At 46.3% G+C, this 114,301-nt stretch overlaps 4 protein-coding genes across 10 annotated transcripts; 3 read left to right on the plus strand and 1 right to left on the minus strand.

The window, feature by feature from the left end:
• Positions 1-4,406: 4,406 nt before the first annotated feature.
• Positions 4,407-9,653, minus strand: RETREG2 (reticulophagy regulator family member 2). Its single transcript, XM_030843600.3, has 9 exons — positions 9,270-9,653; positions 8,879-8,985; positions 8,127-8,157; positions 7,631-7,766; positions 7,140-7,224; positions 6,693-6,836; positions 6,438-6,532; positions 6,148-6,283; positions 4,407-5,895 (listed from the first exon to the last, which is right to left on the minus strand). Exons 1-9 carry the CDS (start codon positions 9,548-9,550, stop codon positions 5,282-5,284), a joined length of 1,629 nt encoding a protein of 542 aa, XP_030699460.1. The 5' UTR covers positions 9,551-9,653; the 3' UTR covers positions 4,407-5,281.
• Positions 9,654-9,796: 143 nt separating this feature from the next.
• Positions 9,797-16,038, plus strand: CNPPD1 (cyclin Pas1/PHO80 domain containing 1). 3 transcript variants are annotated; one of them, XM_060301825.2, is made up of 9 exons: positions 9,797-10,224; positions 11,342-11,429; positions 11,882-11,990; positions 12,546-12,627; positions 12,792-12,912; positions 12,998-13,126; positions 14,052-14,113; positions 14,481-14,598; positions 14,833-16,038. In XM_060301825.2, exons 2-9 carry the CDS (start codon positions 11,361-11,363, stop codon positions 15,376-15,378), a joined length of 1,236 nt encoding a protein of 411 aa, XP_060157808.1. In that variant the 5' UTR covers positions 9,797-10,224; positions 11,342-11,360; the 3' UTR covers positions 15,379-16,038. The 3 variants fall into 3 exon arrangements, with proteins under 3 accessions (XP_060157808.1, XP_030699742.1, XP_060157809.1); XM_030843882.3 differs by lacking the exon at positions 9,797-10,224 and adding an exon at positions 10,950-11,073; XM_060301826.1 differs by lacking the exon at positions 9,797-10,224 and adding an exon at positions 11,084-11,215.
• A 1,727-nt stretch (positions 16,039-17,765) lies between these two features.
• Positions 17,766-24,231, plus strand: SLC23A3 (solute carrier family 23 member 3). Of its 3 annotated transcripts, none has more exons than XM_060301448.1 (12): positions 17,766-17,930; positions 18,058-18,215; positions 18,329-18,450; positions 18,639-18,712; positions 19,041-19,222; positions 19,546-19,669; positions 19,824-19,932; positions 21,079-21,332; positions 21,828-21,933; positions 22,216-22,383; positions 23,400-23,495; positions 23,939-24,231. In XM_060301448.1, the coding sequence occupies exons 1-12, from the start codon at positions 17,766-17,768 to the stop codon at positions 24,229-24,231; spliced, it is 1,851 nt and encodes a 616-aa protein (XP_060157431.1). The 3 variants fall into 3 exon arrangements, with proteins under 3 accessions (XP_060157431.1, XP_030700662.1, XP_060157432.1); XM_030844802.2 differs by having other exon boundaries at positions 18,329-18,426; XM_060301449.1 differs by lacking the exon at positions 21,079-21,332 and having other exon boundaries at positions 18,329-18,426; positions 19,577-19,669; positions 19,893-19,932.
• A 1,116-nt stretch (positions 24,232-25,347) lies between these two features.
• Positions 25,348-103,710, plus strand: NHEJ1 (non-homologous end joining factor 1). Of its 3 annotated transcripts, none has more exons than XM_060301450.2 (8): positions 25,348-25,452; positions 28,627-28,803; positions 29,261-29,473; positions 36,566-36,704; positions 37,277-37,335; positions 100,255-100,372; positions 100,940-101,055; positions 101,525-103,710. In XM_060301450.2, exons 2-8 carry the CDS (start codon positions 28,627-28,629, stop codon positions 101,597-101,599), a joined length of 897 nt encoding a protein of 298 aa, XP_060157433.1. In that variant the 5' UTR covers positions 25,348-25,452; the 3' UTR covers positions 101,600-103,710. The 3 variants fall into 3 exon arrangements, with proteins under 3 accessions (XP_060157433.1, XP_030700031.1, XP_030700110.1); XM_030844171.3 differs by having other exon boundaries at positions 100,937-101,055; positions 101,525-103,708; XM_030844250.3 differs by having other exon boundaries at positions 25,365-25,452; positions 28,523-28,803; positions 100,937-101,055; positions 101,525-103,709.
• The last annotated feature ends 10,591 nt before the right edge of the window (positions 103,711-114,301 follow it).

Raw genomic sequence — 114,301 nt, forward strand, 5'->3', positions numbered from 1 at the left:
AGCCCATGTGCCACAACTATTGAAGCCTGCACACCTAGAGCCCGTGCTCCTCAACAAGAGAAGCCATTGCAATGAGAAGCCCTCACACTTTGGGCAAGCCATTTTACCTCACTAAGCCTCAGTTTCCTCATCTGTAAAATGGGGAAGGGGTCCTACATCCAAGCATGATGGTGAAGATTACAAAACTGATACATGTAAAGCACTCAGATCTACGACTAACATATACTAAATTATCTAACATATGTGTATTGTTAGTTGTTTAACTGTGTATATTATTCATTATTACTAAATTTGTTCATTTTCCATGTGTTGATACATTGTCTTTATTTTTTATAATGGGTAGATTGCCAGTCCAAATTCTTGAATATAATTTCCAGATAAGCTTGGTGTCGTGGTTTTAAAATATGTCCATAAGAGAACTCCCTGGTGGTCTAGTGGTTAGAACTAGTGGTTTCACTGCCATGACCCGGGTTCAATTCCTGGTCAGGGAAGTAAGATCCACAAGCAGTGCAGCCAAAAAAAAAGTCCACAAATTTTTTTCTACTTTTCCCTTAAAGAGCTTGGGCTGGACTCAGTGACTTGCTTCTAATGTATAGAATACAGTGGAAGTGATGGAGTGTGACTTTTGACACTAGGTCATAAAAAGCACTGTGGCTTTCTTCTTGCTCTCTTGGACCACTTGCTCTAGGGAAGGAAGCTGTCATGTCGTGATGACACTCAAGCAGCCATAGGAAGAGGTCAGTGTGATGAGGAACTGAGGCCTCTTGTCAACAGCTATCTATCCATAAACACATACGCCTCTGTACTCCATACACCGTACTCATATGAAGATTCTACGTGATATGTGGAAAAACAGCAGTATACTGAGGGAGAACTAGGAGAGCAGGTCTGCTATGGGGGGCGGGGTGGGTGATGTGGAACATCAGGGAAGGCTTCGAAAATGGAACGTGGTCTGAAGTACATCTTAAAAGACAAGTGAAATGTTTAGCAGCTGGAGGGATGAGGGGTGTGGGTGTAGAGCAGGGGTGGAGGAGGGCAGTGCAGCTGAGCCAAGGAAAGAATCTGTCTGGGGTTGATGCTGTAGTGTAAAGAGCAAGCCAGGGCAAGGGCAGATCTCAGAAGACTTCTTTTTTTTTTTCATAAATTAATTGAAATTATTTTTTAAAATATTTATTTGGTTGCGTCGGGTATTCGTCGTGGCATGCGAACTCGTAGTTGAGGCATGCACGTGGGATCTAGTTCCCAGACCAGGGATCAAGACTGGGCCCCCTGGGCTTCCCTGGTGGCGCAGTGGTTGAGAGTCCGCCTGCCGATGCAGGGGACACGGGGTCGTGACCCGGTCCGGGAGGATCCCACATGCCGCGGAGCGGCTGGGCCCGTGAGCCATGGCCGCTGAGCCTGCGCGTCCGGAGCCTGTGGTCCGCAGCGGGAGGGGCCACAGCAGTGAGAGGCCCGCGTACCGCAAAAAAAAAAAAAACAAAAGAACTGGGCCCCCTGCATTGGGAGCGCAGAGTCTTACCCACTGAGCCACCAGGGAAGTCCCTTAGAAGGCTTGTTAACCATATCAGGGAGCTTGAATGATACCTTGTAGGAGGAGAGCCTTGATTACTATTAGATAGCAGAAAGCTCACCCAATTTGTATTTTTAACTTATTTAGCTCCTTTTTTGGGCATAAATTTCGGCGGGGGTCAAGAGTGTGGGCAGGGAAACTCCTGCATTGGGCCAAGTGAGAGATGAGGAGGTTGTGAATCAGGGCTGTGAGAGGGCTGAATCAAGAAATAATTAGGACACCCAATTAGCAGCAACTCCACACCCAACTCTGGGTGTGGGATGAGAGAAAAGCAGACCTTCCGAGCTGGTGGTGACGACAAGCATGATAGTAAATACAGAAAAAGCCTATCTGTGTAGGGGAGTAGTGGGGTGGAATGCAGAGTGGAAAGAGCATGGGTTCAGTTTTTGTTATGTTGAGCAGAAGGTGCTCGTGGGACATTCAAGTGGAGATGCTTAGTCGGAAGTTCTGGGAAAGGAGCTAAGATTTAGAAGTCATCAGCATGAGTGGAAACTGAATGGGTGAACAAGTGAAATTGCCCAGGCAGACTGCAAGGAAAAAGTGAGCCAGTGATAGACGCAGTGAAAAACCAACATTTAAGGGAGCAGGAGGAGGAAGTCCAAGAGACTTTAGTTGGACACGAAAAGCAAAACAACATGGTGATATACTGGCCTTGCATGATGGAAAATTCTTATACTCTGTCCTTGCTCTTTGTACTTTTTTTTTTTTTTTTTTTTTTGCGGTACGCAGGCCTCTCACTGTTGTGGTCTCTCCCATTGCGGACCACAGGCTCCGGAAGCGCAGGCTCCGCGGCCATGGCCCACGGGCCCAGCCGCTCCGCGGCATGTGGGATCTTCCCAGACCGGGGCACGAACCCGTGTCCCCTGCATCGGCAGGCGGACTCTCAACCACTGCGCCACCAGGGAAGCCCGATCTTTGTACTTTTAAAGATCATTTAAATCTGTTTTGCAAAATCTCTGACCAGAAAAACAAATTCTGCCTACACTATTATTAATCAAACTCTTCTCAAAGATTTAATTTCTGCCCTCTGCAGTACTACAGATAACCCTGCAAAGTTTGACGGCAGCTAACGTGACTTACTTCAGCATTCCCTTCTTGGCTTGAACGTTGTTACTTCACAGTTCCCCATACGCTCCACGTGATGACATTTTCAGCCTTCATCTCTGGTGATCCTCTTCTGGCACTCTGCTATTTGCCAACTTGTCCACAAGCATAGCAAGCCATCCTCTGGAAGTAGTCTAACTTGTGCACAGTACACTCTAGGTATTATATTCTTTCCAGTAATGCAGCCTAAAATTAAGTTTAGGAGCAGCAACATTACACTATTAGCTGTTTGAATGTGTAGTTAACTAAAGTGCACTGCCCTCCCCCTGCAAACATAAACATGTAACCAACCCTTTTTCCCCCAGCCTGTACTTCATTTTTTTCTTTAGCCTAACTGTAGCTTTCACATTTCTGCTCATTTTTCTTTCACTCATATGAAAAGCTTTCTTCTTGTCTCTTTCATCATGGGGCAGGAAATGGCCAGGACGCCTGATAATAAAAAGTTGTAGACAAACATATAGCAACCATCAGACCAAGGCAAGTGTCAAGAATGGACTCTCATGCAACTCCAAACATATGGTTAATGTTTTGACCCAACTACAGGCTTCTGGCTCTATCTTCAAGCTGCAAGTTTAACAAGGAAATAGTTTATGGGTGGGGCAGACGGCAGCCATTGTTTTTCTGATTAATTCTACTTTTCCTGAATTGCCTGTTTGATGATTATAACTGTTTTCTCATTCTCTTCAGAAGTTTCTCGATGATTACAAGTTCTTATGCCTTCAGTGACAAAAGACAGGGAGGGCCGTTGAAACCCTGAGTCTTTCAGGCAAATGTAAAACAAATGGAAAAGAAAAATTTCTCACACGCTTAAGAGAGATGCAGCACAGAAGTCAACCTCAAAAAGCCAGGTAGCATTGCCATATGGTGTCTCCAGCTGAAGGCCGAGCATGTGAACCCATAAAAAAGGCCATCTGCCCAGTTCTGGGCTTTCCTTTAACGTTGTTCTCCCCCAAAGAGCAAGGATTGTTAAGAGACCACTCTTTGTGAAGCTGAGATAGTATGCAGATTGGTGCTCTATCATTCCCACGCCCTGAGCATCTTCCCATTTGCGCCCTACTAATGGACAGGGGCTTCCTGTTCCAGGGTGATTGCTGGAGCCAGACTGCTTGGGTTTGGATTCTGGCTCCACCACGTACTAAGGCCGTGGCCTTGTGAAAGTCAACATCTGTAAAATGAAATAACAGTATCTATTATCTCAGGGTCATGAGGGAAAAACGAGTTAATATAAATCACCTAGAGGAGTGCCAAGCACATATCTTGCGTTCAATTAGCACTAGACACCATTTCTTTAATGTTCCTGGGCCTGGAATCACTTTTAATACAGGTATAGGTCCCGCTTGTTTGGTTCTCCCAGGATAGATAAATGAGGACCGAAGGAGTTAATTGTCAGCACGTAGACGAGTAAGGACTTCTTGACAGTGTTAAGGTTGTGGGCAAAACTGTAGAAAACAACTGTTATGGTCCCAAATTTCTACTGACTGGGAAGCCAAAGCAATTTCCTCCTGCATACAATTTATTTGGACGTGCTCAATCTCACCAAGTATATCACAGCATCAGAGAACACGGCTAAGGGCAGGTTACTTACGTCTGTCAGGGTAAATCCTTGCTTCTTGCCTTGTTTTGCACGAAGGTAAATAAACAGCCAGGAGCGAGGTGGGGGACAATGAAATAAGGGCAGAGCACAGAGTGAGGGCGATAGCTCACAGTGAGGCAGGCAGGCAGGCAGCAGCAGTTCTAGCCATCAATACTTTATTGTTCCAGTCAACACCTGCACAGATGTTACTGTCCAATTCCTGACCCTAGTAGGGGGTCCCACCACACTTGGACCATGGCCCAGAGAAGCAGGTCTCCTTATTCCTCCCTAAGATAGTAAGAAAGCCCCTCGCCCCACAAGACAGAGCTCCTGCTCACTAACGTAGTGCTGGCGCATGTGCTGTGGGATCCCTGCTCCCATCCTGCATTGGGAAAGGCTGGGATGAACAAGGGCAAGGGTGCAGTGGAGGATACACGGGCTACAGCGACTAAGTGCATAACTACTGACCTGACCCACCACCCCGGGCTTCGTCTGCACCTCCCAGACAGGAGCCTCCCTAAAGCTTTGCCGGGGCCTGCTGGGAAGGAGGAGCTGGCAAAGAGTGGGGATTGAGCTGCTAAGGACAGGACACAGCAGGGAAATAAAGCAGAGAGGAGCGTGGCACAGGAGAGAAAAATGATAAAGTGCCTGAACTAAACAACCAAGTGGGACACGAGGACAGAGCAGCACAGGTCCCTGAGGATAGGAGGAAAAAGAAAGGGACAGACCACCAGGGCTTGGGGCATCGTGGAATGAGACTAGAGTTGAGGCAGGGAAGCAAGTGGGAAGGACTCTTCTAGCCCTGTTCACATCCACTAACCCAAATGTAAAATTATTTACAAGCTTAAAACCAATCCCAGGTACTGTACCAGGCCCAGGACAGCAGGCAGGCAGGCAGGCAGAGGGCGGACTGGCTCCATCTGATAGCCAGCTTCCCCACATATTGCTCCTCCCCAGGGCAGTAGGGAAAGGAGGAAACAGTGACATCCCTAGCCAAGAAGCCCTACTGTGCCTGCAACTCCTTCCCCTGGGGTTCATGGCTCTGCCATGGCCTGAGCCTCTTGGGCTGACTGTACCAGAGACGGGGTATTGGGCCCTAGCGGGGGAGCATCAGCAGGCTCTGGGAATGTCTCTGGCCCCAACCCCAGCTCTGCATTCAGCTGCTCCAGCTCCCCCTGATCCAGCAATTCGAAGTCCTCAGTGGTGAGTGCCTCTTCTTCCTCGGGGGCAGGCAGGGGCTGGGGTGAGTCCTGGGGAAGAGGCGGGAGTACTGAGGGGGTAGGGGCCGGGTCATTTTCAGCAAGGCAAAGTAGGGGTGACAGGGCGCTAGGTGGAGTGATGAGATCACCACTCACTGCCTCTGGGCTCGGTGTCTCCACTGGTCCTCCAGGGGAGAGCATCACTCCATCTGTGGGAGACCCCGCCCCATTGAAGTGCGTGTTCACAAAGTGAAGGGGGGATGAGAGCCGAAGCAAGGTTTCCTTGGATGCCACATCTTCTTCCTCCTCCAAGTCCAAGTCTTGCCTTGAGAGGGCCTGAGGGGAGCCCAGCAGGTCTTCGGGAGGGGCCAGGTCTGTCTCCTCTCCTTCCCCCAGCTCCCGACTCAGGGCCTCCTCTGGCTCACTTGGCAGGCTCTGCTGGTCCAAATCTGGGCAGAAAACAAAGGGCCAGGAATGGGCCTGCTGTGCTGAGCAGCTGCAACAGGCCAATCGGCTCGAGGTTGAGAACTCAAGACATGGAAGGCTGGGCCAGGCCTTAGGCATTAAGGTCTTTCAGGAGTTTGGAGTAGAACTAGAGGATCAGCTCCCCACAGAAAACACTTATGGGGGCAACTGCCAGAGAGCACAGCCAGCATCCCACGACAGGGAACAGGAAGCTTGGAGGGGACAAAGGACCATACCCTCCGACACGTCAGTTAGTTGTGGAGTCGTCGCCCGGGATACGGAGAAGCCACCACTTTCCAAAATAGAAGCCTCCTCATCTGACAGCTCTGAGTCTGTAATGGCCAAAGCCAGGGCTGTTTTCTTCACATCCACCTGCAGGAGAACCAGGATGAATGTCACAGGCAAGGGGCTAAGAGAGCCCACTTTCCAGGAGCATCCCTGCCCCACCACCAACCCCCACCCCGTGGAGAGGTGGCTGCTCTAAAGCAGAGCAATTCTCCCCCAGCCCACCTCCCTTGGACCTCACCACTGGGGAGAAGCCAGCCAGTTCTGCCTCGCTCTCACTCTCTGTCTCCGCCAGTGGCTCATCACCTCCGGGGGGTGCATTCTTCCCCTGCCGCTCTAGAGAACCAAGAACAGCTGGGCAGTGACCAAGCAGCAACAGTGGTGGGGGACAAACACTGCCAAAGGTATGTAAAGTATCTAAATCCCAGGGCATTTCACAAGCTACAAGCCAAGGTCCTCCCCCATTCCCCCCTTCTGGGGCATGGGATCCCCTTACTCCTCTTGTCGTGTTTGTGATGCAGGGCATCAGCTTCCGCCTTCATGCTGTAGTCCAGCTGCATGAGCAGGGGCTCCAGACGAGTGTACATCCTCTGGATCAGCTCATGATAAACCACCAGGGGCCACAGCAGGATGCTCAGCACTGGGGGTTAGAGTGTCCACTCAGAGATCCCTAAGCCTATTTCCCAAGGGCCCTCATTCAACTGATGCTTAAACAGAAAAGGCTGAAGAAAGACAAAGTCCCTTCCTGAGGCTGTTCCAACTTCTTCCCACATCCACTGCCCTCCCCAGATGACTATTCCACTGTTACTAATACTACAGCATCCCCTGGAGGTCTCTGTAAATGGGTAACTGGGCAGACAGTGTACCACCCACCCCTGGGTCAGTCCATGGAAAGAAAACAAAGACAGGGCTTTAGAAAGGGGAAAGGTCAGACCCTACTCACAGACAATGTAGGAAATCATAATCCCCGGAACATAGTGTCCCAGCACAGCCAGCACAGCACAGCCAGAGCAGACGCGAGCACAGAACTGCAGAGGAGAGCACAGGATCTAAGAACTGTAGGCTGAGGTATGCGCTCCACTTATCTGGGTAAGAAATATTACTGCTCAGCTGGTGGAAGGAAGCGTATGCCCTCTAGGAATGCGGTGATCCAGTTTAGTCAAGTGGATGCCCAGGACCACCAACTAGGAAGTTTGCAACAAACATTACCAAACACCTATAATTCAAACTGGTCTCTCTCGGCAAGAAACCGTGTCAGAACGGCAGAAGCTTATTCTGCCTCCTGTACCAGACTACTAGCTGTAAATCTTGCCTCAAGAAGGCACCAGGCCTTATCCTTCAGTCTCCAGCTGGGGAGTTCGAGTCACTCCTCCCCACCCCCGCCTCTATTTCTCCACAGCGTAGAGAACTGTTGTGTGATGTGGGGGAGGTTACCTGAGCTGGATTCTGCCTCTTGTACTGCAGCAGCTCCTGCAGGTGAATCTGGAAGGTGAGCCAGCTCTCAGCCAGGTATCTGCACAACTCGGGCACACTCAGCAGGTGCGGCCGGGCGCCTGACCCCGCACCCTCACTGGGGAGACATGACACGACCCCTGGAGGCCTCAGACACCAGCTTCCTAGGCACTCAAATCCCTCTGAGAATGTCAATGAGCTCTTTAGTCTAAGGAAGTGGACAACCCCACCTCCCAGAGGGAGGCCGTCTGGGTCCTGGGGAACAAAGCCCAGAGCTCCCAACCCTTTGCCCTGAAAGGAGCAGGCACACGAACACCGGCGCAAGAACCTGGGACCAAGCTTGTTACCAGTGCATTCACTATGCTGGGGCCTGTGCCTGCAGAAGCTGCAGTACTGCTATGCACTGTGGCGGTGAGACACTGGCACCAAAGCAAGACAGGGATTGGGCATTTGTCTTCAAGGGGTGGCCTGCACTCACCTGTCAGAGTGTGGCTCCTCTGGGGATGATGCTTTAGAGAGAGGAGGAAAACAAGTTATTGAGGTGTAGAGCTCTGGGAAACACTCCCTAAGCCAGAAACAGCTGCCCTTCCTCTGCAGTCCCAGAGTGCTTTTTTGAAATGCCATTTGCAGGCAGTATTACATTGTTGTCATTTGTATGTCTGTCTCCTTCTTTAGACTTTACCTTTTTCCACAATGGGAACGACATCTTATTCACGTTTACACCCCAAACAACTCACACACAGTCTGGCACCTAGTTACTCCAACATGTCAATTAAGTGAGTATGTAGACAACAAAAAACACAGGAAGAGCTAACGCTCCTATAGTTCCTATCATATATGAAGCCCTACCACAGGCACATAAAGTGAGTTCACTTCTTTATTCTCCACCTCCTTACGAAACAAGTTTTACAGTCCCTGTTTTATAGTTGAGGAAACAGGCAAACGCAAATGGGAGATCAAGTGACTCTTCCAAGGTCACATACAAGGTAAATGGGAGAGCAGGCAATGGAACCCAGGCCATCTGGCTGCAGAGTCCGCAGTCTTAACTACTACACACAATAACATTAATTTTGAGAAAGGGGAAATTATATTTCCCATCTGGGGAAGCAGTTGTGCTCTGGGAGGCAGGTGGCCTGCTGTACGCTCTCCTCACCATTCAACCCAGCCAGGTGAGTCAGGCACAAAGCAAGTGCTCAACGGGGCTTGCTGAATGAATGAAGTAGCACTCACCTGAGATGTCAGGGAGGAAGCGAGGCTGCCAGAGATCCAACAGAAAATAGGCCAAAAGTGAGATGCTGAGTAGGAAGAAGGGCCGTAGGGAGGAAGAAGACAGCAACCTTAGGGAGAGACAGGCAGCTCAGCGGTGAGTGGGTGAGAGAGGCTCCCACATCCATCGCAAAGGCGGAAAAGCGCCCACTGATGGGGGAATGGGAACCTCCAGGCCTAACTCGACACCCGAAGACAGAGAAATGGGGCAACCCAGGCGGACGACGACCTTTAAAAAACAGCTGATGGGTCAGTCCCCCAGGACAAGCATCTTCCCCAGAAAGAGGAATCCGGGCTCTCCCGCCCCCGCTCCACCGCGCAGCCCGGCCCCGCCCCCCTCCTCCGCGGCCCTTACCAGAAGAGGCCGTTGAGCGCGGCCGCCGTGACCAGGCTGTGCAGCGGCTTCTCCCACACCAGCAGCCGCTGCGCTGCCGCCAGCACCGCCTCCCAGCCGCGGAGCCGCAGCCACAGAGCCGTGGCCAGGCGTCCCACCGCCTCGGCCGTGGCAGCCTCCTCCTCCGCCTCGCCGGTGGCCTCACCCATGCCTAGGCTCAGGCCCAGGCCGAGGCTCAGGCCCAGCCCCGAGCCCCCACCTGCGCCGGTGTTACCAGCGCCACCGCCACCGCCACTCGCCATGGCCCCGCCGCAGCCGCCGCCCAAGCCCGCGAGGAGCCAGGGCTGCGCGGCCGCCGCCGGGGGCGCGTCAGGCGGAAGGGGGCGCACGCAGCGGAGAAGGCCGCTGAGGCCGCGGACGGGCGTCACGTGACGGCGGAGCGACGACTCCGTCACGTGACATGCCCTAACCGCCGAGCTAGGGCGGCTGGAGCCTGCGCGCAGGAGGTTGCCGGTGACCCTGCTCCTACGCAGGTTCGTGTTTTGGCTGCGCCGAGCGGTGTCTGCCTCTTTCGGACGGAAGGACGGAAATCTCCGCCTTTACCCACCCCAGCCAATTTTCTTCTCCCTGTGTAGTCAGGGCGGCTAGGAAGGCTGGTCTTGGCCCGGTATTTCTGGCGTGATGCGGCCGACAGGGTCAGGGAGTGGGCTTCAGATGCCCAGTATACCCCGAGAGACCTGCTTCTGCTCTGGTAGGGCGGCGACCGTTCCTTTACGCAACACTCGACGGTACTAGTCCTCCCAGTTCCCTCTCCTCAGCGAATAAACAAACAGCAGCGCCTGACTCGACAGACTCAAAAACAGCTCCAGCTATTAAGAGAAGTAGTTACCTTCCCATCTTTCTGTAAACTCTCCCGCCTTTACGCATGGAAAACTCCTTCCAGTCCCTTGCTTAAGCAAGAGATTGGGGTCTGGGGGTGAGTTTAAAAATAAAACCCTGTTTAGGTGCTGTTTACTCTTTGGGGGGCATGTTAACACCATTTGTTTTTGTTTTTTGCGGTACGCGGGCCTTTCACTGTTGTGGCCTCTCCCGTTGCGGAGCACAGGCTCCGGACGCGCAGGCTCAGCGGTCATGGCTCACGGGCCCAGCTGCTCCGCGGCACGTGGGATCTTCCCGGACCGGGGCACGAACCCGTGTCCCCTGCATCGGCAGGCGGACTCTCAACCACTCCCCCACCAGGGAAGCCAACACCATTTGTTGAGGCGTAAAATATAACAAGCGTTTTGTGTTTCCTTGAGATCACTTAATCTCTGCAATAATCCTACAGAATTCGTGTTTAATTAGGTCTAAAATTCCAAGCTGTACAAAAGGAAGATGTACAGCCAAAATTGCTCTTGCCTTTTGTACACAATTCACTACTGTTAAATTTTTGTGTACTCTTCCTGACGCTTTTTTATGTATATTATTCTGTGTGTGCGTATTATCTCCTCTTTAAAAAAACAACTGCTAGAAACTCCCCGTCCTGAGTCTTTGTTTTATTTACATCGGTATGAAAAGTTCAGCCGGGCTCGTTCATCCTCACTGCGCCATGGTCCCCTAAGAATTGTTCCGATTTCTCAGACGAGGGCACGCTGGGGCTCAGCGATACCAGGAATAATAGCCCGGCTCCTTCCCGGCGGTCGGGGCCGGCGGCTCGGGCCAGAGGGAGGCAGGAAGTCTCGGGCGCTGACTGGCCAGCGGCGCCCCCGCGGCCTCTAAACGCAGGGCAGACGCGCGGCGCGGCAAAGGCACAACACGCGCCTCGAAGCCGGGTCTTCTCTCCTGGGTGAGGTGGACGTCCTGGCCCTTGAGCTTCACTCCCCGAGTCCGGAGCCCAGATCCCGGGGCTGGGAGCCCGGAGCCCCGCCCGGAGCGGAACAGGAAGAGGCTCCCGCCTGCCCGGCCCCGCCTGTCGCCTCTGGCCAGTGGTGGGGGTTGCTCCACCGGCGAGGGTGGGGGCCAGCTTGAGGGAGGCCGGCGGGCAGGTGGACAGGCATTCAGGGGCGGTTCCGCGGCTCCCTTACAATTCGTTTCCTTTCCTTCCACCTTCGCAGGGCGGCGGCTGGCGGCGCGATGGACCTGGCCGGGCTCCTGCTGGACGAAGAAGGCACATTCTCCCTCACCGGCTTCCAGGACTTCACGGTGAGCGTGCGGCCCGCCCCCTCCCCTGCCTCCCCGCGCTTGGAGCCGGGACTCCGGGCGCTCCCGTCGGGGCCCGAGCGGGGCCGCGATCTCGCCTGATGGCTCTGCCGGGGAACCAGGCGGTAGTCGCTCTAACCGTGCCTACTCGAGGCCCTGGCTGCTTGGGCCCCGGGGGGTCAGCCGCGGGGTACAGGACTATGGAGTAGGAGGTGGCCAGCCGGGGCCTTTCTCAGAGAACTTCTCCTCCAGAGCCCTCAGCGAAGAGGATTCCACCCCCTGTGGACAGACTGCTATTGGCAAACAGTCCGGAGAATGCGGGGCTGGGTGGGGCATGGGCCGCGCTAGTGGTGAGGCAGGCCTCTCGTCCGGCACCCCCCTTCCAGCCGGGATCCACGATCTCCATCATATCCTTCCCTGCCCTTCGCTCTCCACCACCCTCCTGCCCTGTTCAGTTCCTCCCAGGACACCAGAAGCTGAGTGCTCGGATCCGAAGGAGACTCTACTATGGCTGGGACTGGGAAGCTGATTGTAGCTTGGAGGAGCTCTCCAGCCCTGTGGCAGGTTAGACAGTGTTGTGCGAATGGGCCAACGAGAAGCCTGAAAATGGGGTTGTCAGTGGTCACCAAAATGACTCTAGGTGTACCCTGGGAACTGCACTGTCTCTTCATAGCTGGTGCATTTGATTGGTGTAAGCACTAGGTTTGTGTTTCACTTTTTTTTAAAAGCCTAGATGAGGAGGAGACATGGCTATTTTACAAGTCTATATCATTCTTTTTTTTTTTTCTATATCATTCTTGATTTGTATACCAGAAACTTTAAATTTTCCGAGGATACATGTCATATATTTCCGAAACAACGCATGTGTACCTTTTCAAATGAATTAGAGTAAAGAACAAATCTAGATAATTTCAGGTGACAGGGAAGTAAGCCTTCCTCCTGGAAGGAGCTGAAATTCAAACCTGGAATGGGCTTTTCGTCTCAGTGTGGGAGAATTCGATGTCTATTTTTTATTATGGTTCTGCCCCCAAGGCCTCAGATAATACAGTTTTGGGTGATAACAGTGGGGACAACTTTGGAGGAGTTGTTTGCTCACTGTTTTCCTTCTGCCCCCTGCAGACATCGCTGTGGAACTGCTCCAGAAGGCAGCCCCCAGTCCTATTCGCAGGCTTCAGAAGAAATATGTAGCCCATGTGTCCCGGTGAGCCTGCAATTGAGAGAGATGGAGTGAGAGTGTTTCGGCCCTAGAGAGAGGGGAACGGTTATCTCTAAGGAGAAGTTGTAAAGATACAGGGATGAGCATCATAAGACTTACAAGAGCTGAAAGACCCTTGGGTTTAATTATTAATCCTTTTCGCCACCCAGGGAGGCATGCATTTCCCCGTGTGCTATGATGCTAGCTCTGGTGTACATTGAGCGGCTCCGGCATCGAAACCCAGACTACCTACAGCATGTGTCATCGTCTGACTTGTTCCTGATCTCCATGGTAAGATGCCCTCTTCCCTTCATCTCTCTGGTGAGCCGGGAGCCCGGTGTGAGCTCTACTGACACCACCTCTGGTTCCTCTGCAGATGGTGGCCAGTAAGTACCTCTATGATGAAGGGGAGGAGGAGGAAGTCTTCAGTGATGAATGGGGAGCTGCTGGGGGTGTGGCCGTGCCCACTCTCAATGCCCTGGAGAGGGGTTTCCTGAGTGCCATGGTGAGTAACTATTCTCTCTCGCTCTGTTTTCCTGGCCCATCTTTATATTCCTTTCATCCTTTGTCTTTTATCTCCCAGCTTTCTGCTGTCTCTTCATTTCTCTTTTTGCTTGTCCTCCCTGTGCCTTCCCTTGTTACTGTCTTCCCTTCTAGCTTTTCTGGAATAAGCACACCCTTTGGAGGTTCCTGGCATGGTGAAGCCAGAAATGGAGCATCCCTCATCACCAATCCTCCAGGCACCACAGGGGACACTCTGGGCCAGAGCTTATCTTACTGTGCTCTGATTATTTGCTCCCTATGAGTATGGACCATCCTCAAGAATACTTTTTCCCCTTGCTTTTAATGGAGGCTGCAATATGAAACCAGATATGTGGTGACTAAGTAAGTTAATACGTAAAAGCTTTTGGAACAGGACTTCTCTGGTGGTGCAGTGGTTAAGAATCCACCTGCCAGTGCAGGGGGCACGGGTTCGAGCCCTGGTCCAGGAAGATCCCACGTGCCACAGAGCAGCTAAGCCCGTGTGCCACACCTACTGAGCCTGCGCTCTAGAGCCCATGAACCACAACTACTGAGCCCGCGTGCCACAACTGCTGAAGCCCGCGTGCCCAGAGCCCGTGCTCCGCAACAGAGAAGCCACCGCAGTGAGAAGCCCACGCATTGCCACGAAGAGTAGCCCCTGCTCGCCACAACTAGAGAAAGCCCGTGCGCGGCAATGAAGACCTAATGCAGCCAAAAATAAATAAATAAATACATATTAAAAAAATAAAATAAAATAAAAACTTCTGGAACAGTATCTGGCACACAGTAAGAGCCAAGTGTTACCCGTAGCAGTGGTTGTACTTGCTCCTCTGGGTCTGGTTATTAATTGACTGTGACTGTGGCTCATATCCAAGCCTGGTTCGACGCTCTTCTCTTCCTACCCACAGGATTGGCGTCTCTACACTGACCCTCGGGAGATCTTTGAGGTGCTGAGCTGGCTGGAGAGCTGGTAGGTTCCAGGATTTAGGAAGAGGTCGAGGGATTTGGGGGGAGGCTTCAGCCATAGGAGCTAAACAGAGATGAGGGTGTGTGTAACTGGGGGAGAGAGAAGACGGGAAAAAGAATCGCCCAAGGTAGTGGTTCCCAAAGCTGTCTGCGGTCCTCTTTGTAATAACCTTTGGGAGGGTGGGAGAAGCTTATTTAAAATACAGATCTTTGTCTCATTCTCAGTTTCTGGATCAACGGGTAGTCTAGGAATCTGTACATTTAACAAGTTCCCTAGTGTTTTCTGGCGGGTCCCCAGGGGAAAGAGCGTGCCAGTGGGCCAGTTGCAGGAGGGTTGCAGACGCTCTCTGTCTTTTCTCCTCTTTGTGCAGCGTGGCTGAGCAGCAGGGCCGCCGGCGGGGCTGGTACACCTACACAGACCTGTGTGTGCTGCTGGAGCAGCCTGCCTGGCATCTGGCCCTGGGCTCCCTCTGCCAGTGGCTGGCAAAGGTGAGGAGGGGTCAGGAAGGATAGGGAGCTTGAGCCGGCTGCGGTGTAGGGTGGGATGATGGAAAGCAAATACGGAAAGGCTCAGGAGATGAGGTTTGGGAGTAGAAGGTGATAGAGAGCTCTCACTTGAGTCCAGGTGTCCAGAAATAAGGGGTGGGCGTGTTAAGGACAGTGAGAAGTGGGTTTGGGGGAAGGGGATCTGGGCACTGACCTTTCTTAATCCCTCTCCTGCAGGTGTCCTGCCTGTTAGCTATGGCATATGTGAGCAGTGTGGCCCTGGCTGTGGCATCGATGGCCGTAATACACCAGTCCTTGGGGCAGTCCTGTAGCCCCCCACCTGGCCCCCCAGACCTTGGACTGGCCTCCAGGTGCCTTTCGGAACCCTGCATACCTGCTTCGGTGCCACGGTGCCTGCCTTCTCCTGCTAACGTCTCCAGCTGCCTGGAGGTCGACGTAGGGCCGCGTCCACTCTGGGGCAGCCTTCTGGCCTCACGGGCACCGCCACCATTGCCTCCCCCGGCTGCTCCGGCTCCTCTCGCTCTTCTCCACAGCTGCCCCCTTTGCCAGAAGCTCCAGAAGGACTCCCCAGCCTGCCGTACCTGCCACCACCCCAACCATACCGTCCCCACTGGGCCCCCCAGCCCCCGGTACCACTCCCACGGCCTGGCTCCCCCCTGGCCTTGGAGCCCGACGCCCCCGCTGCTCCCACAGCCCCAGCAGTGTTCCCTCTTCGGCATCATGGAACTGGCCCGCCTTAAGTCTTTCATTTTTCCAGGCTAGGTAGGGTTCTGAGGAACGCATTAAGAGGATTTGGGAGTCCCTGAGAACCTGGAGGAGCAAAGCGTGATCTGGGTTCTTGGCTGGTCCCCTGTCCTCCTGAGTGATGGAGCTTAAGGGCGTTGTGGGGCAGAAGGACTGAAGGTCACTTGCTCTTCCGTCCCTCAGTGGCTGGCTGATTGGCCAGGGCAGTGGTGGTGCCAGGAGAAGCTTCAGCTCAGCGACCAGGGGCGTGTCACAGGTGGACAGGGGAGGAGCCCCTGTCCCTCCATTTCCCCTGGGCTCTTTTAGACTTTTAAGTTTCCTAGGATGGGGGGAGGGAGGGAGGAAACATTGGCCATGGTCTATGTGATGTCCCTGATGCAGGAGAGGCAGGGACTGACAGGGCCACCCACGGTGGGAGCTGCTGCTGGCAGGCGGGGTGAGGGGGGAAACCCTCTCCTCACCCGTCCCTGGGACTTAGTCTAGAAGAGCCAGGGACTGCTGGGACCTGCAACCTGGCCCTTTCGTCTTCCACCCTTCTCTTCTTAGTCTCCCGCTCCTGGGCTTCCTTCTCTTCTGGTTCCTCTCCCGGGTGTTCTCTTCACAGGCCTCTCTGGCCACTGCTTTGTATCTGGGTTTTTCACGCTTTTTGTAGAACCAAGATTTCAATAAACAATTTCAGTCGCGTGGCTTGGACTTTTCCTTCTGCAGCAGCCCTCGAAGAACTCTCCTCCCCATATCTACCTTCTCAGCCTCCCTACTCCCTGATGCTATCATCTTGCAACTCATTCTCTCAGCCCCATTCCAGAACTTCCCTGTTGTTTGATGGCCATACGCTCCCATATCAAGCTTCTCCCTCATCCCTGCTCCCGGCACCCTGGGGCCTCAAGCACTGCTCGACTTGGATGCAGTGGGGCCCAGAAGGTGACTGCCACGCCAGGGGGTCGTAGCCCTGTCTGTCACAAGTTCTGATTGAGCACCGTCTTTGTGGATCCCTAAGCACTTCTCGTGGAGAGAGGCCAAGCCAAGTATCCAGCGGAGCCCCGTGAGCTTGAGGGCAAGCCGAAGGGCACCTTATCTCTCCTGACATCCTTTCTGGTCTGACACGTGGTCGTCTTTCTGGTCTGACACGTTCGGTCGTCATTATTAAAGAGAAGACCAAGGCTGGGTTATCACTGGAAGAAGGAAAACCGAGCAGCCAGCTGGACTAAGGTTATCTGGGACCATGGAAGAAGATCCTCAGCAGGGGTGGTGCTGCTACCTAGGGTGCATCTTGGAAATTTATGGGGCTTTTTGTTTGTTTTTTGGCCGCACCGTGTGGCATGTGGGATCTCAGTTCCCCGACTAGGGATGGAGCCCATGCCCACTGCAGTAGAAGCATAGAGTCCTAACCATTGGACCACCGGGGAAGTCCCTATGGGACATTTTTTAATTGACAAAAATTTGAAGGGAAGGAACTCGCTGGCATGTAGTCGCCCTGTACAGGATGCTACACGTCCTGAAATGCTCAGGAACCCCACCTCTTATTATGAAGAATTCCTGAGACAATTTTTGAACCACCGGATGTACGTCACGTATATGAAAAGCCTGTTTGTCTGAGCCTAGAATTACGTGTTTTACATGTAAACACAGAATAGATTTTGCACATTTGGAAAAAGACTCAGTTTGCTAGGAATGCACCTCTGTGTAAATTAAAACTATGCTTTGTTCATCACTTTACCAAGAACTTGTTCACTATTTTGGAACATCAGGTCACTAATGGCAGCAGTGCCTGTGGTACATGTGTCATCAGGAAAGCACCGATATCAGTTGGCATTGCAGTTGTCACATCCACGTTGATTCCACATATGGGGGTGGGCACTGGACTACTTCATTGTCTTCTGGTTTAGTTGGGCCCAAGCTTTCACACACTGAAAGGATAAATTACTTGAATTTCTCCTTTATATTACAGTGAGGACATTATACGGAGTTGTCGTACGTGATGTAGGGATGTTTCCTTTTGAGGTAGTCCACGGGGCTGGATGCTAATAGGGTTGAGAACTGCAGTGTAATTGTGGTGGTTCCAAATGGCAGTGGTGAGGAGGGAATACAGTCTGTAAAATCTCCCCAGCCTATTTTAGAGGCTTCCTCCCCACCACTCCTATCCCGGGACAGGGGCTCTAGATGGAGATTCTTGGGGGGAGGGGTCCAGAACTTGGCTCCCCGGTTAATGGGTGACGGAATTTGTGCAAGAGCTGGGCAAAGGTGAAAGGGCCGTGTCCTGCCCCAAATCCCTCATCCCTTCGCTCTGCTTCATTGACACTCCCGCCCCCTGCCCGCTCCAGGCAGCTAACTTCACACAAACTCTGACCTCTTACTCTCCCTCCTTAACTCCAGGGCAGGCAAGACAAGACGAAACGCAGGGCAGCATGAGCCGATCACCCCCCAACGCCATACAACTCCGATCCGTGGGCTCCCAGGGTACCATGGCTTCCCTGCCGCAGCCGTCTGCTGTCCAAAATCCCTCCTCTCACTCTTGGGCCTCTGTGTGTGGGTCTCCTCCCTGGGGCCTCAGCTGTCTTCTGGCTCTGCAGGTAGGAGCAGAGGTGCAGGAACTGGTGCTGGCTGAAGGGGGTGTTTGGAGGGAGGAGGTGTGGCATGAGAAACCCTCTGGAAGTAGGTATTTCTGCCTATTTCTGAAGACTGTTCCTCTGCCTGCAGCACATCTTGGTCCTGGCTTCTCTGCTCTGTGCCTCCCACCTGCTCCTGCTTCAATGTCTCCCTGCAGGAGGACTCTCTTCCTCCCCTGCCCAGCTCCTGGCCTCCAGCCTCTTTTCATGTGGCGTGTCTACAGCCCTGCAAACTTGGATGGGCAGCAGGTGAGGGGAACTCCCTGGAGAGAAGGTAACAGGGTCCCAGCGCGTAGGAGAGGCTCGGGGAGGCTTTCAGCTGCCCCATGTTTCCAGACCTGCCTGGGCTGCTGTTCCTACAGGCTGCCTCTTATCCAGGCTCCATCCTTAGAGTTTCTTATCCCTGGTCTGGTGCTGACCAGTCAGAAGCTACCTCTGACCACCCGGACACCTGGAAACTGTGAGCACAGAGCAAGGGCACAGGGTGAGGGTGAGGTTGGGTGCTCACCTGAGCACACAGTTGTAAGTGGGTGCAGGATTGAGATGGGGCAATGATGGGAGGGTTAGGCACCATGGGGTGCTGGAGCTGTGTCAGGCACCAGCCAGAACTGTAGAGCAATGGGTCTCCAACCTGTTTATCTCTCTCCTCTCCACGTCCCCAACTTCTCCCAGCCTCCCTTGTGCTGCGCCTGTGTGGGGGACCTGGCTGCCACGGCCTGGAACTCTGGAACACTTCTCTCCGAGAAGTGAGTACGTGGGGATGCGGAGGAGGAAAGCTAAGAGTGGTGCCCAACTGGGGAGGCTCTTGTTTCCACTTTACAGGGACTGAGAGGCTCTAGGGCAAAGAGTTGGGTGGGGGGAACCTCTCCTGGAATTTTTTTTTTTTCCACACCACGTGGCTTGCGGGATCTCAGTTCCCCGACCAGGGATTGAACCCGGGCCACGGCAGTGAAAGCCCGGAATCCTAACCACTAGGCCACCAGAGAACTCCCTGGAATTAGTTAAGATGTCCAGGCTGAGGTCATCTCAATTGAGCAGAATGTTTTCTCTTTGTCCACTTCTCCACTCCACCAGGTGTCCGGGGCCGTGGTGGTCTCCGGGCTGCTGCAGGTCATGCTGGGGCTGTTCGGGGGTCCTGGCCACTTGTTCCCCCACTGTGGGCCCCTGGTGCTGGCCCCCAGCCTAGTTGTGGCAGGGCTCTCGGCCCACAGGGAGGTAGCCCTGTTCTGCTCTGCTCACTGGGGCCTGGCATCGCTGTACGTAAGTCCTGAGAGGCGTGGTGCCCGGTGGGGTGTGTGGGAGCGGGGGAGGGCAGAGGTGCTGGCTCCACCAGGTTTAGCTGCCATCTTGAAAGGGACAACACTTTGTGGATCTGGAATCCAGGACTTTTGCTGGATTCATTTGTTCACCCTGACTTTCACCTTGTCTCCCACTGACCCCCAAGGTGCCCTCCTTCCCCCTCCATGGGGGGCTTTCTTCTCCGGGACCCCCTTTTATGGTATTCTGCCACTCCCACCTCCACTGCCCCGCCTCCGGATGACTGCTTCCTCTTGCTCGTAAAGCTCCTTCCCTCTCCTAGGCTTATCCTGCTCATGGTGGTCTGTTCTCAGCACCTGGGCGCCCGCCTGTTCCCGCCTCACCCCTGGAGGCGAGCTTCAACCTCTTCAACCCACACTCACATCCCTGTCTTCAGGCTCCTCTCGGTATGTGGAGGTCTGGGCAGGGGCAGTTGAAGTTAGAAGGGCTGGCACGGAATGCTCGCTCGGCCCCCTACCTTTTGGTTTCTGTCTACCCCTCCAAGGCTAGCTTGAAAAGTTCTGGGGGAGGGGTTCTTTTCCTCTCAGTCTTGTCCCTCAGGTGCTGATCCCAGTAGCTTGTGTGTGGATCCTCTCTGCCCTTCTGGGTCTCAGCATCACCCCCTGGGAGCTGTCCACCGAGGCACCGTGGTTTTGGCTGCCTCACCCAGGTAGGTTTTCTCCTCCTCCATCTTCTTACTCAAATAAAGGTGTCTCTTTGTTTGGACTCTGAGTTAATGAAATTAGCTGTACGGATTCTCAAAACACACAAGGGAGAGAAATTGCCAGTCTGAGGGGCAATGCCAGCCGCTCACCACAGGTGTCTTTGTTACTGTTTAGAGACATCTGTAAGCCCCACCACTGCGTGTTGATACTCCTTAACCAATTTACACATTTACGTTACTTACTCCCACAGACATTTGAGTTGGTGACCTGTGCACAAAGATTGCTTTTGAGGAGGCATTGTATATGAAATTTGCTCTCTCATCAATTTAATAGTGGTCTGTTGAGTGCTTATTATGTGCTAGGCACGTGATAGGGGACATGGTGATAAACATGACAGACACGGTATCTGCACTCATGAAGCCTATAATCTGTTGGGGAATACAGATACTAATTAAATAGTCACCCAAGTAAATGTAAAATTGCACGCGGTAAATTAAAAAGGGCGGGTACCTTGTGTGATGAAAGGTCATAATGGGGAATCTGACTTTATTGGAGAGTTCAGGAAAGGCACTCTTTTTTTATGTTTTTATTTATTTAATTTTTAATTAAAAAATTTTTTGGCTGCACTGTGTGGCTTGTGGGATCTCAGTTCCCCGACCAGGGATTGAACGTGGGCCCTCGCAGTGAGAGCATGGAACCCTAACCACTGGACCGCCAGAGAATTCCCAGGAAAGGCATTCTTGAGGAAGTGATCACTGAGCTGAGATGTGAGAGATGAGTAGGAGTTTATTGGGTAAAGGCAAGAGTGAAGAGCATTCTAGGTGGAGAGAACAGCATATGCAAAGGCCCTCTAGTGGCCAGCAGCACAAGTACAAGGGCCTGAAACAAGGCCAGTGTATCTGGAGTGAAAGAAGTGAGGCAGAGTGTGGTGGGAGATGAGGCTAGAGAGATAGGTAAGGGTCAGACCAAAGAGGACCTTGTAGACCACAGTAAAGGGATGAGTCTTTACCCTGAGTTTGATGCTTTTGTCCCAAGACATTATCTTCAGAGATAATGGGGCCTTTAGGGTGCTTGTGTCATAGGCTGTCAGAGGCAGGGGGATGCTTCAGACGTAAGTCTGGCCCCAAAGAAGCTCTTTCTCCCCCCCCCAGCTGAGTGGGACTGGCCCTTGCTGACACCTAGGGCTCTGGCTGCAGGCATCTCTATGGCCTTGGCAGCTTCCACCAGCTCCCTGGGCTGCTACGCCCTGTGTGGCCAGCTGCTGCATCTGCCTTCTCCACCTCCGCATGCCTGTAGCCGAGGGCTGAGCCTGGAGGGTCTGGGCAGTGTGCTGGCCGGGCTGTTGGGGAGCCCCATGGGCACTGCATCCAGCTTCCCCAACGTGGGCACGGTGAGCCTTCTCCAGGTATGTGGACGGAGGTGGGGGGAGAGGAGCCGGAAGTGCAGGAGAGGGAAGGGGACTGATTGCCAGCTGTGCCCAGCCCTCTGCCAGGCACTTCACAGCAGTGATCTCATTTAGAGAGGTACCTAGAAGTGGTAAGGGCTAGGAGTGTGAGGAAGACACTAAATCACTACTGAACTCCTTCTGTGCCTCAGGCACTGTACCAGGGCTGAGGTTCTAGAGAGAAGCAAGTCAGATGAAGTCCCTGCTCTCTTGGGGACTTCGAGAGAGAGAGGTGGACAATTTAAGAAAAAAAAAAGAGATAATTTCCAAGAGTGATAAGTGCTATTTAGAAAACAAAGTGGGGGTGGGATAGTGGTTGAGTAAGGGAAGCCCCTTTAGGTAGAGGGTTGGGGGATGCTTCCTGGGAGAGTGACATTTGAGTTGGGATCCAAACGATGAGAAGGTGTCGGCCAGGTGAAAACCTTGAACGGTCGAGGAGGTGGCTGTGTTTTCTAGGCTGGATCTCGGCGAGTGGCCCACTTGGTGGGGCTGCTCTGCGTGGTGCTTGGGCTCTCCCCGAGGCTGGTCCAGCTCTTCACCACCATCCCACTGCCTGTGCTTGGTGAGTGGATGTATCAGCAGGACTGGTGTTGAACCAGTACCCCCCAGCAGGGCCCAACTGGCTGCTGGTGGTCAGCACCCTTTCTTTCTGAATAGCCTCCCTGATATATGGATGTACGTGTCAGCTGTCCTATTTTCTCAGCCATATCTTGGCCTCTTGACTGGCCTTCTCTGCTCCTGGGCCTCTTGGTGGTCTCTGCCCATTACAACCTGCCCTGGCCTGCAACACTCTCTGCTGTGCCAGCCCTCTCCCAACATCTTCAATTACTTCTGTATGAGACAGGTGGGGTGCTGGGGGTGACCCAGGCCGTGGTTCTGTCTACTGGATTCTCCAGCTTCCACTTGGCTGACATTGACTCTGGGCGGAATGTCTTCATTGTTGGCTTCTCCATCTTCATGGCCCTGTTGCTGCCAAGATGGTTTTGGGAAGCTCCAGTCCTACTGAGCACAGGTGGGAAGAGGGGGGATGGAAAGAGAAGTTGCTTTGCAGTGGGAAAGCAAGGGCTCAAGGCTTGAGTTTCTCTGGACTCCAGGCCCCCGCACCCAGAGAAGGACTTTGGTATAGTCCATCCACTTGTTTAGCAAATATTTATTGAATACTGTGCTAGCCCCTTGGGATACAAAGGTGACTGTAGATGTGACAGTCTAGAAAAAGAGATGAGATGTGTAGAAACATAACTAGAAAGGTTTAGATAAAGAGCTATGGTGCTCGGCGGTGAGAGAGATGGCTTCTGTTGGAGATGATCTGGGTAACTTTTATGGAGAAAGTAACATTGAGCTGGTCTTGAAGGACGGTAAGATTTAAAAACGTATTTGGTGAGAAGGTCATTCCTGGTGGAGGAACCACCATAAACAAAGACATAGAAGTAGGAAGTCATAGGGTATGTCCTGGGAGTGGCGAGTAACTTAGTTAGCTTAGCTTAGCAAATAGCAGTGGTTCTTAACTGAGGATGGTTTTGTCCCACAGAGAACATCTGGCAATGTCTGGAGACATTTTTGGTTGTTATAAGCAGGGGAGAGGTGATTGTTAGTGGCACTTAGTGGGTAGAAGGATGCTACTAAACATTCTGCAATGTACAGAACAGCCCCCTCAAACAGAAAAGTATCTAGTCCAAAATGTTAGTAGTACTGAGGTTGAGGAACCCAGGCTAGAGCACAGAAGGTAAGAAATGGGAAATAAGGTTGGGGCTTTTAATACCAAACTTTCAGGAGACAGGGAGCCTGGAACTATCGAAGCATATCTGGAGGGCATGTGTATGCTCAGAAGATAGGGTGTTGAGCAGGGACCCTGTGGGAAGGGCCTGGGTGTGGGAAATAGAGAGCACAGGGACAAAGGAGGGGGGGCATGGAACAGTTCAGAAAGATCTGTCCTTGGTCCAAGACTTAGGCTTAGGTTGGAAGTATTAGGCTCCTTGGCTTTGCATAGGATCAGAGTTTCCCCTCCTGCCTGGCCCCAACCCCCTGTAGGCTGGAGCCCCTTGGATGTGTTACTACGCTCACTGCTCACAGAGCCCATCTTCCTGGCGGGACTCTTGGGCTTCCTCCTAGAGAACACCATTCCTGGTAAGTTGAGGCCAGGCCCCAGCAGACTGGGGAATGGCCAGGAAGTCATCACTTCCTGGGTTGGGCAATGGCCTGAACACCCTCTCTCTCTCTCTCTCTCTCTTTTTGAATTAAAAAAATATATTTTTTAAAATTTATTTTATTTTTGGCTCTATTGGGTCTTCGTTGCTGTATGCAGGCTTTCTCTAGCTGCGGCGAGCGCGGGCTTCTTATTGTGGTGGCTTCTCTTGCTGTGGAGCACGGGCTCTAGGCGAGAGGGCTTCAGTAGTTGTGGCTCGTGGGCTCTAGAGCACAGGCTCAGTAGTTGCAGCACACAAGCTTAGTTGCTCCATGGTATGTGGGATCTTCCCGGACCAGAGCTTGAACCTGTTTCCCCTGCATTGGCAGGCGGATTCTTAACCACTGTGCCACCAGGGAAGCCCTGACCACCCTCTCTTTTGCAGGCACACAGCTTGAGCGAGGCCTAGGTCAAGGGCTGCCATCTTCTTTCACTGCCCAAGAGGTTCGGATGCCTCAGAAGTCCAGGGAGAAGCCTGCTCAAGAGTATGAGCTTCCTTTCTCCATCCAAAACCTGTGTCCCTGCATTCCCCATCCCCTCCGTTGCCTCTGCCCACTTCCCGAAGACTCTGGGAATGAAGAAGGAGTGCCCTCTGAGCCAGGAGAGACAGCCGACTTGCTGCCTGGCTTTGGGGAGCAGTGCCCTGGGTCTAGCAGAGAAGAACTTAGGTCCCAGTAATTACCAGGACTCCAGCTTCCACCTTGATTACTTTAGCCCTATCTCTCAGCTTGCTGGAGAGCCAGATCCCAGGCTCTACTTTCTCTCAGGGAGAGGATGTGTGTGTGTGTGTGTTTCACATGGGCCCACCTAAAGGTCTCATTTCCCAGCAGGTGTGTTTGCCTTTCCTTCTCTTAATTAGGCCCAACTGTTCCAGAGCAGGGCCATGGTTTATGGGCCATGATTGAATGATATTTTGCCTGTGAACTATCTATACTCGAACCCCAGCATTCACTAACTGATACTTATTATGCCTCCTATGTGCAAGGTCCTGGAAATACAGATATGGATAAGGCAGGGTCCCTGCCCTCTCAAACACTTATGGTTTAAAAAGACATGTAATTACCAACTAAAATCCAAAGCAGAAAGCAGTCTGCAATAAAGATCGAAACAATGCTATGGGAGCAAAGCGGAAGAAATAATGAGTTCTGATTGGGGATAGTGGGAAAAGCTTTACATAGAAGCAGCACTGAGGCTGGCCTTAACAAGAGGATTTTTCGTTGTGGAACAGGGATGGGGAGAATTTTTTAGGCTCAAGTATTCAGCTCGAGCAAAACAGTAAGTTGTACAAGGTGCAAGATGAGTTGAAGGATGTCAAGCTTCTCTGTGGTGATGGAGCATAAATTGGGGGTGCATGGAGGGAGAAATGAGACAGGAGAGGTAAAGGATGAGGTCAGACCATGGGATTTATGCCTGGGAGACTCATCTCTTAACTCGAGTGCTGGTGGAGACCCAAAAGAGATATCTAGTGAAGTTCAATCCCCTCGTTTTATTTAAAAACAAAACAACAAAAAAGGCTGGACGCGTAGGGAAGGGAAATGACTTTGGGTTTATCAACAAATCCAAATCCGGGGTCCCCTCTCCTGCACTTCGTCCGGCATTCTTTCTACTCTGCCAGCGCGACACTGAGGGGCGGCCCTACCCCTCCACCTCTCTACCAGGGAGTCCTCCAGCCTCTCTTCTCGCTTTCCCGGCCACGGTGTCGCTCCACCTCTGACGGATCCAGTTTATCAGCTCCGTGGGCCCAGATGTCCCGCCCACATCAGGCTTGGGCTCCGCCCCAGTGTCCCAAGACCCCGCCTCCCCGTGGTTGGGGGGAAATGCCCCTACTCTAGGCCTTTCGGGTTGCGCGGGCGGGCCAGCTTGCCGCGGGGAGAGTGAGAGCTCTCGAGGCCGCTCACGGTAGGTGGGGTCGAGCTCTAATCGGGGCCAGGGCCGGGGCCGGGCGGCGAGAGATTGCTCGGACTCTGCGGGCTGGCCCTGGCAACGCGCTTCCTCCAAGAGTTTTCCTCCCAGGAGGGACCCGCGCGCGGCCGGGGTTCTGGGACAGGCCTCCGAGGGTGGGCGTGGGCGGGGCCGGGGGGCCGCGCGTGCGCAGCTTGCCTCCCGGCCGCGAGGCGGGGTTTGTGCGGGTACTCCTATGCGGGCCGCTCGGCGCCACCAAGTAGCCGGTTTTCGGCTTTGTTGCCCTTTGAGGGGTCCCGAGCCGCGCCTCGTGCAGCCGGTGCTGTAAAAATAGAAACGTGGGGCTTCCCCGGTGGCGCAGTGGTTGAGAGTTCACCTGCCAATGCAGGGGACACGGGTTCGGGACACGGGTTCGTGCCCCAGTCCGGGAGGATCCCACATGCCGCGGAGCGGCTGGGCCCGTGAGCCTATGGCCGCTGAGTCTGCGCGTCAAGGCCACAGCAGTGAGAGGCCCGCATACTGCATAAAAAAAAAAAAAATAGAAACGTGAACGGTGAAGGCCTTTCTAGTGAGGGCGAATGGAAACTGGACGCCAAGCGGGTCTCTTGGGGTAGAGCTGTGGTAAAGGGACCGAGGGGCGGGGCGGGGCCCAGCCCGGACGGTCGCCGGGGTTTTGCTGCCCTCTGCAGGATGGCGGAGGAACTGCGCCGAGGGAGGGGCTCACGGCCGAGGTGCGGGACTGGGTGCCGACCCGCTTTAGGCCACCCCACTCCTCTGTTGGCCCTCGGCGCTTCCCCATCCTCATTCAAAATAATAAACGGGTGACTCTGGTTAACGTGAGGGTTAAAGGCATCCTTGAAGGAAACATGAGAAAGGTGAGATATAGAGGCCTCAAAGCAGGACACGCGTGGTGGGAGCAGCAAACCCAGGTCTGATGCTGAATTTCTCAGACCTTTTTAGGGGGCTTGTTGATCCCAGATCCCACATTTTAAACTCCTCCCCCGCCCGCAGAACAAAACATACTGTGTGAGGGTCCTGAGCTTCCAGGCTTTCCGAAGTGACAGGCTCAGATAGTCAACCCAATTTTGGTGACTCTTAGAGCGCACGCTGGGGAGTGCCTGTAAGGGAGAGAAGGGCTTGGCGACTTGCTGTTTGTGACCGACTTGCTGTTTCTGACCTTGAGCAATGTGGAACTCTGGTCCCGTGAGGACTAGCTTAATCATTCCAAGATCTTCTCTTCCCAGTAGGAACAGCAGGTGGGAATGTGACTGAAATACCATCATCTGAACACAAGGTTTTGAGGCTGCTGCAGATAAAAATCACAATATATATAGTTCTATTTCACCTGTCTAGTGACTGTACAAATTATGTTACAAGGCCATGCTTCAAAAACTAGGTTATGGTTGGAAGAATAATGGCTTAGATTGAGATGAAAATGACTGGAAGAACAGCACCGTGTTAACCACGTTAATGAAATCCAAGGATTTTCATTGTTTTCTTTGTATTCTAAGATCTGCGCTCCCCCCACCAACTTCACTTTGTGTTTATAAACTGAAATTACATCACGTTTTTTGTTTGGCTGCGCAGGATCTCTGACCAGGGATTGAACCCGTGCCCCCTGCAGTGGAGGCATGGAGTCTTAACCGCCAGGGAGGTCCACCCTTTTTTTTTTTTTACCCTCCGGAAAAATGATCAAACTGCCTGTAAAGTAGCCATAGTTACTGAACATCTACTAGATTAAGGCTACAAATTTAGTTGCTGAAGTCAAAAGGTTGGTTTCCAGGATGTGCAGCCGGGCATGATATCATTGATGGCAGTGCCTTGGATGTGGGTGTGGATGAGTGAAGTGGAGTTAATTCGTGGTCTCTACCTCTGTGATGTGCTGTGCCTTGTATTGACTTCTTAGTCATTCAGGGTCTTCTTGAAATGGGGTTGGGGCTTTTCTCCTTGCTTCTGGACACAGAGTTATTAGCTCTTTATTTGTGTCTCATTGATCCCTTTGAGAATTTGACCATAGCTGTGGACGTCTTCCCTCCAAATGGGTATATGCAGGTATGCACAAATTTTGCACATAATTCCAGAGGGTTTACATGCATAGACTCTAGATTAAGAATCCCTGACTTAGAGAATGTATATATATTTAGGGAAAAAATATATTTAGGGGGCATATAAATATAAATAAATATATATATATATATACACACACACACATACATACATATATTCATTTAGGAAATATATATATATGTTTAGGGAATACATATATATATATACCCACACACACACATATTTAAAATTCTGAGAGCTTCCAGAGTTTTTTTTTTTTTAGATTTTATTTATTTATTTTTAATTTATGGCTGTGTTGGGTCTTCGTTGCTGCATGCAGGCTTTCTCTAGTTGCGGCGATCGGGGGCTACTCTTCCCTGCGGTGCACGGGCTTCTCATTGCGGTGGCTTCTCTTGTTGTGGAGCACGGGCTCTAGGCGTGCGGGCTTCAGTAGTTGTGGCTCGCGGGCTGTAGAGTGCAGGCTCCATAGTTGTGGCACACTGGCTTAGTTGCTCCACGATATGTGGGACCTTCATGGACCAGGGCTCGAACCTGTGTCCCCTGCATTGGCAGGTGGATTCTTAACCACTGCGCCACCAGGGAAGCCCAGAGTTTTGCTTTTAGATAATGATCAAATAATTTGAATTTCCTGCGTGTGACACTTATGACATGATGTTTTGTAAAACAAGAACTATTTCTTCTCTTCTAGAAGCTCTGGGAAAGGATAACATTGACATATTTATTAGGAATGTGATAAAGGTGCAACAAGAATGGTTTAGGTTTCCATATTGTTATATTATTAGAAAGCAGAAATACTAGTACCAATATGCTGAGGCTTAACCGCTATAGAAGAAGGAGATATTTTATGTTTTCTAGGAATTTAATATGGGAAAAAAACCCCTCAAAATTCTAAATCAATTTTTAGTGGCAAGAGGTGGTAAGGTTGGTGCTCAGCTGGTTATATACTGGGAGGGTGAAGGAGAGGGGGTAGAATGTAAATCAATGCCTTCTGTTTTCTTAGGGAGGATTTTCACAAGATGTATTTGATAGAGAACTCTCTGAGTGGTGTCCCCCCAGGCCTACAGCACCCTGGGGGCACTTTGCTAAATTAAGACTCTCCTGCAGATGGAGGAACTGGAGCAAGGCCTGCTGATGCAGCCGTGGGCATGGCTACAGCTTGCCGAGAATTCCCTCTTGGCCAAGGCTTATATCACCAAGCAGGGCTATGCCTTGCTGGTTTCAGATCTTCAACAGGTGTGGCATGAACAGGTGGACACTAGTGTGATCAGCCAGCGAGCCAAGGTAAGTGTGAAGAGAAGTACTGCTATGGGTGGCAGTGGACATAATTTCTTTCCTAGTGAAGGTCAGGGGGCATTAACATCACCCAGCTCATTGGCCTATAGGTAGCCAAGGAAGGTCAAATTAGGTTGCTACAATTCCCATTAATGTTCTGCACTTCTACCTCTAGCCCTAGGATCTTTCCATATGGGTGTGTGTGTGTGTGTGTGTGTGTCTGTGTGTGTGTGTGTGTATGTGTGTTTCTGTAGTGCATTCAGTGGAAGGCAGAATTGTGAAGTAGGCCAGTTGATCTCTCTTCTTTTTGTTTTCTTCTTTCCTGTTCTGATGTTTTTATTTTCCCTTCCCTTCCTCTTCTGCCCACTGTCCTCATGTTAACCAGAGCTTTCCTTTGCTGTTACTTACCAGGGAGTCAGTTTCCTTTTAGCCCTCTCACCCTGTGCAACGCTTGCTCTCTTCTTAGGAGCTGAACAAGCGCCTCACTGCTCCTCCTGCGGCTTTTCTTTGTCATTTGGATGATCTGCTTTGCCCACTGTTGAAGGACACTGCTTGCCCTGGCAAAGCTACATTCTCCTGTGATCGTGTGGCAGAGGCGCTGATACTCCGGGTGCGGAGTGAGCTCTCTGGTCTCCCATTCTATTGGAATTTCCACTGCATCCTAGCTAGCCCTTCGCTGGTAAGTGCAATTCAAATACGGGGTAGGGAAAGGGATGCCAGCTGCTTCCCCTTCTCAAAGCTTCTCAAATGAAGCTTTAGGTGGTTTTTTTTTTTTTGGTAAACCCCATTTGACATTTGTCTCCAATTAGAAAACTTTCCTTGACTAGGAAGAAGGCAGAAAGATTTCTTGACTGGTACATTCTTTCCTTACAAAAGGAGCATAGTTTGGGCCTACATGCTTTACCGGGTATCTTTATTCATTACTTGGTTTATTCAACATTTATTAAGCATCTACTATGGGCTAATTGTTGGGTGTCCAGATCTAAAACAATATAGCCTATTCCTGGAGTTCATAATCTAATGAGAAGGCAGACAGACAGGAAACAGGATAAATTATGGTATATACTTTGATTGAGATAAGCCCAGGATGATTGAGGAGCTGAAAAACCTTTTTGAAGAGAGAGTTTCTGAGCTGAGTTTTGAAGATGAATAGGAAATAAGTGGGAGAAAATAAAAAGATCATTTTAGGCATGAATGCATTCTGAGAGGTGTGGAGATGTATAAGTGTGGGGCAAGTGGGGGAACTTCATGACTACAGGGAGCCGTGAGAAATGAGGTAGACAGTGGCCAGATCTTGAAGGATTCTAATGAGTTTGGATTTTACCCAAAAGGCAACAGGGATTCACTGAACAACTTTAAGCAGGGGTTTAACACGATCCAATTTGTAATTTATCAAGATCACTCTGGTAGTAGGGTAGGCTATATACCAGTGTTGAGTACCTTTCTGAACATTATCTTGTCATTTAATCCTCACAACTGTCCTGTCCTGCAAGATAAATATTATTGCCATTTTTCAGAGTAGCAAGCTGAGATTGAAGGTAATTTGTCCAAAGTCATCCAGTTTATAAATGAATGAGCTGGAATTTGACTCCCAGGTAGGTCTGATTCAAGAGCCCATTTTCAGGGACTCAGAAGATAATGTCCTCTGCTCACTTGTAGCTTTCTAGGCCCCAAGAGCTTTTATTAGCAATTAGTTAGTTGAGAGTGAAGAACTAGTTTGCAGGAATTACTTCTGCTTGTCCTTCTACCCTTTTATAGAAACAGAGCTTGTTTTAGCATTAGAGGACAGGGTCTTCTTTGGGGGTCCTAAGGTTGTAGGTTTATCAGCAGAGGGATCTGAAGACAAATGGGCATCATTTCCTGTCTCCCTTCTTTAGTTTCCCAGAGGTAGTGTGATGCTTTGGCAACAATAGTGTGATGGAACAAAGTGCTTTTCAATAAACTGTTCCCTGTTTTTGATCTAGTGTTTTTGACCCAAGCTAGTCTTGAGTGTTTGGAGAACACTAACCTCTGAATTTTTAAGGCCCATTAACAGTGCTTAGCAAATAATAATCACTCAATTTTGTTGATTTTAATTGAACTTCTTGTGAAAATTTCCACCTTGCTTTAGGTAGAATTTATCTTGTTCAAAACCCCTGTAACTTTTTCTAAGTAACACTAGGAGGCACTGTTCCCTCAATAATGCTTGTTATGACACAAAAACATTTGGGCAGCCTTGGGGAAGCCCTAGCAATAGCTACTCTCATTTTATATCACACAGCCCTGGAAATTCAGAAGAGTGAGATTGGGGAGGCAGTTCTTGTTGGAAGCTGATGGGCTCTAATAGTTTTTTCTTTCAAAAGAATACAGTAAAGAACACTTGTATAATGATATTATAATTGAAAGTAATGGGTGAAGAAAACCTAGCTATTCTAGGCAAATTCCTCTAATTGCAGAGCTGCAATTTAAAAAGAGGCAACAGGGGCTTCCCTGGTGGCACAGTGGTTAAGAATCCGCCTACCAATGCAGGGGACACGGGTTCAAGCCCTGGTCCGGGAAGATCCCACATGCCGCGGAACAACTAAGCCCGTGCACCACAAATACTGAGCCCGCACTCTAGGGTCCATGAGCCACAACTACTGAGCCCGTATGTCACAATTAGTGAAGCCTGCACGCCTAGAGCCCATGCTCCACAACAAGAGAAGCCACCGCAATGAGAAGCCCGCGGACTGCAATGAAGAGTAGCCCACGCTCGCCACGGCTAGAGAAAGCCCACACGCAGCAATGAAGACCCAATGCAGCCAAAAAAATAAATAAATAAAATAAATTATAAATAAATAAAAAGAGGCAACAGTGTTTAGAGTGGAATGAATCTTGGTTGGCCATGGGGAGAACAATTTATTAATAATTATGCTTCAAGGTATATTATTAAAAGAAGAATGCCATCCCAGGGAAATCCCTGTACCTGAGGAAGCTTTATAGGGAAAAAGTTAGAGCCAGTGGACACTGGTGAGGATGTAGGCGGATACTATTTCAGGCTTGTGTGTGTGTCTATGAGGTCACACAGTCATAATTTTTGTTTGTTACTCATTCTTGTCATAGTTTTTATTTAATTCTTTTTGAATGAGTAACTCATGCAAAAGGCAAACACTTCAAATAGCATTTAAGTGTATGTAGGGAAGAAATAGGTCTTCTTTCTACTCCCTTTCCAGTCCCTCATTTTCCTTCTCTGAAGCAATTACTGCTGTCAACTTCTTGTGAATTCTCAAGCAAAGCCACATATATATGTGTGTGTATATGTATGTATATATACATATATATATCAGTACATATGAATATACTCATATAGTCAAATACATATCTAGATATATGTATTTTCACAAATGGCAATATTCTGTTCACAGTGTTCAGTACCTTGCTTTTTTCACTTAGTTTTAGAACATAGAAATCATTCACAGCAATACATTTAGAAGACCTGCCTTAATATTTTTTAATGGCAACATAGCATTTTGATGAATGAGTTTATCAACGTGTGTTTAATTGCTCTGCTGCTAGTAGACACTTAAATTGTTTCCATTCTTTTGTTTTTATATGTAGTGAATATCCTGCATTTTCTTTTTTTTTTTTTTTTTTGGGCGGTACGCGGGCCTCTCACAGCTGTGGCCTCTCCCTTTGCGGAGCACAGGCTCCGGATGCGCAGGCTCAGTGGCCATGGCTCACGGGCCCAGCTGCTCCGCGGCATGTGGGATCTTCCCAGACCGGGGCACGAACCCGCGTCCCCTGCATCGGCAGGCGGATTCTCAACCACTGCGCCACCAGGGAAGCCCTGCATTTACTTTTTCTATGTGTAAATGTGTGAGTAAATTCCTAGAAGGGGAATAGCTGAATCAAGGAGTATTTGCATCTTTGATCTCGCTAACGTAATGTTGTGTTGTCTTCCAGAGAGACTGTGCAGCTTAACTCCTCCAAGTCATGTCAGAGAGTAGGAGAGTACCTATTCCCCCACACTCCCTACCACATTCACATTAATAATGTAATACTTTTTATGTCTCTGCAGGATATTATGGAATATACAAAGCTTTCTAACACTAAGCCCATTTCCACTTCTGGCCAACTTCTCTTCATCACCCCCTCCTCCTTCCCACTGTCTATTCTTCCTAGTATCTAATGTAATTCTTTTTTGTTGTTGTCATTCTTATCTTTTTTTTCTAGTGTAATTCTTTATATTCCATATTTTGAGTTTCAAATTTGTCACCTCTTTGGCCAGATTATGATTCCCAGGAGTCACATCTGAAGGTTTTTTGGGTGGTAGAAGGAGCACAGGCAGACCTGAATTTGTAACTCAGCTCCATCACTTTGACTACTTGTAGTACCTTGGATAAGTTACTGAATTTTTATGAGACTCAGTTTCTTCATCTGTAAAATGGCGATACCAGTCCTGACCTTACCACAGAGACGTGAGGATTAAATAAGAGAACATATGTAATATTACTTAACCTTAGCATTATAGTGGGCCTGTGAGAGCAAATAGTCCAACTCCATAATTTGTCTTTTTAAAAAAAAGACAAGGGGCTTTCCTGGGGGCTCAGTGGTTAAAAATCTACCTGCCAATGCAGGGGACATGCAATCGAGCCCTGGTCTGGGAAGATCTCACATGCCGCAGAGCAACTAAGCCCGTGCACCACAACTACCGAGCCTGTGCTCTAGAGCCTGCGAGCCACAACTACTGAAGCCCGCGCTCAGTAGTTGAGCCCATGCTCCGCAACAAGAGAAACCATCGCAATGAGAAGCCTGCGCACCGCAACAAAGAGTAGCCCCTGCTCGCCACAACTAGAAAAAGCCCGCGTGCAGCAACGAAGACCCAATGCAGCCAAAAATAAATAAATAAAATAAATTTATTTTAAAAATAAATAAATAAAATAAAAATAAAAAAGACAAGGACCATGAGAGTACTTGGGGTTAAGCCATTTTCACATCTAGGTGCTATGAGAGCCAGGGCTAGAATCTTGGTCTCCTAATTCCCAGTCTACTATTCTTTTCATTATATCCAAACATGATATGTTTCATCTTGGGATTGGTAACTGCCATCCTGCTCTTCTGCCTATGACTTATGAACATTTCTATGGGAAATCTGAAGATGCTGGGGAAAATTATAAATAGCTTTTCCTCTGGAGAAGATTGGCAACTCCTGTTCTGTATCCACCACACTTCCTGACTTCCTTAACTGTTGTGATCTCTTTGAGGGCAGAAGCCTCACAGGGTCAGAGCGTGTATTCAGCACCCAGTAGGTATTTGTTGAATTGATTTATTGAACTGCATCTTTTCATATGTTGCTGTCTGTAAATGAAGGGGAGGGAGTGTCCCAGCCTCCTAAAGCACTTCAAGATTTTTCTTTGTAGTGTCTGTGGATTTGCTTTGAAATCTGTTGCTTCAGCCACAATGTTTTATTCTAATTAATTGATCTAAGTTAGGGTTCAACTAACTTTGAAATGAGTTATACCCCAATGAGTCGGAGTGGTGTAACCCAATCCTATGAAATTATTTGAGAAGTTGAAATATTTAAGGATAAAAAACTTTTAAAAAATGCTCTATAGACATTGGAGTCCTATCAATAATTTCAATAATTACCACATTTAATTAGACATAGCATTGATTAAAAACTGTTCCTCATCATGTTTCATGCTGTTATATTTACCACTACTCAAAGGAATTGCTGTGAAAGTAGACCCCAGAGAAAGGTTGGTTATTGACCGTAGGAATTTCTGTTATTTGAGTGCTGCCAGCAGATGGATGGTGATGCTGCTTGGTTGGTAGTGGCAATTATTTTCAATTCAACTCACCAAACATTGGCTTGCTTTCATACAAGTATTCACCTATTTTTCCTCCTGATCTCCCTTGAGAAGGAGCAAACTTAAAACAATTCCTAGGAAAGAGAGTTGAGTCTAGAGCAGATACATTTTCCAAAAGCAGAGCTTCTGTCACATTCTGAACAGTACTTCCTGGAGGTTTAAGTTTATACTAAGGACTGAGCTGGGAGACAGTTCTAGGTTGGGATGTGCTATGTGACAGAAAGAAGTGACGGGTGTCTATAGCTGGACCTGATTGCCGGCCTTCCACTCTGCACTGTTACCCTGCGTTTCTTGGGTCCTAGTGCTGGTGCAAAAGCTGCTGCCACTAAACCCTAACCTCCCGCAACCCTAACGCACACCCAGTGTCTTCTCCTCTACTCTGTCTTTAGAGAAAAAGAATCATTTCCTGTTAGTTTGAGCCACAATACACCTGAAATTTTTAGTAATAAGATTTACTAGAAAATTAATGGAAATGAAAACGTACAAGTCTGAAGAGTCCAGACTTCTGATCCTGATCCAGATGAGTCTGGCTTGCACATCTTATGGGCCACTTTAGTACCTTTTCCTCACTTCAAGCCTCTGTGGGGTTTCTTGTCTAAAAGCTATCCTTTTTAGGTCTAGGGTACAGGTTGGCATACTGTGGCCAACAGGCCAAACCTGGCTTGCTGCTTATTTTTGTAAAGTTATACTGGAACCCAGCCACCCTCATTTATTACATGTTTTCTATGACTGCTTTCTTGCTACAACAGCAGAGTTGAATATTGTGACAGGGACTATATGGGCCACAGGGCTGAAAATGTTGACTCTCTGGCCCTTACAGAAAAAGTTTGCTGACCTCTGATCTAGGGCGTTTCTTCTCACTGCCTCCTTTAGTTCATCTCCTTGGGGGAAGGGAAAGGAACTTTCATAATACCCCCCAGCCACAAATTATCGATTTTAGCTAATTTTTTGGACGGCTAATGGACACCTTGTATAGGTGAATGGAATGGTTATTCTATATAGCTATGCATTATCATATGAGAACATCATTCTAGCTGTGCTGCAGTGTAGCCATGCTTACATCCTTCTTACCTCTGGTTAAGAGCAAGCTGTGTGGAGGGGTGGTTTATTCCTTCCTAGGCTGGTCTCTTGGTGACTGGCTTGTTTCTATTACAACAGTGACCTTAGACTTTGCTGCATTTGTGGGAACAGATGGAAACTCTGGCCTCATTCTGGGCTATCATCAGCCCTGAAATGGTTCATAATTGGTGTCTGGGTCTGATTTGACTTTCACAGTTCTCTACTTTCTGTTGATATTTGTCTTCTATTACACTCCAGCTAGCATACTCTGTTTTAGTTGCACCTACTTGCTTGGAGGTTACTTGGATCTTCTGCTTTCATCTCTCAGTTTTTGCTGAGAGTTGAGTCCACACTTACCTCTTATCACCTGTATCACATCCTTCTCTCTCTTTTTTTTTTTTTTTTGCGGTACGCGGGCCTCTCACTGTTGTGGCCTCCCCCGTTGCGGAGCACAGGCTCCGGACGCGCAGGCTCAGCGGCCATGGCTCACGGGCCCAGCCACTCCGCGGCATGTGGGATCTTCCCGGACCGGGGCACGAACCTGTGTCCCCTGCATCGGCAGGCAGACTCTCAACCACTGCACCACCAGGGAACCCCACATCCTTCTCTAGGTTATGTGTTCTCTAGGTTATCTATTCATACATGTTCTCCTTTATTCTTCCCATCCTTTTATCTGTGCCACAAAGAAAATCCTTGAACCTCTTTCATATACTTATTTAATTATTATATTTGTGTTTACATTCATGTAAATGGGTTGCTTGACTATGAAAATACAAGTTCCTGTGAAAACATTTGTTTTTCAGTATTTTTTCCTGGTACCTTATACACTGTTAGGGAGTACTTTGTGTTTATCTGTTGGCTAATTGGTATCTCTTCCATGGAAGGTCTCCCAACATTTGATTCGTCCTCTGATGGGCATGAGTCTGGCACTGCAGTGCCAGGTGAGGGACCTAGCAACATTGCTTCGTATGAAAGATCTGGAGATCCAGGACTACCAGGAGAGTGGGGCTACGCTGAGCCGAGGTGAGAGGACATTCTTTGAGGAGTTGGGTCGGGAGTGGTACAGACGGTCGAAGAGCCTTAGCAAAGGGGGAGACTCATTTGCATTAGGGAGGTGCTTTCCCGAGGGTGGGTGCTGACCAGGACTGGAGACTAGATGACACTTCTTTTGCGTCAAGTACCTGGCTGGGGCCCAAGTATCCAATAGAAGCTGTAACTGAGCCCAGACATGCCCTAGGCAATGGGAAGGAAAGACTCTGGAAAGGGCCAACAGCTGTATAAAATTGCATGAGGGAAAAATGACCTGGGACTTTAGGAAGCTGCATAGCTCCAACTTCAGAGTGAAAATTCAATTTCACCTGTCTTTGTGGTGGGAAAACCTTCTAGAGCGCATGCTGCCAATGAACCTGTCATTTATTGCTAATCACCCTTTCCTCCTCCTGTTTGTCCTCTTCTCCCACTGGACTAGGTGTCTCTGGATGTTGCATCTTTATCCTCTTTCCCAAGAAGTCCTGGGCTCTGTTCCCTTTCCATCTCACAGGTAGGAAACTCATTCTAAGACTCATATTTCTTTTCTGCCTCCCTTCTTATTACAGATCGGTTGAAGACAGAGCCATTTGAAGAGAATTCCTTCTTGGGACAGTTTATGGTAGAGGTAGAGTATTTGCTATTTCCTTTCTCCTTGTGCAGCTTTGCTTTACTTCCTCTTTCCAGGTGCCTGAGTGGTGACTTGCATTTTGGGTGTTAGGTTTGCTTGCATCGTTGGAGAACCCTTTCTGTGGAAAAGTTACCTATAGAAAGTCTGATAAAGCTGAAGATGTACCTGGGGAAGATGGGGAGAAGTAGGGGGAAAGATGTAAAAGGCAAAAGTGAGCTGATTAACATTTGTAAAACATCTCTGCTAAGGTACCTAGGGATTTTGTTTGGAATTCTCTTGGAAACCTTGGTTGACCAGTTGCTAAATTTTTGCTTGCTGAGATCTGATCCCAGGTCTGGATTGTGGAGCGGGGGGCTAGTCATTATTACTTGTCTGGGCCCCTTCGACATCCCACAGTAGAGGAAGGTGAAAAGCACAGGGCTACCATTTGGGGACTGTCTTGTGGACACAGTAGGCTGTGGAAAATCACAGTGTTTATACAAGGGGACTGGCAAAGGAATGAATGGGGAGTAGATAATTGTGGCCTGTCAGAAGCTCCTGCCTAGGTTTCCCTTCTAAGGATTGAGCTTGGCCAAAAGAAACATCTATTAAATGCCAAGCAGGGGTAATATTAATAGTAGTGACCTTTGATAATACCAGTCAATATTGATCTTTTTCTCTAACTCTTCTGAGACTTGTTGGTTGTACAGTTAGTACCCTAGTATTATTGCACTATTTTCTAATTATACGTGTTACCCAGGTTGGTACTTTATTGTGTAAGTAAATAATGCTGTTATAATATTGTGTTATGTATAGATTATTTATATTTCTGTCTTGTCTTCTAGGCTAATTTGTAAGCTTGTTGTGGACAGGGGCTGTGACTCCTACTTCTTTTGAACCTGAAATTAGTGCTTTTCACAGGGCTGAGCAAAGCAGGTGATTTGGAACCTTCTGTTCTGCCTTTTGTCCATTGAGCAGTAGCCTCCTGATGCTTGAGGTCTCAACAGTGAGAACAAAACATGTGAGTTGAGCGTTCAGTCCATCTACTGAAGCAGTTGTAATTCTGGAGGAGAAGGAAAGCATGTGTTGCTAAGTCCTGAAGCAGAATAGGTTTCAGGTCTTCATGAGGAAAGAGAGATCATTAAACCTAAACCTGTGACAGAGAGGGATTTCCTAGGCCATTTTTCTCTCAGATAGCTTCCCCCATTTTTCTCTCAGATAGCTTTCTCTCAGATAGGTTTGGGTATTAAGGAGGTTAATGTAGGCTGGGATGGCATACTAGTTCCCTACCTCAGCCCCTTAGTCAAACAATGAGATGCTTATTCTTAGCTCAGCAGGGAGGTCCCTTCCTGATCTAGTGCCTGCATACGTATCCAGCTTGGTTTCTCAACATTTTTCTCTGTGTATTTTATGCTTCAGCCACGCAGAATGGCTTTGAATTACCAAAAACGCTGTTTTCTCTAGCCTTTGTGTCTTTGCACACATTGTTCCTTTATCTAGAATGCCCAGTGCCCTGGTCTTATCTACCTTGTAAACTTCTATTAATCTTTCAAGTGTCAGCTTCAGCTTCTTTGGGAGACCTTTCCGGACTGTCCTTGTAAAGATAATCCTTCTTTCCTGCTACTATAGTGCCTTGGTTCATGCCTCTATTTTACTAGTTATAACTTTGTCATGATGCTGTTTGTATGTCTGCAAGACTATGTCTTTTTCCACTCATCTATGGACTCTTTGAGGGCAAGGACCACGTTGAATGTGTTTCTATGTTCCCAGCACCAAACATAGTGCTTAGAAGTAATAGGTTCTCAACGAGTTTGTGGGTGAATATGTTGATAAACCTACACTGGAGGGATTTTATGAAAATTGTGGTGGTGTGGGCTGTGGATATAGTGTTGCTTGTTAGACCCATATTTGGGATCTTCAGTTATTCTCCTGATTTATTTTGCGGCTTTGGATAAATCACTTCTCTCAGAGCCTCTATTTTCTCATTTGTAGAACTGAAGTCTCATTTCTTTCATGCTGTTGGGGTGGAGGAACACTGCAGAACTGAATGAGAAAGCATGCGGAATACAGGTGCTAGCCCAGGAAGGGGATTGGTGTTTGGAACCAACTACTTCAAGAACTCTGGTCCTCTAGGTTCTGGGTGGATCACATCCAAACTGCATAGACCTGTAGAATTTTATTATATCTGGAAAGGATCTGGACGATAGATAGTTGTAGCTTTCCATTTCATAGATTAAGAAATTGGGCCTCAGAGGGGTTAGGTGACTCGCCTAAAGTCATACGGTGGTAGCTGTATGTTTCGGACCATCCACACTTCTTGACTCATAGTCTAGGATTATCCCTATTTTGTTTTGCTACTTTTACTGGTCGTACACACAAATTAGAGGAGAGTCAAGGGCTAGGATAATGTAGAATTCTTATGACCTCTGGGATCACTGCCCTGTCCTCGGAATGTCCTGTAGAACTGCTAGAACTGAAAGGTTTCCTACCAGGACTGCAGCATTTCTTATGGCCAGTGCATCTTTTCAGTTACTCTGCTTGCCTGGGGTCCTACAAACAGGACACAGAAGGGTCACGGGGTCACCCAAGACCGAGCTGGAAGGATGTGCCATCAAAATAAGCAACATAGGAAGATAAACAAACCAGAGACAGAGAGCTCGGGATGAAGGTGCAGGGGGCAGGGCTGATGTCAGAGGGCCATGCGGTCAGTGCCTTTGCTCTGTTTTTCCTGCTTCTCGTTAGGACTATTGCTAGGCAAGAGGACATCGAGATAGGGCACAGGAGGCAGTAGGATGGGAGGTTTCTAGGATACTAAGGCCAGGAAGATTATTTAAGGATCGAACAGGGGTTACTTCTCCATATTTAGTCCTTTTGTTTTTCCTCTCCCCTTAGGAGCCTGATTTTCATTTCCAGGGAGCCCAAGGGGGACAATCGATGGTGACCTAACTAGAGGGGGATTCCTGGCAGTGCCCATTCAAGTCAGGGCTGGCCCTGTTCTCACAGAAGGCAACATCCCCATGTAGAGCATTTCCTAGGACTAGGGGCTAGGAATAGAAGACCAGTCAAGGAATTGGGGGCTATGACTACATGCCAGTATGAACAGTGTTAAGGAGGAAGTTTAGGATGAGTGGGCTGGCATGGCCCACGCTCAGCAGGGTCCACTGGAGGGAGTTCCTTCCCCTGGCCGCGTCCATGCCTCCCTCTCTTCATCTGGTTGCCATCAGGCTGTACGGCTGCTGGCGTGCTCTTTATTTATTTATCCCAGTGTAATGGGGTGAGGAGGGAGCTGGCCTAAAGCTGGCATTCCGAGGCCATGCCACGAGCCACAGGCGGTTTGCATGGGTGTGTGAGTCACTGGGGCTGCATGCTGCTCAAACCAGACGCGGCTGGGCTCAGGGACAGCAGGCAGCCCAAAATAGAGCCCCGCCCTCTGCAGCTGGCAACCCCTGGCTGGGAATCAGCCCTGTACACCGAAACCTGGGCAGTTGCGTGAAGTTGGCTTCCTTGGGGAGGGAGGCCTTAGCAGAGATAGAGATTTTTGCAGTTCTCTCCTTCTCTATCTTCAGAGGAGAATATTCAGCATAGCAGTCACTCCCGTTAACTGCTTTCCGAATGCCTTGTAAGACTTAAAGAATCTGTTCTGTGTAATATCTTAACCAATTTCTATTATATAGTTATAGTTCTACAACTATAGTTAACATTGATTTGACTCAGCATCCTAAATGTAGCCATGGCCTTTGTGTCCTGTCTAGTTTTTGTTAGTATTTTCATCCCCTGTCTGGTTGCAGCCTGATTCTGGAGCAGAGACTTCAAGCTATGAAGATATTCATTGCTGTTCTTATGAAGCTAGAGCTTATATCAGAGACACCTGGGGAAGATGCAGAGTTCTTTAACCTGAAAATTGCTATCCTGTTAAGTTCACAGACAGCTTCTACTTGGTTTCCTTGGCTGGCTCTCCATCCTTTCCCTACCCTCAAATGTTAGTGTAACCCAGGATTGGGTCCTCCATCCTCCCACCCTTCACTCTCTTTCTCTCTGGGTGATCTCATCCAGAACCCAGTTCTAGCTATCACTAGTACACCCCTGAGTACCAGTTTTATATCTCCACTATGTTTCAGGCCCATATTTCTTTCTGCATATTTGACATTCCCACCTGGATGTCCCAAATGCAATACCCTAAACGTGTCCAAAATTAATCATCTGCTCCCCCCAAACCCAGTTCTCTTCTATATTCCTTATCTTGGGGAATTGTACCATTATCCATTCAGTTTTCTAAGCTAGAAACTTGGGAGTTATGCCCTCTTCTCTTTGTCCTTACTTCCAGAGCCTAACTTATTAACCCGTTTTTGAATCTGCTCTTCTTCTCTATTCCGGCTTCCATTGCCTTAGATTAGCCATTCCCCACCCTGTTTCTGGTTTGACTATGCCACAGCCTCCTAACTTGTCTACCAGTCAATACTTATTTTCCTCCAGTTGAACTTGCAGTTATGTCAGAGTGATCTCTTTAAAACAGGAACATGATGATGTCACTCTCTCGCTTAAAGTCCTTAAGTGGTTCCCAACAGGCTGCAGGGTAAAGTTCAAACTCCTTGCATGCCACACAAGATGGTTCATGATTTGGTCCTGCTGACCTCTTCAGCCTGACCTTCTGTCACTCCCCAGTAGCACCCCACCCTTTCATCACGTTCAAGTATTGACAGCTTCCTGCCCGTACGTCTCGTGATCCATTTGCCAGGTATTCTCTTGTCCTCATGCCAAACTCCTGTTCAATTTTCCCAACTCTGCACTGGTGTCATCCCTTTTGTGAGTCTTCCATGACAGTTTTTCCTTTTCTCAGTCTGCTCTCCTTCCTCTAGGGATAAGTACACTACCCTGCTAGCCCCACAGCCCCCTGTACTTATCACTGCTGTAGAATTTGACATCAGGCAGGATGTGGAAATGAAAAGAAGAGTAGGGAGACAGAGGACAATCGAGTTGGCTAATCCTTTCCCATTTAGGTTTTTCCTTTATAATGCTTGTCAGTTCCTTCTCTTCAATATACTTTCTTAACATGGCTTCCACAGAACAATACTCTCCTGTTTCTCCCCATCTCATTGGTTGTTCCTTCTCAGAATCTTTTGCTGGTTCTTCTCCCTTACCTCCTAATGTTGGAGTGCCTTAGGACTCAGTCCGTGATGCTCTGATCTTTTTTCACTCGTTTAGTGATCTCATCTAGTCCCATGGCTTTAAATATCATCTTGTTGATGAATCCCAAGTTTAATCTTAATTCTAGACCTTGTCCCTAACTTCAGACTGTCTCCTCAACATTTTTACATGGAAGTCTAATGGCATCTCAAATTCAACATGTCCAAAACTGAACTCCTAATCCTAACCCCCAAAGTTGCTTTTCTAAAAACCCCCTCCCATGTTGATGGAAACTTCATCCATTTACTTGCTAGGGCCAGAAACCTTGGAGTCATCCTTGACTTCTGTCCTTTCACATCCTACATCCAGTTTATCAGCCTCTTGGCTCTACCTTCAAAGTACACCTGTAATTTCACCTATGCTGCTACCACTCTTGTCTGAGCCACCATTGTCTCTTACCCACATTTTTGCATTAACCTCTTTATTAGTATCCCTCTTGCTACTTCTCCTCCCTTCTGGGCCCATTACCAACAAAGTGATCTTATTAAAACACAAATCACATCGTGATACTCTCCCGCTCAAAGCTGGCTTCACATTTCATTTATAGAGTAAAACCCAAAGACCTTATGATGGCCTACAAAATCCTACATGATCTGGATCTTATTACCTTTCTGACCTCATCTCCTCCCTCTCCCCCCACCCCCACTCCACTGCAGCCACACTGGCCTCTTGCTGGTTTTCTAATACTCTAAGCATCACCTCCTTTAGGCCTTTACACTGCCTATTCCCTCTGCCTGGAATGCTCTTTCTTCAGATATTTGTATGGCCAAATTCCTCCCTTCTTTTCTGTCTGTATTAGTTATCTATTGCCGTATAACAGATTACTCCAAAACTTAGTGGCTTAAAACAATAAACATTTATTATCTCACATGGTTTTGAAGGTCGGGAATCTAGAAGCAGCTAGCTGGGTGATTCTGGCTCAGAGTTTCCCTTGAAACCGCAAGTCAGGATCTCGGCTGGAAAGGCAGTCATCATAAGGGGCTGGAGAATTCACTTCCAAGCTCTCTCATGTGACTGTTGGCAGGAGGTGCCATTTCATTGCTACATGGCCTCTCCATAAGGCCGCTCACATGACATGGCCCTGGCTTCCTCCAGAGCCAATAATCCGAGAGGCTGAGAGACCAAGACCAAGACCAAGATGGGAGCTGCAGTCTCTTTATAACTTGATCTCAGAAGTGACACCTTATCACCGTCTTGTTATATTCTCTTCGTTAGAAGTGAGTCACTAAGTCCAGGCCACACTCCTCCAGGAAAGGGTAATTAAGCTCCACCTCTTAAGGGGAGGCATGTCAAGAAATGTGCCGGCATATCTACATGGACTACAATCATGTCTTTGTTCAGATGTCACCTTCTCAGTAGGTTTACCCTAATTATCCTATTTAAGACTGTAAGCCACATCCCTGCCCCTCTGCACCTGGCACTCCCATTTCACCTTACCATGCTCTACTTCTTATTTTTTCGCCATAGCACTTATCTTCCATATTACCATCAAGTTTACTTATTTTATTATGCTTATGGTTTATGGCCTGTCTTCCCCCTGCCCGAATGTATAAACTCAATGAGGACAAGGATGTGTGTTTTGCGTGCTGGTTTATCCAAGTGCTTAAAGCCATGCCTCCACACATAGTTGGCACTCAGGAAGTATTTGTTGATGGATGAAGGAATCATATCTTCCCATTCTTCCTTATTTTTACTGTCTTATGACTAGGCCATGAAACCATCACCTGTTGGTAGCCTGAGACTTAGACAGCCCTACTGTAAACAGATGAGTAGCCTAAGGAGAAGATCACTGTCAGATTGCCATTCTACTACCTGCCTTGTTTCTTTGACACTTAGTTTACTGGGAGACAGTCCCAATTTTGGGATGAAGTATAAACCTTGAATCTTTTATTACTGAGAGATCCTAGAACCTCTTTTTTTAGAGCCAGTTAAGAAATTAAATATCTCAAAAACCAAAGGAATAAGAACCTGACAAAATCCTGGGAAGAACATTAGTCATAGAACCCAAAGTAAGTTATTAAGTTTCTTCCTTCCTCAGTCTTTCCTTCCTCTTCCAAGTCTGGAAGGGCTGCTCCTCTGCCATATATCTGTTCTTCAATATGTAGAGGAAGACATAGCATTCAGAGGATGTTTTTTCAGTTTTCTTCATGGGCATCACAAAGAAGGATAAGTCTAGATGCATGAGAACATCCTCCATACGATTGTGTGTGTCAGTTCTCTGATCTCGCGAGACTTGCAGCTAGTTCATCCTTACAGTATTCAGTGTTGTGCATATGTATTATGAGCATAAACGGCAATATTGCCATCAAAGAGCTTGCTGTACTTAATGAATGGCTACAGGGGCCACAGTAGTGGAGTGATTGGAAAAAGCTTCCTGTAAAAGGCATGACTTGAACTGGACTTTAGTCTTTCTTTCAGATTTTGCTAGGGAACTATGTGGAAGGCATTTTAGGTGAGAAACACATGGGCAGAGGATGTAAAATAAGAAGAAGAGTGGGTGAGGATTAGTAGAAAATAAAGTTAGCAAGATAATAACTTGAGGCTAGGTTGTGGGGAGGCCTTAAATGCTGGCCTGGAAGATTGGTGCTTTGTTCTGAAGGTAAATGTTTTTTAGCTCTTTTCTGCCTGTAATCCATTTATTTGCCCGTTTCAGTCCAGTTATTAACATCTATCATTACATGCAGTGATTTTCAAACGGCGGCACGTCTCCTAGGAGGGAGATGGAGCGCTTCCTTCTTGCAGTTAATTACTGTTATAGAGAGTGGGAAACCATTGGAAGTTTTGACTGGAGAAGTGACATATGAAAGTGATCTTTTAGGAAGATTAGGCTGTCAGTGCTTTGCCTATGTGATCTGAAGAATAGTGGTGCCATTGACAGACTGGAAAAATCATGGGTGGGGCTCAATTAAATCTAATCTTGGGCATATAAAGGAATGGTTTTCCTTATTTAAAACACAAGTCCACCAGTATTTGAGGTCTGGAATGAAAATCTCCGGGGAGGAAGGGATGGCTGCACATGTTTCTCAACCATATTTCTTCTGAATTTTGCCTTCGCTTTGGGGTTTTCTCACTGGGATTCCTGTAGTCACCACTGAGCCCTGCTACCAGGGGTCACCACTTCTCTCTTTTTGCCCCAAGAATGTATAAAAAGGCTTCTTTCTTTATTTTCCTTTTACAAAGCTCTATAAGGGCTTATACTTTCAAAAGAAGATTTATTAAAAGTCTGAGGGGAAAAAACCCACCAAAAATCTGTGGGAAAACAAGAAGGAAATCAATATAGAGAATACAAGTGGGTTAAAATTACTCATTTCCAAAAGTTGGGCTTTCTGATTCTGAGAATCCCAGTAGTAAAGGGCTTTATCACATTTCAATTCTCTTATCCTAAAATACTCAAAACCAGGTGTTACAAACTCAGATGACTACAGGGGGTAGGTATATAACAGAAACATGTATCCAGCTGGATAAAAGACAACAGAGTTTGTAGGGGCCTGTGGAAAACTAAATCCTGCATGTCTAGATACATCTAGACCCAGATTGGCTAACACAGTTTAACAGACACTGCCGCAGGGGCTGTGCACCTTATTTCATTCAAAGGAAGTTACCTACTCTTCTAAAATGAAAACTGTTTTTCTTTTTTTCTGTTTAGCTTCACCAAATCCACTGCTAGTCTCTCATTTGGTTTCAATCTCTGGTCTGAGAAATCCACTGAGATGAGAATTGCGTAGTGAGGGAGTGATAACTGATACCTTATTTCTGGCAAATATCGAGTCCTTTTAGGTCTAACCTATAAGCTTCACATACCTCTGGAACATTTTGCCACAATTCACACAGTTGAATCTCCCTCGTCGTCCCCTAGTAGAGGAAGGGTTTCATAAAAGCCCATTCATTCCAGTGTGACCACTTAACGATGCCTTAGCTTATTAAAAAAAAAAAAAAAGCCTTATATATAATTAGAGTTAATTTAAAAACATAAGATGAAAATCTTTTTCAATACATGTTGGATTTAAATTGAGTATAGGACATACAAGTGGGAATGTTCAGGAAAGAGTTAAAAAAATAGGATTGAAGCTTAGGTTGAAAAAGGACCTCTAGAAATAGAATTGGGAATGTTCTACAAAGGAGCAGCATTTGAAGGCATGAGAATGGAAGCATCTTTTGCTGGGAACAGCATGGAGAAAAGAACAGAAGTCCAATGATTGAGATTTGGGGAACAATCATAATTGGAAGGTAGTAGGAGCCAGTGAAGGAAACGTGAGATAGGAAGAGAATCTGGATAGAGGAGTAAGTTAGCTAAGAAAGGGGAACTAGCAGTTATCAAGTACATACTGCTCGTGTGTTAGGTACAGCAGTAGGTGCTTCAGCTAAGTTATAACTTTTAATCCTTAAAACAAACCTATGAGTTTGGTTTGATATTATCCTCATTTTAAAGATAAAGAAGCAGGAGCTCAAGGGCTAGGTAATTTGCTTCGGGTCACTTCAGGTCACAGAATTTGTCTCTATTCAAATCCCATGCTCTTCCCATTACCAGGCAGGGTCGTCCACCGTGCCATGTGCTGGATAGAGACTAGACTGACTGCCTGAGGAAAGATCATCAGGCAGTTCGGAATCTTGGGCAATATCAGCAGATTGTAGGCAGCTAAAGAAGGGTGGATTGATAAGGCAATGGAGGCAATAAGTGTAGAACTCTCATCGGGAAGTTTCACAATGAAAAGGAAATGAGAGCTAGCTGGAGAGCTAGAAGTGGCCCAGCAAAACTCCCCTTTAAAGAAGAGAAGACACATACGTGTTTGAAAACAAAGAAGCCACTGGAGAAGGAGAAACTTACGGTGGTGAAGGGAAAATGACAGTGTGAAAGCAAGGACCTACGGAGTGGAGCAAAGTGAGGGGATAGGCCTTCCCCTGGGATTTGTGGGTGGCATGAAGGCACAGGCGATATTTTGAAGATAGGTGACTTGATTTCTGCCTATTTCCCTCTTCTTTCCCCAGGGGATGTAGCCTTTTCATCCAGGAATTTTGCAGTTCTTTCCAAGGGCATTTAATTCTCCTTACTTAAAAAGAGAATCAGATGGTTCCATGACATTTCTGTTATGCTAGAAATAGTGAAAGGGACAGAAGTCAAGGTATAAGCTATATTCTTTCCCTCTTCTGAGATCCCACAATGCTTTGTATCTTTCCTGTGTCTCTTATCACTTTGGCCTTGTATATAAGAATTTCTGTACTTATCGCCCCTGTTAGGTGATAAATTCCATCAGGGCAAAACTGTCTTGCTCATTTTGTTTCCTATTCTGAACCTACTGCAGTGCCCTGTAGTAGGAGGTACACAATAATGAGTGCTTGTAGTTCACAGGTCTTGGCATTGGAGAAGTTTCTCACATTGGTAAATGTCTCTGGTTATAGAAAGGAAGAGAGAAAACAAAAGTATCCAACGACTTACCTTTAAGCTTTGCCTGATCTATTGACTTTATATAGCCTTATATAAAGTGGTCTCTTATGATGGCCTTCGCTTGTGGGTGAAACCTGTTTTGGATAATGAGCCACAGTGAAACATGAGAGGGAGTCTGAGTCCTGTAGGTTGGCAGCTCAGCTGTCCAATGTTTAGGGAACAAGACAGCAGGATTCGTGGGCATCCTTGTTATCTCCCGTAAGGGAATTGTCAAAGGGGAAATTGCCCCGGAGTCTCAGGAAGCATTTTTTTCATTCTGTGTGGGTGATCTTTAGTCTATTTGTTTTTTTATTTGGAAATTTAAACTCTGTGTGGACAGTACTTATTAAGCACCAGTGAAATATTAAACATCGTGGAGTCATACTGAGAAGTTAAAACATGGTTTCTGCCCTTGAAAGATGGACATTTTTTTTTTTATTTTGCGGTACGCGGGCTTCTCACTGTTGTGGCCTCTCCCGTTGCGGAGCACAGGCTCCGGACGCGCAGGCTCAGCGGCCATGGCTCACGGGCCCAGCCGCTCCGCGGCATGTGGGATCCTCCCGGACCGGGGCACGAACCCGTGTCCCCTGCATCGGCAGGCGGACTCTCAACCACTGCGCCACCAGGGAAGCCCCCAAAAGATGGACTTTTGAAGAGAGAGATTAGACCATGTTTACACATATGCAAAGAATATTCTAAATACATAAAATATATGTTGTCTGAGAGGAGGAAGAAATAGATTCATTTGGATGGGATCTGGGGTTCATATCAGGCTAGTTTGGGTAAGGTACTTCTGGGAGAGGTGAATCTTGAGCTTCAAGTTCAGAGAGATTTTGTACGGTGAATAGCTGCTGAAGGAAAGACACATCTAAGGATTTTATTCATTTATACAATCTGAGAGGCTCTCCCTAAGTGTGGTGGTTTGAGGGAGTCCTTCAAAAGCTCTTTGGCTACTGTTACTCTTACCCTTGAAGCCTAAGCAGTTCTGATGCTGTACATTGTCTTCTTCGAATATTTATTGCAAAGAACTCCTTCCAACTTGGTGTGAGTGAAGCTAGGAATGAAGAGGAGCTTTGAGACAAGGATGATGATACTGCTCGGTGTAAAGAAGGAACAGTCAATGAGCATCTTAGCATTTAGGTTTCTGTAGTACCCGGCAGCCGGGGAAGAGCAGAGTGAAACTGCTGAATTTAGTGGGTTCCTAAGGAGACGCAAGTCTCAAGCCGAATATCCCCCCCAATTTGGGATCACTTCTGATACTGAGATAAATAAGAATCAATATAAAGTGGATGAGATTAGCTACCTACAGAAGTAATCCACCCAACTGTTTGTAAATATATTGCTTATGAGATGAGGTTATAGATCTCAAGGGCCTAGGCTAGTACCTAAGAAGGAAATTATGGCATCTCAGATATCTTGTTCAGAAGATTAGAGCCATAGAATTTTAAGAGCTGGAAGGGACTTTATCAATCTAAGGATATATCAAGCCTCTTTGTTCTACTTATGAGGCAATTAGGGCCTACAAAGGTAAAAGAACTCTTACGTAGAAAAACAGTGGTAGATTTTGGCACCAGGACCCAGAATTTAGCACAAGGACCCAGGGCTCTGAACTTCCAGCCCAGTGTTCTTCCATCATGTCCCATTGCCTTGCTGCATGTTACACAGCTACACCTGGAACTTTCTGTGGGCAGGAGGCAAGACTGAGACCCATCTATGAACAATAGGGAGACTCGTAACTATCTCGTAACTTCATTTTTTTTTTTTTTTTGCGGTACGCGGGCCTCTCACTGTTCTGGCCTCTCCCGTTGCGGAGCACAGGCTCCGGACGCGCAGGCTTCAGCGGCCATGGCTCATGGGCCCAGCCTCTCCGCGGCATGTGGGATCTTCCCGGACCAGGGCACGAACCCGTGTCCCCTGCATCGGCAGGCGGACTCTCAACCACTGTGCCACCAGGGAAGCTCCGTAACTTCATTTTGAGATAGGGAAGTGGTCCATGGCTAGAGAACTCTGCCCCAAGTACCGCCTCATTTCTTACCCCATATCCCTTTCTTCCAACTCTTCATCTTGCACACCTCTTGGCTCTTACAAGCAATTTGAGAAAAACTGTTATATAGTTAATTCATGAGGTCTGAGGAGATGTACTAACAGAGGAGCAGAGTTGTATAGAATTTAGGAAAAGAAAAGCCAAGGAGTGACAATTGATTAATTTGTCTAGCACAGTGCCAAAGCAATGCTAGAGTAGAATGAGGATGAATGGCTAGTTTTTTCCGCAGTGTATATGAACTATCACATAAAGTCATTTGCTGTGTTTGCCTTTTTTCTGTGTTTAGCAAGTAGCACTCTCAGTGTTTATTCAGCGTCCCAGGAAAAATCGGCTGAAGATATATCAGTCGCTGGAATAGTATAGCCCTCACCTTGTAAACTAATAAATTGGTACTTTAATTTCTAAATTGGTCTCTTATGATTTTAGTTAGCATCAGTTAATCCTCTAGAGTCTGATTATCCCTAAACTAACCAATGGAAACCAAGTTAAAGACTCTGGACCTTTGGTGATGCCAACAAAGTAGAGACTCCCCATGAGATGCTGCTTCGGCAACCACTCAGGGTGTCTCAATCCATGTATCTATTTCCCTCCGCCAACATTTCTTATTGAAAACTGTCAATAGCAGGGGCTCATCTGACTCCCTCTTGGAGGATCAAGGTGATTTTAAATGCATCACGGATCAGTCCTCGGAGAGTGGGTATTGGATGCTGTGCCTCTTGTTCAGTGCAGTAACTGTACACACGGCCCCTTTTGTCAAACCTAACATGTACAGTAAGAAATCCTCCCATCAGTTTTGGGGCTTTGCCCAGCTGGAGAAGCCCTTTGGTGAAGGGAGGTATGAAGTTCTAACTGGAAGTGGGGGGTCTCTCTCAGCGCTCTCTTAACTCATAGCTTTCTTTTCTTTGACTTCATCCACCGGTGGAGGAGGGAAATATCAGTGCCCCTTTGACTCTCTTTGTTCCATTTTAGAAAATGTAGTGTCAGAGAACTTCCCAGAGTTTTGTTCCCCTGGTCTAGTGAGCCCTCATATCTCAGAAGTTCGAGCATTGTTTCTGGCTGTACTGGTCTGGTCAGAACCGCCTGGATCAACTAGCAATCAACTGACACACAGACCTCTCTTGAATCAAATGGCCATTGTACTAACCTCATATCGAGGCTCAGAATGTCAGTTTCCAGCTTGTCCTCATATATAAATATAGGTCTCTCTAGATATAAAAAGTGAGAGAGTCTGTAAGTTGCTTTTTTTTTTCTATACCCCCTTTCATGGGGAAGGCTAATGAGATGCATATCATTAGAGACCCGATGTTTTGTGGGACAGAGCCTTTTAAACTGGATGTGCCTGGCTTAGTCATGGCAAATATTTACCAAAAAAAAAAAAAAAAAAGGGACATACCATATAAAATTAGAGTTCTGAAAATAGTACTGAGAGAGGGAGAAAGAAAAAAAAAAAAAAAAAACCAGGACAGAAAATACAGGCCAGTCTGTTTGGGGAAAAGGGAAAAAGAGATAAAATGAGAGAAACCTCGCAGTAAAAACAGCATCTTGGTAAACAGACTATAAAAAAAAATTGTGACCTGCTTTCTGGCAGCCCTGGCGGCTGTCGAGCGGGTGAAGGTGGCGAAGCTGGCGTCTGTGTGGACACACGGTGCCCGGGGCGCACGGCTCCCCTGGCCGCGCAGGGCGTTAAATTTAGCCACATAATGATGGGCCTGAGGACAGCCTCTTGTTGACCACACCATAATTACTGCTTCGCTTTATGAATTTTATTTTGCTTATTCTGTTTCCTCCTTCTTTGGCATGAAGGAGGCCTGGAGTGGGGGGAGTCCCGCCGCCACACCCCTCCTCTTACTGGACAAATGAGTCTTCATAGAAACTTGGACCCTTGAGCCAGGGTAAAGAGTAAGCTCCCTTGATTAATCCGAAGGGGAGGAAGGTTTCCTGGTCCCCAAGGCTCTTGATTGATCATAGTAAAGTCATAAATAGGACTTGCCAGCCCTACTTCTCAGTGCTCTTGGAGAAAATGTTCCTAAGTCTTTGGTCTTAGAAGGTGCTCTCCTGTGAGTCTGAGAGGTTGACGCTCTTACTCTGTTTATACCCCAAGAGCTAGACTTCCAGGTGGTGTCAGATGTTTGGGTCTTGGGTCCTCACTCCCTAGCTAGCTACTAGAAGTTTAGTTTTGACAACATTCTGCATCGTGAAGAGGTGCATTGTTTTATATATGTTAGTCTTGGTGATAACTGGGTTCTTGAATCTGAGAACCTAATATAATTAAGTGACTATTCAGATAACTTAAAAATACTTGTTCAGAACATTTTGTTGAAAGCTCAAATATTGTTCTTCTTGGGCACTTGTATAGGTGCTGATTTTCTTGGTTTTAGAGTTAAAATAGCATAGTTTGCTAGAGCATACCATGACCTTTGTCAGAGTGGTGCTCTGAGGCTTAGTTTTACCTACAACTCTAGGGAAGGATGCCCTTGGTCTCAGACCAAAAGTACCATACTGGGGAGAGAAAGTAGGCTGTAGAAAGGGCATCGGAAGAGTCATATGGAGTAGGTACTGGGTCATTGGGGGTGAAGTTCTTGAGTGGTGACCTAGGCTCGCAGCTCCCTATGGCCCCACAGTGGCCCTCCAACTGAGGAAGTGGTGGAAAAGGAAAAGCAAACAGGGGTTGTGGTCAGGGTACTGGCTTGTCTCTCACTGGCCAGGACTGTCCTGTTTGTGTGTCAGGAGTGGTTGGGCTCCTCCCGAAGCCAGGCAAGAACGTGTCAAGGAGAGGCTTCTTGCAGCTCTTGTTTTCCCAAAACAAAGGAAACTCCTTGCATTGCTGGAAGTCGCGTGCTTGGATGCTGAGTTTGTTATTGCCTGATAACCTGGCCACCAACTCCTGCCCTCCTCTTCACCCCACACAGCCAGTGGCTTAGTGGGAGCAGCTTCCTGTTCCTCATCCTCGGCAGCAGATTCGCTCTCTTGTACCCAGAAGGGAGGGGGGGAGGAGGAGAGCTAGCCCTCCTACCCCAAGACCGTTCCTCTTCTCTTCCCATAGAACCTTCTAGAACAGTGCTTTTCAAAGTAATCTGACACATGGTCTTACTGTGCATAACTCATATGCAGCAGGTGTCACATGTGACAAGTCCAATAATACTCAAACTGTTTTATACCCTGTTCATTGAGATGAGTCCTCTGAACATGTGTTTGGATGTCATGGCAATATCAGGTTGCTATAAAAGTTTTCAAATGCTTACACTTGATTTCTGTACTTACCTTATGTGTGGGCTGGTAACAAGGAGTCCATGGACCAGGAGCAATTTGTTGATAACACTTTGAGTAGCATTATTCTAGAACCTTAAGACGTAGTGAGTTTGAGCTATTCCTTATTGGACATAGAGGCCCCACCCTAAACCTGTTCAATGGGGGATGAATCTAAAAATAAATTCTTAAGGAACTTTCAGGCAGTAAGAAATAATCTGATCTCAATTGCCAAGTCATGCCAAAGAGCTCTGACACTCAGGTGGAAGGCTGGGCTAGAGGATTAAAGGTTTCTTTCCCAGTGCCAAGGTTCTGCAATTCTAAGGTTAAATGGTGAGGCCAAGAGATAAAGTTAATGACCATGATGATTTTCCCTTAGGGTATTGATTCTAAGCCTTAAACTGTGGCCCTAGGTGACTTAATGAGGTAAAGAAAGAAAAGGAGGGGATGTTTTTCATACAGTTCATTTGCTAGTCTGTCATTATCATCCAGTTATGAGGTCTTTCTTATACAGATCGATCATGTGTTTGGGCAGCATTATCTTAGCCTTCTGTTAGGAGGCCACCAAATTGTTTCTACAGGTTAAAAGATCTAGGATTGAGGAGAAAAGTAAATATTGGCAGAGTTGGTGGAATTCAAGTAAGAGATAAGAAATGGCCCTTGGGTTAGAAATGTGGACTATTGCCTGGGTTACCCGACAGCCCTCATTGGAGAGTGGGGGGTGATACTCAAGAAAGGACAAGAAACCAGATGGAAACTCCTGATTAAAGTAAATCTGGTCACGTGTTCCTGCTGAAAACTGATCGGTGGCTCCCTATTGACCTTAAGATAAAGTCCAAACTCCTTAGTAAAACCATTATGGCCCTTTATGATCTGGCGTCTCCTTACCTCTCCCACTCTTTTGCTAGGCCACACTCACCCCCAAATCTACACTTCCAAATCTACACCCCCACATCCCAGATCTTCACTTCAGTCGCAGTGAACGGCTGTCAGTTCCTAGAGCCCATTATTCTCTTATCTCTAGTCCTGGGCACATGCTCTTCCCTCTGGAAACCTCCTGCCAACCGTCAGCAAAACCTTCTCACCTGGATGACTCCTGTTATTGTTTGGATTTCAGTGAAGATGTCACTTCCTCCAGGGAATTTTCCCTGGCCCTCTGAGTTCAGGCTAGTTGCCCTTCTTTTTTTTTCTTTAAGGCCGTACCGCATGGCTTGCAGGATCTTAGTTCCCCTACCAGGGATCGAACCCAGGCCCCCAGCAGTGGAAGCACAGAGTCCTAACCACTGGACCACCAGGGAATTCCCTAGTTGCCCTTCTTATGTGCTACTTTTTTTTTTTTTTTTTGCGGTACGCGGGCCTCTCACTGTTGTGGCCTCTCCTGTTGTGGAGCACAGGCTCCGGACGCGCAGGCCCAGCGGCCATGGCTCACGGGCCCAGCCGCTCCGCGGCATGTGGGATCTTCCCAGACCGGGGCACGAACCCGTGTCCCCTGCATCGGCAGGCGGACTCTCAACCACTGCGCCACCAGGGAAGCCTTTACGTGCTACTTTATTTGTTCTATCATAGGCCCTATCAACACTGCATTGTACTTACTGGTTTTTCTGGCTCCTTCCACTACACGGTAAGTTCCCCAACAGCAGGGATATTTTCTTATTTTTAATAAATTTATTTATTTTTTATTTTTATTTTTGGCTGTGTTGGGTCTTTGTTGCTGTGCGTGGGCTTTCTCTGGTTGCAGCAAGCGGGGGCTACTCTTCCTTGCGGGGCGCAGGCTTCTCATTGCAGTGGCTTCTCTTGTTGCAGAGCACGGGCTCTAGGCGTGCGGGCTTCACTAGTTGTGGCATGCGGGCTCAGTAGTTGTAGCACACGAGCTCTAGAGCGCAGGCCCAGTAGTTGTGGCGCAGAGGCTTAGTTGCTCCGCGGCATGTGGGATCTTCCCAGACCAGGGCTCGAACCCGTGTCCCCTGCATTGGCAGGCGGATTCTTAACCACTACGCCACCAGGGGAGCCCCTGAAAGCAGGGGTATTATTGGTCTTGTTTAACTTGTCTCATCCATTGTAAGTACTCAGCAAATTTTGTGGTGCTATGTATTCTGCAGAGAATTTTTGCCTTTGTTATTTAATTTGATTCTCATAACTATCTGATGAAATGAGCAGGTTTCATTGAGGAAAATTCAACATAATATATTGATCACCTACTCAGATTTTTAAAAAGGCTAAAAAGAAAGAACAAATTTACATAAAAATATTTTTCACTCCACTAGTGCCATTTCAGATTAAGGAGATATGATGGATTGGCTAAGAGAATTAAGAGACCTTGTGTCCCACAAGTAATTGCAGTTGAAGCCAGAACCTCATCCTTTGACTTTCTAGTACAGAGCTTTTTTCCACTATCTCACACTGTCTCAGAGACTCTTGTTCTAATGAAATATATTTCAGAAGGCAGGATACTCAGAGAGTAAAAAGCATTCCTGTAACTCTTCTTAACTCTGCCCATTGAAACACAGGTCTGAAATTATAGAAAAAACGGCCAAGCACCAAACTGGAGTATTATCACACAGAAGGTCAAGGAAAAATGTTAGGACCACGGGACATAGAAATGAGCTGAGACGCAGTTGGAGGGGAATCCTCTATCTTGGAGAAGGATCTGAGAAACACTGACATTTTCAGCTGCCAAAATGTTTCCCTTGGGGCCGCCCTGGGAACAGGATAGCCAAGTGGGATGAGAACAGAACTGGGTGGGATACTTGCTAGCCCTCTTCCAGCTCTAACAATTTCTCAGCCACTGAACAAGTAAGGCAGAGCTAGAACCATTAAGGTTGCCTCTCAGCCCTTTTTATCCTTCAGCTCTTGGGAGCTGGAGGGAATTGGTATCACCCAAATCAGCGGAAACCTAGTCTGTAGGCAGAGCTGGCCACAAGGCTAGGTTCAAAATTATTCCTGCGCCCTGGCCTTTGGGCAGGGAAGAGCGTGGCCTGCATTCTCTCACCAGGAGGGATCAGTAAATTCTAGCCATATAGGACCCAGACGCTCTTTGTCCAGCAATGTTTTCCCAGTGTCTCCTGGGGAGTGATTCAGGGCCAAGGTGACAGTGGGTTTGGAGCCTAGATGAAAGGATCGCGGGGACCACAAGACAAGATCCCTTGTGTGGTGGCCGGCTGGAAAGAGGAGGGAGTGAGTGTGTGTGGAGGTCAGTGACGCAATCCCCCTGGCTTGCAGCGATGGAGGAGAAGGCTCGCGGTGTGTCTCCTTATAAAGAGGCCCTTACCACATGAAGCAGGGGTGAAGGTGATCCCACTGTGAGTCACCCAGGAAGGGACGCCGTGTGCCCAGAGCCCAGAGGAGAAGACTTGTGGATTTCCCACTCTTTCCTTCTATGATTTTATGCGTAATATGGGCTGGTTTAGTCACTCAGGCTGCACTGCTTCTCTTTCTGTCTTCGAATCCATTCTGTCTCCTCACTCTACACCATCCCTGATGTGTGCAGTCTCTAAATCTATCAATTTGCTCTCGATTTTTAATAGTTGTTTTTTTTTAATCTGAAGTTTGATATCTGTTGATTTCAAGAAACCCAAACCATTACTAATTGTGTTTGCCTTTGAGAAGATGGTCTGGTGGCTCTTTGCCAAGCATGGCTGTTCTTAGATTGTGTTTGCTTTCCTTCTTATCTTCAACCAAGGCAGGTTCATATCCTGGCCTGGAATCTGAAGAGATTCTAGGGGCCCCCCGGATCCAATTGCCCCTCAGTTGAAAGCGACTCTAGTCTGGCCTTTATTGAGGTCTGGGACTGCAGAGAGCTCTGGGGAGTGTCCCTGTAATCAGCCAGCCACCAACCCCACACTGCCTTGTAATAAAGCAGCTCTATATTTGTTCTGTTTATAGTCTCCTCTGTAATAATGCCACAGCCCTCACTGCTCTCTCTTTGGGGAGATTTTCTGGGTAATAGGAAATTTTGAAATGTTAAAGAGGGTTGTAGACTCAGAAAATGTTTTTATCTAGGATGTGTCTTAAGTTGGGAAGGTGCCCGGGAAATCCAGGCAGCCAGTGAGAGCTCGTGGGGAGGAGTGTGCTGTGGTGAGCGTGTTGTGTGTGAGATGCTGTGGCCGTAGGGACCGTGTGTGAGGGGGGTGTGTATGGGCCACGCTGTGGTTGTCATACGTGTGAAGCGCACCGCGCTCTTGGTGGCTGCAAGTGGAGTGTAGGGTCGGCACGGGGAGTGTGAGAGGGGTTGCAGAGGGGAGAGTGCAATGACAGAGAACCCTGTTTTGGCAAATTTCGAAACTGTCAGGTATGTTGGATGGTGAGATGTAGACGGTTAGCCTCAGAATAGAACCTTTTAGAGTTCACATTCCATTCATTCTTTCAACTGCCGTCCCCTGTACTCTGGTCCCCAGCCTTTTCAGGCCTCCACACAGTTCTGCGGACATTCCTTCTTCTTGCTTCCCAGTCCTTTCAATTTCTCATCTCTTTCTTTGTTAACCAGGAAGAAGTCAGAGGCAGACTGTTCTGGAGAGGGAGTGGAGCCACCTTGATCGGGGCTAGTGAGAGCCAGCCAGGTGGCCCAGGCTGACCCTTTGAAGTTGAGCTATGTGATGAATACTGGGGGTGCTGTTGCCAGGGCTCTTGCGAACAATTACAATTCTGATTCCTCTTCCCGCCCCCCACCCCACCCCCGGATTCTATAAATACTTTATTATATGGCATTAGTAAAGCTTCAAGTGTTTCTTTTTATTAGAGCTACATAATATGGTAATTGTGTGACAGAACACAGCTCCATGAGCAGTCCCCACCCTCTTCCTAGTTGTGGCCTCCACCACCTCAGCTGGGGTTAGGCCCACAGGCCTCTCTGTTCCTCTGGAGTGTGTGCGAAGGGGGCGGGGTCAGGTGTGCAGACAGAGCTGGGGGTCAAGGCCTTTGGGTAGGATCAGGCAAGAGGAGTAAAGAGGTGTTTTCTAGTTTTAAGCAAAGTCTGCTTTGGTGTGCAAGTACAGCAGGAATCCTATTATTAGCATTAATTCCAATCCTCGCATGGCGCACTTAACCTGCCTTTCCTTTTTTTTTTTTTTTGCGGTATGCGGGCCTCTCACTGTTGTGGCCTCTCCCGTTGTGGAGCACAGGCTCCGGACGCGCAGGCTCAGCGGCCATGGCTCACGGGCCCAGCCGCTCCGCGGCACGCGGGATCTTCCCGGACCGGGGCACGAACCCATGTCCCCTGCATCGGCAGGCGGACTCTCAACCACTGCGCCACCAGGGAAGCCCCTGCCTTTCCTTTTAATAGTATTGTCATGTGCCATGGAAGTAGGTTTTGAGCTTAGACCCAGGGCCAGTGGTGGCTGGGTTTCTTTGGTCAACTCAATTCATGGTACTTTTCCTTTATTTATGTATTTTTCATAACAGTCATCATTCTTACTGGTGTCTCCTGGGTTCAGAATCTGTAGGTGCTTAAGGAACCCGATCCCTCTTATCTCTTGCTCCTTCAGTGTTAGAACATCTTTTCCCTTAAACCCAAGTCATTGGTCTCTGTGTCTGCTTGTTTCACGGAAGGTGTAGGGCTGGAAATTCCACAGCCTGTAGGTCTTTCATTACTGTTAATGTGTGACCTGCTAACTGTGTATTTTGTTGCCTAATTGAGCCTTATTATTTGATTCTGGTTTCTGTCCAATGAGATCTGACTTTGAACCTTCCCTACCCCTCTACTGTAGCTCTTGATTGATCTAGGTCAGGGTATCCCTACCAGTTCTTCTCTGAATTGAGTAAGACTTAGTTTCTGCATCCTTACTTCTGTAGAGCTTGAGAATTGGGGATTTCTGCCTGGGTAGCAGATAACAGAGTCTTCAGTGCCAGGGACGTGGGCACAATGTTTAGTCCTTTCTTAACTGCCCTTGTGCCCAGCGTTTGCATAGGGGCCAACCCCCAACTAGACTCTGCCATTCGCTCTTTACTCATCACGGAGTCGTATGGGCATATGCTCTTCCCACCTTTTGGGACTAGCCAAGGTTAATATTAGACCTTCTAGCTGGGCTGCTGTTCCCGAAAGCCACAGGGTGTTGTTAATATTCATGTGACCGCAGAGGCTCATCAATATTCATGAGGTATCTGCAGCCTTCCTTCGGGCCCTTAGCTTGGAGAAAACAGGAATGATTAGAGTTTCTAGAACTTAAAACTAGCTCTATTTCCTGAAGTCTCCTGAGGAGAAGGCAAACCTTAAGAGTAAATGTCTGGGCCAAGAGAAAGAGGAATTTTCATGCCAATATCCTGAACTGGTCTGACAACTTAGCAGAGTTGTGCTGGATGGCTGTTCATGCCATCGTCCTTGTCCTGTGTGTATTGAGTACTGCTGGGTTTACGTTCTTGCGTGAGGTACTCTGTGGGGTAGGAAACTAGCATTGGTAAGTACTCAGTGAGTGCTAGGGATTCCTGCCCCAAGAGGCACGTGGAAGAGAAGGGGAGACAGGTATTCATATATCTATTATCCAAAGTGAGAGTACTGTTCCGGAGACGTACACAAAGCGCTGAGCGAGGACAAACGAGGAAGTCGTTCTCTGTGAGGAAATTAGTGAAGGATTTCCAGGGAGCTCTTGAAAGGAAAGAAAAATAGAATTTCCTGCGATTCCTTTAACAACCCTCAACAAGGTGTAAAGCCCTCTAAATGCCGCCTCCCCCGGGTGCCCTGCTTACCAGCCTGGCCTGCTACACCTTTTGTCAGATGCTTCAGCTCTTCCAGTATCTTATTTAATAGAACTTCTTTCCTAGAAAGTATCCTTCTACTTCCTAGGTGGGAAAATTTCCCTTTTTTTTTCTGAAAGATTTAACTAGTAAGAGCTCCCAACTGTGATACAGTTTTTGGCATAGTTTGGTTATTTAAAAAGATGAACATAATTCCAGATTGCATAATTAAAAGAAGAGTAGGAGAGCCTGAGGCCACCCTTCCATTGTAGCACTAGTTGGCCACTTAGGATTTTGGTGTCATGTTTGAAAGATGCATGGGGCCTTAGTGCCCATAAGAAGATCAGGACAATAATAAAAGGGATGGAAACAGAATTCTTAAAAAAGTATCCAGGCTTCCCCGGTGGCGCAGTGGTTAAGAACCTGCCTGCCAACGCAGGGGACACGGGTTCAAGCCCTGGTCCGGGAAGATCCCACATGCCGCGGAGCAACTATGCCCGTGTACCACAGCTACTGAGCCTATGCTCTAGAGACCGCGTGCCGCAACTACTGAAGCCTGCGCGCTTAGAGCCCGTGCTCCACAACAAGAGAAGCCACTGCAATGAGAAGCCCTCGCGCCGCAACTAGAGAAAGCCCGCGCACAGCAACAAAGACCCAATGCAGCCAAAAATAAAAATAAATAAATTTATTAAAAAAAAGAAAAATATATTCAAGGAAAATGGGATTAATTAATTGAGAGAGTAGATTGAGTGGTAGCTCGTTTTTTTAAACATGAAAATTTATCATCTGTAGGATATGCTTTTCTACATTTCATACACGATATTACAAGAAAGGATAAACTTGAATTATATCAATAAGGATATAGTTGAGGTGGAGAGAAGAATTTTTTACCTGACTGTAATGTTACCAGGGAAGCTTTGGAAACTACCCCTCTAGAATTCTTTAAGACTGTTTCCCTAATGACAGGTGTTGTCCCTGCTTGGAAACGATTGGAAAGCAATAGGAGAGGGCATGGCTGGCCCTAAGATTCTATGGTTAACTCTCTATTCCCCTCGAGTTGCTGGTTTGTACTACAGCCTAGCAGAAGTTTCTCCCTCTCCTACCAGATGACAATACTTTTTATGGAGCCACACATATTTCCTATGGTGACATTTGGGGAAATACTTGCATATAATTTAAGCTGTCAATCCCAGGCATCCCTTCATACTTTCTACTAAAGACCTACTAGATCCTTCTTGAGGTCTGAGGAAGCTGACCTTGGAAGCTGGCATGCAGTGCCTAGAGTTAGGTCCAGGAATGGGTTTTAGGAAAAAAACATTTCTTCAGAAGGGATATGAGGGAGGGATAATATTAACAGTTCTTTTTCTATACACATTCATTGTCCCCCTCTATATCCTTCCTCTTATATTTCTTCATTCTGTCTCTTTACAAAGTCTGTTTACATTTTTTCTTGATCTTCGCTGTTCACCTAGATATTCTTTAAGATGGGTGAGAAATTGCTAGATTACCTTAAAGAATCAGATAAATGATGCTAAAATGGAGGCTTCATGAGAGCTGGGTGCTTGTGTGTCTTGTTCACCACTGTACCTCCAGCTTGTGCCTCGTTCATAGTAGGTGCTACAGAAATATTTGTTAAATGGATGAACAAATGTTTATATTTGTGGGATGAACTGACCGCTCGATGAGCATATTGCTTATTAAAATGTTTGCCCAGACCATAGTGAGGACCACAGGAATGGTAGAGCAGCGTGAAATATCTAAGTCACTGCTCGGTGATGACACTGCTTTCATTCTACTGTTTGATGACAAAGGATCATGTCATCTCGGTGCAAAATTAGAATTCCTACTTAAAACCAAGAAAACCAGACAGTGTGATACAGAAATATTTTTTAAATATATGGAATTTATTAACTAGAGAAAGGGCTTGTTGAGTGTTCACAGTTCTCAAATCAGCAAGTCTCTTGGAGAAGGAACCTCACAGACTAACGGCTGTTAAGACTGGAACTCAGAACCCACTAAGAAGGTTCTGGCTAGTTGGGGTTCCTAAGACATCAGTCCAAAGGAATGGGAGAAGCGTGGAGCCCTGGACTTGTCCATTGTTTGGATTCCGTTCCTTTAGGGCTTGTGACGAATTGAAGAAGGTGAATTTGAGGTCCATCCAGTTTTAGGATCTAGTGTACTCAGCTGTCAGGAAGAGACAGCAGGTGGCGCCAAAACATTGTCCTACTTCTCACGCTGACTTGGGGAAGACGCGACGTGGAGAGAGGGAAGGGTTCTCTTGGGGACAGGGAGGGGGGACTGGCTGCCCCGGCTGTTGCTCAGGTAGGAAATCCTTGCGGGCTCAGTGTCTGCTCACTCCCCCTCACCCAGGGACTGTACCTCCAATGTCCTACTTTGACCAGAGGTTTGGTGAGGAGAGGGGGATCCCAGCAAATCCAAGAGTGGAAGAAGGGCCAGCTCACCTTCTGTGCCTGGCAAGGCTGTCTTCTTCAGGGCCTGATTCTACCAGATGCCGTGGGTTCTGAGGCTCTCGCCTCATTCTGTGAGCCTTTCTGTGAATTTCTTTCTGTCTTTTGACAGATGCCCATCTTGGGATACCTTTCTTGTTTCGGGACACTTTCTTCATGGGTAGATCTCTTTTTTCGACCTGTCCCCACCCCAGTTTCTCTGGGAGGCTAAGAGTGGGGTTAAGGGAGTGGGGAATGGAGAACACTGGCCCCTGGATGAATTTAAACCGGAGGTGCTGGTCAGGAGGGCAGAGGAGGACAGGGAAAGCTGGTTCATGAGAGGCTCTTTGGTTCTGAGAAGGCAGCAGGACACTGTCCAGACTGTAGGACACCAAAGCGAGTGTTAGAAGTCACCTCAGGATCTGCCAAAACTCAGAGGCCGGCTCTCTGGCCTCCAGGTGTTGGAGCAGGCACGGCTCCCCAGCCCTGATTCCCGCAGCCCAGTCGTTAGCTCTCTTCTCCCATTGTCCCCGACACCCCTGCTTTCCCCACTCCCTTCGCAAACCCGCCGGGCTGTCTCCAACCTTCATTCCTTGAGCTTGTTCCTTGGGCCTCCCCCCTTCTCCGGGGCGGGTTTAAGGGCTGGGCGGAGCTGTCCGCCTGAATCCCCTGTGGCCCCTTTGGTTCCTGGTTCTATATATATCCCTGTCCTTCTCTGCGCAGGGTTTGATACGGCTTTATGGGCATTTCCATCCGCTTCACAGGCACAGCCATCACAGAGGCGTGTTTCACCCGAGAAACCTCAGCGGAGCCTGGCCTGTGGCACGGACTCAGTCTGGCCCCTGAATCAAGGCTCTCTTCTCTCCCTGCTCTCCCCCGTCCCTCCCCCTCCGTGTCCCCACTGCCTACCCCCAAGTGAGTAACAGAGCTCTGGGGAGCACTCAGCCTCATTGGCAGAGCGTTTTGGAACTCCAGAGACTCATGGAGAATTCTTTAGTGTCCATTTCTCCACTCAGTTAGCTGGGGAAGGTATGAACCCTGACTTCTGGCTTAGACTCTGCTGTAATAGGGCAGTCAGGCACTTGAAGAGAATGGAACCCAGTGGGAGGTTCCCTTGAGGCATATGAAGAGAAAGAAGAAGAGCCTTTATGAACTGAGGCCGGAGGAGCCAACGGGGGCCTGGTGAGGAGGGTCCGGAGCACAACTGGGTCATATGAGTTCAAAGTGATGAAGTGACAAGGGTACTCAAGACAGTGGGTAGGAAAGAATACTCCCCCTGGGGCCTCCCTTTTGGCTCATTCTCTGGCCAGGAGATGAAACGGTGGAATCTGGTTTAGAAAGGGAAAGTTTTCTTAGAATAAAGGGGAAACCTGTGCAGCAGGCTAAAATTTGCGTGAGGAAGCAATAGAACCCCCACCCGCCCCGTTTTAGGATGTCTAACATCCCTGATGATCATAATAGCTACCGTTTGGGATACCTCTTGAGTGCTGGATCCTCTGGCTACAAATCTTGTTGCTCTTCACCACCTTTTTATGAGTTGATATTTCCCATGGTATGGAGAGTGAAACTGAGATTCAGAGAATGTAAGTTTCCCAAAGTCACATAGCTCGTAAGTGATGAAGCCAGCTTTCAAAGTGAGTCAGCTGAATCCAAAGCCCATGCTGTTTCCACTACGCCATGCTGCCTCCCTGAGGAGCCCATAAGAAGGTGATGGAGCTGACTCTGACTTAGTTTGTGGTCTGAATAATGTTTAGCCTCTTTATGTTATTTAAAATTTCACATTTCCACGTGGTTCTCTAAACCTGACACTTGTGTTTACTCGTGAGTTTCCCTGACATTCTGGCTGATTCTTTGAGCCTGGGAATTCCCAGGGCACCAGGATGCTTGGCTGTGCCCCGTGAAGGATTGGCACATCTGGGTGTACATCTCTTTGTTATTATCCAACTGAGCTCAAGCAAGAAGACAGCTCATTGTTATTGCCTAGAGGGCTTCATCCATGGCTTATAGACATCAGTCCGTTTGTGACTCTGCTGTCCAGAGTGGCCTGGCCAGGTATTTTCTTTTCCCTGCGATGTTTACTGTTCTTTCGTGGGATTTCAGATTTCCATGATGGTGGAAGGCTTGTAAAATGTAGGCGTGGGGAAGGGTTACTGTGGCAAGAGCCTGGGCCAGGCCAGGTCGAGCCAGCAGCACAGACAGCTTTTATAATGGTGTGCAGGGCTAGCAGGCTTGTAAAGGCGACGCAGGCAGATAGGGGGATAAATCATGCAAGCAGTGGGCAGGGTGGTGAGCCGAGGTTAGGAATTAACTTTGTGTTGGATGGAGCCCAGGTTGTGGGATGGGAAGAGAGGCCTCTCCTCTTTTCCTCTCCTCTCAGCTCTGTTCTTTGCCTCTCCTTTCTGTTGGCCCTATTCACTGCAGGCTGTGACATGTTTGCCCTAGCCCTTCCTGTCCCTCCTCCAAGTTGCCTGAACTAAATCAACAAAGGAGAGGGTACCCCAGAGCAAGGGAAGAAAGTACTTCACGCTTCTACCAATCAAACTGCTTTGTTCTTTTGTAAATATGGAATGGAACTAGCTGACCCCTTCCTTCCTATAGCCATGTGTATATGAGGGTGCCCATCCCTAGTTCCTTTCTGCTTGTTCTCATGCATTATGACTTTTACCTAGAAAATGGACCTGAATCCTTCAGGATCATAAGGAAAGCAGAATATACTCCTCCAGCTCTTCTCAGGTTCCCCACCTTGATGTCTCAGCCTGCCTGAGCCAGGGTGTAGACCTTGACTGGCTTCTCTTGAGGGCTGAGGCGAATCCAGGTAGCTTCATTCAGGAAGTATATTCCATGACGGCCTGTTTTTTCTCGTGAGGTCTCTGTGTCTCGTGTGTGGAAATGAGGAGGGAGCTGGGAGCAATGCAGAGTCAGGCCACATGAGTGGTCAGAGTGGACTTTGTAAAAGAAGTCGAGGTTAAATTTTCTCTGAAGACTTGTGCATGTGTATATAGTGGCTGAGAGTTAAGAGCTGGGTGCTTATTGCAGGGATAGTGCTTACAAGCCTCTTCAGGTCAGAGCTACATCTGTCACGATCTTTATTCTAGTCCTCCGTACAGCCTTTCATGTGATGCTTTGCAAACTGCGAGTGATCAATAAATGCTTCTGACTATGTGCTTTGGCTCTTGATTGGCATGAGCAGTCAGCCCCTAGGCCCGCTCTCTCTGTTGCTCCCTTCCCCTCCAGCATCTCTCACCATAAATTGTCCCTCTAACCATCACAGCTTTCAAGTGGATGGCTCAGCCCAAGCGAAAGTCATTGACTGCATTTCTTCCTCCCCAGATCTGTAATAATAGCACTGCCACTTTTCTTTCTAATTAGGCCCTGATTGAAAACTGGTTGCATTCAGACTTTTCTCCTTCTGTTCTGCTTTTTAGTTCCAGTGGTGGAAAAATATTCAGCTGAGGTTTGGGTTTTTCCTTTCTCCCCCACCCCACCCCCGCCTTTTTTTCTTCTCCTTTTTCTTCTTCTTTCTTCTTCTTTTTCTTCTTCTTTTTTTAATATGGTGGGATTCTTTTGGAAAAGCTATCCCCAGCCTCTTGGATTCCCCACTCACAAATCCCAGCTTTCTTCTAGAAGACCAGGTCTTTTCAAGCAGTTTGCGTTGAACATGTCGGAGCCCCCAGTGCCTGTGACAGTTTCTGTTAATTATAGACGCTCTTTCCCCCTCTCACATTAGTCAAAGGAGTTTTGTGTATTTTAACAGCGCTTTCCCTTGGCTTGAATAAGACTCTGTTCAGACATTTCCCAGGGCTGGTGAGTCGGCAGCACTCACTGGTACCCGGTAGCAGTGTTTCCTTATTTACTTCTCTAGGGGCTTCAGAGATTACCAGAGAAGGATGCTTCCTAATGTGCTTGAAATTTAGTTGTTTCTGGGTAACAGACATAGTTCTTACACAGTCAAAAACTTCTGCAGTGTCTGAGCCTCAGACAGGAAATAGATGTGCACTTGTGTATGGAGATGTTCTCCAGGTCTGTGGGTCCCTTCTTTGTGCTTTCGCTTTGCTCCCAGCCTTATCCAGGCCCTGTGTAAGGGTCCCCGTCTTGACCTTACCGTTGGGCTACATCAGAGCATTTCTGGGGACCTTGGCTTCATTTCGTATTTCTTAGGCCTGAATAAGCATTGCTCAAAGGCCTGAATAGGCCTTTGGAGCCTTTGCGGAGCTGTCATCTTTGATATTGAAGTGCCCTTCTGTCTTGAAGCCCCCAAGAAAGACATTTTGCTTGCTTGGTCAAGCCAAGGCATTCTAAGTGGGAATCTGCCCTGGCACGTGATCTGCTCAGGGGCTGCTCTGAGAGGTCAGTCTCCCAGTTTGGCTAGGAGAGAGCAGGAGGTCACTGAAACAAGCAGTATTCAACGAGAAATCCTAAGTGGGGCTGCATTTTGCTGCATTCCGTTGAATTTGGGCAGCCTGAATTTAGTCTGAGAGGGGATCGCCAGGGTCTCACAGGTGAAGCTGTGGGTAGAGGGTCAAGAGACCCCCTCGTCAAGCGTCTTTGGACGCGTCACTTCTAACTGCTGGATAATAATCGCTTGTCCCATTGTGCCCTTTATTATTTTCTTGGAGATTTACTTAGCTGTGATTTTCTCCTTAAGAATAGTTTGCTTTTGAAGATACTTGTTTCCAGCTCCTGTACCATTTTCCAAGCCTAGACACCTCCCTATCTAAAGCATTGATTTTATTTGGATGAGAGCATTGAGGCAGGAGGATCTTGAAGAGTGACAGACTGACACGTTCTGTTCAGGGCTTCTCCTGGGAGCACTGGCACTTAGAGTGAGGATGGACTTTTTTGGAGTATTAAATGGATGACACTCTTAATTACGGTAACATCTATTTCCCTTTTTCTAGAAGTAGGGAATACTTGAAAACAATATCAGTTCTGGGTATAGCTTAATAGGTAAGGAATCTTAGGCTCCTGCAGAGAAGGTCCGCTAGCTCAGCTAGCTTGGCTTCTCCAAAGTTCATGGAAGATGGAACTAAAACTTACAGAGAAGGAGTCCTTTGCCTATGGGAAAGGGGGTGGGGGGAGTGAGGAGAGAACTCTTTTCTATGAAAGAATAACAAAAGCTCTTAGAGGCCCTGAGCAGCTGGACCTGGGGGCATATCACTTCTCTTTATCCCTGCAGAAGGATAAAGCCATAGGAAGAGGGTTATGGAAATTCACAATGATTCCATTTTTAAGTTCTTGGATCACAGTTCAGGGAAGCTGGTTCCCCACGTGGAGTGTAATTTCCCCACTCTCTTCCCCTTTTCTTTCCTGTCTGTCTCCCGCTCCCCAATTTGTTGGGAGTCTCTGCCTCAGCACGTGTTTGGTGCACCAAATAAAAAACATCTTTCTGGGCTTCCCTGGTGGCGCAGTGGTTGAGAGTCCGCCTTCCGATGCAGGGGACGCGGGTTCGTGCCCCGGTCCGGGAAGATCCCACATGCCGCAGAGCGGCTGGGCCCGTGAGCCATGGCCGCTGAGCCTGTGCGTCCGGAGCCTGTGCTCCGCCACGGGAGAGGCCACAGCAGTGAGAGGCCCACGTACCGCAAAAAAACAACAAAAAAAACATCTTCCTGTCCTGTGACCACAGAGACTGCAGCGTTGGAAATTCCTCCTGAATTGCTGACATGGTTGTGCTGTACATTGTTTATGTTTTATGACACACGTTTAACAATATAAACTGTAATATATTAAGGTAAAACATTGAACAAGTGAAGCGGAGTTGGAAGATACTAGTGACGTGTCTGGTTAGTACAGAGGAGGAGGTAAAGGACTTTAATTTCATCACTACCTTTCTCATGTGCCGTAAGTGATAGACGCTTGCCTACCCCATGCTTTTAAGGTGTGGAGTATAAGCAGTGTAAACAGTGTACCACGTAAAGGCACAGGAGCTTTCTATAAAACTGGTGACTAATTTCAGCAAAACCTTTTCATGTATTGTTCAAAGTTGAAATACTTTCAGAATTGTGATTCTTGGTGGCATAACTGGGGGAGAGGGTGTTATCATGCCGTGTGTAGAGATTGGATCCAGGCCTTTTATGTGTATTATTATTGATCATGAAAGTCATGTGTGTAAAGGAAAGGATAAAAGAGGGTGAAGGCATCAGAGTTTGGAACAGAACTAAGTTGCCCAGCGTCTGTGATGTTTGTTCCTGCAAAACCTTAGGTTGCCAGAGATCAGCTTTCAGGGAAATAATACTGATGAGTCCTTTCTCCTCCTGCTTATCTAGGCCTTTTGCAGCTGTGAGTGTGGCTTTTGGGGACTATTGCAGCAAGCTGGCCTCCCTGTCATCCTGCAGCAAGGGAAGGATTAGGTATATGCCGTTAGGAGGCTTTTAAACAAGTTAAGGGGAAGCTCAGCCTCTCCCTTCTGACCCCTCCTGACTTTGCTCTTAGAGAGACTGCAGTTTATTGGCCAGTTTGGAGCATAAAGGTGCATAGTTAGCTGGAATAGAATTAATAAAAGTAATGATTTATATCTGTGTGGTATTTATAGTTGGCAAAGTGCTTACATTTACATCGTCTTCTGGTTGTGGTCTCTGTGAATTAGGACAATGTTTTTATATTACTACCCCTATTTTACAGATGAAGAAACTGGGGTCCCTGCGCTTCCCAAGGTTACATAGCAAGTAAGCAGCAGAGCCAAGACTCAATCCAAGTCAGTTTAGATTGTTCCACTGGGTTAAGTTGGTCACCTGGTCTTCTACCTTATGACTCTTGGTTTGACCAAGGGCCAGGGTTCAAAAGGATAAGCTCCCCAGTGTTTTCTCCATTCAGTTTCAATCTCTGTTATATTTCTCACTATTTTTAGCAATTTTTTCTTTCTGACACTTCCTTTTTCCTCTCTATCCCTACTTCTCTGACCCCCCACTTTCAGAGACTGCCTTATTTGCTTTCCTAGAAATTCCTCTTTTAAGGCTTCTGGGAACTTTGACCTACCAGTAGTAACTACGTTTAAGAGAGTGTTTAAAACGTCTCCTGCCCCTCTCACTCATCCCCCACCCCCAAAGCATGGCCTCGCCCCATCCTGCCATCATGCTGGCCAAGCGCGTGGGGCAGCTGTGGTCAGTCCCATTTATAAAACTGGTAAATATGGGACCGGTTTCTGTCCCCTCCAAAGGTCAATATTTGTGCAGAGTTTAATTTTAACTTAACAAGCAGTTGTTTTCTGCAGCTGCCCTGGTGTGTTGTGTTGTGTGTGCTTTCCTTTTCCCTCCTTCCCCCTGACTGTGTGGGTCTGTGTGTGTGTACGTATCTGTATCCATGCTGTAGACTTCATCTGGCCTCCAGACCTGCGGCCCACTGGCTCGGCCAGGCTCTGTCTCACAAAGGACATTTGGGCTGAAGAGAGCTAGGGAAAGGGGAGTGGGCCTCGCAGGTGGAGATAACAGACTTTTTCTAGGGGTCAGGGGACAGAGAACACTATTTAGTCTTCGGTAATCCTAATGTCATCACCATCACCTCCCTCTGCAGGAGAGACTCTAGAAATGTGAGATTTGAGAGAAATGGTCCCTTCTTTTAAAATCTGCACTATCCCCCTCCTTTGCTTTCTAAGGAGTGTTAACTCTTATCCAAGAGCCCTGGGTTCTAATTCGGTAGCTGCTTCTTGTGTAAGATGAGGGGAATGCGTAATATAATCTATTAAGGACTCTCCAGTTTTTAATATGCTATGATCTGATGAATAATGGAGCATCGGACTGGGTATGAAGAGTAAATTCTATTCCAGTTTCTAGCTTTAAAATCATTTAACAAATGATTCTGAGCTAGCCATTTTTCCCTCTGGTCCTTAGTTAAGGGGATATGACCTTTGTTCCTTGGAGGGATTTTGTGCAAATGGATGAGATTTTATTTAGAAGAACTCTGAGCTGTTTAAATAATAAGAAAGACTTTAATACTAAGCTCATCTTACCTACTGACCTGTGCCCCCTTTCACCAAGGTATTTACATTTTTTCTGCTTGTGATCACGTTCCTGGCTTCGACAATTTAGTCCAACAGGTGATCAGAGCCGCAGGATCTGAGGTGGAGGAAGAACTCTGATGTGAACAGTGGGATGTGGGCTCCAGCCTCAGTGGCTACCTCCTTAGTCTTCCTTGGACATCCTAGACGTGTGTCCCACCTCAGGCCCTCGGCACTTGCTGGGCCCTCTGCTAAGAATGCTCTTTCCCCAGATACCTGCATGGCTGGTTCCTCCTCTTCCTCCAGGCCTTTTCCCTGTGCCTTCTAGTTGAGGACTTCCTGGCCACCCTATCTAAAATTCCACCCACCCCCACCCCCACCAGTACTTTCTGTCCCCTTTCCCTGCTCTGTTTTTCTCCTTAGTAATTATCATTACCCAATGTACCCCAGATTTTACTTTTCTATTATGTTGTTTTCCTCCTCTGTGAAGGCATGGATTCTCAATGAGGGCAGGGATTGCCATCTACCCAGTGCCTCTAGAACAATGCCTGGCACGTGTAAGCTCTCAAAATGTATTTGTTGAATACATGGAAGGAAGGGAGGGAGGGAAGGAGAAGTAGGCTCTCTAAACCGATGATTCTTCATAGGGGGTACATAGCCCCCAGGGGAGGTGGTCAGAATGATTTGGAGGCCTTTCCGAGCATTCATACCCTCACCAAAAAAAATTCCGATATGTGCCCCCGCCAACCCCAGGATGGTCAGGATCATTGCATAATGACCTGTAGTTACCGATGAAAATATTTGGTATGCCTCATATGTGTTGGGATGGGAAAAAAAGGTCGAGAACCACTGTCCTAGGCAGGCTGACAGGCTTGTCCCCTCCTGGCCTGGGAATTTCAGGCAACCCTCATGGTAGGAGATTTGTTGTTTGTTGTTTTTCTCCTCCTTTTCACCTTTCCCTACCTCCTATATACCCCCAACCCATGCCTCCCTGCCCCTCCTGTTTCCTTTATTCTCAGCCAGACACCCACCCACCTCCAGCACACAGAGGCTGCCTACATTGTGAGTGGTTGTAGTCAGGACACAGAGAGCCCTTGACGGCGGCAAGCCCTTCTTGTGACATCAGCTCTGTGGCTTTAGGGGGAAGGCTGTGGCTCCAGGTCCCCAAGGGAGGGGGCTGTTTTTCTCTTCTTGATCGTTCATGTTGGTGCCCGTCTGACTTATAAACTTTAATGGCCAGTTTTAAAGGTTACCGCCATGGGGCACCTTTGTTGCCAGTTTTAGTTTTTTAATTTGGAAACATTTTTCCCCCTTGTGGTCTTGGGAGGAAAGATTTGGGGCCATTTGGGGCTGGGAATTGGTATTTGTGGGTGATGATGAGATAGCACAGCAGCATTCTGGTTCTGGCTCCAATAATCAGAATCTATGGCATATTACCCAGTGGCCCAAATGAACCCCAAAGTGAGAAGAAGAAGACTGACATTGGGATGTATAGTCTTGGGCAGTATCGGTCAAGGATATAGAGGGTTGGGAACTTGTTGGGCTGTCTGAGAAGAATGGTAACCGCAGTCGAGGCACTGGAGCACCAGGAAAGGAAGGAGACTTCTCACTTTTATTCTAAGCCCTTACCTCTTCTTTTATTTCTAGTTGTAATCCTTTGCTCTGAATATGAACATCATTGACAATGGTCAGGTTTAATTGAGATGGAGGCAAGGCTTCAGATTAGAATTGATGGTTGAGAATGTGGCCCATTGGTGGTTGTCCCAGTGCGGCACAGATACAGGTCTAACACAGAAAGCTTCACTGAGTCTTTTTGCCAAGTCTTTTTGTTATTAATCTTTGTGCCTTTATCTTTAAAAAACCCCAAAACCCCTTTTCTCCACTCAGGGTGACTTCACAAAGCTTCACATATCAAGCAACGGTCATTGTCTGCCTCAGAATCATCTGCATTCCTAGGAGAAAAACTGCATTATGGACTAATACTCAAGTAACAGCATTTTGGAATCAGAAGGGATTTTTAGTACATAAGAACTCTAATAAAACTAAAAAGTACTCGGGTACTTGTCTTGTTGTGGTGTAGTAATTCAAATAAGTGGGTAGATAATCTAACAAATAGACCCTAAGAATGGGCAAGCCTACCAATCCATGGGTGCTTAGACACTTACTCAAAGAGATATGCTCTTCATGGACTGTCGGCTGATGTCCTCCCCTCTCTAGTGTTTGAATGGATTAGGCTGAACTCAGGATTCAACTTTGGATGATCTTGAAGAATTCAGGAAGGGATGCCTGCTATAGAAGGAACAGATAGAACTCAGCTCTCCACGATATGCAGTACGAGGGCAGACCCTTTGGGACAGTTTCGATACCTTCCGCGGGACATATAATATAGGGTCTTGGATTCAGATCTCACTCCTGGCTGTTCTTCCTGGGCTGGACAGAGCTGGGTTTGCTTCTCGTTCCCTGTGTTGCAGGGCGGGGGAGGAGTGGGGGTTGGCTCGGGGCTGGGCCACAATTAGTGACCTGGAAGCCGGGCTGGGCACCCAGAGGCTATAAATAGCAGACATGGCGCAGTCGCTGAGTGGACTCGAAGCCCAGCCAGACTAGCCGCGTTTCAAGTGGTCTGGGTGGGATTTTCTTTCTCCGTTAACCATTTGTACGTCTGGTTTCCTCAGCATTGGTGGGGGCAAAGGAGGAGGGTGGGGTTGTGAGCAGAACCAGAAGTTCATATGTGGAGTGGCTTCTGGGTTAGTTTTGCCATATGTGTATCTTGGAGCTTTTGGGGCCCTCAGGACTAGCGGGCATCTGGGAGTAAAAATGGTGACTGCTAGAAGATAAGGTCTCAGAGCAGGACATGCTGTGTGGGAAATGCGGAAGTCCTGCAGGGCCCCTGTCACTAACATATGGTGGGTGTTCCTGAGGAGGGAGAGAAGTAGGGTCTCACATGGAGCCACTTGTTATCTGGGAATAGACAAGGGCTTCTTAGTTCTCAGCACTCTATGAAACAGGCCCTCTGTCACAGCTAAGCCAATCTGCTCACCTTCCTCCTTACAGGCGTTGCTAATTCTTGCTTCTCTGCATTTGTTCCTGTCATCTGCCCTGGATTTGAAGTCAGAATACTTTGACTTTTCAAATTATTATTGAAATATAGTTGACGTACAGTATTATGTTAGTTCCAAGTGTGCTACATAATGGTTTGACATTTGCACACATTATGAAATGATCACCATGATAAGTCTACTAACCCTCTGTCCCCATATAAAGTTATTACAATATCACTGACCATATTCCTTATATCACATCCCCATGGCTTATCTAGTTTATAACTGGTGGTTTGTACCTCTTAATCCCATTCACCTATTTTGTCTCCCTTACCCCTTTTCCCTCAGGCAACCACCCATTTTTCTCTGTGTTTATGAGTTTGTTTTCATTTTGTTTTGTTTGTTTTGCTTTTTAGATTCTACATATAAGTGAGACCATACGGTATTTATCTTTGTCCGACTTATTTCAATTAGCATAATACCCTCTAGTTCCATCCATGTTGTCACAAATGGCAAGATTTTATTTTTTATGGTTGAATAATATTCCATTATATATATAATATTCCATTATATATATGATATTCCAACACACACACACACCCATATATATATATATACATCTTCTTTATCCATTCATCTATCGATGGACACTTAGGTTGTTTGCATAACTTGGCTACTGTAATGAATGCTGCAATGAACAGTGGTGTTACTTTGATTTGAATTCCAGTTCTTCCACTTATTTGTCACTTGGACATATTATTTAAGCTCCCTGGGCTTCTGTTTAATTCATCTGTCAATGAGCAATCTTGATAGACTATCCCATAAGACTCCTTCGAGCTTTTATAAACGCATATATTGATTTCAATCAGTCCATTTCTATTTTTCTTCTTCAGGATATATTTTTCTTCTTTCCTTGCATATATCAAATGTTTCTTTGCAGTTATTTTCTGGCTATTTTCACATATTTATATTTTGTCTCTTCAAGTAGATTACAAGTTCTTTGAAGCAGGAAACCATATCTTCTCTATCTCTACCACTCACTGCACTTACTATGAATGTTGTAGGCAGCATTAAAGCCCACTAATACTTCTCTGAGAGGCCAGCAGGCAGACTTGGAGGGGATTGGGCGTAGGAAGTAATGAATATGTTTTCAGCAAACTCCACTTTGAGAGGTGACTTTGTTAGAGTAAAATGGAAAATAGCGAATTAGAGCACAGATGGGAGATTTCATGTGTTTTACTGAACGAGGGGATTCCAGGCCCGTTGCTTTGCTGATCTCTTTCTCTTCACCGTTTCTTCTTTCATCTTCTCTTGGAGGTGCTTTTACTTACGGGTGCAGTCTGAAGCAGTGGTTTTTTTGGACACTGCTTTAATAACACTGAGTATGGGACTATATTTTGCATGATGGTAAAAGGACTTTCTGTTCCAAGCATAGGCTCTTTGATATTAGGTTTCAGTTCTTCTAGTTTCAGTAATCCGTCTGTTTGTAGACCTCCTTTAGGCCTGGAGATGAGGATAATAACACTTGCTGATATCTGAAAATGTATATGACATTGTTTTCTCAGTCCAGGGAGAGCAGTGTCTCTCCTGGTTGGCTTTCCTGTCCCAGGGCTTTGATCTCCCATCCCTTGTTTCATCCTTTCTCCTACTTTTAGCTCTTTGGACCAGGCTAAACAATTCCTCCCCTCTTGGGTGTTTACACTCTCCCAATGTTAGCAGAAGGTTATCGTGTCCAGTCTCAGACGTCATAGGCCATCTGCCTGGCTTGAGCCCCTAATCACTCCTTTTTTATCCTTTCCTCCCTCACCCCAAGTCAGTTATGTGACTCTTCCTGGAGCTCCCCCAAACTTATCTCTACAGTTTCGGTGCCAGAATGCCCAATACTGGGCACATGAACCAGGCAGGAAAGAGACCGTTTCTCTAACTTCAAGGCATGATGCCTCCCAGCCCTGGGATTTGAGGCAAGGAACTTTCTTTTTGTTGGTATTATCTTTCTTTCAGTTCATTCATGTAATAAACATTTCTTGAGCACCTATTATATGCTTCCTTCTTATTAGACACCAAGAATATAATTCTATTTTACTAAACTTAGCAGACATTTAGGTAATGACTATTTATTTGCAAGGTATTATGTTAGAAGGTGGGGGTTCAAGAATAATTGTATCCAGAACTTTGCCCCCAAGGAGTTTATAACCCAGTGGAAGGGCCCCTGACGTGTATATACTGAACTGTAATGCAGTGCAGAATGAAATGAGAGCAAATATGGGTTGAACTAGTGTGCTCTGGAAGAAAAGAATAAAGTAGGTTTGATTTTTGGCTCTTTGAAGGAGGTAGGGTTGTGGGCAGCAGGAGGGGATCAGGGAAGACTTTGAGAAAGAGAAGAAATTTGAGCTGGACCTTGAAGGGTAAGAATTTCCCTAAGTAGAGAATGTGGAAAAGGATATTAGACCCAGCAAACAACATTCATTCTTTCTTCCCAGAAATATTTTTTGAGAGAATGGGAAAGGGGCATATTAAACAGAACAACACTTATTCCTTCTTTAGATATTTGTGAGTGCCAACTGTGTGCCGGTCACTGTGCTAGATGCGGTGATAGAGCAGTGACCAAAACAAAGTCCTTGCTCTCAGAGAACTGACAGTCCGGTGAGTTGTCTAAACGAACGTGACCTTTTTCCTCTGTCCCATTGCTATTATCACTCATCATGCTTCTTACTGTACTAAGTCCTTTGAACTGAAAAAAATCATGTCTCAACCCTCTGGGCATTGTCATCTCCCTATGTGGTGCTATCTCCATCTTTCTAGATTATTCCTTCTTAGCTAGATTTTTGACACGTCAGTAACAGAGACCAGATTCTGCACAAGCCTTAGGCAATAGTGATGATTGATACTTTTGATAAACACCCCATATCATTAGAAGATTATGAGATGTCTTATATTTTACTGTTATTTTTACTTTACAGTATACTTTTGAATTCTTTGAAAATTGATAATCTGTATATGTTACAAATGGTAAATATTAAACCAGAAAATATGATTAACCAGAATATCCGCTTCTCAATCAAGCATGTGATTGATACTATAATCATATTTACCTTGGCTGAATCTGCTCCATTTCTTTCAGTTACTGTGCTGATTCTCAAGGCCCATCTTCTGCCCAGCTGATGTATGTTTCTGTTTTACCCATGGTCTCTTCATGGCTTTAGGCCATTTTAATTTGGTCAAGTTAAGCCTTTCTTCCCAAGTCTGCAATTGCCTTTGCCTCAATTCTAAGAGAGGCTGACAGTAGGAATGAATCCAAAATTCCATTCATTTTATATTCACCACATCTGGGTTTCTTTTAGCATCATTTTCCCCCTTGAGAACATTTTCAAGGTTCTCCTAATTTTCTAGGTTTTTTTTTGGAGGGGGCGGTGCCTTTTATAAGCTTGCTAAGAAGTTTCCAGGACTGACTATCTAGTCTTGAGTCTATTTATGTATCCCCTCTTCTCTGCCACCTTCTCTAGACTAGTAAAATAATTTTCTTTTCCTTTCTTCATTTATTCTGTAGGCATCTTATTCTTGAGACCCAAGATGTGGGTGATACTTACCCTCTGTTCCCCTTTGTTCCCTAGGGAAGCATTTGTTCTATAAAGAGTAGTCCTGATATATCTTGCATTCCCTTATAAGGGAGCCCTCTAGGTAGAGAGAGCAGCAATTAGTTTTATATCTCCTGATTTCACTACAGCAACGACCCTAGTTCAGCAGTTCTGGAGATTTCTAGCCAGACTTTTGTGGTTGTTAACACCGTTCTGAGCCACTAGGGGCCACTCTGTTTCCCTTAGCTCTTTTGGCCTAATTATGGGAGAAATATCCCTTTTCCTTTAGTCAGTCTGTGTCGGGTCCTGGGGCCACCACATTTGGCCCTGCAGGTTGTGTACTGCACAAGTCCAGTGAGTTCCGTGCACATAAAGTATGATGCCCTGGAGTCATGCACTGAGCGGCTCTGCCGTTAGTTCAGCCAAGGCAATCTCAGTACTTTTTTTTTTGAAACCTTAGACAAAACAGAACCCAAAATACCAAAACCAGAACCAAAAAAACAAAAAAAAAAAACCCCACGTTTACTTAGGACTAAATTCTTTCCCACACCATCACTACATTATTGATATAAATAATGCAAGTTCTACTAAACAAACAAACACCTTACATATGTGTGCTCTGGAGTTAGACAGGCCTGGGTTTGACAGTCTGGGTTGACTGCACCACTTGCTGGCTGTGCAACTTCGCTTGAGCAAGTTACTTAACTTGTCTGAGTGGGGGCTGCAGAGTCAAGTGATCTGGTTTCAAAGCATGGTTCTACTCAGTTACTAGCTGTATGACTTTGAGAAAGATACTTAACCTATCTGGCTTCAGTTTCTTTTTCTGTAATATGGGTATATTAATGTACCCTATAGAGATGTAAGAGCTTGATAAGATAATATACTTAGGTACTTTTCACAGTGTCTGGGCACATCATCAACCCTCAAAGGTACTGGTTATGTGTATAATTATTATTCTCATATTTCTTTCCATTTAGCAATCAGTATATTAATAAAGATGGCATCCCTTGGTTCAATGTTCATGTATATAAATGGATTTGAAATTAGTTCTCATTATCATTACACTGAAATATCCTTCCCTACCTAAACAGACAAACAAACAAAACAAAAAGGAGTTCACATTAAAACAAGAATGCGGGGCTTCCCTGGTGGCGCAGTGGTTGAGAGTCCGCCTGCCGATGCAGGGGACACGGGTTCGTGCCCCGGTCCGGGAAGATCCCACATGCCGCGGAGTGGCTGGGCCTGTGAGCCATGGCCGCTGAGCCTGTGCATCCGGAGCCTGTACTCCGCAATGGGAGAGGCCACAACAGTGAGAGGACCGCGTACTGCAAAAAAAAAAAAACAAACAAAAAAACCAAGAATGCGATCTTCTCCTATCAGTTGGCAAAAATTAAGATAGATTATTATAGTTTTGGCAAGAGTGTGGGGAATTGGGCATTCTTTATACAATTCTAGTGGGAAGGTAAATTGATACATTAGTTTTGAAGGGCAATTTTTGGCAGTATCAGATATATCCTTTAATCCAGCAGGTAGGAATGTAATCTGTAGAATTATTAACATGCAAAGATATACACAAGTATGTTCAAAGTAGCGTTCTTTATAATTGGAAACAGTTTAAATGCCTACTGTTATGTAAATAAGAAAAATTATGGTTTATCCGTTCAATGTAATACAAAGAAGCCATTAAAAAGAATGAGGTAGACCTGTCTATACCTTGAAAAGATGACCATGATATACTATTAAGTGAAAAAAGAAAAATGCATAAAAATATGTGTAATATGATCCCATTTTAGGGGGGAAATCACCTCTGTGTATGTTTATATAAGAATAGAAAAACGTCTGGGAGGATATACACCAAATTGTTTACAGTGATTACCTCTGAGGAATGGACTGGAGGTGAAAAGAGGGAGTCTTTTACTTATATACTTCTGTAGTGTTTAAACTTGTGTTAAGTGTAAACTTAAGTGTTAAGTCAGTATGTTTCTCTGTAATCTTTTTAAAAGGAAGAAAAATAAATGGATGAGTTTACCCAGCACCAATTCCTTATCCTGATAGAGTTCTTTGCCTCTTCTTAGACTGATTGATTGGTTTAGCTTCCGGGGCCCACTGGTCCTTGTTCCTTTCCTCAGTCTTGTCTGGCTTGGTGGGTGTGTTGCCGGTGGGATAATTATCAGTCCCTCTGGGAATTTACAAATTCTAATTCTCTTCCAGAGTGTAAGCACGAGATCAAGTCCTCTGGATTCTTGGCCATATTTCATTGCTTCTTTAGAGCTCCTCTGGCCCTCTTAGATCGCCCTAATTTCTAATCTAATGAGGAAAGCACTTTCCTAATGGGCCCCAAGAGTTCTACTTAGGTCTTTAGGCCTATCTTCACTAACCTTACACAAGCTTCACCCTTCTTGAAAGTTTCCTTAGCTCCTGGACTCTTGAAAATCCTGTTCTCATCTCTTGAGAGATATGTGTCTGTTTGGTTGACTTCCTAATATTAAAGCTGGTGCTATTCTTTGGAGCTTAGAAATCTATCCTTTTGTTCTAGACTAGTTCTAGCCTCCGGTTGGTAATTATAGCGTGACTCCTAGTGGCATGTGCTGTATTCCCAGCAGATTGTTACCTTGTGTCCACCTTCCTGCCAGGATAACAGAGGCTTCCTTCTTTTCTGTTCTGAAGATTTGTGTCCTCTACACCACCACTCCCCTTAGTGGACCTTCCACTGGATTCCACCTTCCAGTTTGAGGAGCACATCTTGCATTTCTCCATTCTGTCCTCTTTTCCCACCCTTCCCCAGTTGCTGAACCCTTCCACTGTACCTTCTGGAATTAATAGTACATCATCAGCAGAATCTTCTTTAACTTCAGTCTCTTCTCTGGGCATTTCTTTCTCTTTCCTGCTCAGAAACCTGGCTTTCCCCTGAGGATGTTTCTTTTTTACACCCCTCTCACATGGTAGCTATTTCTTTTCCCATAGTCCTCTTACCACTGAGTTTGAAGGTGGGATACGTGTCCTCCATGCTTCTAATTGCTGCTTTCCGACTGTTCTCCCTCCTCTTCCCTAAAAAGCCTGGCTTTGAATCTCATGTCATAAGATTATATCATCCATTATTCTTCATTGTTGTTGTAACGCACTGACTCTGAGTCATTGCAACTCATTTCTTGGGGACTTTAGCTCCTGACTCACCACCACTTTCTCCAGTCTTCTCTGATTACCTTGACTTCTGCTGTGTCTCATTCACTGATTACTGTGGACATACTCTAGAGCACTGGTTCTCAGCAAGGGGAGGTTGTGCCCTCAGAGAACCTTTGGAAATGTCTGGAGACATGTTTGGTTGTCACCATCTGTGGTGGGGTGCTGCTGGCATCTAGTGTAGTATGTAACATCCAGGGATGCTGCTCAGCGTCCTGTAGTGCACAGGATGGGCCCCATGACAAAGACCTGTCTAACCCAAAGAGTCAGTAGTGCCACTGTTTAGAAGCTGCTCTAGGGTCTCCTCTGGACTTTGTCATCATCAGTTATCGCAACCCCTCCGTAATCTCAATTTTATACATCCTACTTTCCAACCATTTCCTTTTCTTATCATTCCAGCTCTCCTTCTCTACCTCGACTCAACATTCTTTTAATTCCACAGAGACCTCCAGTCCATTGACCTTACCCTCCTTTTCATTGTCTTGACTCCTTTGATGTCCTGCTTCCTTTCCTTACCCAGCTTCTATGGTCAATCATTATAATCACTTCCTTGCATGCACTCTTTTTTTTTTTTTTTTTTTTGCTCTCACTGTTGTGGCCTCTCCCGTTGCAGAGCATGGGCTCCGGACGCACAGGCCCAGCGGCCACGGCTCACGGGCCCAGCCACTCCGCCGCATGTGGGATCTTCCCGGACCGGAGCACGATCCCACGTCTCCTGCATCGGCAGGCGGACTCTCAACCACTGCGCCACCAGGGAAGCCCCCTTGCATGCACTCTTGATTCTGTTACCCATCTCTTGTGTCATATACAGTTAAACCCAACTTTTCTACCTCTCCCATACCTGCATATGCAGCCAGATATAGTCAGAAAAAAAAAAAAAAAACAAGCATGCTGACTAGTTTCAATTTAAATTCTTGACCAACAACTTCAAGTGCACCCTTAATAATGCCAGGCAGTCATATTATATTTCCCTAATCCATTCACTCTCCCATCATTCTAGATGACTATTTCATACCTTCTTCTCTTTCCTTAAGTCCCTATCACCTTAACCTTGCTTCCTAATTTGCTGGGGGAAAAAGAAGAATCAATAAGAAGTGAATGGTAACAGACTTACGCCACCACTTCTACTTACTGCTAGCATATATACCCTCATATACTGACTTTCTGCTTGTTTGCATAGATAAATTAGCCATCTACCAATCTAAAAGCAGTCCCTCTATTTGTGCAATTAGATTCCATGTTACCTATCAAGGAAATTGCTCCAGTAATTCTCCCCTCTCTTAACTTTTTGCTTTCTATAAGTTTATCATATTAGCATACAAATGTGCTATTATTTTTTGATACCCTGCTTTGCCCAGTAATTACTACCCTACTTCTTTGCCCCCTTTGCTACAAAACTCCTTTCAAGAGCTGTCTATTTTCATGATGCTCATTTTCTCTCTTGTTCTCTCTTAAAACCATTTCAGTGGGGTTTGACTCTCACTCTACCAAAGCTGTTCTTGAAAAGGTCACTGCTGACTTTCTCACTGCCAAGTCCAATAGTTAGTTCTTGGTTCTCGTCTCTTTTGATCTACAAGCAGCCTTTGATACAGTGGGTCACCCAGGCCTTCTTGACACACTATCTTCATTTGGCTTCCAGAGCTGTGCACTTTCTTGGCTTTATTTTCCACTTCTTGGTTACTTCTTCACAAGCTCCTTTGCTGATTCCTTCTCTTCTGCACTGCCTCCAGGACTCAGTCCTGGGTCCTCTTCTGCTCTCTACCCACCTTCACTCTGACTGATCGCATTCAATCTCATGGCTTCAAATACCATCTTTACGCCTGTTTCTCCAGCCCAGATGTTCTCAAACCCCACACTTGTGTTTCCAGCTGCTTGTTCAACATTTCCACTTGAAAGTCTAATAGACGTCTCAAATGCAACATATTCAAATTGAATATTTCCTTTCCATTCTCTGCTTTATTCTCCCACAGATCTTACAAAAGCCACCTCTGTAACTAGATTCAGTGGAAGTGGGAAAGGAAGAAAGCTGATTTGGCCAAGTGTTTCCTTAGCTTTTCTCTCATATCCACTGCCCACCTTCCCTTTCTAGGAAGGGATCAGTACAGCCTTTCACATCTCTTGGTCAGTCTTTTCTTTAGACCCTCCCTTAGGTGCCTTTCTACTCTGGCTAGTGGCCTTTGGGGTGGAGTGGGGGTGGGGGGCCCCTGGGGTGGGCATCACAGGGAATAAATTCCTCTCCCACCCTCTTCCTCTGTTTTGGTGGGTTGGAGGGCCAAAGCCTTGACAGACAATGTTTTATTATCAGCAGGTGTTGCAGATGCCCTGTAACCAGAGCCTAGATTTGGTCCTTCCTTCGTCCCCTCACCTGGAGATGAACCCTGGAGTAGCTGTTCTGTTCCCTAGGGTCAGCCTGGTGTCAGGGCTGCCTGTTCTTGCCTCCTAAGTGAACCTGAGGATAAGGGTTTAGCAAACTCAGTGGGAATCTTAAACCCACAAGATTATGGCTTCCTACGAGGAAGTGGAGAGTGTATCAGTTAGGAAACGCTTAATTAGGTAACCAGGGCATTCTCTCCTCTTCAGTGAAACCTAGATCCAAAGGAGTGTGAGATGTACTGTACCTAGAAATGATCCAGGCATCTTTGAGTCCCTGTGGTCCCTGGACTACAACGGGGAGAGTGGACAAGGGACGCAGAAATCCTGGGCTGAGGGACTAGAAAGGCTCAGAAAGCAGCTTTTAGCATCAAGCCTGATTACATCCATTTAGGAAAATTCCCTCCTAATCAAGCCTGCCTTGACCCCTCTGCAGAGTCACACTTCTCTGTTTCTCCAGCCCCCTTCTCCCACCACCCTCAACTCCCCCATAGTGCAACCACACTCCTGTTCTGAGTCGTGGTCTGGTTGAAGTGTATCTTTTTTTTTTTTTTTCTTGCGGTATGCGGGCCCCTCACCGCTGTGGCCTCTCCCATTGCGGAGCACAGGCCCAGCGGCCGTGGCGCACGGGCCCAGCCGCTCCGCGGCATATGGGATCTTCCCGGACCGGGGCACGAACCCGTGTCCCCTGCATCGGCAGGCGGACTCTCAACCATTGCGCCACCAGGGAAGCCCTGAAGCGTATCTTTTAACCTCCACTTTTTTCCTAGTATTCCATCTTTTTCTGGCATCTCTTTAATTCCTCATTAGGCCTGCCTAGTTTTCCCTAGGCACTGGAGTTTAGAGTGGACAACTTTGGGTCACACCCCTCCGTCACCACCCCAGCTATGTGTTAGGCAGGTGCCCTGTTGTGAATGAGTATTTTGAGCTGAACTGTGCAGGTGACTCAGGCCTAGCGATTAACATGCTAGCGCTTCAGCTTCCTAACCTTGAAGCCTGCCGGGTTCTTGATTTTCTGGAAAGTGACTTTGTATCTAGAATTTTTTTTTTCTTAGAACCTCAGCTTTCTTGGAATCTGTGCCCTTCTTTAAACTCAGAGTTCAGGGGGGCCAGGCACTGGTACAAGTCTGAAGAGCATGACCCTCAACAGATTTGCCATGCTTGGACTTTGGTAGTCACTGCAGTGTTGTGTTAAATATTTTTTACATTTTCATTTGGATGTTTGATTTGATTTGTTTTCACTGTCTTTTAAAATATTTTTACTTGCTCTTGCCCTCCCTAAACCTAGAGCTCTACAATGATTCAGATGGTACCAGGACCTCTTTCTTGATTTTTCATCCTAATCCATTTCATCAGGCTCCTATGAGCTCACTATCTAAACTGCCTATGTTTGCCTGCCAGGTTTAGCCACATAGGCAGAAGAAAGGCAGCTTTCCCTCCTCCTCAGAGGCATTTGATATTGTTAGTATCTGCTACAGCGAGCTCATGGACATCAGCAGCTACGGGCTTTACAGAGTTAAGATTACACATACTCTGAACTCTTAAGGAATTCATAATCCGGTAGGATGTTAATATATACAAATAAACATAGTATATTATAAACATGTTTCAGTTCACTCATTTGTTTAAAGAATTATTTCAGTAATTAATTGTAAGGAAGAAAATCCCCTCAATTAGCTTAGGTAAACAGGAAATTTACTGAAAGGCACAAGGAGATCTGTCCATGTCTAATTTCAGGATACCTAACCATGTCTCACAGGAACTGGAAAGTTAGCGTCTTTCTCTGGGATCTCAAGATCGCTCATCTCAAGACCCACTGACAGATTTGTTTCTGCTCCTGTAAGCTATTGACTGACATGTGGCTTTGGCTTGCCTTACTGCTAACTCTGACTAGGTCTGCATGGCCTTTCTAAGTAAGCAAGCACTATTATCTAATGCAAGTCTTTATAGCAGGAGTTTTTCACCCTGGGATCCATGGATACCTTGAGAATTCATGCTTAGAATTCAGAGTTTCATGAATTGGATGCGGGGGGGATTGCATCTTTATTTTCATTAACCTGTAACAAATTTAGCATTTCCTCTATTATAAACGTAAACAAGGTCAGAATGGCTGTCATCCAAAAGTCTACAAACAATAAATGCTGGAGAGGGTGTTAAGTAAAGGGAACCCTCCTACATTGTTGGTGGGAATGTAAATTGATACAGCCACTATGGAGAACAGTACGGAGGTTCCCTAAAAATTAAAAATAGAGCTACCATATGATCCAGCAATCCCACTCCTGGACATGTATCCCAAAAAGATGAAAATTGTAATTCAAAAAGATTTAAGCACCCCAGTGTTCATAGCAGCACTATTTACAGTAGCCAAGACATGGAAATAACCCAGGTGCCCATTAACAGATGATTGGTTTAAGAAGATGTGGTATATATATATATATATATATATACACACACACGCACAATGGAATATTACTCAGCTGTAAAAAATGAAATATTGCCATTTGTAGCAACATGGATGGACCTAGAGAATATCATACTGGTGAAGTAAGTCAGACAAAGATAAATAGTATATGATATCACTTATATGTAGAATCTAAAAAATAATATAAATGAATCTATATACAAAGCAGAAATAGACTCACAGACATAGAAAACAAACTTACAGCTATCAAAGGAGAAAGAGGGTGGGAGGGGTAAATTAGGAGTATGGGATTAACAGATACAAATTACTATACATAAAACAGATAAACAGAAACTAGGGGCAGGATGGGAATAAAGACACAGATCTACTAGAGAATGGCTTGAGGACACGGGGAGGGGGAAGGGTAAGCTGGGACGAAGTGAGAGAGTGTCATGGACATATATACACTACCAAATGTAAAACAGATAGCTAGTGGGAAGCAGCCGCATAGCACAGGGAGATCAGCTTGGTGCTTTGTGACCACCTGGGTGGGTGGGATGTGGAGGCTGGGAGGGAGAGAGATGCAAGAGGGAAGAGATATGGGTGTGTGTGTGTATGTATAGCTGATTCACTTTGTTGTAAAGCAGAAGGTAACACACCATTGTGGAGCAATTATACTCCAATAAATCTGTTAAAAATATTTTTTAATTAAAAGAAAAAAACACCAAAACACAAAACACAGATAAACAACAAGGATTTACTGTATAGCCCAGGGAACTATATTCAATATCTTAACCTATAATGGAAAATAATCTGAAAAAATATGTATATACATGAATCACTTTGCTGTAACCTGAAACTAACACAATATTATAAATCAACTATATTTCAATTAAAAAAATAAACAAATGTAAGCAAAATTCACCATGTCATTAGCAGTATCTGTGACTTTGTCACCAATAGAAATCACAGATATTTTCATATCATTTTATAGTTGCTACAGATATCATGAAATATAATTTACACTCATCACTACTTGAAATTCTGGTGGTTATTTGACCTACTACTAGATCTTATAATTTAATGTGTTAATAAAGAAGTACATATATTATTCTGTTACACATTTTATTTTATTTATTTATTTTTAAAAAATATTTATTTATCTGGTTGCGCCGGGTCTTAGTTACAGCAGGCGGGCTCCTCTTAGTGGTGGCTCGTGGCCTCCTTAGTTGTGGCATGCGAACTCTTAGTTGCAGCATGCATATGGGATCTAGTTCCCTGAGCAGGGATTGAACCTGGGCCCCCTGCATTGGGAGCATGGAGTCTTAACCACTGTGCCACCAGGGAAGTCCCCACATTTTAAAAATATTTGAATATGGCATTTTAATTAATTTATTTCCTTTGTAATCTTATATATTTTATTTTATGCATTTGAAAAGGCTCCCCAGGCTTCACCAGACTGCAAAGGAGTCCATAGCACACACAAAAAGCTAAGCATCCGTGCTGTGACTTTCGGGTCACACAGCCAATGAAGAGAATCTGGTTGATCTAGAGACTGACTTCTCTTGGGTCAGGTGTCCACCCTTGGTCTAATTAGTTGGGACCAGGGGCTCAGAGTCACACTGATTGATAGATTGATCAGTCAATCAATAAAGGATTGATTTTGTGTGTGTGTATGTACACTCTTGTTCATTTAACAAAAAATTCGAGGCAGCTTTTTAAATATTCCTTTCAATTTTATTATCTCCCAATCCTGGAAAACAATGTTCTCTTGGCCTGTCCCCAGAGAGTTTGCTGCTGAATATATTTACTAAAGTCTAATGGAGCATCCCTAGACCTCAGGCTGGTTTTAGCAGGAAGCAGCCTTGGAATGGTCAGGATCAATGCTAGAGAAGCTCAGACTATGGGAAGCAGCAATCTCAGGGCACTGAATTTGAAAAGTGCTGAGGACTCGAGTTATTCCTCCTCTGCAGGACTTAAAAGGAGCCTTTTGCCTCCCTATCCCCACCTCCCATCCCACCCCCATCCCAGACAGTACATCCCTTGCCCGATACTGACTGTTCTTGCTTTTAGAATGCTGATGTGAATAGCTTTGTAAGGAAAGAACTTGCTGAAATGTCTCTGAGGTTGTGCTGTTTGCCCTCGCTTAAGCTCTGCTGGACAGTGAGCATGGGAATCTGGGACTGCAAAAGGAAGAACTAAGATGTCCCAAGAGTTCCAGCCCCTTGCGTTTTGGACTCAGTGAGAGATTGGCAGCCAAGGGCTCGTCTCTAACTGGGCTAATCAGAAGAGGTCCTCAGCCAGGACTGGGATATACTTCCATCCCAAAGCTCTGCAACAAATATAGAGTATAAGCTCCATGTCTGTACCCCCAAACTGAATTCCCAGCACATACTTCAGAGCCTAGCATGTAGTAGATACTCAATAAATATTTGCTGAATGAACCTGAACTCTAGGAGCTCACAGTCTACTGGGAGAGAAAGGAAACAAGTAAACATAAATAATTGAAAATTATTATGACTGTTTTGAGGAAAGAGAAGAGAATGCTATAAGAACAAATACTTTAGATGACATGGTAAGGGGACCAGGAGAAGTTCCGTTTGAACTGAGATCTGAGATCTGAAAGATGAGAAGGAACCAGCCACTTGAAGAGTAGGGGGAGACAGATATACAGGAGATGCCCTTAAGCCCCTGGCCAGTTAGTAGCAATGCTGAGGAGGAAGTCGAAGTCTGCCTGCCTATTTATCTAGGTTCTTGTAGGCTATTTGTAGAAAAAAGAAGGGGTCTACTGTTAATTCGTGGTTAGTCTGTTCACCGCTGCCCCCACCCCACACCATCCCGTACGTATCCAGCTTGGTTTTATAATGCCTTAGACCTAGTGTTGCTGACTGACAATCAAAGGCTCCAGTGTGTGCCCAGCCATAAGAACAATTATCTGTTTATGTGTCTGACTCCCCAACCAGACTATGAGCTCCTTGAAGGCAGTGAACTCCATCTTATCCTTAGGACACAGCACACTATCTGACATAGTCAACAGTTTTGATTAATGGCTGAATTAATAACAACAGTTAATATTTATTGAGTGCCTTCTATGTGCCAGACAGTGTAGTGAGGACTTTACATGCGTTATCTCATTTAATCCTCAGAATTACTCGAAAATGCATGTAGTATTCTTATTCCCATTGTATAACTGGAGAAACTAAGGCTTAGAAAGATAAAGTAATGGACTTGGGATCTGAGTGTAAGCAATTCAACTCCAGAGCCCACACTGTTTTGCCAAATCAAAGTGCTTCTGGTTGCCTTGAGGTAGCTGAGGTTCCTTGGAACTCCAAGAGAGCAGAATTAATATGTTACGTACATGATCTCATTTAACAATCCTCACAACAACCCTCATTGATAGGAATTATTCTACTCATTTTATAGAGAGAAAATTGAGGCTCAAAGAGATTAATAGACACTTAGCCAAGATCATAAAAAGAATATGTAAGTGGTGGGCTTATTTTCAAAGCTAGGCCCATGCAACTCTAGATCCCGAGCCCTGTCCCCATTCTGTGATAACGCCAGTTACTCAGCCACTAGGCAGGAATCTGCTCCACTGACTGTGTTAAAGTCCTTTGAAAGTTGTCCAGGCCTGTTGGGAGCCTGAGAGTCTTTTCCTGACAGAGAGAATAGAGTGGAGGACAGGCAGAGGAGTGTGGGAGAGTAGAGACTTTATCTTTTTTAAAAAATCTTTTCGAAAAATTGAGATGTAATTCACATACCATAACATTTACCAAAAAAGTATAAAGCAAAAGTATATAATTCCGTGGTTTTACAATATTCATAAAGTTGTTTAACTACAACTACTATATAATTCCAGAACCTCTTCATCACCCCCGAAGAGAAACTCTATATCCACTTGCAGTCATTTTCCATTCCCCACTCCCCCCATTCTTGGAAATCACGAATCTACTTTCTGTCTCTGTGTAGATTCACCTCTCTTGAATATTTCATGTAAATGGAATCATCCAGTATGTGGTCTTTTGTGTCTGGCTTCTTTCACTTAGCATTGTTTTCAAGGTCCATCCATTGAAGCAAGTATCAGTACTTTATTCCTTTTTATGGCAGGATAATAGACCCTTATACGGATATACCACATTTTGTTTATTCATTCGTCAGTTGATAGACAGTTGGGTCATTTTCCACTTTGGGGTTATTATGAATAAAACTGCTGTGAACATTTGTGTGTAAGTTTCTGTATGAACATACGTTTTCAGTTCTCTTGGGTATATACCTAGGAGCGCAATATAATAACTATATGGATCATATAATAACTCTATGTTTAACTTTCGGAGGAACTGCCAAATTGTTTTTCTTCTATTAATAAACTTTTAAAGTCAAAGTATAAGATGCATACAGAAAAGTGCCCCTATCATAAGCATACAGCCTGAAGAATTACAAAATGAACATAGCTGTGTAATCAGAACCCAGATCAAGAACTAGAAAATTTCCAGTACTCAGTACCTACTGCCTCCAAAGGGTCACCGTCCTGACTTTTAATATGATAGATTAATTTTGCCTGCTTTGAATTTCATATAAGTAGAATTATATGGTATGTACTCTTTTGTGTCTGACTTCTTTCACTCAACAAAATTTTTATGAAATTCATCCATGTTAGTTGTACTTTGTTAATTTTCATTTCTGTATAATATTTTATTGTAAGACTATTCCACAATTTATTTACCCATTTGTGTTGGATGCTTCATAGTTATGCATATGTTTAGATTTTGTAGATACTGCCAAACGGTTTTCCAAAATGACTGTATCAATTTATACTCATACAAGCAGTATATGAGAGTTCTGGTTGTACCACATCCTTGTCAACACTTGTGTTATCTGCCTTTTCTTTTTAGCCATTATAGTGAATATGTAGTGGTATCCTACTGTGGCTTTTTAACTCCCCCAGTGACTAATGAGGTTCTGTACATTTTCATGTAATTATTGATCACTTAACTATGACCGAGCATTTTGTCAATTTTCTGCTGGGTTATTTGTCTTTTTCTTATTGATTTTTCAGAGTTCTTCAAATATTCTGAAAATGAGTCCTTTGTTGGTTATATGTATCGCAAATATTTTCTCCCACTTTATAGCTTGCTTTTTTGCTCTCTTATTTGTATCTGTTTTTTTTTTTTTTTTTAGCTGTACGCGGGCCTCTCACTGCTGTGGCCTCTCCTGTTGTGGAGCACAGGCTCCAGACGTGCAGGCTCAGCGGCCACGGCTCATGGGCCCAGCCGTTCCGCAGCATGTGGGATCTTCCTGGACCGGGGCATTACCCCGTGTCCCCTGCGTTGGCAGGCAGACTCTCAACCACTGCGCCACCAGGGAAGCCCTTATTTGTATCTTTTGATGAACAGAAGTTCCTAACTTTGATGTAGTCCAATTTATCAATCTTTTCCTTTATGAATGTCCTGTTAAGAAATCTTTGCCTACCTAAGGTCATGAAGATCAGGCCCTTATCATGAGCATGTGTGTGTGTGTGTGTGTGTGTGTGTGTGTGTGTGTGTGTTACGTGGGGTGGAGAGGACAGGAAGGGCGGGGGCGAGGAGCCCATGAGATCCCAGCCGCCGTGGGCTGTGTTCCCAGCTGTCAAGCGTGTAATGGGGAGTGAAAGAGAATCCCTTTGGTGGTAGAGGTCCTACAGATAATACTGCCGGGTCCTCTAAATCACCTCTGTGCCCTACAGACCCAGTTGACTGTCCTCTCTTCTCCACTGATACAGGGAAAAAGTGAAGTATGTGCTCCTGTGTCGTGCTCATGGCCTGGGGCAGGGATCACAAGCTTTCGGAGTCAGATGCCTGCTGTATTGTTGTGATTTTCTTTTTGTCCTTAAACCTGAGGCTCTTTTCTTTTTGGTTTTTACCTCCTTGTTTCATTTCCACCTGGAGAAAGGATGGTGAGGTGGCTGACTTTGAGAGAGGGGCTAAACTATCCTTCAGACTGGTTGTCCCCGATGGGCTGGTTGGCACCCCCTCCCTGAGCCAGAGCTGACAGGAGCTGCTTGTTCTTCCTGGAGAAGGAGTGGGAGTAGAAAAAGAAGGAATGAGAGTTGCTACTGCACTTTCTGAGGGGCTCTGAGGATTCCTTCCCCCCCAGGAAACCACTTGCGTCCCCCCAGCCCCTTTGCTGCTTGTTAGTTAGAAAGCCGTGGTTTGTGCTGGCGCTGGGTGGGGCTTCGGGGACAGTGTAGGCTCTGGCCCTCCGGAGGGGAGGGGGTGCTTGCAAGCGAGCAGAGGGTCACCGCTCAGGCTGTACCATTTGCTTGTCACCTTGAGAAGTTCCACCTTGTCTAGCAAAACCTCCTTTCAGAGGCAGCCACCACAAAGGGCTCTTATGAGAGCGGCGGCCCCTGCCCCCACCTTCACTTCCACTCCCTTTACCATTATTTTTCTTTTGGGGCAGAGCTGAGGGGCCTTCCTGCTATGACTTTGAGGGGCTGTACTTATTTTAAAAGGAGATTTAGAGTCTAGAGCCTCCCCATACCAGAGATTCATTTTTCTGATTTTCTAGCCCCGTTGGAGGACAGTCAAGGACTTAAGTAAGGCTCTCCTTCTCTGGAGGGCATTTTGTCTTTTCCCTCTATCAGTCTCTTGGGCTCTTTGGAGGTTTCAGAAGGAAGGCGAGAGAGCTACATTCTAGTACCACTAGGTCTCAGACCAGGGACCATCCTCCTTCTGGGGAGTGGGAGCTGGGGGATAGGAGGGAGAAATGGCTGTCTCAGTGGGTGACTTTACGAGGAGATACAGTGAAGTGGTTCAAGTGTATGTTCTGGAGTTCAGCTTCCTGGGCCTTCTGCTGCCCCATTCTGCAACTTTCTAGCTGTGGCCTTAGTCAAGTTTCATAACCTCTCTGAGCCTTTGTTTTCCCCTGTATAAACTGAGAATGATTTTAGTGCCTACCTGGTAGGCTTACTGTGGATATTAATTGAGATGATGGATTAAAATGCTTAGCCTAGTACCTAGTACACTGAAAGCATTCCAAAATGTTCATCTTACTAATATTATTCAAGCCTTCTGTTTGGACCTCCCTTTATAGTCTTTCTTCCCATCTCCCTTCTCTTCTGACTGTGCACTTCAGGGAGCTACCTAGGCCTCAAGCAGAACCAGAAAAATCTGGACTTTATCTCAAACTGTTTTGAGCTCTGCACCTATTTTATCTCGGCTGCATTTCCAGCACTGTGAGGGAGAGTGAGGCAGCAAAATTATCCCATTTTGAAGGGCAGACCACGAAGAAGGTGCTGTAATGGTTTAACTGGATTGCATGAATGCATTCTTGGATAGGTGAGTATATGCACGCATCCATTCTCCCACCTAGTTTTAAAAGTGGGGAGGGCTGAGGTAGACTGTAATGAATTTGCAAGGTCTCAAACACAAGATTAAGTTCAGGTCTGTTTGTGTTTTTTCCCCTAGTAGAGCCCAGTGCTGAGTGGGTGGGTGCTCAGGAACCAGAGGCCAAAGGGAGAGCATGGTGAGGTCAGCCGCGGCAGGGCACAATGGTCAGGGTGGGCCTTGTGTGACACAGACCCAACAAAGCCAAGCCAGACGAAACACAGGAGCAGGTCAGCTGTCTCGTCGGCTTCACATACGCTCTCAAGGGCAGCGCGCCTCGTATCCTTAGAGCGCCGGGTCTCTCTCAAATCACCAGGGTTTGTGATCAGTGAACTGAGGGAATTCAGAGGCGTATTCTGTGAGGGACAACACAGAGGGACCCCTTGGGCTTAGATCTTGCCTGAAACACCTCATCCAAGTGAGCTGCTGTGGAAAAATTTCAAGGGAGACGAAGGGAGAGTGAGCTGGTCGTCTTTTGAAAACCTGGACGTCACCACCACATCTCTTTTCTCTGTCCTATTAATGTTTTTTTTTTCCCTCTCAAACTCTGAAGAAGCTGTGAGATTAATCCCATCAAAAACATACGACTGACTGTTTGAATGACATATCTGCAGGTCACGTTTTTCTACTTTCCAAATAGCCTTTACTGAGTGTATATTACTTTACAATGGAAACACCGTAGCAGAGCCTCTTGGCCAGGCCTCACTGGGGAGCAGGAAATGGCAGTGAGAAAGGGTTCCTGGTGGAATCATTGTTGGACTTCAGCTAAAGTTTTTCAGGGAGTAAGCTGTTTGTGCTTTGTGTGCTTCTGGAATAGGAAGTTTTACTCTCCACTATTATACCCACCACCTCCCAAAAAAGGAGGGTGAGGAGAAGGAAGGTGAAACCTTGGCTTCTTGGGTAGGTCCTGCACTTTGGGAGAGTAAAGGAGATATTTGAGAGGCAACAAGAGCATTTGAGGGGAGGTCAGGAGACATAATTTATAAGGAGCAGGCAACCTTTACATGTATTACCTCATATAATCCTTCTATCAGTCTCATAAAAGTAGGTATTGGTCTCCTCATTGTTCTGGTGAGGGGATAGAGGCTAAAAGAAGGTAGTAACATAGCTGCTAACTGGCAAAGCCAGAGTTTAAAGCCAGGACCTTGGTCCTTACTGGAGCCTGAGGATTGGGCTCGTGTGGCCGTGGTGGACAGTGAACTACCCACAGGTTACTAGCTGGGTTTCTGTGACTGTATCTCCCTGACCTGGGCTTTGAGTAGTCACTGAATTTTTAGATCATATGCTTTGGGACGCAGTGGGGAAAGGTTAACATTTGGGTGAGACCCTGGTTTCTCTAAGTACTGGAGCTCATTAGGGCATTTCTTGAGCCTCCTGTGTCTTGCAAAGGGAGGGGACAGAGATTTCTTGGGTACTTATTCTACTCTCTTGTTTAATCCTCTCATGAACTCTATGACGTAGATATTGTTTGTCTCAGTCCTCCCTCCCCACCCCCCATATCTACCCAGCCCTCCATCTCTTTTTTTCTCTTAAAATAGGACGTTGATTAAATACAGTAAACTGCCCAAAGTGTCACAGCTAGCAAATAGAAGACCTTAGGTACAGATCCGAGTCTTTGTGACTCTAAAGCCAGAACTTAAAGCTTGTTTCTACTTATCTTTTTTTTCTGAGACATTTTTCCCCCTAATTCTTAGACGGTTTTGTTTCGTCCTCTTTGAGTGAGAAGCCACTTATGGCTTCCTCTTTTTAAACTTTTTGGTACTTCTCTTGGGCATTGGGTTCACGTTTCCCACTGAGTCTCCCTGTTTTCCTACCCAGGTTGAGTCTGTGTTGTCGACCCACGAGCCATTTCAAGTTATCTCTGATTTTATTTTAGGTTTCTGGATCATCCCTCTGGAATATCTGCCTTATGCCCTGGAGTAGAGCTATCCTTGATTCCTCTCAATGGATTCCATCCATTGATGGATTGATATACAATCCATCAATGAATCCTATCGGCCATACCTTCAAATGTATCCAGAATCTGATCACTTATCACCACCTCCACTGTTGCCACCCAGGCCCAAGCCACTATCCTCTCCCACTTGGTTATTGTAGCAGCCTCCTAACAGATCTACCCACTTGTCTTTCTACATTCAAAGTGATCTTTTTAAAATGTGTATCAGATCATTTCACTCTTCTCTTTATAAACTCCAGTGGCTTCCCATCTCACAGAATAAAAGATCATATGCTACATTATCTCACGATTTCAAATAAACACACAGACACATATCCACAGACCTGCTATGCTCTCCCTCTGATCTAGGGTGATCATCTAATTTATCATCCAAATTGGGACACTTATAAGAGAGAAAAGGAGCTCTACTAATAAATGACAACAAGCACAAACTGGGACTGACCCAGGCAAACTGGGAATCTGGTCACTTGATCTAGATAGCCAGTGGATCGTCCTGTTACTTTCCTTTAGGTCTTTTTAAAGTGTCATCTCTCAGTGAGGCCTTCTTTGACCTCTATTTAAAATTGCAACACATTCCTGCCCCATCTCGTAATCAGCCTGTGCTGATTTATTTTTCTCTGTGGTGTTAACACCATCTGATAGAGAATATGGTTTAATTAGCTATGTTTGTTGTTGATCTCCCCTCTCTAGAATGTAAACTTCAGGAGGGCAGGGAATATATTTTTTTTTTTTTTTGCTGTACGAGGGCCTCTCACTGTTGTGACCTCTCCCGTTGTGGAGCACAGGCTCCGGACGTGCAGGCTCAGCAGCCATGGCTCACGGGCCTAGTCACTCGGCGGCATGTGGGATCTTCCCAGACTGGGGCATGAACCTGTGTCCCCTGCATCGGCAGGTGGACTCTCAACCATTGCACCACCAGGGAAGCCCGAGGGCAGGGAATTTTTATCTCTTTTGTTCAATATACTGTATCCCCAGCACCCACATCATCGCGAACACTGTAGGTAATCAGTAAATATTTGTCGAATGAATGGATGGTGTGGCGGGGGTGGAATTCTATTCCGAAGAGTCTTTCTCCTTGGAGTCCTCTTCCCAAACCAGTTTTCTTGTTCTTCCCTATTTATTTTGGTAAACCTTTGGTAATCTGAGACCTTAGAAGGGTTTTTCAGTATGCTTTTACCGCAAAGAGGAGCTAATGATGAAGATTACCATGATTTCCTAACCTGACTTGGGCCCTCTAGGGAGGGAAGTTTGTATCCAGTACAGCAGTTTACCACATTGCAAGAGGGAGGAGAGGATTTTTACCCTTGGGAAGTCACGTGTTGGGGGCCCTGCCCTGGCGGTTATGATATTGTGATGGTCAGTGTCAGGGCCTTGGGGCTGTGCCAGCTTCTGGGGCTGGTGCCAGAACCAAAGACCTACTCAGGGCTAGTGTTGGGGGCTCCAGTTTGCTCATTTCTCCCTTCTCTTCTGTCTTTTAAACCTGTATACTTGACCTGTGGGTCCATACTGAGTAGGGTGAGCAGTATATCCGGGTCCAGCCTTTCCTTACCCAGGATTCTAAAGGTTTCTTTTCTGAAGCAGCCTCAGAGGAAAGGAGGGATGAGATGGGGGTGGGGAGTGGGGGTAGGATCAGACCTTTCATTTCTAGTTGAAAGTGGCAGTTGGGATCGCTCCAACAGATCCTGTTGGGATCATGGGGTAGGAGGGGGTCTTAGAATTTTCAGACCACTGGGAGTGAGTTTTAGACTCAGTGAAGATGGGAGTTATGGTTAAAGAAGGGGAGTTTGGGGCCTAGCAACCAAGATGGATTGCCATAGGGACAAGAAGGGGAAATAAAATGCCGTTTATGATTTCTGTAACTTTGGTTTTCCTAACGCTTCTGATGTGGCCGTATAGCAGGGGCCAAAGTCCTAGTGGACTGGAGGTGAGAGAGTAACAGAGCTGCTGGAGACAGGAGAGTGATGTAGCTCTTGTGGCTCTTAAAGGGTCACAGTACCAGCAGTAAGTAGTGAAGAGGTTCTAAATGTAGCAGAAAGCCTAGAAAGGGAAACCTTGAGGAAACTTCTGACTCCTCGAGGTTTTATCAGTAATAGTTTGATGCCAAGGAAGCCTTGGCAAGTAGTTGTATAGCAGAGAAAGCCACTTTGTGAAACAAAAGGGATTCCCACGGGCATATCCTTCATTCAGAAAACAAAGTCCTTTGCCATCTCGTGGATATGAATTTAGCCTTCCAGTCTCATTTCCCATGAGATCTGTCCACCTGTCCTGTCCTTTCACACCTTTGTGCTTCAAATACTTCCACCACATTCAAAGTCTAACCTTGCAAAGGCTTAACTCAATGTCACCACCTCTGAAGTGTTTTGCAGGACTCTCAGTGAGACTTTGTCCCTTCCTTGTTCTCTGGGTTCTTATTACCCTTTGTTTATAACTCTGTAATAGCATAATGCCTGAAAAACACACATACACACATACAGGTTCCTCCTTCTATCTGAAAGTAGAGCACTCCTATGAACCATTTCATAAGCTGAAATGGGGTAAAGTGAAGGAGAAATTACCTTTTTTCATAAAAGCGAAAATCTTTTTTGGATTTCTTCCAGTTAGCAAAAACAGGTACTAATGTAGGCTTTTCCTAAAAGCAAAGTGACATCAAGCAAATTTTCAAAAAGTGGGGGATACCTGCATCTGCCTCTGTCCCACGTATGACTGTAAACTCTTTGAGGCAGGGCCCCTGACTTATTTATCTTTTTTTTTTTTTAATTTATTTATTTTTGGCTGCATTGGGTCTTCATTGCTGTGTGCGGGCTTTCTCTAGTTGTGGCGAGCTGGGGCTACTCGTCATTGCGGCGCACGGGCTTTTCATTGTGGTGGCTTCTCTTGTTGCAGAGCACGGGCTCTAGGTGCGCGGGCTTCAGTATTTGTGGCTTGCGGGCTCTAGAGCACACACCCAGTTAGTTGTGGCGCATGGGCTTAGTTGCTCTGAGGCATGTGGGATCTTCCCAGACCAGGGCTCAAACCAGTGTCCCCTGCATTGGCAGGCGGATTCTTAACCACTGCACCACCAGGGAAGCCCTGACTTATTTATCTTTATACTAACTCTGTCCTGTTCTGAGGAGGGAAGGACTGGTGCATCCAATTCCCCTCCCCCAGTCCTGTAGCACCTGGCACATGGTAGAATCTCAGTAACCTTTCTGCTGAGTAGAGTTGATTCTGGGTTAATCAGATGAACATATTATACAGTAGACTGACCTGGCTCTTCTTCCCCTCCCCATTCTGGGCAGTGACCCGCTTGTGGCTGGTACACCTTGCTCCTGGCTCAGGTGTACTTATAGCAGGGGGCACTGCTATTTGCTTTTCTTAGTCCTGACTCCAGCTTCTCCCTTTGATCTCTACTGCCCGCCCCAGCTCGCCCCTACCATTGTCCTGCACAGGGAACTAGTATTTCTCCTTCCCAGGCTCAGGCCTCACCACCTGTCTTCCCTAGCATATTCTGAGAATGATACCCAAGGGATCAGTGATGATGGGGAACAGCGAGGACAGGATTAAGGGTATGGCCCTTCAGCCCTCTGAGAGTTCCAGATGGGGCCAGTTGCCTCCTTTATATCTGCTCATGTTTTCCTTGTCCCCTGAGGGAGCTTGTTTCTGAGCTGGATGGGTGCAGCTGATGATCTGTGACGCAGATGGTCTGTGATGCAGATGATCTGTGATGCAAGGAATTAAGGGCTGTAATCCTGGGGAAGGCTGTATTGCCCTTTAGACTAAAATTCTATGCTTCAGAGAAGTAAATAGGGTAGTTGTTATATGCGAGGGCCCTGAAGCCACATGGTCTGGATTCTGATCTTGTTCCACCACTTACCAGCTGTAACTGCCTCAGCAAGATGGGGTCACACTCATGCCAACCATATTCCTTCATTCATACATAGTTATTGAGCATCCCCTGTGGGCCAGGTTGTTCTAGGTGCCAGGGAAATAGCAGTGAATAAGACAGGATGGGTTGATACCTTTAAATGCTTAGAGCAGTGTCTAGCACATAGTAAATATGCAGGAAATGTACCAATACTCTCTTCCTAGTACTTTTCTGAGAATAGACAATCGGGTGGGATGACCTTTGGTAGCAGCTCCAGGACCAGATCTCCCTGAGAAGGGGAAGGATGGAGGAAGGGCTAAGATACAGGTTCTGGATTTGGACTTAGGTCCAGGACAGCAGTAGCTCCAGTGGCCTTTTATTTCTGGCACTTCATTTTGAGATTAAATACATGAACTGGCTAAAGGTCACCTTGGAAATTTTATGAGTCTGTTTAGTTCCATAGAAAGGGCAGGAGGAGATGACCCTGGACTGCCTAGATTCTGCCTGGCCCGTTTGTACAGACAGCGCAGTGCCTACCAAACCATGTGTGGGTGACCCTAAGAGAGGCCACACGTCGTGAGCAGTATGAAGGGAGATCCCAGAGACGTGAGATGTGAGGACGGAGAACAGCCGTTTGCCTCTCTGCTGTCAGGGCTCTCTGGCCATAGAGTAGAGGACCTTCTGCTGGAGGAGGTGGCTTGGGGGTTGGAGAGCTCAACTTAGGAAGGAGAGTGAGGTGAGATAGAGGTCCGTGGCCTGTTTCAGTTCATTCCTCAGGGAATGCTGCTGAGGAGGGCTGTTATACTCCTAGTGAGATTACTGCTGGAAGCAACGTCTGCACTCAAGGCTCCTGATTGATTGCGGTTTCCAGTGAAAGTCCAAGACTGATACAGTCTTTATGTGAGTAGGGTTGGAGTAGAAATCTATGTTACATTTCTCGGGGATCAATAAGTTTTTCAGCTACCACCGTGCTCAGGGAAAGAGCTGTATAATCTTAACCATGGTTTCAGCAACTAGTTCACTGCTTCTCCCACTTTCTCTCTTCCATCCTTCTCCCACAGTGGGTTTTCAGAAATGAATGCCCTTATAGCACAGAGAGAGTGCCCTTGACATGAGATGTGGGCCAATCCAGGATTCCTGGGCTTGTTCCCATGTGAGCTGCTGGCCTGGCTTCCCTTGGAGAACCTGCTAACTTGGCTGGGAGCCATGGCGATTTGCATGCATAGGGACAGACGAAGTGGTTCTGGGCCCTTTCCAAGATTCTGAAGTACAGCCAGGTTTAGGTCCACTGGACACCATACTCTTTCATCTCATTTTTATTGCACTTTCTTAAGTCTTCAGCCGTTACTTAAACTCAGTTCAGCCAAGTGTATGAAACCTGAACTAGGCAAAGCATTTTGCTGTGGATATAAATCCACAGTTCATTCCATAATGAAGGAAACAGATAAATATAATATGATTGTAGCAGTGTTTCTCAATTTTTTTGTCATTATCACCTCCCTGAGGAACCTTTTAAGACATTTTTTCCTAATCATCCCCCCTCAGGAAATTTTAATACCATAGATAAACCAAAATTCTGTTTATGTACAATTTGTGTATCTGTGCTTTATACTTTAAAAGAGTAAGATTTTTTTCATCCCCCAAGAGCAAATTTTCTCCCCACTTGGGGGAAATATCACCCCCAATGTGAGTTCATGGATTATAGTAAAGCACAATGTATAGTGTAGCAGGCAAGCCTCCAAAGCTTTGTGAACTTTGTTTCTCCCGTCTCCTTTGACTGACTGTCATAGCTCCATAATTTATTCTTGTCTCTCAGTCTGTCATTCCCATTTTGCTCTTTTTCCCCTTTCCTGGATTTCATCCTTTTTCTCTCTCCAGTGTAGAAGTTTAGGAGTGAATTTAATTAAAATAGTAATCTGTACAACTCAGGGACAATTTAGGGAAGATGATTTCGTAAAACAGTCCTCTAAGAGGTCATCCTTTTGGACAAAAGAACCTCCAAACCTATGAGGTGTTCATGGGGAAACATAATAGACATAAGTATTGAAGGAAATAAAGATATTTGTTTGGAGTTGCCTTTCAGAGGAGAAGACCTCCCAAGAGGTCTTTATATTGGTCCTAACAGGTTTGGATATGGATGTCCTATATTGGATCTAAGTTCTGTATATAAATTCTTTTAGGGTTGATGCCAGTTCTGCCAGTGGGATATCAAGTTTCTTTTTTCTAGCAATACCATGTCACCAATGATAGCATCTCCTCTCCCCTGTAGAAACTACCAGAGGCATGCAGTGTTGGTGACGGAAAACCCTTTGTCACAAATCTACAGAGTCTGTATATGGCAGTCACCAGACAAGAGATCCAAGTGGGACAGAAGCTTCGAGGCACTGGTGAGTAGCTCCAGAGGTACCTGGTCTCCTGGGGTTAGAGTTAGGGTCTACGTTTGTGCTGTTCAATATGGTAGCTCTAGCCAATAGTGACTATTTAAATTTAAATAAATAAAAATTAAATAAAATGAAAAATTCATCCCCTCATTTGCACATTTCAGGTGCTCAATAGCTACATGTGTCCAGTGGCTACCAGGTTGGACAGCTCAGATACAGAACATTTCCATCACTGCAGAAAGCTTTATTAGAACTGGTCTACATGCTTAGGAGAATTAGTGAGAGAACCAGGAAAAAAATTCATCTCCCTACCTGAGACATGGCAGGCAATACGTAGAAGAACAGTGAGCTGTTCTGGGTCAGGGAAACTCTTGTCCTACGCGGTTAACGTGGCCTGGAGAATCTTCATCATAGAAACAGCGCTTTCCAGAAGTTAGTTGGAAGTGGATTTGTGTCTGTTTACATATTAGTACCAAAGCCTGGCCTTTATCAGAATGCTTGGTAAATGCTAATGCCTTTCTGGTAAGAAGAAGGCAGTTATCACTATCTTCCCTTGATCTTTCTGATCAGAAGATCCCCAGACCTCAAGCAGTGCCTCCTCACAAGGAACTGATAGCCAACCTCCGAATCAGCCAGAAGAGCCGGCCTCCTCAGCACCGTCCCTCCCAGTGCCTGAAAAAGAGCCCACAGTAAGTCGTGAGTGGCTTCCTAGACTGCATTTCAAGATTTGGGAGAGTCTGCACCTATAGCTCCCAAGCCAGTGGTCCCTGGAACTGTCACCTAGTTGACACTGCCTTAACAACACTGGGGCATATTTGTGACCAGGCATCTAAATTGTGGATTTCTGGATGGAGAGTCATGGTCTTTTGCATCTTCCCTTGCTGTCTCCTCTCTGCAGTTCTTCTGGATGATGGACCTTGACTCCTTTTTTGCCTTATCGCACTTGCGGTGATGGTCTATGAGGTTGTTCCCTAGGGGAGAAGTGATGTGCGTATGTCCTGCATAGAGTCTTATATCACATTCACTGCCTGACATGGACTTCAGAACTCCTGCATCAGCCACCCGTCTTAACCAGAGCCATGGGAGGAAGGAATTTCTTTTCCTAACTTAAGTGGAACTGTTTAAAACCTCTGTTAACTTGGGTTCCTTTTTTTCTAGGTTACTTCAGGCCCTATGCAGAGACCTCAGCTGTTGAAGGTCAAGAGGAAGAAGCTAAGGGGGCTCTTCAGTTAACCGGTCACTGTCTCAACTGCTGAGGATGGACTCAGAGAGTAGTTTCCTAGTGTCACCTTGAAAGGAGGTCCTGTGACAGCAGCATCTCTGACACAGAGTTACACAGTCAGGGACTCCACTGTAAGGGCAAGATAACTGAAGTTCATGTTGACAGGCATGGATACTATTAACTGAGGGAATCCTGGCTCCAATCCATCGGGCACTGGCCTTCCCTGTCCGAGTGGAAGCCAATCTCTGGGAATCCCATACCCTCCTTTCTTTTGGTGAAGGTTCTCTAGACCCAGGATCTACCATGGACTTTAGGTATATGGGGCAGGTCTGCAGAAAGGCACAGCATGCTTAGGAAGCCTTGTCTACCTTTCTTAAGAGTCCCTAGCCAGTCCCAGGTGTTCCTTAGAGACCCTCTCCTCTCTTTAGCATGGAATAAAAAGCACTCACACTCCCTGCTTTTGAGATTGCTTATCTGTGGAACACATACCAACTCACTTCACTTTACCGGGTCCCACCCCATTGTTGTCTCTGGATGAAGTCTAGGCCCTCGGTCTAATCCTTCAGGTTCTTCTTATACTTCTCTTCTGTGGCCTGTGCTAAGCCTCCAATCAGGAGCTTTGATCTTGAGACCTCTCTCCATGGTGGGCACAAGATAGCAGAACATATGGTTTCTGTGCTCTTTGGTCCAACTTGATATGGGGTTTTTTTTTGTCTATTTCCAAGGCATAGACAACAGGTTAATATGGGATTGAATATGGGATTGAAATTACAAAGAGCTCTGAGCCCTAGGGCCAAGTTAGTTTCCCGGAGTGGGAGAAAAAGGAATTTTATTTTCCCATCCTTCACTTCACTTCAAATAACATAGTAACTAGAAGAACTAGAAAAGATAGGATGACAGGGAACAGGAAATATGGCCAGAGGAGTTCTCTGGAACCAAAAGAATTGATGTATAGAATGGATAGTGCTTAGCAGGAAAATATGTAAAGACTGTATGAGATAGGCAGAATCTTAGTTAGAAAGTGAACTCTTTGGACAAATCTAGCAGGATTTGAGACTTCCCTGGCTGTCCAGTGGATAGGACTCGGTACTTTCACTGCTGTGGCCCCGGTCGGGGAACTAAGATTCCACAAGCTGCGTGGCATGGCCAAAAAAAAAAAAAAGAAGAAGATTTAGCAGAAGAGGATTCGCAGAGTTCCTTGGCCTTCTCTGCTAGGTTTTCCTCTATAGGTAAGACCATCTGAAACTTTACCTTGGAGAGACAGGAAGGAAAGTAGAACTCAGATATTCACTGGGAGCTGTTAGGTAGAGGCCTTTTCTGGTTCAGTTACTTACGATGGTCAAAGGCCTCCTCGTCCACATGTCCTTTCTGGCTGGGACTGGTGTGTCTGTCCCCATGTCAAGTCTTGAGGGAAAGAGGATGATCCAAGTAATTATAATAATGATTATAATAACGATAATAAACAGCTACCAGTTAATGTATACCAGGTACTCTAATAAGTGCCTGGCATTGAATCCTCACAGCATCATATGAAGAAGATACTGTTAACCCACTAGGAAATGGAGTCTTGAAGGGACTAAGTGACTTATCAGAGGTCACACAGCTAATAAGTAACAGCCAGAATTTGAACCCAGACAGCTGAGTTCTAAACTGCATTATTACATACATTACCGAAAACATTTTCCAGGAAGGATGTAACGTCCTTCTTTCTCCTGTGACGCTGCCTCTTTTCAAAGAGGATGTTCTTTCTACTCCCTATTAGCTCTTCAAGGGAGGAGCCTTGGCGGACTCCAGGACTTACCACCAGGCCTTTTTACCTGCTGGCAGAGTCTGAGAGAGCTCCACCAGGGCTCATTCCCAGTTGCTGCTGATAACCTTCTTTACCCTCAGACCCAGTCTGTGCCCTGGTGGTGACTGTCATTGAAGTGAATTGGGAACTATGTAAAAACAATCTATCAGATGACTTACTTTGTTGTTTAGTTTCTCTTGGCATAATTTAGATGGCCAGATTTCAAGGTATGAGACCACATGAAAAATGGAAAGACTTCCGCAGCAAGCTGGGGGAAAATAAGGGTTCTTTACCCTAGATAATCCTTCTGCCCTAAGAGCACAGTCTCAAGAGCAGGCATTTTTAATCAGAGAGGGATCAGGGGTTTTAGAATCCCCTAAAATTATAAGTAAAATCTTAACAGCATAATTTTTCTTTTCATGTTCTCAAAAGAATGTGTAACTTTTTAAAAAGGTTAAGTAAGAGTATGCCTCATGACCTCCCCGCCCACTGCCCCCTTTATCCCCAGAGGTTGCTGCCCCCATGGGGGTATTGCCCAAACACACCCTTAGAGAAACATTGCTCCCCAAGGCCCTGCCTCAGTCATTCTTGCTCTGAAGCTCTTGCCCCCCAAAGCAATGGGTGGTGTTTGAAAATCATTCATCCCAGGGCAACTCCAGGGAAATCCCTGCCTTGACAAATTGGCCTAGCCAGGCTGTATTCCAGCCCTGCCCCCTGGCTTGGGCCCCTCCCTGAGGCCCCCAGGCTGGCCCAGCCCCACTCCACATGCACATAAAAGGGTCGAATTCTCGTGGCTGCTCCATAAATTTTATTCCGTAAATATTAGTTTTCCCTGTGTTTAATAAAGCAGTGGCCCACCTCCCCGCCTACCCACCCGCTCCCCGGGGCTGGGGCTGGGGCCAGGGCTGGCTGGTGGGAGAAGGGACTCTTTCAATTGCTTTGGAGTATTTTTAGAAAAAAAAATAATATAAGGTGGTTTACAGCAGCAAGCCAGCAAACCAGGAGCAGGAGTAGGGACCTCGAGGAAGTTCCTGCAGGAACTTGACCTAAAAAGTAGAGAAATAGCGCCACCTAGGCTGCAAGGCCTACTTGGCCCTGCTGGTGGTTCACCCCTCCCCCACGGTCAGCCAGGAGAGGCCAGCTCTTTGCTGGGAGAGAAATCTTCATCCCTTAGCACTCCAGCTGGGCAGCACCTCCTCTCTTCAGGCCTCACCGAGGGCTTTCTCAGCAGCCCTGAGGGCAGAGCCCGAGCTGGGTCCTGGAAAACCCCACGAGGGTCATTCTCTGTTCTGTCACCAGTCATCCAATCTCCCAGATCAAGGAGTGTCTCCAAGGGGTAGTAAAATTATTGAAAAGGGAGGAAGGAGCTTCTAGTCTCTGCCCACTGAATCCTGAGGAACTAGCCCTGGAGTCCCTAGGGTGTAAAGTGGCAAAGAGTGAGATCTGAGCTCCTGTACTCTGGACTTGGAAAGAATCTGTTCCTGTTGGACCAAGATCCTTCCACGGGTCTGATACAGTTCACCTTCGGTGAGCACTTGGGGGAGGGAGAGATGCTCAAGTCTCCTGAATACTCAGCCCGCTGCTTCTTAATTTTATCCCGTGGTCCATTTGAACTCCCTTTTCTTGCGTTCCTGTTCACTTAAACCTCCCATTTTCTGAAGCCCTTACCTCCTCCTCCCTGGTCTGCTGGGAGATCAGCAGGAGCCGGTGTGTCATTCTCTGTACAGAGATGGTGGGAGTGGGGATGGAAAAGCCCGTGCTTTTTCTCCTCGTCCTAGATTTGGTCTCGTTCTTGACATTGTCACCAGGGGCATTTCCTTCTTCCAATTATTCTGTCCTTCATTTCCTCCTGTTTACAAAGCTAAGGGGATTTGCTCCAGAGAGTATCGGGGAAACCTAAAATCCTCTTAATTACCCTTCCTCGTGATGTAGTAAGCTCACTTTATCTGTTCTGCCCACCTCCTCGCTATTTGTGCTGTTAATATAATCAGTGTTTATATACAGATTTCCTATGGGCTTTTTGTTTTCATCCTTACATTGGCATATACTCTGAGAACAGGGTCAGTTTTTAACGCTAAATCAAAAAATATCACTGTGTTGGGATTATACTACTAAAGGGTGCAACGTTATGTTCACTGGGTTTGCATGCAATCACGATATGCTTTTCTGAGCTCTTCCCAGAAGTATTTTTCTGTCTTCTAATTTTCCTGAAGAAGAAACTGTTCAAAAGGAGCAAGTGACATTCTACAAGGAAGCCACTAAACTCGGAGCTCAAGACCCTTGGTTCCTAGTCCCTGTCACCAACATGAGTAAATGCACGGACTCACAGAACTCTGGTGGATTCTGCTAGCACTTAGACACAGAGAGAAATGCCAGAAGAGAAGGGAGCCCACGCTCTGGAGAGAGGATTTCCCCTAGCTGCTGTGACCTCCTGGAAGCTGCTGCAGGGTATTCTTGTTGAGGGCTTCTTAATGCTCTCTTTTTCTTCCATGTTCTCTTGGACAGGGCTTCAGAAGATCCCACCCTGAGGGGAAACATTCAGAGAAGGGAGGGTGTGAGGTAGCTTGTCTGTCTGTGATGGGCGAGGGACCCTAGGGAATCCATCTCTACTTGAGGATCTAGAAGCCCATCTATCCTCCGTCTTCCATCCCAGAGCTATCAAGGAATACTTTTCTCCTGAGACTTGCATTTATGGGGGGCCTTAAGCTTCCCCTCAATTCTTGGGTCTCACTTTTCTACCCTGGCATATGGGAGGGCATGAGGTAGCACCAAAGCATTCTGGCAAAGGCTCAGTCTCTTCAAAGCTGTGAAATCCTACCTGCCCTCAGTTTCTCTGTCCTGGAACCCAACAGATTTTGCTGTGCTTTCCACACTCCTGGACCCTGTGAGTGAGCGCTAGCCTCTCAGCACCTAACTCTCATGGGTTCGTGAGAATCTGGGTCAGCCTAGGAAACCCGGAAGAAGCATTGGAAAACTCCAGGGTGTGGGGAGCACACAGCCATTGACTCACCTGGGAATATTGTGCCAGGTTACTCGTCCTGCCGGCGGCTGAGGGCCAGGAGTTAAAGGAGCATGCAGTGTCACACTCTTCCTCCCTCCCCTCACTTTGGGGTTAGAATTGGGGAGTAGGGCTTGGGGGCTGCAGGGAGTCCCTTCTGAAATCTGGGTGTTGTATTTACTTTTTCATATTGGCAGCTGGAAGGGGAAGCCCATCCCAGCTCGGCATTGTTGTCTAACATGGTTAATCAGATCCTATAATCCTGCTGTGGAAATATTGGGCCTCACTCAAAACAATAGAGACCAAGAATATTGTGGTTAAATTTCAACCAGCTGCCTCCCTGGCCTGTTTGCCTAACCCCTACCCCCCTCTCCTGGGCCAGAGTCCTCCTGGCTTTATGGACCCCTGATAGGATCGACAGCCAGTCAGAAATGGGTGACAAGAGCAGGGAGGATGGAGTAGGGGAAGGGTAATCCTCTCGACTGGCACTCCATCCTGTCTTTCCCCTCCCACTCCAGGCCTTGAAGGTTGAGCAGGGGGTGGTGAAACAAGTTGGAGCTGGTGGGGAAGCCCCCGCTGGGTCTGGGTGTGTGTTCAGGGGTCAAGAGCAGTACTGCTGGGAATCCTGGTTGGTAAAGAGATCCCTTATTCAAGACAGAAAAAGACTCCTGCCAGATGAGAAGGAAAGACCGCCAGTTTCATTTATTACTACTGCCTGGTACTTCCAGGGCACAAAGCAATGCCAGTTGGTCGTATGTCACATATGGGGGAACAGGAAGGCACTGGTTGGGGGAAGGGGAGCTGGTAATAAATATTTCTGTTTCATTTAGTAACCTGATATATCGGCAATATAAATAATACTGTGATGATGTATGAAGGTGATACTGATACCCCAACTTGAGTGCTTTCCTGGTAGTGGTAATGTCCATTATGGTGCTCTCTTGAATAAGTACGAATTAACTGTGGCAGGGTAATTTATATAATTAGAATAGCAGGACAGAGGGAATAGGTAAGCTGTGCAATGGCATTTTGGAAAAAACCAGAAAGATGCAGTGTCTGGACTGTGCGAAAGGGGAAAATTAACATGTGCTACGTTCAGGAAAAGGCAGAGGATGTTCCTGTTGTAGATCCTAGGGCACCCAGCTTGTGAAGTGGCCAACTTTGAGTTTTTACTTGGCTGTCACACACCCACTGGGCACAAGTTGCCACCACACTGCTTTTGGAGGTGTCATCAGTCAATGAGGTGAAGTACAGCGAGGCCCTAGTTCCAGCACCGTGGACTATTGAACGGTCAAAGTGTATGCATTTTTAGGATTTGACGAATGAAAATAGCAGAGCTGTGCCAAACGAAACTGCAGGTATTTAATCTCTTCATATAGGGCAGGAGTGGAGCAACATCAGAGGACATTTGATGTTTCCCACCTGGGGTGCCATGTGATGATTCAGGGACTGGCATGGCTCCTGTGGGCCATTCATCAAAGCCATTTTAAAGCAGGGACTGCTTGGTGGGAACTGAGCTTCCCATCAGAAAGACATCTGGGAAATACTTCCTTGGACTAAGAATCTAAGAGAGGTGTGTGCTTCTGTGTGGGCATCTCAAAAATACCTTAATGGCAGTCATCAAATCAAATTGAAGCAGGTATGAAACTGATATCAAGATGATTTAAAGATGACGGAAAACATTTCAACAGTTAAACTTGGGTAACTAGTGGGAAGAACTCAGTGTGAAGAAAGATCCGCCATGGAATCTCTAAAGAATGGGCTTTATTCCTGACCGGGAAAGGGGGTATAAGAAACCAAGTTGGTTACGCTGTACAGAGACGTGAACTGCAAAATGGGGAAGTCCAACAGGAACATGCCAAATCACTGCAAAGGAATTCAAAGGAATGGCATGGGTTTGTTGGAAATGTGTTGGGAATGAGATAGAAAAACCCACATTCAATAAGAAACGGAAATACCTAGACATGTATTAACTCATATATATATTGAATGCTTACTCACTAGCATTCCCACCAATGGGGCATTAGGCTACTTGCTGTCTTATGGCCACAAAGACATATCTTCTGCTCTCAAGAAGTCTACAATCCAAAGATGATATTTAAAGGACAGATTTTTTCCCCCCAAAGCTTTTCAAGTGTGTGAAGAAGAAAGTGAGAGCCATGAGTATGTATCTCTTTTTTAAAAAATTTAAAAGAATCCTGTGGATAAATTCCGTTCTGTTTCCTGCCTTTACTTAACTGCATTGTGTCTGTATTTACATGTCAATACATAAATCTCTTTAAAGGATAAGATATCTTCACTCTGAGCTTCATAAAAAGTTTGAAAAACATTCCCATGATCAGAAAGTAGAAAGTCAAGCTTATTCACTCCATCTCTCCCTTCATCTTTGATCTCACTGGTCTCCTTGCTATTTCTCTAATATGCAAACACCTGAGGGCCTTTGCTCTTTGCATTTCTCTCTGCCTAGAACGCTCTTCCCTTGGGTGTCTGCTTGGTTGAAGCCCTCACCTCTTAGCTTAAATCACACCATCTCAGTGAGGCCTCCACTGAGCCCCCTACTTAACAGAGCCACCTGCCTCCTGGCCTCGGACTGCTGCCCACAGGCTGGCTGTACTCTCAACCTTTTACCCTGTTTCATGTTTTGTGTTCACAGCCCTTATTCCCTTCTAACACATTATAATACATATTTGCTTTTTTACTTTTATTTTATTTTTAATTGCAGTATAGTTCATTTACAATGTTGTATTTGTTTCTGATATACGGAAAAGTGATTCTTTTAAAAATTCTTTTCCATTATAGGTTATTACAAGGTATTTAATATAGTTCCTGGTGCTATACAGTAGGACCATGTTGTTTATCTATTTTATATATAGTAATATTTTTTATATTTATTTTTGTCTCCCCAATGCCTTTCCACTAGAATAAAGTTCCATAAGGGCAGGAATCTTTTTTTTTTTTCTCCCATCTTGAGCACCTCTCCAGTGTCTGGCACTTAGCAGATGCTCAGAAATACTTGTTGAGTGAATATATGAAGGAGGATTATCACTCACACACACACACACACACACACCCACACACACCCACACACACACCCCTCCACAGCAGCAGTATCTTGAAGTGGTTTTAGAAATTTGTGGATATCAATGGATGTAATCTTTTTTGTTTGGGGCAACCAGTCATAAGGTGAGAGTGGGGATTAAATACCATTTTGTTAGCTATAACCATAACAGAATGAATTTGTCATTTTACAGAAACTAAGAATACACGTTATTAAAAAGTAAGTTACTATACACCTTCTTGCTTTCTTTGGCTATAGATCCTTGGCTATAGATCCGGCATACTTAGGGTGCTATCTTGACCAAGAGAGACGGGTGAGAGAGTGTGGGTGGACTAGTACAGACCCAGTTACAGAAAGCTGACAGGCATGTCAGGAGCATCGCTTGAGTAGTAAAAGAGTAGAACCCCTTCCCCCTCCACTGTATTCATTCACTGAACTAGTATCTTCCAAGATTCTCTTTAAGCAACTAATTTCTTCCCAAATAGAGACACTGGGATGGAAATAAAGCCCATTAGTTAGTAAACATGTTATTATCCATATACAGAAATATATGTATGTCTTTCTGTCTGCAAGTGTCTTTCTGTCTATGAGAGTTTCACACAGTCTTTAAGTCTCTGACTTGAGGGGAAAATACTCTCTTTGTAACTAATTCTGCTACTTTTTCCTACCTTGTCAAAGTCATCAAAGCAAGGTCTTTAATGCTTGAATCTCTCTGAAGTGCCTTGTAATGAGCTTATTGTTAGGGCAAAGGTAACTTGACATTCCCATTTCTAATCGATAGCCAGCTTTTAAAGCATTGTTAGTTTTGAGTGGCTCTAACTGGATCTCCAAATGTGTTCTGCGCTGATCAGAGGCTTGAAAGACAGGCATGCGTCTTTCATTTCAGCATTTGGGTGAAATTTGGTGGAGCTGCTAACCTCTTCAAAAAATCAACAGTAGGAGTCAGAATGATCCCAACCAGTTGGGGAAATGGTTAGTCAAAGACAGTATGAATTTTTAAAGCCCAAGATGAAGATAATAAGAGTTTCCTAGATTTAGAGAGAAAATGAGTGACTTGAACAGAGGTCAGCAACCCAGCATGCTGTGCTAGGAATCACTCACCAAGAAACTGGATTATTATGGAGTCAGACAGGCCTGGATTCCAACTCCAACTCCTCCAACCTCCTCACTTAGAAGCTCGGAACCTCAGTTCCTCATTCATAAAATGAAGATGGTTGTGTAAACTTCATAAGGTTTTTGTGAAGGTTACATCAGATTATATTAGGGCTTCTCCCCTCTACTAGATCATCCAACTTGGCGCTTCATGATTACGATGCCAGCATCTTTGCTTGGGCCACTGTCCTTTCCTGAGTATCCTCTTCATTTCTTCCAGTCATTCCTTTCCCTCCTTCAAAACATCTCTTCCAAGAGGTCTAACCCCACGCTAATTGTTCCTTAATTCCATATTCTTCTAGATCAAGTTCATCTTATCTATTAACCTATCTAGTTTAGAATGCATTATTCTGTACTCATTTATGAATGGCATTCATGGCTTTGTAACTGCCTTTTATTTTCATGATTTGAGGTTAGATAGTAAATACCTTGAAGACAACTATGTCTTCTACTTTTCTGTTTGCATTTTTCATCCTTTTGTGCCTGTTACACTAGCATGCACAATGTAGATGCTTCCCTAATAGAAAGAAGTAGGGCCTCTTAATCCCCACCACTGTCTTGGGTGCACGTAGATGAGCATCCTGATGTATTTCCTGTGGACAAGTAATAAGAATCAGAGAACTGCTACCACCAGTGAACTGTCCAGAGGATGAAAATGAATTATACATAAGATTTGTATTTTACGGCTTGTATTTTTAACCCTCTTAACAACCCTACGAGGTAAGTGATATTAATTTTCACTTTATAGATGAGAGAACTAAAATTCAGAAAAGTCAAGTGACTTGCTCAAGGCCACACAGGTAAAAGATATCAAAGAGAGTTTTCAGACACAGATCTGCCAACTCCAGGCCTTCGTGCTCTTTCTACTGAGCCAGGGCTGCTGCGCACTGAATCAGTGGAGGATATTTGACTAACTGCATTCCTGAAACTTGTCTGGTTGTGGCTTAGCACTTGTGGATTTAGAGCAGGATAGATCTGGTCAAGAAGCAGGATCAGGAGAAAAAAGACTAGTTGATTATAGAAGTGTGGACCTACACTGTGTGTGTGTGTGTGTGTGTGTGTGTGTGTGTGTGTGTATCGCTATTAGTACAGTGTATTTGTACTATGGTGTTAAATTCAAGACTGACTAAAAATGCCAACATGGTAATCTACTAAACAGATGTTTAAATTATCAGGTTCTAATGGTGTATTTTCCTCCCTCCCTTTCCTTCCAAACTATTTTCCCAACTTTTACTCTTGTAAGCAAAAAATCATATTATCCAAAGAAATAGATTTTGTTTTCTTCAAAATAGAGATGGTTGAGGGGTAGAAGAGATCCAAAGTTGAGAGAAGAAAAGTGATTTTACCAACAGGCCCAGGACTCAGATGTGAGGTGCCCTGATAAGGCTCTATTGCTGCTGCTCAGACCCCAGGCCATTGGTGCCTCCAGAATGGGACACCTCGGTTCTCCAATTTTACTGCAGGCAAAAGCCTGGCAGTGACCAGAAAAAGAGCCAGGCTTTGTCTGAGAGGTCTAATGGATTGCGCCAACTCAGAAGCCATCCTACATAAACTGAACAGCTAAGAACATAGGCAGCTAAGAAATGACCAAGGTCCTTAGGCCCCAAATTGGATTAAAAGTGCTCCAAGGTCATTGCTGTAGAAATTATGATGCTTCCAATCTCTGTCGTCCTCTTCCCCCCTCCTCCACTGAAGGAGATCGGACTGAAGCCGACCTAAATTTGAGATTCAGATCTTGAATGGCCATTGTGTCCTGAGAAAAGATTATAGGTTTGGAGCAAAAACGCTCTGGGTTCAAGTCTTGACTGTGGGGCCACAGGCAAATTACTTTACTTCTAGAGCTGTAGAGTTGTATACTGGCAAGATGAGAATAATTGCTGTGCACAGAGGGTTATTCTGAAGGTTTTTACTAAGTGCTTAAAGCACCTGTCATAGACAAAGGACTAAATAAATGTTAGCCCCCCATCTGCTTCTCCCAGGACACACCCTGGTCACTGCTGCTAAGTTGCTAGGCCAAGGAGGGTCTAGACCTGATGGAGCACAATCTAAACCAACAAGGTTGCCCTGCTGTGGAAGCAGCCCTGATGCCAAGCTATATCTGCACTGTATACGTAATTCCTATTTGACACTGATCAGATCTTTACCAGAGATTTGTATTCAACAGGATCACAGCTTAAGAGAAGAAATGAGAGGAAGAATGGTAAAGTTAATAAATGGTTATAAGGTAGAACCTCTGAGGGAAGCTGGAAGAAATTGTCTTTCATTGGAGAAAAGAAGATTGAAAGTGGATTTAACAACTCTTCAAGACCATGCATACTGGATAATAAGCAGGATAATGGCCCTAATCTCTATGGCCAGAAAAAGAGGAAAGGAGTTGAATTAGCATTTGAGACGAGGAAGAAAGATTGAATTTAAAGCAAAACTTCTCTAAAAAGTTATTATAAAACACCGGGATAGGTGACCATGGGAGCCTATGGGATTTTCTTTTTCGGACCTCTGAAAAACAGAGCCTTATTTGTCTGGATTGGGAGAGGTACTGACCTGGCTGAGTAGTGTGCCCCAGAAATCTGAGCAGGAGAGAGGGAGGGGTTGGGGAATATTGCAGGGATAGTTCTTGAACCCCGAGAAACATACATTAAAGCACTTTGGAAGCTTTCAAGGAAAAGAAGCAATGTTACAGTAATCTGTGACTGGGAGACACAGAATCTGAATGCAAATATAAGAACGGACATGCGGTGTGGGGAGGAAGTACAGGCAAAGAGAAGTAAAGGAAACGAGCCATTTTGTTTCCAAGTGACAGACATCCGTCCACCCTGGTGGAGCCGTCCTAAATTCCCTTCTGTGGGCCTCAGTTTCCTTTTCTGTAATATGAAGTGCTTGGATTAAGCACTCACTTTTGAGTCCCTTCCAATTCTGAATTTGTGTTCATAAAATCGATCCAGAGAAAATGTGAGTACATCTGTGAAAATCTACCAGTGTTCAAACCCCAGGCTGTACTGGATGGCTGAGTGCTGCCCAGTGAGGGCCCGGGCTCTGGGGTCAGTTGGTGTGGGGGATGGGGTGAATCCCTCAGCCAGGAGCAAGTTGCTTTTCTTCTCTGAACTGCACAATCTTCAAAATTTCAAAATGCGGATGATAATAGCTCATTTGGAGTTGTAAGTTTAAATTAGATAATGCAAGTAGAATGCTTAGTATAATAATATCTAATAGCTTCCATATATCAGGCACATAAGCAGTACCTATTGTATTAATATTCTTGCAATGAGAATTTTAAACCGTTTTATTTCTCACCCTTTTATTTCTATCTCTATTGAATTTGTAGAAAATACTACAAACACATTACATAATTTGTGGTGGTGGTGTTTGTTTTTAACACACTTGTCTTTTCTTGTTTTAACAGAATGAATCCTAATTCATTCAGCTTTCCTGAATGTCATATTAAAATACACACACAACCCATGTTTACATCTCTGACTGCCACCACGCATTCTCTGCCCTTGTTCATTTGTGAAGTAGAATTAAGAGAGTTATTTAGCAGCTCCTGTGTCCTGCGGCTTTGAATCATTTTTTGCATCCTCAGCAAGCCCCGGCCCCTGCGATCTGTGCCTGCCCGTCTTCAACGTGGTCAGTCGGGGTTCTCCCGTATTCTGTTGATGTCACCATTTAGCCTCTCTTCTCTACACCTTGGCCTATTCCTTCACAACTTCATCTTGCTC

The sequence above is a fragment of the Globicephala melas genome, chromosome 7 (genome assembly GCF_963455315.2).
Source record: "Globicephala melas chromosome 7, mGloMel1.2, whole genome shotgun sequence".
Lineage (NCBI taxonomy): Eukaryota > Metazoa > Chordata > Mammalia > Artiodactyla > Delphinidae > Globicephala > Globicephala melas.

Excerpts from the sequence above, each read along its gene's own strand:
- CNPPD1 (XM_060301825.2), top strand. The coding sequence starts at position 11,361 with ATGGACCTGGCCGGGCTCCTGCTGGACGAAGAAGGCACATTCTCCCTC. Across the intron at positions 13,127-14,051 it reads GGGGTTTCCTGAGTGCCATG|GATTGGCGTCTCTACACTGA; the intron begins GTGAGTAACTAT and ends TCCTACCCACAG. Across the intron at positions 14,599-14,832 it reads TCTGCCAGTGGCTGGCAAAG|GTGTCCTGCCTGTTAGCTAT; the intron begins GTGAGGAGGGGT and ends CCTCTCCTGCAG.
- RETREG2 (XM_030843600.3), bottom strand. The coding sequence starts at position 9,550 with ATGGCGAGTGGCGGTGGCGGTGGCGCTGGTAACACCGGCGCAGGTGGG. Across the intron at positions 7,767-8,126 it reads GAGGAGCCACACTCTGACAG|TGAGGGTGCGGGGTCAGGCG; the intron begins GTGAGTGCAGGC and ends ATGTCTCCCCAG. Across the intron at positions 5,896-6,147 it reads ACTAACTGACGTGTCGGAGG|ATTTGGACCAGCAGAGCCTG; the intron begins GTATGGTCCTTT and ends TTTTCTGCCCAG.
- SLC23A3 (XM_060301448.1), top strand. The coding sequence starts at position 17,766 with ATGAGCCGATCACCCCCCAACGCCATACAACTCCGATCCGTGGGCTCC. Across the intron at positions 19,670-19,823 it reads CTGTCTTCAGGCTCCTCTCG|GTGCTGATCCCAGTAGCTTG; the intron begins GTATGTGGAGGT and ends CTTGTCCCTCAG. Across the intron at positions 19,933-21,078 it reads GTTTTGGCTGCCTCACCCAG|CTGAGTGGGACTGGCCCTTG; the intron begins GTAGGTTTTCTC and ends TCCCCCCCCCAG.
- NHEJ1 (XM_030844171.3), top strand. The coding sequence starts at position 28,627 with ATGGAGGAACTGGAGCAAGGCCTGCTGATGCAGCCGTGGGCATGGCTA. Across the intron at positions 29,474-36,565 it reads TCCTAGCTAGCCCTTCGCTG|GTCTCCCAACATTTGATTCG; the intron begins GTAAGTGCAATT and ends CTTCCATGGAAG. Across the intron at positions 36,705-37,276 it reads TGGGGCTACGCTGAGCCGAG|ATCGGTTGAAGACAGAGCCA; the intron begins GTGAGAGGACAT and ends TTCTTATTACAG.